This window comes from Neovison vison, chromosome 8 (assembly GCF_020171115.1).
Source record: "Neovison vison isolate M4711 chromosome 8, ASM_NN_V1, whole genome shotgun sequence".
Taxonomy (NCBI): domain Eukaryota; kingdom Metazoa; phylum Chordata; class Mammalia; order Carnivora; family Mustelidae; genus Neogale; species Neogale vison.
In genome coordinates this window covers 107,237,138-107,345,158 of record NC_058098.1, presented here as the reverse complement: position 1 = coordinate 107,345,158, position 108,021 = coordinate 107,237,138, and the positions used below count along the sequence as shown (strand labels likewise).

General features: G+C 40.4%; 1 protein-coding gene, 1 long non-coding RNA gene and 1 pseudogene across 2 annotated transcripts; 2 read left to right on the top strand and 1 right to left on the bottom strand.

The window, feature by feature from the left end:
• The first annotated feature begins 454 nt into the window (after positions 1 to 454).
• On the top strand, positions 455 to 60,786 carry ZC3H6 (zinc finger CCCH-type containing 6). The gene is made up of 12 exons (XM_044261615.1): positions 455 to 558; positions 28,205 to 28,385; positions 29,900 to 30,022; positions 40,694 to 40,943; positions 43,289 to 43,422; positions 48,352 to 48,468; positions 49,089 to 49,200; positions 49,904 to 50,013; positions 50,637 to 50,890; positions 52,402 to 52,898; positions 53,651 to 53,884; positions 58,224 to 60,786. Exons 1-12 carry the CDS (start codon positions 527 to 529, stop codon positions 59,690 to 59,692), a joined length of 3,513 nt encoding a protein of 1,170 aa, XP_044117550.1. The 5' UTR covers positions 455 to 526; the 3' UTR covers positions 59,693 to 60,786.
• On the top strand, positions 54,471 to 54,549 carry LOC122916603 (annotated as a pseudogene).
• A 10,077-nt stretch (positions 60,787 to 70,863) lies between the features above and the next one.
• LOC122915762 lies at positions 70,864 to 74,539 on the bottom strand. Its single transcript, XR_006386089.1, has 3 exons — positions 74,515 to 74,539; positions 72,142 to 72,259; positions 70,864 to 70,881 (listed from the first exon to the last, which is right to left on the bottom strand). It is a non-coding gene; the product is annotated as an uncharacterized LOC122915762 (long non-coding RNA).
• Positions 74,540 to 108,021: the final 33,482 nt, after the last annotated feature.

Genomic DNA, 108,021 nt, shown 5'->3' with positions numbered 1-108,021 from the left:
GGAGTGATTGACGGGCTTCCTCCTCCAATGGCCAACGCGCTCGGCCCCGACGGGCCGGGCAAGGGCCGCGGCACGCGGAGGAATCTCTCCTGCCCTTTAGTCCCGGGCTAGGTGTTGCGGCAGGCGCCATTTTATCGAGCCGCCTGTCTCGGGTGCCGCCATGTTGGTGAGGAGAAATCACCGTTACGGCCAGTGTCCAAATCCCCGCGTCGCTGCACGCCGCCCGCCCGCCCGCTCCCAAGCCTCAGCCACCGGCGGCGAATAGAGACTAAAGCGGCAGCGCCGGCAGCGCGGGGCCGTTGCCCAGTGTTTGCAGTTAGAGCCCCATCTCTCTGGCGTGGTTGTTAATAGACTGGAAAGTCTGTGTCTGTGTCGCTCACTAGTAACCGTGAGTTTTTACCACTTCGTCACCTCTCGGCGGCGGCCGGGAGCAGGTACCCGCAGGCGGCGCAGGGGTCCTCCCCGCGCCCCGCCGCCGCCGGCCTCGCAGACCTGTCCTCCAGCCCCGCCCCGTTCTTGACCAAACATGACAGACTCTGAACATGCAGGGCACGACAGGTCGGGAACCCTTCTTGTCTGTCTTTCTGTCGGATGAGAGGAGGGGTCTGGGGCGGCGGGAGCGGGCCGGGGCCGCGCGCCTCCTGCATGACTTAGACGTCTCTGTGTGGCTCCATCAGTTCCATGACGTGCGCCCTTATGTAAAGCCCAGGCTGGCGGCCGCGGGGGAGGTCGGCCCGGCCGCGCCCGCCTCCCCGCGCCGGGGTCCTTTCCGGCCGGCCCCGCCCCCGGCCGGCACGTGCGAGCCCCCCGCCCCCGGGCGGCTCCGTCTGCCGCTCGGTCTGCGCCCGGCGCCTCCCGCGTGCTGGCTCGGTGCTGCGGTCCAGCCTGGGCTGAGACGAAGCCTCTCCGAGCCCAGGGTCCGCTGTGCGCTTCCAGATGGGACCAGCCAGGAATCTGTAATAGCGGGTGTTCTCTTTGCTGCCCTAGTACACTCCTAAAAATAAACTTTTTTTTTTTTTTAAAGGAAAATTTTAAACAACCCCCAAAGGCCATGTATTTATAGTCTTACTCCTCAGAATTTGAGTTTCAAGTTAAAAATGCTAACACAAAGTACGGAGGCTTCTCAGACCTTAGTGTAGCACAGCTTTCTCCTAAAGTAAAAACTCCCCGGATTATCCCCTCTAACTGCATTTTCTAAGTACTGTGTATAATTTGAACATTTAATGGAGATTCTGATATTTTATTTTTGCTTTAAGGGCTCGTTCTTGGTTCCTTTTAGTGTTGGGGGGGTATTTTCATATTTTAAAAAGCGCAAATAGCATACTCTGGTTTTGGTTAGGTTTTTAATTTACTATGCTACCTACCTTGTAAAAACAAAGAGAGTTTTAGTTTATTAAATTACTGCAATAAAATCTGTTGCATCTAATTCTTATTTAGAATATTTAAAAATATGAAACCTGGCAATTACTCCTTTGTCAACAGAAGTAATCAAAAGTATACATTGTACTCTAGTCTAAACTAGATGCAGATTGCCTAAGTTTTACCTGTGAAGTAATGTGATAAGCTTTTTGTGAAGCAGTCCACACGCTTTTTTTTTTTTAAATCCCACAAGCAGAAATAACAATCACTGAAATTTGAAATATCTAAATGTTTGGCAACCTTTAGAGTGGTAAAAATATTTCAAAAACTTTGATATCCTAGTGATGAAAGTGGAGCTCCAGAAGACAGGTCAATTAAACAGCAACTTTTAGAAAGTAAAAAACACTTAAAAATTATGGCAATGTAAGCTTGCACTTGATATATTTTTCATGATTATGTTACATTATTTTGTCATTAAAATGGTAGAATTCTTGGAATGGGTTAACTAATATTTTGAGAAATTTTCCATTCTGAATTTCCCACTCAGAATATCTGTGAACAAATCCTAAAGTTCATTATTTTTGTATGGAGGAAGGAAATGTGTTCTCTGTTCATAAAGCAGCTTCAATATGTAGAACTATGTATTCTATGTAATGAAGAAACCTTGTCACCAAATTCAAGTATTGAAATAACTTTGCCAGTAAGGAACTGTGATGCCAGGCTTTAAAAAGAATTTGGAATTTTGAAATATCTAATTAGAAGTTAAAAAGAGTTTGAAGAAGTTTTTCTAAGATTTATTAACAGCTTAGTACTAAGAACTGAAGATTAAATAATAGTGATATTTAGTCTTTTTGTTTTATATTAGGACTAAAAATAATGTGTTCTAGTGATTACTGAAATAAAAAGGTAAGCTTCATTTTAACTTACTCGGTTATTAAATGACAGTATTATTTTGAGGCAAGAAAAGACAGTTTAACTTTTTCACATTTTCTTCTGTCAACCTGTGTGGAAAACAATTACATCAAAAAACAAAGTGAATTGGGAGTCAGGAAGTGGTCTAACTCCGGTATGCTACCCCTGAGCTTTGGGAACTTGAGCAAGCCTACTTTCTTTATTGATAAGAGGGTTCTACAAGAATTTTTCAAGTTCTTACAAGGTCAGTGTTTTTCAGCCTCCTATGGGAAGCTTTTTAAAAAGTGTTTCTTTCATTTCTATTGGTCTGAGCTTCAGCCTGGGTTTGAAAATTTTTTAAAGCTCCTCAGGTAATTCTATTATGTGCCAAATTGAGAACGACTCTACTGGATTAATGTTTTACAATCTTAGCTGAACCTCAAAAATCACTTTAAGGAATGAAGATTTTTGTCTTGCCCGAGCAACTGAATCAGAATCTCTAGGGAGGACTGTGGTAATCTGTTTTTAATAGCCTGCCCAGGTGATTCTTAAGAAATGTGGGGAAAAATGAGCTAGTCCGTGAAATTCCGAAATATTCGGTGCTTCCATATGATAGCTATTCTATACTGTAATACAAGTTTCTGTGAATTACTGGAGAAGATATATGAATTCTGGTATTTGGTGCTAGGCATTGTTTCAAGGATATCCTTTTTCTAACGTTTTTGAAAGTTAAGGCTTGTTGTGAGTACAAGGATAAAAGTTGAATATATGACTTTTACTTACAACTGCTTTATACAAATTAAAATATTGCTATTATAATTTACATCAGAATGAGACTTTAAATGGAAATGGAAATTCACAGAAGGTGCAATTTTTTTTTCTTTTGAGAAATGGTAGTCTTGGACATAGTTTATATGGTGAATGTTTTGCACAAGATTTGTTTGCCAAATGGGGTTGCTTATTTAAAAAATACCGATTTGGTGTTTCACTATAGTGAGTGAAACTCGGTATATTTATATGTGTCACTAATGTAACAATATGCATAAATAAATTTGTGGATATATAGAATATTAGTAGAACTTCTGCATAGGATCTGAGAAATCAAGAATAGAAGTGGAGTTGGGGGAAGCCAAAGGGAGATAAAATTCTTGTCTTTCATTCAGTTCTTCCCTTTCTTCCAGTTCTCTAGGCACAACTTCAGCCATCTAGCTTTATATTTCACTGGATGTTGACCCAGTTAAAATAAAACACAAATAACTTTTAAAGGCTAAATACTATGAGTCCCTGTTTGGACACACGTACAGTAGAGTAGGAAAGATAAATATATACCTATAAAACTATTACATAATTTTCTGAAATATGCTAAAAGTAAAAAGTTTTACAGGATCTGAACTGGGAAGAATGTTAATTTCCGCATGAGTAATAGAGCTTATGCTTTTGAGAGTCTTTAATTAATAAGACTTTGTGTAACCTTCCTTTGGGAAGAGGTTATTCTTTGCCCATTATGAACAACCTTCCTACCTTCTTTCCCTCCTCTCCCCCATTTTCCTTCCTCATGTAAAACAAGAACCAAACTCCCAACTAGTCAGAATTGTAGTAGGTTATATTTTCTCCCTCCTCTGTCTCCCCTGACACATAATGATTAAAACATTGCTGAGAGACTACACTGGAGAATCTGAAGGGATTGGTGATAGAGCTGATGATTATACTTTCCATGTGTTACAGGGTTTTCATTTGATTCTCACATTAGTCCCATGAGGCAGTATAGTATTACAATGCTCAGTAACCTATCTACGAGACCCCACAGATAGGGGCTAGATAGAGCCTAGGTATGCAAACTCCTGCCTGCAGTATTATTTTCACTCTTCATTATCTTTGCATGGGGATGGAATAAAAGAAGTTCTAGCCTTTACTTTCTTTCTTTTTTTTTTTTTTAAAGATTTTATTTATTCACTTGACAGACAGAGATCACAAGTAGGCAGAGAGGCAGGCAGAGAGAGAGAGAGAGGAGGAAGCAGGCTCTCCGCGGAGCAGACAGCCCGATGTGGGGCTTGATCCCAGGACACTGGGATCATGACCCGAGCCGAAGGCAGAGGCTTTAACCCACTGAGCCACCCAGGCGCCCCAATCTTTCTTTCTTTTTTTAATATTTTATTTTATTATTTGAAAGAGAGAACACAAGAAGGGGAGGGTCAGAGGGAGAAGCAGACTCCCTGCTGGGCAGAGAACCTGATGTGGGACTTGATCCCAGGACTGAGCCATGACCTGAGCCAAAGGCAGTTCCCTAACCAAGTGAGCCACCCAGGTGCCCATAGACTTTATTTTCTAAATTGTCGGGGATTGTAATGTGTACAATTAAGAGCCCTCCATTCTCAGTAAAACCTGGGTTTTGATCCCGGTTTTTTTTTTCTCTAGTTAATATTTTTCTATTTTCCATGATTATTTTTCTTATTTGTGAAATAAGGTAGTTGAACTAGGTGATATTGAATCTTCCTTCCTACTTTAAAGATTTTATTTATTTATTTGACAGACAGAGATCACAAGTAGGCAGAGAGGCAGAGAGAGAGAGGGGAGGAAGCAGGCTCCCTGCTGAGCAGAGAGCCCGATGTGGGACTCCATCCCGGGACCCCGAGATCATGCCTGAGCTGAAGGCAGCGGCTTAACCCACTGAGCCACCCAGGCGCCCGCTTCCTTCCTACTTTAATAAGTCAGTAATTTTTTTTTTTTAAAGATTTTATTTATTTATTTGACAGAGAGAGGGATCACAAGCAGGCAGAGAGGCAGGCAGAGGGAGAGAGGAGGAAGTAGGCTCTCCGCCGAGCAGAGAGCCCGATGCGGGACTCGATCCCAGGACCCTGAGATCATGACCTGAGCCGAAGGCAGCGGCTTAACCCACTGAGCCACCCAGGCGCCCAATAAGTCAGTAATTTTAATCAAAAATTTGCAAAGCCTTATTTCACGTTAGAGTACACTTAATGTTCTGTAAAATACCTATGTGTACTTGAGCAAATGCCCTCCTTCACTGGGCTACTAATTAATTTATTTTTAATGGTAAAATACACATGTAAAGTTTACATCTTAACCATTTGTAAGTGGATAGTTCAGTAGTGTTAAGTACCTTCACATTGTTGTACAACCAAGCTTCAGAACTGTTTCATCTTGCAAAACTTAAATTCTATCATTAGTTTATCATTTACTCCTGAGTCTACTAATTTATTGTTAAAACTATCAAAATGAGCTTTTCTTTAGCAAATGTAAAAAACGCAAACTATATATCACATTGAGGTTTGACTTTGGAAAGCACTTCGACTCTTAGATTCTCTTTTCCCTTTCCTAGCCCTTCATAAACTATTTCATTTACTTTTAAATTTTCATTGATTAAATTTTCATTCAACAGATTTCTATGCCAAGTATATAGTGTTAAGCACTGGGGAAGCAAATCTGAATACAGTATCACCAGACTTGCCCTCTGGGATCTTACAATGTAGTAGGGGAAACAGATTGGTAAATACATAGTTATAGCACTAGTCCTATAGTAAAGTCCTGTAATAGTAAAGGAGCCACAGAAGGATTTGAACAGAAGAGGAGCAGGGTCATGCTGTGGTAAAGGGATGGTAATAAAGAAGTTGCTTATGGTAATCTAAGTGACGGGTGATGATGGTTTTAGGCCAATGAGGGGAAGATGATATAAATTGTGTGCCATGGTGGCATAGGTGGGGGCTTCAGGGAGGCATCATGGAGTTAGCTACATCTGGAAGATGAGTAAAATTTGGCCACGCAGAGTCAAATATATGAAAAGCGTGAAGAAATGAACTGGCATGGTAGGTTCAGAGATGATAAAATGTTAGTATGTGAAGCGTGTACAACATTTTCAGGAATGAGGAAAAGTCTTCAGTGAATTAGGGATCTGACCCTGAGTGATATAAAGATCTCCTCAAAGTTTTTTTTAAAGTTTATTTATTTATTTACTTAAGTAATCTCTATACCCAACGTGGGGCTCAAACTCACATGATCATGCCATTCTGGCATGATACCTCAGGGCTAGGAGGAGGCAGACTGTAGAAAGGGAAGATTAGTAGAAGGAAGACAATTTAGGGAACTTTTCAATACTTTCCATTAAATCTTAAGTACCTGATATTCAGTGTATATTGTTTTGGATTTGGGGAAGACATCAGTAAAGAAAAAATCCTTTGCCTAATGGAGCTTACATGTTATTTGAAGAAAGAGGCGATAAATATGAAAAACAAATGTGGTCAATGCTGATAAGGTAGAAGGGGAGGTGGGGTACCCTTTGGGTGTAGGGAGGGCATTCCCATTTTAAATAGGTGTTTAGAGAAACATTCAGCTGAAAAGATAACATTTGAGTAAAGCCCTGGAATAAGAGAGGAATCCAGGCCTAGTATGTCTGGGGGAAAAGCATTTTAGATAAAGGGAACAGAAGGTGAAAAAAGCCTAGAACCTGGAATGAGCCTAGTGTAATTAAAGAAAGAAAGAGGGAGCAAGTGTGGTTAGAGAAAACAGTGAGCAAGGGGGAGGGAAGTAAGAGATGAAATAAGATGGGCAACAGGGGCAATTGTGTAGGGCCTTGTAAAGCCACTTTAAAGAACTTGGGTTTCGGGGCACCTGGGTGGCTCAGTGGGTTAAAGCCTCTGCCTTCGGCTCAGGTCATAATCCCAGAGTTCTGGGATCAAGCCCTGAGTCAGGCTCTCTGCTCAGCGGGGTCCCTTCTCCCCCCCCCCCCCGCGCCTGCCTCTCTGCCTATTTGTGATCTCTCTCTGTCAAATAAATAAAAATAAATAAAATCTATAAAGAACTTGGGTTTCACTCTGAGTGGTAAAGGAGCCACAGGAGGATTTGAACAGAGGAGGAACAGAGTCAGGCTGTGGTAAAGGAATGGTAAAAAAGAAGTTGCTTATGGTAATGTAAGTGAGGAGTAATAATGGTTTTAGGTCAGTGAGGAGAAGATGGTTGGATTTGGGATATGGTTCAGAGATAGAACCAATAAGATTTGCCAATGGATGAGGTATATGAAAGAAAGGAATGAGTCAAAGCTACTGTAAAGTCTAGAAATTGGGTAACAAGGACCTGATCAAAAGCATTGTCAATGAGAAAGCAGACAAAAGGCAACATTCATGAGATATTTCTTAGAGTTGATAGAACTGGAGATAAAGTCAAAGAGTTTTTAGCAAAGATGTCAGTCAAAATGAGGAGATATGTGGTAGACAATAAGGAAGACAAGTTTTCTGGAAGTCAAGGGAGGAGAAAGTTTCAAAGAAGGGATGATCACAGAGCAGATAAAGGTAAGGATTAGAAATTGGCCTAAGTTAGGACCTTTAAAAGGATGAATGAAAGAGGGCTTCAGGGCTTGCAAGCATCTGGCCTTCACACCTAAAATCTGTCTACATTGTAGTTTGCCTAACAGGATTAAAAATATTTGTGTTTGAATGCCATTAGATGTGATTTGTGTTCTTCATCCTCCACTGTCTTTTCAGGGATACTTTTCTTTGCAAAGTCAGAACCCGGGGTCTGCTCATTAGGTGACTTGCCTCATCATGTAGGCAGTTGAGTTTGTGACCCTTTGTTATATGAATGAAGTTTTCACCTGGACAGACGGGTGATCTGGTTTCCAAAAAAATCTCTCAGAAATGGGTGGCTTTGAATTTACCAGATCAAGCCTCAAGTCAGTCTAGGGCTATCCCAGTTTTCTTTTGTGCATCAATGCCCCCAGTGGCCTTGTTTCAGTTTTTCAGATTCAGAAACACATCGGTCTCAGCTGATCAGACTTGGAGATGTTAATTCATCCTAAAAAGTAATAAACGTGGATAACATTTACATGGTGCTTGCTATATGCCAGGTTCTGTTTTAAGTGCTTTACAATGAATTATTGCATTTAATCTTCATGACAGCCCTACATAGGAGCCCTCATTTTACAAATGAGGAAATAGACACTAAGGGATTGATGAATTTCCCAAGGTTGCAGAGTACGTCGGTGGGAACACAAGTAATCTGATTCTAGAACCTGCATTTTTATTCAAGGATAGAAATCCCTCTCAGAAGAGAATACGTGTATTTGTGTGTATCAGAATACCAGTTCAGTAATGTAAAGTGAGAATTAGATATTTGCATCAGGGAGGGTATTCTTTCCATGTAGAATGCTATATGGAAAGCCAAATTACCAAATATTGCCTAATGAACAAGAGCATGGGATTAGAATGAGGGAGTTGATTGTAAATGACTAGAAGTTTAAATGGCTTCGGGCTCAGATAGAGTGATATTTCCATCTTTATAATGTATCTGCCAAGCACTTACTTGCATCTATCACCCTTATAAAATAGCTTCTCCCCTGGGCACTGTTTACATCAGCACTGGCCACATTTGTCTCTCTCTGTGTTTCCTTTTTCATCATTTCTGTTGCTAACCAGCCCTCCTTTCTGATAGGTACATTTCTTTTCATTGCATGTTCATATCTTAAATTTAGTTAGTCATCTTTTACTTGGTCCTGTGTATCGGACTTCCTCATCTCTGTTTTGGTTCACCTTATCTTGATTTTATGGTTGAACTTTCTGAGATGATACTATTCTGAGGAAATACTATTTCTAGTATCTTTTTTGAGGTGTTTGGGTCCTGGGAGGTGTTGCTTAACTGCTGATCCCATGTACCAAACTAAATAGAAGTCATTGGATGACCTTTGCAAAAGCAGTTTCAGCAGATTATTATTACTCTTGGCAAAGAACAACCTTTCTCTAGTGTAAAATAGCTTTATATTTCTTTTCTGTCTCTCTCTCTTTTTTTTTTTTTTTTTTTTGAGTAGGCTCAGAGCCCAATTCAGGGCTTGAACTCACAACCCTGAGACCAAGACCTGAGCTGAGATGGGGTCATAACACTTACCTGACTAAGCCACCCAGGCACCCCATGCTTTGCTTTGTCTTTAATGTGAGTTAATGGCTTAATATTACTACTTCAAATGAACTCTTATAATATGTCAGCTTTTATAAATCATACCCACATTTTTGAGTGGCAGATAGCCAAAGCAAGTCCCAAGGAGTGTTTAAAGGGAATTCTAAGTTAATTATCATTAAAATTATAAAACCATGTAATAATTATTAACAATCTATTTACGAAAGTGATAGAAAACTAGGTTTAGAACTTGTTCTAGGTTTAGAACTTGTGATACTCAATATTTTACATATATTATTTACAATTCACACACTTTATTTTTTTAAGATTTTATTTATTTGAGAGAGAGAGAGAGAAAAAAAAAAAGCACCAGTTGGGGGAAGGAGAGGGAGAAGCAGGGAGCCATATGCGGGTCTCAATCCTAGGACCCTGAGACCATGACCTGAGCCAAAGGCAGATGCCTAATTGACTCAGCCACCTAGGTACCCCTATAATTCACATACTTTAATTCATATGATTCATGTAGACAGAACAGATAGCAATATCTTCATTTTATAGTTTAAGAAACAGATTTAGAGGGTAAATAACTATTTATGACAGTCTGTGTCTTGTAGCATTTGATTTCATACTTGCCACTGTTGCCTTTTGATGGTACTAAATCTAACACTAGTCCCAACACCCAGTTGATGATTTTCCATAATAAAGAAACTAGGATTTAAAAAAAAAAAATAATCTTACACCAGGTGCCGGATTGGGATATTGGATCCATAAAGGGGTTTGGGTTTTTTTTCCCTTTTAGCTATTACTTGATCCCAGGCAATTTCGACCTACTTTGTTATAAATTCATCTTATATGACAGTTTTTCTAAATCCTAAAACATTAAAAATTGAGTGTATAAAGAATATTATCACATTTTTAAAAGAGTATGAGATCAGTTAAATCTACCTACATCTGCACATTTTTAGCTATAGAAAACAAGAATTCTATTGCGTACACTTTTTTTTTTTTTAAGATTTTATTTATTTATTTGACAGAGAGAAATCACAAGTAGATGGAGAGGCAGGCAGAGAGAGAGAGGGAAGCAGGCTCCCCGCTGAGCAGAGAGCCCGATGTGGGACTCGATCCCAGGACCCTGAGATCATGACCTGAGCCGAAGGCAGCGGCTTAACCCACTGAGCCACCCAGGCGCCCTTGCGTACACGTTTTAACCTATTAAGAGAATTTATTAAAAATGCATAGAGATCAGAAGGGCCAACATGTCTTTTGCTTGGATTTTCTTGCTGACTGGCATTTGACTATAAAGTACTAGATCGCTGGTTCTTGTGTGTGGGGTTTGAGTTTTTTACAAAGGCTACTCATTGGCCCATAGAGGATCTTGTGGGTTGATTTCTTTTCTACATCCTTGGCATACGTAGGAGTCTATTTTTTTTTTTTTTAACTATTCGATTTTTTTTTTTTAAAGATTTTATTTATTTATTTGACAGAGAGAGATCACAAGTAGGCAGAGAGGCAGGCAGAGAGAGAGGAGGAAGCAGGCTCCCTGCCGAGCAGAGAGCCCGATGCGGGACTTGATCCCAGGACCCTGAGATCATGACCTGAGCCGAAGGCAGCGGCTTAACCCACTGAGCCACCCAGGCGCCCCTGTAGGAGTCTGTTTTAAAATTATATTTTATGTAAGCAAAAATGGAAGTGAATAATGCATTTGTGTAAGAAATACCTACATGCTTTGGCTGTATATACATATTGTACCAAATATACATTTTTTAAAAGATTTTATTTATTTATTTGACAGACAAGATCACAAGTAGGCAGAGAGAGAGAGAGAGAAGGAAGCAAGCTCCCTGCTGAGCAGAAAGCCCAATGCGGGGCTTGATCCCAGGACCTTGAGATTATGACCTGAGCTAAAGGCAGAGGCTTTAACCCACTGAGCCACCCAGGTGTCCCCCAAATATACACTTTTTAAAAAATTACAGATATCCAAGTGTGAAAAGCAACCGTAATGCACATTACAGATAGTGAATAGAGGGTCACTTTCTTTTTCTTTCTTTCTTTCTTTCTTTCTTTCTTTTTTTTTTTTTAGATTTTTAAATTTATTTATTTGACAGACAGAGATCACAAGTAGGCAGAGAGGCAGGCAGAGAGAGAGGAAGGGAAGCAGGCTCCCCGCTGAGCAGAGAGCCCAATGTGGGGCTCGATTCCAGGACCCTGGGATCATGACTTGAGTGGAAGGCAGAGGCTTAACCCACTGAGCCACTCAGATGCCCCTAGAGGGTCACTTTCAACTGAGATTACTGGAACACAAGATAGTTGGGAGAACTTTTTTTTCCTCTAACATCTTCCTTTATAATTTTTTTTAAACGTCTGGAGAAAAGATGATTATGTTTCACATAGCTTTAAAGTTTTTTTCTCATGAAATTTTGAGATAGCAGAGTTAACATTCTGTTTTTAATTCATCCATCCACAAAAAGTGTGAATTCTCAAATAGGATTTTTTCTTGAAAGATTCATGGGATTAAATAATTAAAAATATTCTTTAGAAGTTACTCTGTTTAATGTTATGAATGTTAGAATACCAAATAAATGAATAAAGTTAGAATTATGACATAATTTCTATTACTCTGTTTCGTATTTTTCTCTCTCTTTTTTTAAAGATTTTATATATCTATTTGACAGAGAGAGTGAGAGAGCACAAGCAGGACAAGCAGTAGAAGGAGAGGGAGAAGCAGGCTGCCCTCCAAGCTGGGATCCCTATGCAGAGCTCGATCCCAGGACCTTGAGATCATGACCTGAGCCAAAGGCAGACGCTTAACCATCTCAACCATTCAGGCGCCCCTGTTTTGTATTTTCCATTAAAATTTTTATAATCATTTGTCAGTTCAAACAGTGAATAATATTATTAGTAAAATCAATAGCTAAATTACTCTCTCAATATTATTACTATTTGATAGTATTATTAATCTCTCAATATTATTACTATTTGATAGTATTATAATATTATTATTATTGTATTATTACTATTTATTATTGGCTATTTGAAGATTGTTAGTTTCTTTTGTACATAAAATGGTTTTCATAATCATTAATTGCACATTTTTCTCTTACCTTAATGTTCATTTGTACTTCATCGAATTGATAAAATTTCAGTATATAAAGCACACAAGGAGATTCTTGTTATAACCTATACAGTATAAAATACTGTCTTAACCTGGAAAATGGATATTCAGATAGTAATAGTAAATCCAGATGACATGGTTTTTTTAGTATATATGACCTATTGCGCTGATTAGATATAATAGTAACTAACCTAAGGATCATGTAATTTCTAGTCTTGTCATATTCAGGGATCCAGAAATGACTTGAAGCAGATCAAGGCAGAATGGAGAAACATGCTTTAGCTGGATACTTAGACCAAAGCCTAATTTTGACATGTTTAAAAAAAAAAATAGTAACTCCTGCAACACTCCCCAAAACCTAGAGCCCTGGTACCTCATATCATAGGTAATATGATAGCAAGTAATTTGGCATATTGGGAACTTGAACAGACCAAGTGGGATTTTTTGAATATTACTGGGTTGTGGGTAATTTTACCCAGTTTACTCTAGATTCATCCAACAAAACTTTTTCAACTTTTTTTTTTTAAGATTTTATTTATTTGACAGAGAGAGATCACAAGTAGGCGGAGCAGCAGACAGAGAGAGAGGGGGGAAGCAGGCTCTCTGCTGAGCAGAGAGCCCCATGTGGGGCTCGATCCCAGGACCCTGAGATCATGACCTGAGCCGAAGGCAGAGGCTTAACCCAATGAGCCACCCAGGCGCCCCCACTTTTTCAACTTTTGTTATGATGTCATGACCCCTAGAAGATTACTTTCTAGATTTCAAATTCTGTGTATTTTATTTGCTGAGATTGGTTTTTTTTTTTTTAAAGATTTTATTTATTTATTTGACAGAAAGAGATCACAAGTAGGCAGAGAGGCAGGCAGAGAGAGAGAGAGAGGAGGAAGCAGGCTCCCTGCTGAGCAGAGAGCCCGATGCGGGACTCGATCCCAGGACCCCGAGAGCATGACCTGAGCCGAAGGCAGTGGCTTAACCCACTGAGCCACCCAGGCGCCCCTGAGATTGGTTTCTATTGAGTTTCTAGTTTCCCCAGCTTATACTGGAGAGTCTAAGTCAAGAGGATAAATTGAAAGGAAATGAATTTTAGCTTAGTGAGTTAACAAGATAGCAAATGAAATATAAAAAATAATTTTTAAAAATGTAATCTCAAAAAAGCATATGGCAACCTAACACACAATATTGTTTTATTCCCGTAATAGTCTGTCTCAGCTTATGGCATAAAGGATGTTTGAGGAGTAATACAGTTTTCTTTCATGATGTCAACCATACAAGCTCAAGGATATATTTGAAAATTCTTCATTTCCCAAGGGGCGCCTGGGTGGCTCAGTCTTTAAACATCTGCATTTGGCTTGGGTCATGATCCTGGAGTCCTGGGATCGAGTCCCACACGGGGCTCCCTGCTCGCCGGGAAGCCTGCTTCTCCCTCTCCCACTCCCCCTACTTGGGTTCCTGCTCTCACTGTCTCTCTCTGTCAAATAGACAAGATCTTAAAAAACAACAACTCTTCATTAATATACAGCAGTGCCTCTTCTATCTGGCACTGGGCAGGAAATTTAGCTCAATAGATATTTTATTATCAGAAACTATAATTTTATTATAAATATTTCCAAAGGATTGCTTTGTAAATAAAATTTGTGGCATACCTTCCTCTCTTACTAACTAGACAATTACTGTTATTTTTTTTCTTAATTACTTTGGATCATCATGAGTATCTATTGTCACTATAATTACTATGAACCCTAGGTATTATGCTCCATCTCGTGTTTTCTTGTTGGGTCCAGGAGACTTTGGAAATATAGGAGGCTTTCACACAGACTGTTGCTGAGTATTGCTTAGTGATAGGATAAAGGAGAAAATCCTCAGGAACAGACTCCAGATTTGGTCCACCACAGTTTCTTTTCTGCATTTACTTATTTGAAATAATTTTTCATTATTATTCTCTGAAGGAAGAATAAAAGAAATTTCCCCTTTGAAGTCCATGCTTTTGGGATTTGTAACGTTTCCCAGGTTTTGTGAAAGTATCTGTCATCTTCCATACCCATTCTATTAAAACTCACATATTTCAGGTAAATCACAAGAGAAGAGGAGACTTCAGTTGGGAGCTATCTATTGTGAACAGTGCTAAGTAATTAACTAACTTTATCTCACTCAATCCTTAAACAACTTTGTGATGGTAGATTGATTGATCCTATCTGCAGATGAGGAAACCAAGTGTTAAGGGGAAGGATAATTGGTTCAAGTCAGTATAGGTAATATATGACTGGGAAGCAGAATCTGAGTGCAGATCTTTCTGGCTCTAGAGCTTTTGTTCTTCCACCTTACATGATGCTTTGTTTTTTTTTTAATTTTTTTTAGATTTTATTTATTTGACACAGAGAGAGGTCACAAGTAGGCAGAGAGGCAGTCAGGGGGTGCGGGGGAGGCATGCTTCCTGCTGAGCAGAGAGCCCCCATGCAGGGCTTGATTCCAGGGCCCTGCAATCTTGACCAGAGCCAAAGGCAGAGGCTTTAACCCACTGAACCACCCAGGTGCCCCCTACACAATGCCTTTTTAAGTAATTGGTTTTAACATGCCACAAACTTGGTTATTCTTATTTAACATTCCTGCTTTAATTTCCAGGTTCAGGTGAGCTCACTTTGCCAGAATCTTGGGTCCTCATTAAATAAGGTGTTTGTTTGTTTGATTTTGGTTTGGGTCTTCTTTAGATTTAGGTGAAAATTACTCTTCTGGCAGCCAACTACCTCATTAGTATTTGACTCTCTTTTCTGGATATTGGTGCTTAGCTCCTTTTTGTTTTTATTAAATGGCAACCTTTAGTGATAACATAGCAGTTTCCATTACTTCCAGCATTCCTCTTTTTTTTTTTTTCCTTCTTCTGACTTTGATGTGGAGGCTTTCATCTTATGAAAGCTGTTAATCTAAACTGCACCACATTCTTTTTTTCCAAGTCATATAAGTGATTTTTAAATAGAATTAAACAGTACTTCTCATTAGAAACCCTGGAGGTCAGAAAACTGTGGGATAATACATGTGTGTGTATATATGTATATATATATATATATATATATATATATATATGTATTTTTTTTAAGATTTTATTTATTTATTTGACGGACAGAGATGACAAGTCAGCAGAGAAGCAGGCAAAGAGAGGGGACCAGAAGCAGGCTCCCTGCTGAGCAGAGAGCCTGATGCGGTGCTTGATCCCAGGACCCTGGGATCATGACCCAAGCCTAAGGCAGAGGCTTTAACCCACTGAGCCACCCAGGTGCCCCGATAATATATATGTTTTAAAAATTTTTTATTAAAGTACAGTTGACATACTATGTTAGATTAGTGTACAATATAGTGATTCAACGATTCTGTTCATTACTCATTGGTCATCACAGTAAGTGTAGTCACCATAGAATGTTATTACACAATATTATTGACTATATTCTTTATGCTGTACTTTTCATCCCCATGACTTATTTATTTTATATATGGAAGTTTATACCTTTTATTCCCCTTCACCTATTTTGACCTCTCCTTTAATGCCCTCCACTCTAGCACCCACCGGTTTGTTCTCTGAATGAATCTATTTGTTTTTTTTGTTTGCTTGCTTGCTTGTTTTATTTTTTAGATTCTGCATGTTTAAAGGAAATCATATGACATTTGTTTTTGTCTGTCTTATTTCACTTAGCATAATACCCTCTATGCCCATCCCTGTTGTCACAAATGGCAAGATCTTTTTCTCTTTTTAGGGCTGAGTAATATTCTACTGTGCATGTGTGTGCATGTGTGTGCGTACCACATAATATTCTACTCTGTATGTATGTGTATATGTATGTATATACACACACATATATATATGTATCACATATATTATATGTGATAGTCCTGTGTGTGTGTGTGTGTGTGTGTTATACATCACATCTTCTTTATCCATTTATCTAGTAATGGACATTTAGGTTGCTTCCCTATCTTGTCTGTTTTAAATTATGCTGCAGTAAACACTGGGGTGCATATATCTTTTCAAATTCTGTTTTCATTTTCTTTGAATACATACCCAGTAGTGGAATTAGTGGATTGTATTTCTATATTCATTTTTTTGAGGACCCTACATACTGTTTTGCACAGTGACTGCACCGATCTACATTCCAACTAAACTGGACCACTACTTTATCTGCTTGTCTGGGACCCTGAAATGAACAGGAAACCCATTTTCCACCTCTACGTGATTTGATTATTTTTACTTTTTAAAATATCTATACAATTAAAAATTTTGACCAATTTCCTTTGAGCCCCTAAAAAAATACTGTTTAGTAAAAAGAAAGCCCTATAGTACCTTATAACTTTAAGTCCCATATTATCAGTCCAACTGATCTAGCCTGGTGGCTGCCATTTCCTTATAAACATTAAAAGAACTTCAGTCGGGGGCATCTTGGTGGCTTAGTCAGTTACATGTTGCCTTCAGCTCGGGTCATGATCCTGGGGTCCTGGGATGGAGTCCCACATTGGGCGCCCTGCTAGGTGGGGAGCCCGCTTCTCCCTCTCCCTCTGCCTGCCGCTCTGCCTCCTTGTGCTCTCCTTCTCTCTCTTTCTCTGTCAAAGAAGTAAAATCTTTAAAAAAAAAAAAACAACTTCTGTGGAATTGAAGTAATTCATATTTACTTTTGCATGTGAGAAATGCAACTTTTAGACCTTAACAGTTTCTCTGTCATCTCTTAAAATATCACTTAAATGTGTGTGGATGAAGTTTCTTTTTTTCAACATTTATTACAAAAAGTTTCAAATGTGCAAAGATGTTGAAAAAAGTTTACAGTAAACACCCCAATATCCTACGCACCAGTTGGTGAGCTTCTTAAATAATCTTCTTTACATTAGCGGCTATTAAGTGGTTTGGCTATTTGCAGTTTCCTCCTAACACCAAATGTGTGTAGCTGTTACAGCAACATGGTAAAGAATTATGGATCTGGGAATCAGACAGAATTTGGGCTGTAGCTCTGTCATCTACTAGCAGAATCAGTTAAGCACTTTGTCCCTTTTCTTCACCTGTTTAATGAGGATAACAACATATTTCATAGTTAACATGAAAATGAAGTGAACTGATTGAACATCTCTGTAGCATAGTAATTATTCGGTAATTGTTAACTATCATGTTGGGTTTTTTTAACTGTAAGTTTGATTTAAGATGTTATTTTACTTCAGAATTACTGTTACTTGATCATAAACACATTTGCTAGAATTGAAGATAACCTTAAATAGTAAAAGAATTAGATAATAAAAAGTATAGACAAAAAACTGCTGAGAATTATATTTTAAAGTATTTGTTAAAGTCACATATCCATAATCCTCTGATGACCCCCAGTTTTTTAAAGGTTCGGTTCTAGGCAATATTATGACCTTTCTGGGGAAAATAACAAAGTTAGTTTACCCTTTTTTAGAAAAGGAACAGCTAAAATGGAATTATTTGCATTTTTTATTTGTTAATATCTAGATGTGAGAGATTGATTGCAGGACTATGAAGACAAAACTGGCACTATAATGAATATTATAGTGCTTTCCTTAAATATTAATGCTTTCCTTAAAGAAGAGCCTTTAGTTTTATTTATGTTCTCTTTTGTTTTCTGTATTTTGTTGATTTCTTCCCTTATATTTATTATTTTCATTCTTCTCCTGGGTTTACCCATTACTGAATTCTTTAGTTGAATGTATAGCTCACTTATTTCTAACCTTTTATTTCCTGAAAAAACGTGTTTAAAAGCATAGATCTCCTTCTAAGGACTCCTTTTCTTTGTTTAAGTCTTTTAATTAATAACTTCATGGTGTATTCTCTACTAAATTTATACTGGGAGGTTCACCAGGAAGTTACATTGCTTGAATTTATATGTTTCATTATTATGTTACTGATATATTCATTACCTGCATCAGATCATTATAATGCCTGCTTTGAACATTTTGAGGCTGAAATGATGGGGATTGTGTGCTCCTGTGATATAGAATATTTACACATTATTCATTCATATCCTTACTACTTTTAAGAAAAATGTTGATCCTGTTCAAAGGAACGACCTAAGGAATAAGGAGGTGACATTTAAAACATACAAATCTGGGGCGCCTGGGTGGCTTAGTGGGTTAAGCCTCTGCCTTTGGCTCAGGTCATGATCTCAGGGTCCTGGGATTAAGCCCTACATGGGGCTCTCTGCTCAGCAAGGAGACTGCTTCCCCTTCTCTCTTTGCCTGCCTGTCTGCCAACTTGTGATCTCTCTCTTTCTCTCTGTCAAATAAATAAATAAAATCTTTTAAAAAAACATATCAATCATGAGAATGTTTATAATATTCATGGAGGGTCGCCTGAATGATAATAATTACTAATATCTTGAATTGATAGTTTTCAGCCTTTTTTTTTTTTTTTTTTTTTTTGCTTCAACGCTGTTGTAGAAAAAACATTCCCATTCATACTGTGTGTATTTGAGGGAGCAATGTCAAGTTATTAGGTTCTCCAAATATGTTCCATTCTTCTTCTAGACTCTTGCTTGTTTTTTTTTTTTTTAAGGTTTTATTCATTTATTTGACAGAGAGAGAGATCGCAAGTAGGCAGAGAGGCAGGCAGAGAGAGAGGGGGAAGCAGGCTCCCCGCCAAGCAGAGAACCCAATGCGGGGCTCGATCCCAGGACCCTGAGATCATGAGCTGAGCTGAAAGCAGAGGCTTAACCCATTGAGCCACCCAGGTGCCCCTAGATTCTTGCTTGTTTATTGCAGTGGCATCCTAACTGCTTTCCTGTATCTGTTTTATTTCCCCTTTAGGTCTTGTTTTTTTACTCTCAAAGTTATCTTTCAGAATGGAGATCTAATTACATCAGCTCCTCACCTGGAAACACTTCAGTGCTTTCTCATTTATATTAGAATAAACTCCAGACATGGTCAAAGCTCTGCATGATCTAGAACCACCTATCACTCCAGCATAATTTTAAACCAGCTTTCCCATTTTATTTATAATCCAGTGATCTTGGCCTTGTCTCAGTTTCTGTCTCAGTTCTTCTACACAGAAATTTTGCTTATCCTATTATCTCTGCCTGCCACAGATCCCTCTGCAACCCTTTATCTCTTAGGCTAGAACTCCTCACTAGAACTAGTGACTTCATGACTTCCTCAGGTAAAGCCTTCCAGGTGCCTCTGACAGATGACTTTCTCCTATTGGGTGCTCTCATAGCACTACTTGTATGGTTGTTACTTTATTTATATGGCTTTTTCATTGATGTCTATCTCCCTCATCACTAGATTAAAAACTTCTTGAAAGAAGAGACCATGTCTTGTTTGTCATTGTATGCCCACTGAGAATAAATACATGTTAAATGAATGAATGCCTCCCCTTTTTTTGTTAGGAGGACAGAAAATTCTAATATACGTATAGTTTTTGAGAATCTCTGCTCTTTTTTTTTTTTTAAAGATTTTATTTATTTATTTGACAGACAGAGATCACAAGCAGGTAGAGAGAGAGGAAGGGAAGCAGGCTCCCCTCTGAGCAGAGAGATCGATGCAGGGCTCGATCCCAGGACCCTGGGATCATGACCCGAGCTGAAGGGAGAGGATTTAACCCACTGAGCCACCCAGGCGCCCCGAGAATCTCTGCTCTTGATGTTGTAGATTTTATCCCTAGATTAAATCAGGATATCAGAGGAGTGGCTGGCTGGCTGGCTGGCTCAGTTGGTTGAGCATGTAACTAATCCTTGGTCTTGGGGTTGTGAGTTCAAGCCCCAAGCTGGGTAAAGAGATTACTTAAAATAATAGAATCTTAAAAAAAAGTCAGAACATCAGATAATTGCATACTTGGACAATATTATTTTTTTCTTATCTAATTGCTTTTTCACAATTGGATTTTGGCAGCAAGCCCTGGTTCAAATTGGGGCATGCTGTAGGTGATAAACTATTGCATTTGTTGTATGGACACTATTGAAAGTCGTGTCCATTGTATCAAGAACTGACAGTTTTATCAGATAATATTGTCTCTATGAGGACTCAAGAGAAATTTCTTTCTCATCTCACTACTAGAAAAAACTAAACCTCTCTTGAGCAACTGGTCTGTTTTTGTCTTGGAAGCACTATTGTCTTAAACCTAATCCTTGTTTCCTGAAGCTCAGAGCCAAATTTGCAGCTCACACATAAAAATTAGTCAAGGATTTCTGGCACACCCCTGTGTAAATTAATCTTGGTCTTAGTTTCACCTCAATCTTAAGAATTTTAACATAGTTTATATATTGATCAACAAAAGGCTCTACAAATAGCATTCAAGGAATAATATAATTCACTCAAGATTTTTTTTTTTGAAGCTTAGTTAATCTGCTTGCTGGGTAAGAAATGAGTTCACTCTGTCTCTCCATGCTGAAAGTGGGAAAGATAAAGAGGAAAATAGAAGGTTTATTATATACTAGGAATTCTAGGTTTTGTGTTCTGATTGGGTCATTTGGGAACCAGAAATTCTTCCTTTTGATTTTGTTCTGTCACAAAAAGCATAGAGATTGCTTTATAAAGAGTTCTGAGGTGGGATATGAAAGTGTCTGTTAGATTCAGAGATATAAGGTCAGCGCATTTGTTTTTTTCTTTTTAGATCAGCACTTTTATATGCACATGCTGAGAACTTGGTAGAGTTTTATTTTAACAGTACTGCCTTAGTCCTACCCTTATAGAACAGTGTGCTATGTATTCACTGCTGTATGGGTTATGATCTTTGTAGGAATTATGATCAAAGGCCTTAGTATTTAGCCTAACTGAATATCAGAGTCCTTTTGTTTTCCTTCTTTTACCATATGAGAATTTGTACCGTCTGATGAAATAAGAGCTGTGCAGAAGCATATATGACTCTGGAGACCAGGCACTGAAAAACTGTGAGACAAGAATAGCCATGACTAAATTATAAGAAGAAACTAGAAGGCTCTTTAGAGGGATGACCAAAGTAAGGGAATCTTACTTACTTCTGAGTCCACTTTTTTTTTTTTTTTAAGATTCTAATTATTTGAGTGAGAGAGAGAGAGAGAGCACATGAGAGGGAGAGGCAGAGGGAGAGAGACAAGCAAGGACCCTGGCTTCATGACTTGAGCCAAAGGCAGAAGCTTAACTGACAGAGCCTCCCAGGCGCCTCCTGCATCCACTTTTTTTTTTTTTTAAGATTTTACATATTTATTTGACAGGCAGATCACAAGTAGGCAGAGAGACAGACAGAGTTAGAGGGAAGCAGGTTCCCTGCTAAGCAGAGAGCCTGATGCGGAACTCGATCCCAGGACCCTGGGATCATGACCTGAGCCGAAGGCAGAGGCTTTAAACGCACTGAGCCACACAGGTGCCCCTGTGTCCACTTTTGATAGCCAAGTTGTCTTGTCTTTTATTTGAATATAGATTGGTCAACTTTCCCTGTGATATTACTTCATGGGTAGAAGGAAGTATTAGCAGTAATTCGTAATTTTTCTTGGCTTGCCAGAAAGAAATCTAGGGCTTATGCTATTACCTACAACCACTTAGATCAATGACTTTGGTTTGTTGTAACTCTGGGGCTTTGCGGTATTATTTATCTTTTCAGTCAATGTTAATAACATATTTTGGATAACGTTTTCAAGTTATGTGACCTGTTTAGTTGAAAATAGATCCCCAGTGATTCTAGTAAAAAGAGTATCTGTTTTTTTCTCTGGGGAGATAAGTGTCCCTTCAGACACTCCCACAGAAGCATAGTCTCCTGAAGGACATGGGAAGGAAATAATCTCAAATTGTCTAATGATTATATTTTTATATATAGTTATGTATATATGCAAATTAGGTTTTGATTAGACAAATATGAATAAACATGTTGATTCAGGAAATGTAGATTAGAAGGGTTACATATGTAAAAACAGAAGTAGAGTTACTTGTAAAAAAAAAAAGTGAGAAAGGGATTCTTTATTATCTCTGGGATCCTGATAACTTACATAGAGTTAAGGAAAATTTGGAAGTGTTGTCATAAGACTGTGGAGGATGTTAGGCTAATTAAAATTTATAATTTTGCCCATGAATTTTTACCAAGTCTCATTCTTGAAGGAATTGTTTTGAGTTGAGGCTTTTGCAAATTCTGAGATTGGCTTGAGAGTGAAACTTGCTATAGCTGTAGATAGTCAAAAAGGGATAACCCTAATTTCTGCAAACCAAATACATTCCAGAGGGTGTAAGAATGTGTTGGATAAAGGATAAAGAGAAAAACACTTTGAGAATTGTAGATATCTATCAGATTTTACCACTGGTAGTTTGTAAAAGAAACGTTTGCTGAAACAGGTAAGATGAGCCATCTAGCAAGCCATCTAGCCCAAGGTTCAGTTTGGGGATAAACATAAAATCACAAAAACTCATGTCAGGTAGCTTTTCCATGACTGGACAGCATTTTCCTTGAGAAGAAATAACAAGTTTGGGAGGTATAATGTAGGGAGTTAGGTCAAGGCTTTATCAAGAGGATCATACATAAGCTATATATGGTGAGGGAAAAGATCACAGTAGGCATGGGCAAGCCTAGACCCAAGCAAGTTTTCCGTTAGGCATGCTGACAAATTCAGCCAGTAAAATTCAGTTTATTATTTATATTGACAACAAATATAGGATCACCCTGGTGTCAGCTCCTCGTGTCCATCATCTTACTGGGTAACACTGAAACCAAAGAGGCCAAATAATCACAGGCAGCATGAGTGGTAGGGTACTCTGTGGCTGAGGAACAGCGATCATACAAGGAGATATATGGAGGTGGGTTAAAAATAGTTATGTAGCAGCACCTCCCAAGACTGCCTCTATTTCCATATTCTGGAGGCTCATGGGGCATTCTGCCAGGTCTGAGGTCAGCCTGCGGTTGAGCCTTGCCGGTGTGAGCTAGGTGGCTGATGAGCTGATTACCAGCGCATCAGTTCAGAGTAGTTCTGCATTATCCACAGTAAAGGAGAAATGACAGGGTGATTTAGAACAAAAGCATAAAAAGAAAAGTGTTACAAGCAGTAGTTTCAAGTATCTAGGAAATTTGTGTTCTCTTGGTCTTAGGATAAGCAATCTACTTCTATGAAGTCATTGCTTCTGGGATGTAAAGACAACTTTGACCATCACTTGATACCTTCTGAGAAATGTCTTTTTTCTGGTGATCATGTCAGCTTTTCCCAGGATGCTTGTATTTATGAGTAACATCTTTGTAATATCAACTATTAGGAGTACTTGTATAGTCTTTTATTGAGGCTTTTGTGTTTCTTCCAGAAGGCTCAGTTTCTGATCTGTAGCTTGTAGCAGGAGCGTTTAGGCAAGCATAAAGAAAAAGCAGAAACTACTTGTGGAGGTAAGACTGAATGGTTCAGGTTAAATTGTTTTAATAGCAACAATATCAGAATGGAGAAAAAAGTAGCGTCCTTTATGAAACAAATCAGTTTATAAGGGTTTAGTGAAATTTACCTCAGAATAAGAACATGGCCTGATCAGTGAGGGCATTGTACAACTCACTGGTTTTTAGGAAATTCAGAGTTGTGCCATCATTACCACTATCTAATTTTAGAACCTTTTTTTTTTTTAAATTTTAGAACATTTTCATCACTCCAAGAAGAAAACCCCCTGTGGCCATCGACAGTCACTCCACATTCCTCCCTATCTATTTGTCAATCCCTAATCTACTTTCCGTCTCTATGAATTTGCCTAAGAGATAAATTCTTTTAAGAATAATTTTGTTGGTTAACTGAACAGTTATTTACATGTTCATAAACATGAATAGGCCTCTTCCTAAAAAAGACATAATCACTCTATTATTTTACATTAATGAAAAGTCTCCATATGGAATTGAACTGGGAACTTCTCTTTTTGATTTATTAAATTTAAACAAGTATCTTGGGTTTAGTAAACAAAACAGCTTTCATAATGGTGTTGAGCTAATTCAGAATCTAGAGAATGCTAAACACTCTTACTTATATTATTTCTTCTGTTTTTTATTCTTCACAGACCTAGATTAGAGTGTGATACAGTAGTATGTGCTCAATCAAGATAGCTTTATTTTGTTTTGGTGGCGGAATTGGAATTAGAAGCCAGCTGTCCTCCCTGGAAGTCTCCTCTTCCATCATGCCATACATGCTTTCCATTTGTGCCCAAAGCTGATTTTTGTTTTTTGGGTTTTTTTTAAAAAAGATTTTATTTATTTATTTGAGAGAGAATGAGTGAGAGAGAGGGAGAGAGAGAGAGCATGAGAAGGGGGAGCTTCAGAGGAAGAAGCAGACTCTCCGCGGAGCAGGGAGCCCGATGCGGGACTTGATTCCAGGACTCCAGGATCATGACCTGAGCCGAAGGCAGTTGCTTAACCAACTGAGCCACCCAGGTGCCCCCAAAGCTGATTTTTGTAAAGCATTTATAAACAGTTCATGGAAATGGGGATCGGTGTTCTTTATTTGCTTTTTCTATCTTATTGTTTGTAACCATACATAAATTCCCAAGTTTAAATTTGTTACTGTGTGAATGCTGAAATGGTTAATAGGCTAAGGGAGAAGAAAGAAATGTAAAATACCTTTCATTGCTTTTTGTCGAATGACAAATATAAACACCCCATATTTCACAGTTAAAGAATTTATGTAAAGTAGGACATAAATTCATATGCGGCATTTTTAGCTTGAATACTTAGGTATTTAAATAGCTCCAGTCAAAGTGATAAGTATGAATTAGTGATTTTGAGATATAAAAAGATTTATGCTTTAAGGAGCTCATGTTGGAGGAGAAGGGTGGTAAAATAAAGGGTGAATGTCCATAGGTTTTTTTGGTGCTGTTTAAATTTTGTTATGGTATAAGTATAGGCAGTAAAGTACGCAGTTTGAAAATGTACAACTTGATGAATTTTTACACATAAATATGTATGTATATATAATGATCACCACACAGATCAATGTGCAGAATATTTCAACACCCCGGAATATTCCTTAGTACCCCTTTTTTGTCAGGTACAACCCTCCAAGAGATAATTACTATTTTGACTTCTGTCACAATAGGTTAGTTTTGCCTTTTCCTGAAATGCATATAAATGGAATCAAACAATACGCTCATGTCTAACTTCTTTTACTCATAATTGTGTCTATAAGATTTGTCCATATTGCGTGTAACAGTGGCTAATTATTTTTTGCCTTATAGCATTTCATTATATAAATAAAGCAAATTTATCCATTCACCTGTTGATGGTGATTTGGGTTGTTAACAGTTTTTTACTATTGTGACTAAAGCTGCAAAGAACATTCTTGTGCTTATCTTTTGATGAATATATGTACTCATTTTTCTCGGAACTTCAGGTTTTATAGTGTTATAAAAGTTCAGAATGTTTTTTGTTAAAACAGCCAGAATGCCAACCCCGCCTCACAAGAAATTTTCTAGTCTGCCTGAATGGATATATATACCTCTTTGATTTTGTAATAGAAACTGGGGGAAAACAACATTGACTTTACAGCCAGTTTTGGGTGGTATCATGTGCCTGTTCTTCAATGTAGGAGTTATGGATATTATACATTCATTCATTCAGTGAACAGCAGGGAACCATCCTAGGGATTAGAGATACAGCTATGAAAGACTCAATTGCATCCTACTTTCCTCAACCAATATGTTCACATTATTTGAACATAATGCATAGAGTGTAGTGATAAAGAAATGAGAATTCTTAGGAGTGTACTTCGGGGAAAACATCTCACCTAAACCTGGGTCATCAGTGGAAGCATCTCAGAGGAAATGACAGCTGAACTGGGTCCAGTAGAATGAGCCAGAGTTAGCCAGATAAAGGAAGTGGCGTTGAGAGGAGCAGGACAATGAGAGTTTTTAAGGTGATGTTTAAAGCTTACAGACATGAGAAATTGAAAGTCCCTGAGCTGGGGAATAGGGACTCAAACAGGGACTCAATTATAAAGTGCCTTTTGGTACTATCATGGAGTTCTGATGTCATCCTCAGGTCAGAAGGGAATTACTGGTATCATCCTTTTTTTTTTTTTTTCTTAAAGATTTTTTTTATTTATTTGACAGAGAGAGATCACAAGCAGGCAGAGAGGCAGGCAGAGAGAGGAAGGGAAGCAGGCTCCCTGCTGAGCAGAGAGCCCGATGCGGGACTCGATCCCAGGACCCTGAGATCATGACCTGAGCTGAAGGCAGCGGCTCACCACACTGAGCCACCCAGGCGCCCCTGGTATCATCCTTTTATTATGGAAAGCTTCAAACACCTACACATCCCACAATCTGAGCAATTACCAACTCATGACCAATCTTGTTGATACAACTTCCTTTCTCCCCCAGTGGATAGTTCTGAAGCAAATTTGAGACATCACATCATCATTGAGGATTTTGAGCAGGAGAATGACATCATCAGTTTTGCATTTTAGAAATCACGTATCTCTAGTAACTATGTTCCTTAAAGATTTTATTTATTTGTTTGACAGAGACACAACGAGAGAGAGGGAACACAAGCAGTGGGAATGAGGGAGAGAGAAGCAGGCTTCCTGTGGAGCAGGGAGCCCAATGCAGGGCTGATCCCAGGACCCTGCAATCATGACCTGAGCCAAAGGCAGGCGCTTAACAACTGAGCCACCCAGGCAATCACCCTAGCAACTTAAAAGTATCTTTACAATGCACACACCATCATTTAGTTGCTTCTCATTTTTTTCCAGTCATACAGACATTTGTTTTTCTGTACTATTTATAGAAGTTTGCATTTTTTCAAACTGTTTGGAAACTTTAAATGCTAAACTTATTTTATGTACTTATGTAGATAGGTCATTGTTTAATTTGTCTTTAAAATACTATTAATATTTTGGCTTCTATAAGTATAAAAAGGTCATAAGCAATATAAAAGTTTGTTTCTAGTTTGGTCTCCATTATAGCAAACATAGTAGTATTTGGGAAGTGGAATTCCATTCATGATTTTACTACCATTATTTTTTGCAGATTCAAGTTTAATTTTTTTTTAAAAGATTTTATTTATTTATTTGACAGACAGAGATCACAAGTAGGCAGAGAGAGGGTGGGGGAAGCAGCCTCCCCGCTGAGCAGAGAGCCCGATGTGGGGCTCGATCCCAGGACTCTGAGATCATGACCTGAGCTGAAGGCAGAGGCTTTAACCCACTGAGCCACCCAGGCGCCCCCAAGTTTAATTTTTTTTTTCAAGTTTAATTTATGATTCTTCTTTTTTTTTTTTTTTTAAAGATTTTATTTATTTCTTTGACAGAGAGAGATTACAAGTAGGCAGAGAGGCAGGCAGAGAGAGAGAGGAGGAAGCAGGCTCCCTGCCGAGCAGAGAGCCCGATGCGGGACTCGATCCCAGGACCCTGAGATCATGACCCGAGCCGAAGGCAGCGGCTTAACCCACTGAGCCACCCAGGCGCCCCTAATTTATGATTCTTCTGTAGCTCAGATTTTGTTCCTTATCTACTTACTGAAATTTGTTTTCTTATTGAAGTTTGATGGTGAGAATTAATACAGATTACTTTTATTTTAAAGCTAATTATAGTTGTTCATGTGACACTAAGTTAAAAACCCCTTCCTGTAGTAAGAATGTTTACTTACTAAAATGTTTTAGTTCAATCTTTTTTTAAAAGGTAATGTTTAATAGATGGCAACTACTGTAATACAATGGAATACCACCGCATTTATGCATGCATTCATTCATTTGGTAAGAGTCAGTGATCTTAATCCAAATCAGAGGTTGGCAAATTTTTGCCACTAAGACTGGTTCTAACATTTTTGAAGGATTGCTCCCCAGAAAGGGGGAAGAATGTGCAACAGAAATCGTATTTGACCTGTAAATATACTACTGGGCCCCTTTACAGGAAAAGTTTGCCATTCTTGATCTAAATGAAAGTAACTTAAATTCTTGGCATCGGCTTTTTTTTTTTTTTTTCTTCTTTTGGAAATGTTCCTATAAGACTCATTTTGAATAACATTTAAAAATAAAAATGTCATTGTTTTCTACAGAGAAGATGGCGAATTAGAGGATGGTGAAATAGATGATGCAGGACTTGAAGAAACACAAGAACAGGAAGCAAAAGTGGATGAAAAACAGAAAAATGAAAAAGCCTATAGAAAATCAAGGAAAAAACACAAGAAAGAAAGAGAGAAGAAAAAATCCAAAAGGAGAAAACGTGAAAAACATAAGGTTAGTTAGAATCTACTTTGAATTCTTTTTTAAATTTATTTTTATTTTTTTTAATTTTTTAAAAGATTTATTTATCTATTTGACAGACAGAGATCACAAGTAGGCAGCGTCAGGTAGAGAGAGAGGAGGAAGCAGGCCCCTCGCTGTGCGGAGAGCCTGATGATGCGGGGCTCATCCCAGGACCCTGAGACCATGACCTGAGCCTAAGGCAGAGGCTTTAACCCACTGAGCCACCCAGGCGCCCATATTCTTCTGATTTTAAAAAGATATCCCACTTCAGGTTGCCCTAAAGTTCAGAATTTTACTAACAATCATTCAAGGCAATTTATTTATCTATTTAGAGATTTGTGTATTTGAGAGAGAGAGAGCGCACACATGTGCATGAGTTGTGGGAGGGGCAAAGGGAGAGAGAGAATCCCAAGCCGACTCATTGCTGAGCATGGAGCCTGACGCAGGGCTCAGTCTCATGACCTAAGAAATTGTAATCCAAGAGGAAACCAAGAGTTGGTTGCCCAATCCATTTTTTAAAATTATTATTACTATTTTTTGTATCTCTAGACCCAGTGTGAGGCTTGAACTCATGATCTGGAGATAAAGAGTTGCATACTCCACCAACTGAGCTAACCAGGTGCTCCTCACTAGAGGCAGTTTAGACTTTCACTAATACTGTCCTGAAAGTCCTTCCAGTTTCTATCCACTGCCTGTTTCCAAGATCCCTCCTACTTTTTAGATATTTCTTATGGAAAAACAGCATTTCCAGACACCAAAATCTTATTAGTTAACTGTTGCTGCTCAGCATTACCCCAAACTTAGAAACTTAAAAGAACAGAAATTTATTTCCCAGTTTCTGTGGGTCAGGAATCTGGGTGCAGCTTTAACCAGGTGCTTCTGGCTCAGCTTTTCTCATGAGGTTGCAGTCATCTCAAGACTTGACTAAGGCAGGGTCCTTTTCCATGCTCACTCACATGGCTCTTGGCAGGTCTCAGCTCCTCACCATGTGGACCTCTCTACAGACTGCGTCAGTGTCCTCATTATGTTATCTGGCTTCCCCCAAAGCAGGTGGACCGTGAATAAAAGAGAACAAGAGAAAGCACTGAAGATGAAAGTTCTAGGCTCTTTTATAACCTAGTCTCAGAAGTGATATACCATATCTATACCTATTCTATTTACTAGCTATTTTTAATATAGTCCAACTGCTAATTTCAGGTTAATAATTACTCTACTTTTTTTTTAATATATATATTTTTAATTCAGTTGAGAGAGACAGAGACGATGAGGGTACAGGAACAGAGAGGAGAGGGAGAAGGATCATGACCTGAGCTGAAGGCAGCCACTTAACTGACTGAGCCACTCTGGTGCCCCCGGAACAAGGATTTTTGGGTTAATACTTCAGAACCTATTAGAGGATAATATAGTCTATGGTTGGCATTTCAGGCTGAAACAAGCCTATCTAGTTACTAGTTAAATTTTTTTCCTTTTGCAAATATAACTATTCGTTTTTTCCTTTCTTTTAGCATAATTCTCCATCTAGTGATGATAGTTCAGACTACAGCCTTGATTCAGATGTTGAACATACAGAAAGTTCCCACAAAAAAAGAGCTGGTTTCTACAGGGATTATGACATTCCATTTTCTCAGGTATTGCCTTTTTTAAAAAATTGTGATCAAATATACATACCATTTTAACCATTTTTTAACATACAGTTCACTAAGTGTATTCACGTTGTTGTGTAACTGTCACCACTCTCCATTTCATCATCCTCTATAGAAGCTGTGTACCCATTAAACGATAACACCTCACTTCCCCCTCCCGACCAGCCCCTGGTTACCACTATTCTACTTTGTCTCTATGAATTTGCCTACTCTATAGTCATATAGGTGGGATAATACTGTATTTGTCTTTTTCTGTCTGGCCTATTTCATTTAGCATGACTTTTTGAAGGTTCATCTAACATGTATCAGAATTTCTTTCCTTTTTAAGGCTAGATAATATTCCATTGTATGTATATGCCATATTTTGTGTGTTCCTCTATTGTTGGACAGATGGATGGCTTCCACCCTTTGGCTGTTGTGAATAATGCTGCTTTATGAACATGGGTGGATGATATTTCTTCGAGACCCTGCTTTCAGTGCCTTGGAACAAACACCTAAGAGTGGAATTGCTGGATCATGTAGTAATTCTGTGTTTAATTTTCTGAGGAACCACCAAAATGTTTCTCATAACAGCTGTACCATTTTCATTCCTACCACCAGAATACATGAGGTTTTCCAGTTTCTCCACATCCTTGCCAAACTTGTTATTTTCTGGGTGGTGTTTGTTTTTGTTTTTATTTTTGCTTTATGTTGCTTTGGTTTTATTTTATTTTAGTCTTTTTTTGATAATGGCCTTCCTAATGTGTGTGAAATGACCTCTCGTTGTGATTTTTAAGGTATTGCCTTTTTTTAAAAAGATTTTATTTATTTATTTTAGAGAGAGTGAGAGAGCATGAGCAGGGGTGAAAGGTAGAAGGAGAAACAGACTCCCCACTGAGCAGGGAGCCCAACTCAGCACTGATCCCAAGACCCTGGGATCATGACCTGAGCTTAAGGCAAACACTTAACCAACTGAGCAACCCATGCACCCCTGAGGTATTGCCTTTTAAGGGGAAAAATAAATGTTTCAGTTTTATTCTTTGCCTTCTGATATTTTGAAAAAATGTTTTATATTTTTCAATATAGAAAAAGAAACATGCAGATGGATACTATAAATTTTAAATCTTTGGAAATCATTCATAATATATTAGGTTGCTAGGTCTATCATAACAAAATACTACAGACTAGTGGTTTAAACAACAAAGTTTATTTTCTAGTACTCTGGAGGATAGAAGTGCCAGATCAAGACTCTAGCAGGGATAGTGTCCTCTGAGGACCATAAGGGAAAGATCTTTTAGCCCTTTCTCCCTGGCTTGTAGATGGCAACTGTCTTTCTCCTTTGTCCTTAAATGGTCATTCTGCTGTGCATGCACACCTTTAGGATCTCTGTGTGTCAAATTTCCTCTTATAAGGACATGAGTCAGATTAGATCAGGGCCCACCCTGGCAACCTCATTTTAACTTAATCACCTCTTTAAAGGCCCTATCTCCAAATACAGCCACATTCTGAGGTATGGAGGGGTTAGGGCTTTCACATGAATTTTGTGACATCTATCTCTTTAAGTGCAAAAATTATTTGAAGTGTTTTAAATAGAAAAGAACATGATATACTTTATATGTTTCTCAGGCATGTTGTCCTGTATGAACAGTCTTCAATATAAATAGTATTTTGTGCTAGAAAAATCAGGATGCTCTCAGGAACACTGGGGAATATTCAGATCAATGTGCACTTATTTGAAAAACCACAGATTTTCTGAGTTCTGACTTCTGCCAATCTGTCAATATGCTTGTCTACAGAGTTCTATTCTTTTTCCTAATTTGATGTTCCTAATCTCTAATGAGCTTAGAAAACAAAATACTGTGTGTGTTAGAGTTCTTTCATTGCCTTCTGTTTCTCTATTCCCTTCTTTATAGTTGAAGTTGCTCAGTAAGTATTTATTGAATAAATGATGTTTATTTTAATATCTTTTAAAATTTGAAAAGAATTCTACTCTAGTTAATAATTTTATCAAATTAGGTGAATGTATCTGTATATTCAGTCTGCTGATTCTGGAGTGAATGGAGCTTCCATTTCTCAGAACAGTGTAACAGTCATTAGAATTATTTTTATCGCTAATGACAAAATTTTTAAGTATATCAAACACTGATTTGATACCTAAATTTCATCATTTGCAGGTAGACTTATTTTTTTAGAAATCATCAAAACTTGTTAAGAGACTATTCCAAACAATGAAAAAATGCTCAGAATGATTGTTACTGTTTCAGATAGCAAAGCATTTGAAAGTATCAAATAGTGAGATGTATAAGTTCTTGATTCATAAGCTGTCACTAAAAATTATTCCAGAAAAGGAAGTATAGAATATTTTAAAACAGTAGCACAAGAATTTTAATAAATATATAGCCTTCTCTGGAGGATAAAATCAATTTGTATGTATAGACAACATTACATTTGTTTTAACTGACTCGTATTTCCTCAAACGTTATAGTTATTTATTGTCATTATATTATTATATATCCCTACAAATACAGTGTGATTATTTTTGTTTCAAAAATTCAGCTAAAGAAATCAAGAAAAGAAAAAGAATGGTATTTTGTATTTACCCACATTTCACTTCCAGTGCTCTTTGTTCCTTTGTGTAGATCTGAATTTCAATCTGGTAATCAATTTTTTTTAAATGTAAAAACTTAGCCTTTATTTAGCATTGTTTGTGGTGCAGTTTCACTATCAGTAAAATCTCTTAGCTTTTATATGTGGGGAAATTGTTTTACTGTTATTTTTAATAACTTTTAATTTTGTCATAATGACTTGTAAAAAAGTTCCAAGAATGGTGCAAAGAACTCCTGTGTATCTTTCACCCAGATTTCCAGAATATTAACATTTTACTGCATATTCTTTGTTTCATCCTTTACCTTTCTTCTCTTCTCTTCTCATTAGAGGCTCTAATTTGCCCTTAAGCCCATCTATTAAGTTCTTAATTCCAGTGTTTGTATTTTCAAATCTAGAAATTTGATTTTTTTTTTCAAATCATCAGGGTAATTTCATAGTTCCCAGTTTGCTGCTAAAATTCATGTCATTTACTTGAAAATAACAAGAACAGATATTTTAAAATCCGTGTCACATGAATTTCAATATCTGGAGCCTATTTCTTTTTGTTTATTTGTTTTTCTAAGATTTTATTTATTTGACAGAGAGACAGAGAGAGAGAAAGCACAAGTAGGCTGAGTAGCAGATAGAGGGAGAGGGAGAAGCAGACTCCCTGTGCTGAGCAGGGAGCCCAATGCAGGGCTCGATCCTAGAACCCTGGGATCATGACCTGAGCCGAAGGCAGCTGCTTAACTGAGTGAGCCACCCAGGCACCCCTGGAGTCTGTTTCTTTTACTGGTTGCTTTTCACTGTTCTTGTTGCTGATCTTGTCTCCTCATACGACTGCATTTTTTGTTTGCTTTTGTATTGTGTACTGAGCATTGTGTTTGCAAAATATGGTGTATTTTGTAGAAATAATTTGAATCCTGGGATGATATTCATTTCCTCCAGAGAAGATTCTTACTTGCTGTGACAAATTTTTAGTGACCCTTACAAACTTAATTCTAACTTCAGTGTTTGAAACTCTTCTTGGCCACCCAGATGACAGGTTGGACTGTAGCCTCCAATCTACATTTTGAGATTGACCCAAAATTGGTGGATGGGGATTACAAAGGCTTCTACTTTTTCTGGACTCTGAATTTCTTCTTTTGTTCCCATAGATTAAAGGGGTAGTTACGAGTGCTCTCTTGAACCTTTCAGCTGATTTTTCATGTCAGACTAATGCTTTCCGAACAATAACTGCTCCAAATGCTGTTCATTTCTCACGATTTTTGTCTACTCCACAAATATTAATGGTCTAGTAATCCCTCACACATTTGATAGCTCTCTGATGTTTATAGTGGATCTAAAAAATATGGTGTCTATCTTTTCTGCGTTTTTTAGGAGGAGAACTGATCTGAATTTATTTAGTCTGCTAGGAGAAAGAAAGTTCAGTACCATTTCCTCCACATCTGTTTTAGAGTTGACTCACTGAGATTAGAAAATACCCTAAGTACATCCTAAAAATTCTGTTTTCCTAGTTAAGTCTGATGTATAAATTTTATAGTTTAGGCCAAAAATAGAATATCGTATTAACATCTAGCTTTTAAACTTGAGTCAGTGTATCTTCCCTTTTCCTCATCCTTGTTCAAGGCCTCCCATTCCCTTATTTCATGTTTACAGTTATTGTCATGGGACCAGTTTCATTTTACAGAAAGCCAGTCTGCCCTGCAGACATTCTAATCAAGAGTATATCCCAATAGTCAGTCAGCAAAGTAATTGGGGAAACTGTATCCTTTGGAAGAACTTACAGACTTTTGCGTTTTTGTTATCTTCTTGCAGGAAGTCTAAGAGGAAGTCTAAGTCTTGCAGGAAGACTAAGAAATACTTGCTAGATCCTTGCTGAGGGATGCATTTTGTTCATTCCAAATGCAGTATAAGGAGATAGTCTCCTAGAGACCTGGGGCTGCTCCTGTAATGTCATCCTTTTAGTGCTTTGTGGCGCACTAACACTGCTTGGGTGATGCCCAAACCCAAACATTAGAGTCTCACTGCAGAAGGAACCCTGAGATGTGGGGAGGTTTACACCATTAGAGGACTATTAGGAATATTTGCAATTGGGAAAGCTGGCTAGGGGGATTAATAGAACATTTAGGGATAATTCTATTTTGAAAAGTAAGAATGTGGAGATTATTTTTGTAAAAGCTGTGAAAAATTAGAGAATTAAATTAATACTAAGAATTAAAAGTTTTGGAATGACTGGGTGGCTCAGTGGGTTAAGCCTCTTGCTCAGTTTTGATCTCAGGGCCTGGGATCGAGCTCCGCATTGGGCTCTCTGCTTGGCTGGGAGCCTGCTTCTCCCTCTCCTTCTGCCTACTGCTACCTATTTGTGCTCTCTATCAAATAAATAAATAAAATCTTAAAAAAAATAGTTTTGTGGGCATGTGGGTGGCTCAGTCAAACACCCAACTCTTGATCTCAACTCAGGTCTCAATCCTCAGGATTATGAGTTTAAGCCCCCATTGGGCTCTATGCTGGGCATGGAGCCTGCTAAAAAAAAAGTTTGGGGGGGTATCTGGGTATCTCAGTTGGTTAAGCATCCAACTCTTGATCTCAGCTCAGGTCTCAATCCTCAGGGTTGTGAGTTCAAGCCCTCCATTGGGCTCTATGCTGGGCATGGAGCTTGCTTAAAAAAAAAAAAATTAGAAGTTTTGATAATAAGCATCTAATCTGCAAAGAAAAATTCATACTCTTTAAAGAGTACTCTTTAGTCATAGACTATTGAAATATATCATTAAAGAATTAATAGAATCACATCAGATTATTTTGGCCTACTCAAAGTCTTTTGTGGTTCCATACAAATTTTAGGATTGTTTATTATAGTTCTGTAAAAAATGCTGTTGGTGTTTTGATAGGGATTGCATTAAATCTATAGATTGCTTTGGGTAGTATAGATATTTTAGTAATATTTGTTCTTCCAATCCATGAGCATGGAATGTCTTTCCATTTGTTTATGTCATCTTCAATTTCTTTTTTTTTTTTTTAAAGATTTTATTTATTTATTTATTTCAGAGATGGGTGAGAGGGGGAGAGAGAGAGAGAGAAAGTGCAAGCATGAGTCAGGGGAGAGGGAAAGCAGATTCCACGCCAAACAGAGAGCCCAATGTGGGGCTTGATCCCAGTACACTGGGATCTGACCCGAGCCTAAGACAAGATCCTTAACTGGCTGAGCCACCCAGGCCCCCCTTATCTTCCAATTTCTTTCATCGGTGTTTTATAGTTTTCAGTACAGGTTTTTCACTTCTATGGTTAAGTTTATTCCTAGGTATTTTATTATTTTTGGTATAACCCAAAATAGGATTGTTTTCTTAATTTCTCTTTCTACTGCTTCATTATTAGTGTATAGAAATGAAAACATTTTCTGTACTTTGATTTTGTAGGCTCTCTGACTTTATTGAGTTCATTTATCAATTCTAGTAGTTTTTTGGTAGAGTCATTAAGGTTTTCCATATATAGTGTTATGTCACCTGCAAATAGTGAAAATTTTCCTTCTTCCTTACCAATTTGAATGCCTTTTATTCTTTTCTCTTGTCTGATTATTGTGTCTAGGACTGCTGGTACTATGTTGAATAAAAGAGGTGAGAGTCAACATCCTTGTCTTGTTCCTGACCTTACGGGGAAAGCTCTGTTTTTTTTTCCCCCATTGAGTATGATGTTAGCTATGGGTTTTTCATATAAGGCCTTTATTATGTTGAGGTATGTTCTTGATAAACCTACTTTGTTGAAGATTTTTTTTTTAAAAGATTTTATTTATTTATCAGAGAGAGAGAGGGCGAGAGAACGAGCACAGGCAGACAGAATGGCAGGCAGAGGCAGAGGGAGAAGCAGGCTCCCTGCTGATCAAGGAGCCCGATGTGGGACTCGATCCCAGGACGCTGGGATCACGACCTGAGCGGAAGGCAGCCGCTCAACCAACTGAGCCACCCAGGCGTCCCTTTTGTTGAGGATTTTAATCATGAAATGGATGTTGTACTTTGTTAAATGCTTTTTCTTCTTCTATTGAGATAATCATATGGCTTTTATCCTTTCTTTTATTGACATGATGTATCACATTGATTTATGAATATTGAATCATGCTTGCAGCCCAAGAATAAATCCCACTTGAATGTCATTGTTAATGTATTGTTAGATTCAGTTTGCTAATATTTTGTTGAGGATTTTTGCAAAAATGTTCATGAGAGATACTGGCCTGTAGTTCACTTTTTTGGTGGTATTTTTATCTGATTTTGGAATCAGGATAATGCTGGCCTCATAGAATTAATTTGGAAGTTTTTCTTCCTCTTCTATTTTTTGGAAAAGTTTGAGAAGAACAGGTATTAACTCTTCTTGAAATGTTTGGTAGAATTCACCTGTGAAACCATCTGGGTCGTGTGCTTTTGTTTATTGGGAGTTTTTTGATTACTGAATCAACTTAATTTCTGGTAATCAGTCTGTTCAAATTTTCTATTTCTTCCTGATCAGTTTTGGTAGGTTATGTGTTTCTAGGAATTTATCCATTTCTTCTAGGTTGTCCAGTTAGTTGGCATATTTTTCGTAATATTCTCTTATAGTCTGTTGTGTTTCTGTGGTATTGGTTATTTCTTCTCTTTTGTTTCTTATTTTGTTTATTTGAGGCCTGTGTTTTTTTTTAATGAGTTTGACTAGAGATTTAATCAGTTTTGTTATCTTTTCACAGAACCAATTCCTGGTTCTGTTCTGTTGCATTTTTAGTTCCCTATATCATTTATTTCTTCTCTAATCTTTATTATTTCTTTCCTCCTGCTGATTTTTGGTTTTGTTTGTTATTTTTCTAACTCCTTTAGGTATAAGATGAGGTTATTGAGATTGATTGATTGATTGATTCATGATTGATTTTGCTTCTTGAGTTAGACTTGTATTGCTATAAAGTTCCCTCTTCAAACTGCTTTTGTTGCATCCCAAAGATTTTGGACCATTGTGTTTTCATTTTCAAGTGTCTCCATTTATTTTTTGATTTCTTCTTTGATTTCTTGGTTGACCCATTCATTGTTTAGTAGCATGTTATTTAATTTCCTATTTGCGCTCTTTCTAGATTTTTTTTTTAAAGATTTTATTTATTTATTTGTCAGAAAAGAGAGAGAAAGCACACAAGCAGGCAGAGAGGCAGGCAGAGGCAGAGAGAGAGGCAGGCTCCCCGCTGAGCAAGGAGCCCGATGCGGGGACTCGATCCCAGGACCCTGGGATCCTGACCTGAGCCGAAGGCAGCGGCTGTTTGTTTGTTTGTTTGTTAAATCAAGCTTTATTGATAAAATGGAATTCAGAATACCTTACCAGGAACAGCAGCAGGCCCAGCCAATCATGAGAGCAAAAACGTGGCAGTCTCTGGTTAGGTGTAGGAAGCTGCTGCTTATCAATTAGTAATTCAACATAAGGACTTTTTTTTTTTTTTTTAAGATTTTTTATTTATTTATTTGACAGACAGAGACCACAAATAGGCAGAGAGGTAGGCAGAGAGAGAGAGAGGAGGAAGCAGGCTCCCTGCTGAGCAGAGAGCCCGATGCGGGGCTCGATTCCAGGACCCTGGGATCATGACCTGAGCTGAAGGCAGAGGCTTTAACCCACTGAGCCACCCAGGCGTCCCTCAACGTAAGGACTTTTAAAAGAGGTGCAAAGAATCAAGGCATTTTAGCCCCAAGATTGATATTCTTATGAATATACTGTATTACCTGCAATACTCCTGGCAACAAGGTGAGAACCTAAAAGACAGTTAAATGAAGGGACCAGCTTATCAACAGTGCCAACCCCACTACCAAGACAGTTTTCGGTTAACTCCCTGGATGTTCGGCTTTGTAGGATTTTGGAATTCTTCTCCATATTCTTCTCAAATGTGAGCATCTAGCTGACATGGCTGCTGCTCTCCCTGTCCCGACCCCAAGTCCAAACACAACATGACTTGAAAGGACTATGTATCTGTTGCAGCACACAACAAGCCAAACATTTTTTGCAACTTTGATAGTGATTTAAAGCAGTTCATGATTAAATATGAGCATTTTGTACAAGGACAATTATACTTTACAAAAAACAAAATCATACAACAAAAATTGCTGGAGTCTGATTTACAACATGAATTATGGTTTGAAATCACGTTTACAGAAGTCTCAAATTTACAAAAAAAAAAAAAAAAATCAGTCCTGGGCTAGCTGTTGTACTGCTGAGTTCTCTGGTGTGATCCATTCTCACCCACGTCATACGTCCTTCTTTAAAGTTGAGGATGGATGCTGACGAAGGCAGCGGCTTAACCCACTGAGCCACCCAGGCGTCCCTAGATTTTTTCTTGTGATTGATTTCTAGATTTCTAGTTTATGTTATGGTGGGAAAAGATGCATGGTATAACCGGTCTTTTTGAATTTTTGATATTTGTTTTGTGACTTAATACATGATCTATTCTGAAGAGTGTTCCACGTGCACTTGAAAAGAATATGTATTCTGTTTCAGGGTGGAATGTTCTGAATGTATCTGTTAAATCTAGTGTGTCATAGAATCACATTTTTTAATAAAAAGAAAAGTCGGCATCATTCAACTAATTAATTAATCTTCACCTTAATCTAAGAATTATTTTTATTTTACTTTAATAGTGTTTTTATTAAAAATTTCAGAAACATTGCTTTTTGGCTACAATTATAAATCCCCTTCTGAATTTTGAAAGTGCTAGATGAGAACAGTTGATTTTTAAAAACAACAAACAAAAAAAATTTTGAAAACACTGCTTAAAATAAGTCAGATACCTAATAAAATACCTCTAAAATTTAAAATTGTTGAGCTAATTGATTTTCTTGGTATGTTTAGTTAAGTATTTTTTTCTCTATCTTATAATTACTGAAATGATCTTAATATTTCCCTGCATTTTATTAAAATCATAGTTTCATGTTGGTAATCTGCCAGCACAGACAGTATTTTTATATTATATTTTAAATGTGCTAAGCTGAAGATGAGTCATGATCTGGGTTTTACTAGATCTTCAAACTTTAATTAGGTGCATTTTTTCTTCCTTTTAAAAGCATTGGACAGAAGATATGACTGAACTAATACAAATATTTTAGTGAGTACAGATAGAATTGAATACTATCATTAAATAAAATTGTAGGACTAGGGGTACCTGGGTGGCTCAGTTGGTTGAGTATCTGGGTCTTAAATCTCAGGGTTATGAGTTCAAGCCCCACATTAGATTCCATGCTACTTTACAAAAAATTGGAGGACTAAAGTATATTCTAAGTTTTCGTATGCCTTAGTAAAATAAATTATTAATAAAATTAATAATGTGTATTACAATAAATATTTCCTAACAAGCAATGTTTCCACTAGCTCTTTTTAACTTTTAGGGAAGTCCTTGTTAGACCTCTGATATAAACATTTCTTCTTTCTAAAATTTCCACACATATTTCTGTTTATTAAGTATAATATGTTTAAATTTTTCATTTGGGACAATATTAGGAGAATATATATTTTCTTCCACTTCAAGCTATCTTACTGTATTTTCCATATTTTCAAAAAGACTAGATATTTTGGAGAAGGAATTCATGTATAATGGTGTGGATTTCTAAGTATACTTTTATGTACAAATATCAAGACATGGTGGAAAACAAAAATTGAACAGAACACTCACCAGCAAGATCTGTGAACTTTATAATATTTAATAATACCAGAGTAGCAGTTGGTTTTTTTTTTAAGATTTTACTTATTTATTTGACAGAGAGAGAGATCACAAGTAGGCAGAGAGGCAGGCAGAGAGAGAGGGGGAAACAGGCTCCCCGCTGAGCGAAGAGCCCGATGCGGGGCTCGATCCCAGGACCCTGAGATCATGACCTGAGCCGAAGGCAGAGGCCCAACCCACTGAGCCACCCAGGCGCCCAGAGTAGCAGTTAGTTTTTTGAACTTAATTTTAAATACCATCATAGACAGGTACTAACCAAGACTCAGAACTACAACAATCTTCCCGTTCTTTCTCCAAATTTCTGAGGGAAAAAAGATATCCTGTGTTACTGTCAATTCATTTATTTAACTGAAAAGTTCTTATAATGATTGTCTATTTTCACTTAGCATGGACACTTATCAGGAAGCTACATGACATCAAAGAGGAGTCAGCATAACAAAAAATTTAAAAGTAAAGAATATGATGAGTACAGTACGTACAGCGATGACAACTTCGGTACCTACAGTCAGGAAACAGAGGAAGATTTTGCCAGTCAGTTGAAACAATACAGACAAGCTAAAGAAACCTCAACTACTGCTTTAGGATCATCATTTTCTAAAGAGCCAGGGAAAAAACAAAGAATGAAAGTTCAGCAAGGTAAGTGTGAAATTGTCAGTGTTTTTGAGCAGTTAGTTGTGGAGTAACAACTTAAATTTCTTAGTCCCTTCTCAAGATCAGCTTATTCCCGTGGTTCCTGCATTTGTTTTTCTTTATTTTATATATTTTGAGGACAAACATCTACAAATATTTCAGGCTGCATGATAACTTAATATTTGAATTAGAAAGATATGCTAATATTTTAGAGTATATAAAAATTAAAAAAGAAACAACTTTCCCATTACATATTTTCCCTTTCCTTGTATAATATCTGTATACTGGAAAAAATGGCTTACATTTTTCAGTTGTTTCTGTTACTCTAAACATTGCCTATTTTAGACCCATACAGACAGAATTCTGGGTAACTATTCTTTTATTAGACTTGAAAAGATGATGATCATCTTTGCTGTGCAAATGTACTTATACTTAGGATTATGGATATCCTTCAAGATTGGAAATAAGAACATAATCTAAAGAAATTTCTGGAGTGATCATCACTCCATCCGCTGTATCGAGGGATGTAATCCCTGGAGAGACCAGGGCAAGTTGCCATAGAAACTATGGGTCACATAAAAGTCACATCAACCTTTTGAATTGTCCATTCAATGTCTGCTTCAAGAAAACTGGAGTAAGATGAGGCTGAGGTGAAGGAGTGAGCCCCAAACCCAATGTCACTGTACTTTCTATATTGTTGAAAAAAGGAACCAGTTATGAGTAAATGTGATTGTTTTTACAACTTTATTTTTTCTTGATTTCCTAGCAAAATTCCTTTGAAAAATATGAATCCAGGCTTTGCTGACCTTTAAAAAGGAAAGGAATTTGTCTGTACATATGCTATTGTAATTAGTAAGTTTGTTCCTGAAGTCTAGACATAGTGGTGTCAGGAATCATTCCATTTGGGGAATAAGGGAACATAGAGAGGTTTTGCTCATCCATTCCCACCTGGGGTTTTCCCTTTCATCTTTTCCTGTTTGTTCTGTTAAATAACTGAGTATTCTTTTATTTTTGACATTTATTTTACTCCCTCAGTTATGAAAGTAATATATGGTGAAATGCAGAAGACTTTTTCTATGTGTGGAAACAATAACCTAACCAAGATCAAAGATAAAACAAAAATAATTTGAATCCCTACACTTAGAAATAATTATTATTAATATTTTTGGTGTACATTCTTCCAGAATTTTTCTGACAATTATTTTTAAAAAAAACTATGCATACTGTTTAACTTGTTTTTTCCCTTAACTGTGAATTGAATCTCAGTCATTCTTATGTTAATGAGTAGCTTTTAATGCCAACAACATTCTATTCAATTAAACAGACATACCATAGCTTGCCTAATAGATTCTTAGGTTTGGGTGATCATAATCACTTGATATTTAAGTTGCACCCAGATTTTTTTTTTTTTGACACCAAATTTTTTCTTAACTCTGTGATTAACCCTGTATATTTATACATGTCTCAGAGAACATCTTCACAAATATTTTTCCTTAAGAATAAATTCTGTAATGCAGAATTGAATCAAAAACTATAGCCACACATTTGAAGATTTTTGATCCACTTACCAAGTTGATTTCCAAAAAGTTGATAGGCCAATTTATAACACCCCGCCAGTATGTGAAAATGCCAATTACTCAACTCCCTACCAACACTATTCTTTGAGGTAAAAATTTGTATGTTATTTTAAAATTTTTAACTTAATTAATGAAGTAAACATTTTTTCATATATTTATTTGCTGTTTGTAGTTTAAGATCGCTTAATATGTAAGAAAATGTTCGATGTGAATTTGGTAAAATGAGAAATGACTCTATATAGTAACTTATAACCTAATACATAATTTTTGCAATTTCAGATACTTCTAAATTAAAGCCAAGTTTTTAAAAAGTAAAAGATAGGTATAAATGTTACTTAAAAATATATATAATACTACTCAAAATTATCACTAGAAACTCAATTTGGTCAAATTAACCACTAATACCTACAATATCTTCCTTAAGGATGAATATAAAATTTAATTCCCTTAAAAACAGAAAGCCTTGTTATTTCTTATTCTAAGGAAAACTGGAAAGAACAAAACTACCTTTGACTTCTGTAGCCATGTGTATTCTTGTGCCTTGCCCTCCTTATTATTGTTAACATCCCTTAAAAAAAAAAAAAAAGGAATGAGAAGCACTACCTGGAAAGTAAAATGTAAAGATTTAATTAATTTTTTTCATTGAATCTAGAGAGGAAAAAAATATGCACTGTATATTATAGACTATTTAAAATATGCTGTTCCCTATAAACTAATAGATTGACAGGTATGTTGTTTTTCTATAATATTTGAAGTACATTTTAACTCTTTTAGGTATTGAACAGAGGGTTAAAAGTTTTAATGTTGGTCGTGGACGTGGTTTGCCGAAGAAAATCAAACGCAAAGACCGTGGGGGAAGAACCAATAAAGGGCCTAATATTTTTTCAGGAATGGATGACTATCAAGAGGTACTGAGAATTTATAGATAATGAGGAGAGCTTTTCCATCTTTTAACCTATTTGGCTGCAAAGAAAGCATTGTGATTTTAATGTTACTTTCCTAGTAAATGAAAAATTTCCAGCTAAGATCAAATGAGTGTAAATAGATTCTAAAAAAAAGAATTAAAGGAATTATTGTTTTAATTAGTCAAGATACTAGTATAAAGATGCAAATTTAGGTGACCTTGAAATAAAATTAAGGTGTTTGAAAGCACCTCAAGTAAAACTGGTATGTTGGAAAGCAAAAATGTGACCCTAGTAGTTCTTCATTGTACTTTCCTTTGCTAGGAGTCATCCCAGATGCAAAGGGCAATAAAATGCTAATAGCTCAATATGAAGCATGGCTAATAAGAAGGGAGATATTATAGTGTTAAATTAGCTTACTAGAACCGAAAACATTGAAAGAGAAGAAAAGGCAATATAAATGGTTGGAAAGATGAACTTGTGTACCTTATGTATAGTAAATATTGAATAAAGATATATTGAATTCTGAACATGTACATTTCAGCCTTGTTGTACAGACTCTTGGGATTAAAGTAGTCCAAATCTAGTATTCTGACACTGTTCCAGCAAGACTGATTAAATTATGCAGAGCAAGAGTAGGTTATTAAAAGCTACAACCTTAAGTGAAAGCAAAGGGATAGCTATATATTGTAATTTGAAAATGCCTAATTTTTTGATGTCTGGGTTTAAATAAGGGACAATTTTTTTTTTAAGATTTTATTTATTTATTTGACACAGAGAGATCACAAATAGGCAGAGAGGCAGGCAGAGAGGGGGAGGCAGACTCCCCACTGAGCAGGGAGCCCAATACGGGGTTAGATCTAGGACCCTGTGATTATGACCTGAGCCGAAGGCAGACGCTTCACAACTGCACCACCCAGGCGCCCCAAGGAGCAAAGATTTCTTAATATGTACTCTAAGTATACTATTTAAGGAGATGTTAATAGGTACGACCTAAAAAAAGAAGTTCAGGCCCAAATAAATTTGTGAAACCCAGCACATGCCAGTCTACTCTTGGAGATTCTAAGTTGACATTAATGTATTAAAGCCTTCTTGCAAGTTAGGTATAAAAAAGCCTATTTTACTTTGTTCAGTCCATTGTTTTTGTTGTTGATGTTGTTGTTGTATTTTTTTTTTAAGATTTTATTTATTTATTTGACAGAGAGAGATCACAAGTAGGAAGAGAGGCAGGCAGAGAGAGAGAGGGGGAAGCAGGCTCCCTGCTGAGCAGAGAGCCTGATGCAGGGCTTGATCCCGGGACCCTGAGACCCTGACCTGAGCCAAAAGCAGAGGGTCAACCCACTGAGCCACCCAGGCACCCCTCACTTGTTTTTATATTGTACTTGACCCTGAACTTCTCCCAACCCCTGCCCAATCTATTAACATTGATTGAGCCACTCATTGTTCCATGGAATAGCAGCTTTGGAGACAAATTTAGAATTTCTGAGTGATTGTAACCTGCCTGTCCATTTTCCTATATTCCTCTAGAGTGTGTTGCTTTCCCTAGACCATATTAATATGAATGCTGTCTGAAAGTAAGCTCTCTCCTATATCCAAAAGGTACATACTATGCTTGGAAAAAAAAATTAGCTTCCAACAGAGTGTAGCTTTGAACAAGTTATACCTGTCTCTGAGTTTCAGTTTGCTTGATCTATAAAATGAAAGTATGGTGTTTAATTAATTCTAAGGAGATTGTCAAGCACTAACATGTTTAAAAATCCGGATTGCAACTAAAAAATTCTTTATCATGTTATAGAAAATCAGAATAAATTATTTCTTTTGCACTCATTAGCTTTAGAATTTTTACTTTAGCTTATTAAGATTAAAATGTTACCGGCGTGCCTGGGTGGCTCAGTGGGTTAAAGCCTCTGCCTTCGGCTCAGGTCATGGTCTCAGGATCCTGGGATCGAGCTCCGCATCAGGCTCTCTGCTCAGCGAGGAGCCTGCTTTCTCCTCTCTCTGCCTGCCTCTCTGCCTACTTGTGATCTCTCTGTCAAATAAAAAAATAAAATCTTTTTTAAAAAAAAGATTAAAATGTTATCAACTGTGTCAGTTTATTGGCTGTCAAGAGAGATTTCTTGTTATGATTCTACTAGAAACAGAGTGCCAGAGCCCAAGCAAGTAGCTTATATTTAGGAGTGGTCTGGAGGAAACCTGTCCAGGGTACAGTGAACATGCTAGAGTGGCCAACATACATCCATTTTCATCTTTTCCAGGGAGTATGAGATCCTCTAAAAGCCAGATAAATTCATAGATATCTGCATGTTCACATGAACTGTCTTGAAAACTCCAGGGTGGTCACAGAACAAGCAAATGTTTGATAGGTTTTAAGAACTTATTTAGTCTGTTGGCCATAAAACCTCTTAACTTTTTTTTTGTATTTATAACACCAGTTATATTTTCTGTAAATACATATTATTTTGCCAGCAAATCTTTTCATTCCCTCTTCTTTATATATTTCAAAAAAATTTTTGTGCCCTTGTTTCTTATGCCAGTATAATACATCTTCTAGAGGAAGTACATTTTGAAATAACCAAGTAGATAATTTAGTTTTCCCTATCTTCGTCTTTCCTTTCTTTCCCTCTTTTCTCCCCCCTCCCTCTTTCTTGAATTGTATTTTATTTTTATTTATTTTATTTTATTTATTTATTTGAGAGGCAGGGAGAGAGAGAATGAGAGAAAGAGAGAGAGAGAACATGAGAAGGGGCAGGGTCAGAGGGAGAAGCAGACTCCCTGCCAAGCAGGGAGCCCGATGCGGAACTTGATCCCAGAACTCCAGGATCCTGACCTGAGCCAAGGCCGTCGTTTAACCAACTGAGCCATCCAGGAGCCCTGAATTGTGTTTTCTTAGAGGTAGTATAATACAGTGCAAAGAGTTCTATTTACCCTGACTGCTGACTCGCCATATGACCCTTGGCAAGTCACTAATTTCTCTAATCTTCACTTTTCACATTTGTCTAGTGAGGGTGATGAACTAAATGATTTCTGTGGTTCTTCCAACTCCTTTATTACAAAGATCTTAATGGTAGAGGACATTCACATTGCTTCTATAGGCTTAGACTTAAAAGATCAGATCTTCTAGGCATGTTATTTTCTCCTAAAATTTTATTGTTAAAGTTTCTTTGGATTTTTTAGAATATCTTCATTATAATTAGGTTTCTCATGGTTATAAATACTGATACACTTTCTACTCATTTGAACTAAACTAAACTAAAAAACAAAACAGAAAAACCCATAACCCTCTATTAAAACAATGAGGCACATCATTAGTCATAGAATGAATTGTTGATGAAATATAGGTACAACTTGGTGCATTTTTCAGGGTGGTTTTGGATTTTTTTGGTGATTACCTAATATTTTACTTTTTAATTTCAGTTATATTCTTCTATTTGGCATGTTGATTTTGTATAATGCATTCTCCTGGACTTCCTATTTTCTTATATCTACTTGCTCTAAATGAGCCTGGAAATAGAAAATGTTTGTGAGCCAAATTTACATAAATTTAAGACATTTTAAATGATCCGATCAGAGAATAGCATAAACAATTTTATTGTGTTTTTCCTGGGGCAATTTGGTTATACTTATATATTTTTTAAAAACTTATAGGATTATCTGTGTTCTTGGTATTTTTGTACTTTTTCCCCAGAATTCTTACAGTAAAACATATATTAAAAATGTGAGCATTGAGGATCAGATTTAAGTCTAGCCTTCTTTTGCCTCAAGTGGTTGCTATGAGGCAGTTTCCTATTTTCAGTAGGTTGTGTTTTGTTCTCCATCTCCTAGCAAACTGAAGGAAAGGGAAGCAAATCAGATTAGAAGAGCAAATAGTTATTGTGAACTCCTGCTATATATAAAGTATGATGCATACCGGGTGTTTGAAAAACAGTGCTATTTTATAGAGCTCATGAATGTAAGTCCTTAGCCTGATTAAGCATCATACTCTTGTTACTCAGTTTTCTTGTACTCAGCAAAAGTTGAACAGGGGTCTAAGGAGAAGTAAGGAAAACAGGTAGGGCTGTGAGATTTTCTACCATATACTTCTTTTTGTTATTTTTTAAAAGTTTAAGGACATACATCCTCCCTCCTTTTTCTTTTCTTTCCTAAAGGAAGTACAGAATAACCACACATGCAAAAATCTGATTTTTTGGAGATCCATCTAGAGACATATACTCTTAAATGTGGGGATATATTCTTTGAGTCTTTTATCTTTTGTCTTTATTATTATAAAATTCAGATCAGTTTTCCACTTAGTAAAGTATCGTGAACATTTTCTTATGTTCCTAAATTGTTACTCCGTCTCTTCAGTTTGTAATGATTACATACTAATCTATCACTGACCTACACCTTAATGTATTTGACTAGTCTCATCATTTGGGATGTGTAATTTCTAGGTGTCTGTCTGTCTGTTTGTTTTATCATGCAAAGTAATTCTGCAGTAATTATTTTTGTGAATAACATATTATTCAGTTATTTTTGTAAATAAAGTATGTGTGCCTCCCTGATAATTCCTTCAGAATACTCCTGAAAAGTACAAATTTTGTCAAACAGTATGGGTATTATTAATCTTTCATAACATAGCTATCAGCAAATCACAAGAAAGCATATTTAACATCTTTGCCAACAGAGTATTATTGTTAATTTTCAGGCTTTTCATAATTTTATTTTTAAAAAGTAGTTGTACTTCCTCATTAAAATAGAAATAAGTTCTTTGCAACCACTAGTAGCAATGAGCAGTGTATTAGAAGCCTGTCTCTGCAAATAAATGAATAGTATCTGAATGTCCACTCTTGACCACTTTAGTCATTTGTACTGCTTTCCTAATCCATTTGACTGTCCATTTTAGTACATATTTAATATTTTATATGTTGTATTTAAATGAATTTTTTTTTCTTACAGTATAGTAAACCAGGGAAAAAATGGAAGGTTATGACTCAGGAATTCATTAATCAGCACACAGTGGAACACAAAGGAAAACAAATCTGTAAATACTTTCTGGAAGGGAGATGTATTAAGGTAAATTTAGGGGGATATCATAAAGAATTTTAACTTCCGCAATAATCTTTAAAATGTAAAGTCTTTTTAGGGGGTGGTTAGGGTTTTTGTTTTTGTTTTTTCATTTCTCATATACTTGCAATTATAAAGCTGGTTCTTCAAAGTGTGTCTATGGAAATACTGTACATTGGAGCGTACTTAATTCTGTTCTGGGGCAGTAATAGAATTTGTTGAACCCAGATTTTATTTAACAAACACAAAATGCTGACTGTGTGGCAAGTACTGTTTAAAGTGGATTATTAATATTAAATGTTTTAATCTTTACAGCAAACCTATGAAGTAGGTACTGTTAATAGCCCCATTTTAAACATGGCCAAACCAAGAGGTTAAATAAGTGTCCCTAGTGGCTCAGCTAGAAACAGTGAGTGCTGGTGGAACCCGGGCAGTAGGCTCTGAGGCCATGCTCTCCGTGCTGCCTCTGCCTCTGTGCATAGCCACACCCACTGACTTGGGCAAGACTTCCAAGAGATTGTTTGAATTATTATTAGATCATGATTTAAACACTGAAGATATGGCCGTAGTTCCATCATGAAACACCATAGAGAAAATTCAATTGTTTCTTTTTTTCTCTTTTGTGACAGGGAGATCAGTGTAAATTTGATCATGATGCAGAGTTGGAGAAGAGAAAGGAGATCTGCAAGTTTTATTTACAAGGATATTGTACCAAAGGAGAGAACTGCATTTATATGCATAATATCCTTTATTAAAAAGATGTTAACCAAAATATTGAGGTTATAAAACATTACTGAAGTTTTTCAAAATCCCTAGAAAACTTACTTTGGTTTTAAATTTAAAATAGCATCTGCTATAGTCATATGACTTTTTCCTCTGGATCTTGTCAAAGTGTTGATTACAATAATTTCCTAAAACCCCTCAGGAATTCCCTGAATGTAAGCCACCTGAAAATGGTATATTTTTCAATAAACTTCTGGATTTAATATTTTCTTTAGAAGTTTAAAATTTGTTTCCAAAATCATGAGGTAGCTTAGCTTATAGTTTTCATGTTGGGATATTTGACTTTAATATGATATATCAAGCCCCTTTGTTTCCTTTATAGATATAAGCTCTTGCTACAAAATTTATTTGCTCTGTCTACAATTTTTATTGTGGAAAGTAACAGAACTTACATAATTGAAATACTACTGTATTTGCTATAACAATTATTTTTTCTTTAAAATATTTTCTAGCTTAATATAGTAAGGAAGATTAAAATCTTTGAATGTTTTGCTGCATAATTGAAATATTTAATCTTAAAAATTGTCTAATATGACGTGTGTAAAAAATTCAGTACAATATATAGTAATACAGTCTTATTGACTCAGCACCGATATGTTTTTGGATTTCAAAATATTAAAGTTTGATGTCACTTGGTCTGTTCCTTAATATTTTTATTTACATGAATTTCCGTGTAAGTTCTACCATAGTGGAGCAAAATGTTACCAAGGAGACAACTGTAAATTCTCACATGATGATCTGACTAAAGAAACAAAGAAACTTCTGGACAAAGTAAGTAATATTTTTGTACTTCAGTTATTTCTTAGGTCTCACCACAGAGTCATTTGTCTTGAATCACATTTTATAAATCAGATTTCAGAAAAGTCTCCTGAGAAATCAAGGATTTGTTATTTTATATTTTAATCTATGAGTGTAGTATGTTAGAAAAGCAGAAGTATTGGACTAGGAATTAAAATCTTTCATTCTCTCTTTTTTTTTTTTAGATTTTATTTATTTATTTGACAGAGAGAAATCACAAGTAGATGGAGAGGCAGGCAGAGAGAGAGGGAAGCGGGCTCCCCGCTGAGCAGAGAGCCCGATGCGGGACTCGATCCCAGGATCTTGAGATCATGACCTGAGCCGAAGGCAGCGGCTTAACCCACTGAGCCACCCAGGCGCCCCTAAAATCTTTCATTCTTACCCTTGTTGTGCCATTAAAAAGCTAATGTACTTTGAGAAATATCTTTTACCACTTTGAACCTTATTATCAAAAATGAGTTAGCTCTCTCTGAGCCATTTTGACTTCAGAATGATATTTTTCTCATAACAAAACTGGTTTATTGAAGTCTTCACAGTTTTTAAATGTAAGGAAGAAAGCTTGTTTTGGAATAGTAATCTTTGCCAATCATTTTTAGGTGTTGAACACTGAAGAAGAAGCCACAAATGAAGATGAACGAGAATTAGAAGAACTTAGAAAACGGGGCATAACTCCTCTTCCCAAACCACCTCCAGGAGTTGGGCTTCTGCCAACTCCACCAGAGCATTTTCCCTTTTCTGATCCTGAAGATGATTTTCAGACAGATCTCTCTGATGATTTCAAGAAAATCCCATCTCTTTTTGAAATAGTTGTAAAACCTACTGTGGATTTAGCACATAAGATTGGGAAGAAGTAAGTTAAAATCTTCAAAAATGGCATCATTTTCCCTTAAAATTTCCTACTGAGAAACTAACTTGTATTTCATGTTAATCATGTAATTAAACTTAGGTAGAGATAGCAGATACCCAGCATTCACCCCAAATGCTCTTCCTGCTTTTCTTTGTCTCTGTCCCCTGCTGCATGCCATCAGTGTTTCTCTCTGTGGAATCCTTAACAGCTTTAAAAACCTCTCCACAGAGTAACCCTGAGAGACACTGCCCGGTGGCTAGAATTGTTATGTCTCCCAATTCATTAGGAGGCTACATTCAGCATTGATAACATCTTCAAATAGTGGCATTCGCATGTCTCCAGAATATTTGATTCTTTTAGAGAAGTATTTCCTTAGGCTATTAGGGGAAAACCTTTGGTAAGCTGGGTCCAGATTTGCATTTTCTTTTTTTTTTTTTTTTAATTTTTATTTATTTGTCAGAGAGAGTGAACACAGGCAGACAGAGGGGCAGGCAGAGGGAGAAGCAGGCTCCCCGATGAACAAGGAGCCCAATGTGGGACTCGATCCCAGGACCCCGGGATCATGACCTGAGCCAAAGGCAACCGCTTAACCAACTGAGCCACCCAGGCGTCCCCAGATTTGCATTTTCTAACAACAACATTCTAGTCCTGCTGCCCTTTCCCAGAGTCTGTGCACCTGGGCTGCAAGTCCCACTGTTGATTATTTTAACCCTGAACACTCAGAAAATCAGTGAGATCTCAGTAAATGAGGAACAAGAAATTGACAGGAAATGTGAACCATTAAAATTATTTCTCTTAAGGTCAAGAAGAAGATAGGTATGTCCATTGTTTGGCTAATACTCTAATACTGTAGATCAGATGCGAGCCAATGCAAAAAGAGAAAGACATAATAGATATAAAGATAGAAATGGAGAGGCAAAAAAAAAAAAGAAAGAAAGAAATGGAGAGGGAGCTCATTTTTGGGGTGGTCTCCCTCGATAGACCTGAAGGAATCAACTGACAAAACTATTAGAAATAGTAATTAAATTAGTAAGATGTCCAGAAAGAAGAACAACACTCAAAACCTAAAGGTCTTTTTATATGCCTACAGTAATCCATTAGAAATTGAAAAGGTGTGTGTTTATATAGTAAAATTCTAATTTTGTTATATTTTAGGAAAGGTCCATGTATACCTAGAAAAAAGTCTAACCAAAAAATAATAACTAACCAAAAAATATTTCTGTGGGTGGCAGGATTAGAGGTGATTCTTAGTTATCTTTGCCCTTTTCTGTATTTTTCAAAATAGCTGTAAGCTTTAGAAAACAGCTGATAGTGTCAATTGATGAAGACTGTAGGCTAAATTGAAGGCAAGATGCATTTATTTGCGTTTTTATTTGGAGATAATGTAGAATAAACTGCTTCTTAAAAACACATTCTGATACAGAAAAACATACTTAACCACACATATTTAAAATACAACATTCTTGTTTGCCTCTTTTCTTTGAACTAAGAAATATTATTCTTTCTGTCTACAGGCCACCAGCATTTTATAACAGTGCCTCACCACCAGGACCACAGTTTCAGGAAAGCAGCCCACATCCTCAGCATATCTATAGTTCTGGATCAAGTCCGGGTCCTGGACCTAATATGTCTCAGGGACACAGTAGTCCTGTGATGCACCCGGGCTCCCCCGGACATCATCCATGCGCCGCAGTGCCACACAGCCCACCTTTGCCGCCTGCTCCGCCTGGAATTTTAGGTCCTCACAGTCAAGCTGGAGTACTTGTTCAACCAGATGCACCTTTGACACCACAGAATATGAGTGGTGCTTACCATTGCTCGGGCTTTCCAGAACACATGATGAAAGTACCCAGAGAGAATCACTGTTCTCCAGGTTCCTCATACCTGCAAAGTCCTGGTGAAATGCAGCTCAACACCAGTTATGAGTCCCTACAAAACCCAGCTGAATTTTATGATAATTACTATTCACAGCATGCTGTACCTAATTTTCAGCCACCTAGTAACTCTGGTGGTGAGTTTACCTTTTCAAATAACTCATTTTTAATTGTTTTTAAGCTTTTCTTTTCTTTTTTTTTAAAAAGGTTATATTTATTTATTTGACAGAGACACAGCAAGAGAGGGAGCATAAGCAGGGGGAGTGGGAGAGGGAGAAGCAGGCTTTCCGCTGAGCAGGGAGCCTGGTGCGGGGCTTGATCCTAGGACCCTGGGATCATGACCTGAGCCGAAGGCATACGCTTAGCGACTGAGCCACCCAGGCGCCCCGACTCATTTTTAATTTAAAATCTTTGGTGTTCTCTATTTTTCATTGAAAACATGGTAAGAATGTGTGTTTTTAATAAAGCTAAGTAAAATGTAGTGAAATTGAAGCCATAAAATATATTTTAAATTTAACCAAACATTTGTTACACCAGAACTTTAGATAGCTTTAAAAAAAATATTTACAATTGGTGCCCACGTGGCTCAGTCGGGTAAGAGTCCCAAGTTTTCATTTCAGCTCAGGTCATAAGCTTCAGGTCATGAAACAAGCCCTGCGTCCATCTCCACGCTCAGCATGGAGTCTGCTTGCCCCTGCCTCTCCCCTCAATGCTCTCTTTCTCTAAAATAAATAAAATAATATCTTTAAAAAAACATTTACAATCACATAGTAATACGGTAATCAAATGTAGTTACTATTAAAGCTTCAATTTCTTGTAACTGACCGTGGTACTCTCTAGTGGAGTTCGGTGCTAAATCAGTGTCTGTGTTTCTGTGTTATGTGTATAGATGGAATGTGGCATGTTGACTTTGCCCAGCATCAGCCTCCCATTGTTCAAGACTCCCCTAACCGTGGGAGTGGATCTGATGGCAGCAGCAACATGACAGGCCACGGCCCCCTGCCTGCTCCAGGCCTCCTCCCTGCAGTGCAGAGAGCTCTTTTTGTCAGACTTACTCAGAAGTACCAAGAAGAAGATGAACCAAGCAGCACCCAACCTCAAAGGGCACCAAGCAAGGACGAAGGTGTGTCAGTTGTTATGGTAACATCTTACTTTGGAATTACCCAGTTCCTGAAATGCTCTTGAATAGGTTAAAATTTGAAAAATAAGTTCCTTTGAACTATCTATTCTACTTCCAGCTTACCTTGTAGCTTCTGTCTGCTTGGAATTGGTCATGGTTTCCAGTGTCATTAATGCTTTAGTACTTAATTGCAAAGAATTTTACCTGAAGCAGTGAGTAGAACAGAAGCTATAGTGTGAGGCCTGGCTGAAGCCTTTTATGGAAGAAGGAAATAAAACAGGAACCAGACATCTTCCAGTGCAGAAATTTTGACTTCTAGCCCAAGTTTAAAATGATTCAGTTATTAGAGTTTTTATGGGCATAGGTTGTATTCTACTATATTATGAAGGAATATTATTTTTAACGTAAAAGATTATGTGGAAACCTCAAGTTTACCTTAGTATTTTTGATATTGATAAGTATATAACAATTACTTAATTCAGTTGAGGAGAGAAAGCTTAACACATCCAGTTCTTCTTATGAATTACAGAATTGATAATGTTTGCCCACTTTCTTGTGTGTGTGTATTTTTTTTTAATTAAGTAAATTGAGCTTTGCGCAGTGGCAGTATCGTAGCCAATGAGGTTTATCCGAGGCGCGATTGTTGCTAATTAATTAAGTAAATTGCATGGCCAACATGGGGCTCGAACCCACGACCCAAGACCAGGAGTCTCATGCTCCACCAGCTAAGCCAGCCAGGTGCCCATTTGCCTACTCTTAAGCGTAAAATTTATAAATATGTAAAACTGGGTAACATTAGGTAGCTACAAGCTATTATATAAACATCTGTTACCTTTTCAAAGAAGGTAGCATTAACACTTCATTTATTTAACATCACAGGGAAATTAGGGATTCCTAGTAAGTTAGTTTTCTATACAATTTATGTTTGCCTCTTAAAGTGCTTAAACTTAAAAAAATTTTTTAATGATTATCTTTCTATAAAGTCATAGAAAGATTTACATTTTCATAAATAAGAAAATTTACAGTTTTTCTGGATATAAAATTTTGTATTATAGTAATATAATTGGTGATGTTTTATGAAGGTTTTTTCTCTGTGTCCAGAAAAAATCTTGAATGGCTAGGTTTCTTTAAGAATTTAAATTCAGTTAATTAACATATAGTGTATTATTAGTTTCAGAGGTAGAGTTCGGTGATTCATCAGTTGTATATAACACCCACTGCTCATTATATCATGTGCCCTCCTTAATGCCTGTTACCCAATTACCCTGTCCTCCCCACTCCCCTCCCCTCTGGCAGCCCTGTTTTTTTTCTATGATTAAGAGTCTCTTACAGTTTGCCTCTCTGATTTCATCTTGTTTTATTTTTCCCACCCTTTTCCTGTGATCCTCTGTTTTGTTTCTTAAATTCCACATATGAGTGAGATTATATGATAATTGTCTTTAGCTGATTGATTTATTTCACTTAGTATAATACCCTGTTGTTCCATCCACATCATTATAAATGGTAAGATTTCATTCTTTTTTTTTTTTAAAGATTTTATTTATTTATTTGACAAAGAGGGATCACAAGTAGGAAGAGAGGCAGGCAGAGAGAGAGAGAGGAGGAAGCAGTTTCCTTGCTGAGCAGAGAGCCCGATGTGGGACTCGATCCCAGGACCCTGAGATCATGACCTGAGTCGAAGGCAGCGGCTTAACCCACTGAGCCACCCAGGCGCCCCAATTTCATTCTTTTTGATGGCTAATAGTCCATGGTGTGTGTGTGTGTGCGCGCGCGTGTGTGTGCGTGCGCACACCATATCCTCTTTATCCATTCATCTGTCATTGGACATCTGGGCTCTTTCCACAGCTTGGCTATTGTGGACACGCTGCTATAAACATTGGGGTGCAGGTGCCCCTTCGGATCACTACATTTGTATCTTTGGGTAAATACCTAGTAGTGAACAGCTAGGTTTTATTGTGTGTGTTAATGTTCATTTTTATAAATTGTAATGTCCTTATAATTTTAATCTTTCCTTTGATAAAAAGCTGAAAAAGCTGTTAACTATCATTTCTTATCTAATATCTCCTTTTCATTGGCCTACCCATTGGTCTGCTTTCCTTCTCATTCCAGAAATGATTGAAGATGGCTTAGGAAATATATTGATAAGAAAGGCAAACTAAAATATAGCACCTTCCTTTTGTAGGTCAGATTTGGATCATCTTACATATTTGGATCAAGTAACAAAATTCTGTGAGAAATGAATTGCTATGCAGAAATATTTAAAATAATGGCAACAGGTTAAAGTGAATCGCTAGTTCAGCTTTGGTCTTCCCATGATCAAAGAGAGGAAGAAAAGAGATCTAGTGTTTAGAAGTAGTTTTTTCTGACACTGACACTGAAAAATGAGTGCAACTTTTTTCCATTGGGTTGGGGTACCTGGATGCCTGAGTCAGTGGAACGTAAGACTCTTGATGCTTGGGGTTGTGAGTTCAAGTCTCACTTTGGATGGAGAGATTCCTTAAAAAGAAAACTTTAAAAACAAGCCAAAACTTTTTTCCGCTGTGATATATAGTCTATATGATTTAAGCCATAATTCCATCCTAAATATCAATGCCTGTTTTGTAACTCTGTTCAAACTATATGTGTAACACTGAAATTATGTGTAGTAGAAATGTGCTAATGAGCAGTGAGATGAGTTAAATGAGAATATGCTCAATATTCTATTAATCCATGACATTCTAGGACACATACATGTGTGTGTGTGTGTGTGTGTGTTACCAAGTCAGAGTCAACATATGTATTTTTTTTAACATGTGTATGTTTTAATGGAAAGGAAGGACTGTCTCCTGTAGCATCAGTTTATAATCCCTGCTGTACTACTAGAAAGAACACCTCTAAAAAAAAAAAGAACACCTCTGACAGTTAAGCTTCTTAACAGGGTGTCTAACACACTAGGATTAAATATAAGCCTTTAGCAATACGGCCCAAAGTGTTCCCATAAAGTTAAAGTATATAAATTTCAGGTTGTTAGTTTTGTTATTTTTACTTTAAAATGTTTAAATAGCTAATATATTCACGTATGTCAAACATCTAGAAATATAATAAGCTATAGATGAAAAATCTCTACCTCATCTCTCATTTGCTTGTTTCCCAATGCTCCCTTTTTTTTTTCATTTTTTTTTCCAATTTATTTATTTTCAGAAAAACAGTATTCATTATTTTTTCACCACACCCAATGCTTCATGCAAGCCATGCCCTCTATAATACCCACTACCTGGTACCCCAACCTCCCACCCCCCCGCCACTTCAAACCCCTCAGATTGTTTTTCAGAGTCCATAGTCTCTCATGGTTCACCTCCCCTTCCAATTTACCCAAATTCCCTTCTCCTCTCTAACGCCCCTTGTCCTCCATGCTATTTGTTATGCTCCACAAATAAGTGAAACCATATGATAATTGACTCTCTCTGCTTGACTTATTTCACTCAGCATAATCTCTTCCAGTCCCGTCCATGTTGCTACAAAAGTTGGGTATTCATCCTTTCTTATGGAGGCATAATACTCCATAGTGTATATGGACCACATCTTCCTTATCCATTCATCCGTTGAAGGGCATCTTGGTTCTTTCCATAGTTTGGCAACCGTGGCCATTGCTGCTATAAACATTGGGGTACAGATGGCCCTTCTTTTCATGACATCTGTGTCTTTGGGGTAAATACCCAGGAGTGCAATTGCAGGGTCATAGGGAAGCTCTATTTTTAATTTCTTGAGGAATCTCCACACTGTTCTCCAAAGAGGCTGCACCAACCTACCTGCATTCCCACCAACAGTGTAAGAGGGTTCCCCTTTCTCCACATCCTCTCCAACACATGTTGTTTCCTGTTTTGTTAATTTCCCAATGCTCCCTTAACCAGTACTTCATTGTTTTGTTTTCTTTCCAGATTTTTAAAAAACATTGCATCCAGAGCTACGAAGCTTAAGTATTACTTAAATTAAAGAGATCTAAAACATTTTAGTATTCTTTTCCAAGAGTATTTTCCCTACTTCCCCAACTCTGTCATGCCACACATACTCTAAGTTCCCTTTTGGCCAATCCAAATAAAAGGTCCTGACTTCTCCCTGACCAGAAAGACGCTACACATATTCTAATACCACACCTCTTTCTCTATAGAGTATGATGACTAAATTGATTATTGTCATTCCACATCTAATTTTATTCCAGTGTTGAAACTCTGGCATTTCTCTGATGCATTTTCTTGAAGTTAGACTACACTTATTCTAGAAATATTGCATGTTTTTCGATTATCTTAATTAAGGTAAAATATGAATGCTTCATTCTTTACAATAACTTTTTATCTGCATTTAGATGATACTGTTAACTGGTATTCCAGTAGTGAAGAGGAAGAAGGAAGCAGTGTGAAGTCAATACTGAAAACATTACAGAAACAAACAGAAACTTTAAGGAATCAGCAACAGCCTTCCACAGACCTCAATACTCCTACTGACCCAAGACTCGCTAAAGAGAAAAGCAAAGGAAACCAAGTTGTTGACCCTAGACTTAGGACTATCCCAAGGCAAGACGTGAGAAAATCCTCTGAGTCTGCCCCACTGGATCTTAGACTAGCATGGGATCCCAGGAAATTGAGGGGGAATGGAAGTGGTCACGTAGGATCTTCTGTTGGTGGAACAAAATTTGATTCGCATCATGCAAATCCCAGCTCTGTCAAACACAAAAGAGGAGATGATGATGATGAAGATACAGAAAGAGAATTGAGAGAAAAAGCTTTCTTAATACCTTTGGATTCTTCCCCTGGCATAATGCTCCAGGATCCAAGGTCACAGCTGAGGCAGTTCAGTCACATTAAAATGGATATTATCCTAACCAAACCCAACTTTGCAAAACACATCGTGTGGGCTCCAGAAGACTTACTTCCAGTCCCTTTACCTAAACCTGACCCAGTATCTTCAATCAATTTACCTCTGCCCCCTCTTATAGCTGACCAGAGGCTCAGTAGGTTGTGGAATACAAAAAGCGATCTTCATCAGAATACAGTGCCCACTGATTCAAAATCAGCAGCCAAAGCCAAAGTGAACACTGCAAACAGAGAAGGCTACCTAGAACAATTTGGAGACCTACATAGTTCAGGAAGTAAATTAGGAGATCCTAGGCTGCAAAAAAATTTTGATCCTAGACTTCATAGACTGCACAGTACAGAGTCTCACCCAGCGGTTATGAAGGACTCACATACATTAAAGGGCACCCCTCACTTAGCCAGATCTAACCTTGCTTCGTCGCAGCCCTCAGGGGCCGTGACTAGCAGTTCCGGGCCGGGGACCTTGCCTCCATATGCCCCTAAACTCTCCTCTTCAGCTGGCCTTCCCCTGGGAACCCCAAGTTCAGTTCTTAGTGGCATTAGTTTGTATGACCCTAGGGAGCATGCTTCATCATCTGCGTCAGAGCTAGCAACAGAAAATACAGAGAACCCGAAAAAAAGTGGTGGTTTAAAAAGTAGTGACAAAAATGAGCCTTCTCCTGGGGAAGCAGTCCTGCCACAGAAAACCAGTGCAAATGTGGAAGTCGCCGTGGATGGGCCGGCTGACCCACAGGCAGACACCCTCAGGAGTCCTGGTACAGTTCAGGTCCCAGCAGTGCACAGTCTTCCTATTCAGGCATTAACAGGCTTAATTAGACCGCAGTACAGCGATCCAAGGCAGTCCAGGCAGCCAGGGCATACGAGTCCCACCCCGGAAAGTGATCCCGGTAGAGAACCAGATGACAAATCTCTGAAAGAGGTTTTTAAAACTTTTGATCCGACTGCTTCACCATTTTGTTAGCTATCGTGTAATTAAGCAATTCTTTTCACTCTGTGACTATTGCAGTCCTCTGCTGTTTTGTAACTGGTTTACCTCTATAGTTTATTTATTTTTAAATTATAAATACTTTTCAGCTGCTAGTATCAGAACCACATGAAGTTATATCCTCTAAAGCCTGTGGTATTTTATATAATATTTTTATAACTTTAAGAGACTGTAGTAATTGACATAGAAACCTATATATCATGTTAGCTTCGGTAAAAGTACTTTTATCGTAAATAACCCATCATGAACTTGACACTCTGCCCAAATATATGCCAGTCGTCTTTCATAATCAATGTTTAGATAAATGATTACCACTTTTATATGGTTGTTAGTTTCAAGCAATATGATGTACATTACTTTTGAGCAACAGTATTTTGACTAGGATCTTCTCTGTTTGTCAACAGAACTGATTAATATGTAATGCTAACTGCTAACTAAAATGTAAAATGAAGTAAAGAAAACATTTTTAAAATCACAATCAGCAGAGCAGTTCGTGTTTAAGGGCATCACTTTTATTAGTATTGGCAATATTGTGTAAATGAAGCATTTGAATGTCATATCTTTTAAAAGTATTTTACTGCATACTGTATCATAGAAGTTGGAGATACATAGATTGTTTTTGCTAAAATGAAATATTCCCCAAGTTCTCTAACATAACTTTTTAAATTTAATTTTCATATTAAATAGTTATGAGTTCTTGCTGTGTTACATTGTGATGTTTATGTGTCTCAATGTTTTTGTCGTTAGCAGCATAATTTATATTACGTTTTCAAATAATATAGCTGCGATAATTGTATTCATCATGACTTTGGTAATTTTTAACAAACTTTTAAAAGATCCAGTGACAGTCTGTAGTGATTATTGCATTGGTAATGTTTTAAATGTCCAGGTTCTATATTTTAAATAGCAAGAAAACACAGAGATGGTATAATCAACTGTATATGGCTACCAATAAAGAATCTCTTTCAGATCTCTCCTGACTGGCATTCTGTAACAGAAGAGACTGCCTGGTATTTTAAGTATTTAATGTCCTCATAGTTGGAAATCTCTTAAATTGATTAGAAATTTCATTTTTATGAAAAATAATTTGTATTCATTCTTGTGTCTTTTGTGCAGTATATAAGTAATGGCAGCCCTATTTGTTTTATACAGATTTATAATGGAAAGTAACTATTATACTCATATTCATATCTTGAACTAGATGTGTGTGACCATGTTTGCTGGTAATGGCTCCGATAAGTAAGTTGAGATGGAGCATTTCACTATAAAAGATAATGAAAGTAAAGGAAATTGGTCCTTGGATGAAAATAGCCATGCTTTAAAGTGATTTTAGAAATTTATGGCAAAATATTTCTGTGGGAACCTAACATTCAGCTAGCATATGATTTAATATTAATACATATTTTTCTATTCCTTTTTTTTTTTTTTTGCTTTGATTCCATACTTAAATGATGTTGCAGCTAAGTGAACAGGAACTCTGCTCACAATGAACTAAGGAGTTCATTGTGTTCTAAGTGGAAGGACAGTTGTTCAAGGGGATGCGAATTTTTACTCTATACTTTGGTTACATTGTTGCCTAAAATGGCTCTGGATAACATTTTTGGGTTTAAAAAATGTACTTTAAAGCCACCATAGAAAGTATTTTCTGATTTACTGTCCACATGAACTTTTATTGTTAATTGAAAAGTAAATAAATGGTTAAAACTGACAGAAAAAAGTTGTGTGTGTGTGTATACACACATACACTTCTATGCATACAAATATATAATATTTATCAGGAAAAAAATCAGTAAAATTGCTGAATTTTAGTAATTAAATTGAAATTTTTAGAGAATTTTTAATTCCCCCTTATATTTTATAATTACATTAAATAATAATGTTCATATTTTAAATAGCATACAAAAAGATAATTTGCCTTGTTAAAGATCCAAATAGAATCTAAATTCTTAACAGAAGATCCTTTTTACTTAAGAGAGATGTTGAAAGATTATTAAAAAATAAGGTTTAAAAATGAATGCAAATTATCATGTCCATTTGTTCAATATTCTTGAGTCTCTATTATGTCAGCTAGTGTCCTAGAGGCTATTTTATAAGAAAGTGTGGGCATAGTTTCAAATTTAACCATATATTTTATATGAAAATGTTTTATTTATGTTTAAAATAATGATTTTAGTTTGTGGTCTTTTTTAATTGAGATAACTTTAGCTTAGGGGGTAGTCTATTGTATCCTGTCAGTTTCGATTATTTTAATCTTCTTTTTTTCTTTTTCTCACCAAAATTTAATAAGTAGCCCTTTTTCCTGATGAATGAGGTCTTCTTTAAGATGAATCGGTATTTGTTAGAATCCATCTAAGTTGATTCACACTAGCACACTGGAAAATACTTTTTGTCCCTGTTTTTATAAGCCAGACATTTACAGGTAACAGAAATAACTTTTGCTCTAGAAGAGTCTGGATGAGATTCATTGATTGAGGTGTAACTTAACTATTCATACTGATTTATGACAGAAGGTTTATACCTGTTTACTGTGATGTCAAGTAGAGTGGGATATATCAATGTGTTGAATTGGATACCCAGGTGACCACAATTTAGTTTGGGCAACTACTTTCCCACATTTTATATTTAGTTTTTTCTCCAAACTCCTGTCTCTGGAGCTTTCCCAGTTAGGACCTCATTCTGAACCTAAAAGTAAACCGAATACTGGAGTGATTTCAAATTCTGCTTCAGCGATTATGTCTGCTTCTGTACGGACCCCGGTGTTACCCAGCTGCGTGTGCCAAACCCCAGAATTAGGTTGCAACTGAAGTAGCCTAATGATGGGATGATGTTTGCTTCAGTTTCTTTGTGTCTTTTACCCTACCATAAGGACTAGTTTTCCTTGCTTGTCCTGCTTATTTTTAGAGTGGAAGAACAGTTGATTAGTAAAGAAATCCTGTGTAAGTGTACATATAAGCCACTTCACTCAATTAATTGGAAGAAATAGAGGGAAGGAGGAGAACTCAGGAGGGCTGGTGGCCTAAACATAATAAATTCATATTCTTGTTCTGAAGTGATTTGTAGGTGTTTTTTCTCAATGTCCAGTTCCTTATCTGTGAAATGGGTATAATTTTGACTGCTCACAGACTTGCTGTAAGGAGTGAATGAATTATAAAAGTATTTTTAAATGTAAAATTGGTTTATAACTTTTACGGACATAAACATTACACTTCCACTAGGGTGCATTAAGCTGTACAAATTCCAAATAACATGATTTGTGTGGTTTACCAATTTTATGTTGTTTCAGATGATATATATTGAAGACACAATAGGATTGCGTGAGAAGTTGTTTTAGAGAATCCGAACCCATCAAGTTAGCAATTCCCTTTAACATTTTGTGTGTTGTTAGTAAGACATAGGACTTTCGTAATTTATAGCTGTATGGACTTGTAGCGTCTGTGCAAGATCTGCCTGCCCATTTTATTCAAGTTGGATATTGATGGAGGGTTAAAAATGCTATGACAGTCCATATTGCATGGTGTATTTGCTTCAATTATAGCATGTGTTGTATAGGCAGAGTGGCCAGTGTATTCATTATAAAAGCCATTAGCTCTTAGAAACATTAGAGATGTTTACTCCCACTTCTTAGTGTACATTTCTGCTACCACATGAAATGGAGATCTTTTGGAGTGACTACTTGTTTGATAAAGGTATTGTTTTCCTTTGGTTCATGGCAACTTAAAGTCTGAAAGTTCCTAGGGACCTAGATGTGAGGTCTTGTCAAAATCTTTCCAATTGCACAACACAAAGTCAAGGTAGAGATGCTCTTCCTGAGTTTACCCTTCTGGGCTTGAGGGCTACATCTCAGAGAGGTGGTCTGTGCGGAAGACGCAGACTTGGGCGTGGTCTGCAGGCAAGTGGTCCATTGATAGGGCCCCTGCAAACTTCAGGAACTGGGCCTTTGTGGATATCTAAAATGAAGAGTTGTAATTATCTTTTCAGAAATAGGTTGGCAGCTCTTGATCATATTTATGGTCAAAATTAAATCTAGTAGGGTATGTAAGTCACTAGTAAATAATTAGTTTAAATAAGGCTTAGTTAGGAAATGTAAGCTTTAACAAAATGTAACCGAACAGGGCTTGATGGTTTAAAGCTGTTTTCCTCACATCTGTGTTGTGATTTGGCATTTAGGTCATGCCTTTCCTCCAAGGAGTTTAATGTGATTTATAGAACCAATCTCAGTAGCTACTGATCACCAAATTGCTGGGGTTTTGTTTTTGAGTATGTTCTTTATCAGCAGTATCTGCCAGCTGTAACAGAGCCCAAATTAACCTGCTTTCCTTTGAAAGGATGCAGACCTGAGAAGGGACTTTAGGTTAACATCAACATAATATTTAGAATTTCTAATTTTTAAATAAATAAAAAGCACATTTTAAATGGTATTTTATGCTTTTGGAGGCAGGACAGTATGTGCCTCCTTGCTCTGGGCTTCCCCACGCAACAAGCCTGGTTCTAGGCACAGGGTAGGTGCTTTATTAATTGCTTGTTAACTGCTTCCCGACATCCATCCAAGTTTAGATTTTGATGTGGCACAGCCATTCCATGATTGTATCCAAGAGTACACAATTCATAAAGTATACCTCTTGCAGTAGACACAGGCACCTACCTTCTCTCTCTCTCTCTTTTTGTCTCCCCTCTCCTCTCCCAACCAAACAATGCGAAGGTAGGGTTATGGCAGCTTTACTTAGGAGTTAGAAGTTTCTACAATAATTCGAAATTCTAAGAATTCTCCAGACTTACAAGGTAACTTTACTCCTTCATGGTGGAAGTTTGAATTGATTGGTAATTTCTTCCTGTAGATCTATGAAGGATTCTTTCTGCAGCCAAAAAGAACTGCATAATCAGAGCCATATTTTTATTTTAAAATATATTTATCTAATTTCTCTCTTCCCATTCTCAAAATATCAGCCACAATTATGAAGTTATGCCTACCCTAGTGAATTTCCAATAGCATTTATTTTTTTTTTTTTAATTCCAACACCTTGAACGGTAATTTACCCTTTAAAGTCATGACTTGGACTCTACATTGGGTCTTGTGTGTTCCTTAATACCATTCGTTAGCCTTTGGAATAGAACTGTCACGTGTTACAGTGGGCAAAATCATTGTGGGCACAGAGAAAAATCTATTTCTTCAAACAAGATTGTGAGTTCTTAGACTAGTATTTTATAGTCTTGTTTATCCTTGCATCTCTTGTTTTTAAGACTTTGAATTTGTTAGGAAGGAGTTAATATATAGCTAACTAGAGCATTTTAGAAAAATATTAGCTCTGTGAATTACCAGGCCCCATACTTCCTGGTTCATTACTGATTTTAATACCTCTGTGAGGGTATTAAGGTTAAGAGGAGCAGTAGAATTTGCATTAGCTATTATTATTTTGTCAGAGGTCTAATACATAGTTTATTGTAAAAGAATTAAATATATAGAGACCCAAATAAAAAAATCTTAGCCATGTTCCCAAACCTCCATTACGAGCAATATTTTAGTGTTAGTTGTCAGTGATAGACTATACATTTTATATGCTTTTTAAATAGAGAAATTGAAAAATTATAAACTAATCATTATTACAAGAGGCTTTTGTCCACCTCTGTTTTACAGACGTTTGCCCTCCAGTTGTTTGAGAGGAAGTCAAATAAGAGAGGAGAATATCTTTTCAAGAGGTGGAATGATATTTCCTTATAAAAGTGACAATCAAGTAGTAGTCATTTGTATACTTACTTGCCAAAGTTTTAAAAAGGTTTTTACATTCCTGACCCTAAATCCCCTACTCCCCCACCCAGTATTCAGAAAGGGCTCAGCATAGATCTAGGTTTCCAGGGCCCAGGTCATTTTGGTTTTAGTCCAGGGCTTCTGTGCCTGCACTTGGCAAAGGCATGGGTGGCACTTGTGTCCTAGGATGCAGTGTGTGCCGGGGGGCGGGGGGGAGGATGTTCTATGTCCAGGCTTAGGACCATCCATTTTCTGTCAGACCCACAAGCACCATCTGTGGGCTAAAATGCAGGTTAAACCTATTGAGAATGAGGTGGGATTTTAAAACAAAGCAAAAATTTTTAGTGGTATTATTTCAATTCCCCAAGTTGTATCTCAAATGTTGGGGAAATGCTGCCTTGACTGTTTCACTTTGCAAGGTTTTAGTAGATACCAATTTAGTAAATTAACTGAACTGTTAATCTCCTCCCTGTTCAAAAGATACCAGCAGGGTATATTTTGCTGAATTGATAAATTATTCTACTAAGGACTAAGAAATCATTTGGTAAAATCAGGAATATTATTTCTTCTCATTTACTAATAACTTTCCAAGTTACGTTCTGTTGTTGCAAGTTTCTGTAATTTTTTTCTGTGACACCTTTCTATCGTCTGACTTTAAATAAAAATGTTTCTGATAATATCTGTCTGGCACTGTGCTGCTTTTCTTTAACAAATCTTTATCATTTAAAGACAGAATACAGGGGCACCTGGGTGGCTCAGCTGAATGAGCGTTTGATTCTTGACTTTGGCTCAGGTCATGATCTCAGGGTCCTGAGATCAAACCCCATGTCAGCTCTGTGCTCAGCCAGGAGTCTGCTTGAGAGTCCCCCCTCCCCTCCAGCTCATGCATGCTCTTGCTGTCTCTCGCTCTCTAAAATAAATAAATCTCGGGGAACCTGGGTGGCTCAGTCGGTTAAGCATATGCCTTCAGCTCACATCAGGATCCTGAGGTCCTGGGATTGAGCCCCGCATCAGGCTCCCTGCTTTGTGGGGAGTCTGCTTCTCCCTCTCCCTCTGCCCTCCCACTTGTGCTCTTTCTCTCTCTCTCTCTCTCTCTCTCTCAAATAAAATCTTTAAAAAATAATAAAAGATACAGAATACAGGGGAGCATGTACTCATATAAGAACCTAGAAATGGGGCCTATTGCAGGCCTTCCTAAAAATGGGATGGCAGTCCTTCAACGTACCATTAGTACACAAAGATTATGCTTCACTTAGCCACACAGATTAATAATATCTAAAGTCCTATTTCCTGATGCTGCCTTCATTCTGATATGTAAGCATCTTGTACATTAGCTTACATTAATTTTCAGCTGAAGGATCTGAATCCGAGAGGTTGCTGGCAAATGGTCTGCTTAGAGCAGAGCAGGAGCTCTTCGGGACCAGAGTAGAACAAATCTCATTGCAGAGGAAGGAATGGGGTTTGCCCTTCCCTTCCAGATCAGGAGCAACAAAGAACTCACTGATCTTGCATCCCTCAAAGGTCTGGAAGCCTCATCAAAAGAGGTTTTCTAGTTTCTGTTCTAGAACATTCGATGATCAAGGAAACATTATCTCGAATAAGGAGGCCTAGCAGATTCCCAGATTTAGTTATTGAGCAACTCCGTGGAAAGGTCTTTTTTGAGAGCTGGCTGTCTGGTCCTGGCACACACTACCCTGAGCGTCGAACCCTGGGCAAGTGAGGACTTCTCTGAGCTTCACTTTCCTCATCGACAAAATCGGGATCCATCACTCATTGAAGAAAGACTGTTTGAACACATAGCATATGGTATTAGGTGTTGGGTTACAGGGATGGGTAGGATGGACTGCTTTTATAGCCTACATTTCCCCAGAGGAAAATGTAATGGAAACCCAGTCTGCAAAATGAATACAAATGGAGACATTCTGGCTGAAGTTGGGGTGGCATGCTGGATCCCACATGCACATCACCTCAAAGGAACAGGAACGCCTGTGAGAGCCCTCATCTAAATCCCTCCCCCCACAATGGCAACCTTCTCATTGTAAAATTTAGCTATCACGCTGCCACTCACTGCCTTAAAAACCCTCCAGGATTTCCCTCATCTGCCCCAAAAAGTCCAAACTCGGTGGCTTGGCAGTCCAGGCTCTTTTCCTGATGCCTTCCCTCCTCTCGTTGTCACAACGCTGGGTCAGCAGAGGACGAACTGTCCTCTCTGTGAATGAGCTGGAAGTTTGTCCTCTGTTGCACCGTGAGCTCTTTTTCTATTTGCCTCTATCTCCCTGGGACCAGGGATGACACACAGGCTCTGTTCCCCAGGAGGAGCTCCGTCAGTAATCGCTGGGAACAAAACAGACCAGGATTCCAAATCAGAGGCCTTTAGCCATATAGGTGGCACACTCCCAGGTCACACAGCCTTTTCACAAGTCTACAGAAATGTTTGAGACTTAAAAAAGAATTTCAGTTTCAAAATGCTGTAAGAAACTGTAAAGGTGAAATGTTTAATTTTGAAAGCAAAGTTATCAAATATTTTCATGTTTATAATGAATAATTATACAACTATCTATTTTACACATACGTATAAGCACAGCCATAAATGTATGTATGCACACACACAGTGTGGAAGGAAGATGGGTGCTCTGATGACGCTAGAGTGAGTTCTTAAGAAATGAGAGTACTTAGAGGTCAACATGGGGCCCTGCTTCCAATCCAGAATTGAAAACCAAGAAATATCCTGGAAGGGAGGAAACTGGGCTTATTCTATAAACCTGGATCTTCACTAGGGTTAATTATATTTCTGTATCAGCAAGAAAAATGGTGCGTCTATCTGCACAGCTTTCTGTGCTTTGTGCATAGCCTGTTGAACAGGAAGATATTTTAGCTCGTTGTAAAGAACTACACATGCTTTATGTATTCATGCAGCAAATAGGAAGCGCCTTGTCAGGCTCAGCAGTGGGCCCTGGGGAGTCAGACTGAAACGGGGCAGATGGGCTTGGAGTTCACAGCGGAACGGAGGAGGCTGACATGCAGTAAGTTCCAGGGCTCCGAGTGCCATCTCTCAGGGCTGCTGCACCCAAGGGTGCTGGGGGAAGGACACAGCGGCCAGCCTCCTTCCCTTCCCGGGAGGAAATTGGCCTGCACTTGTTTCAGCCCCTTCAGGGCCCGACAGCTGAGTCTGCCGGCCATCTGGAGGCCATGCGGAGTAACGGCTCACAGAGCGAGTACCGAATCCATCCCCTCCTACACCTTCCGCAACACGGAAGGCTCTGGGCTCTGGGCTTGGTCTTAGGGGTGAACTGATGAGACCCACACCAGACAGATCCCAGCCTGCGGCAAGATTCACCCCGGCTTCACCCCACCCCCAAGTTGGTAACCCTCACACGCCTTTCCAAAATCCACCCCTCCCGAGGGTCTGGAGCCCCCCGGGAAGGGCCCTCTGCCTCCTCACTGTGACCCTGGAGGGGTCTCCCTGAGGAGACAAGCCTGGCCTCCCAGGGCTGCTGCTTCTTCAGCAGGGACTAAAGGGCGGGCTGCAGGCTGACTCCGCATTCTTGCTCTGTCCTGTCCTCAGAAAGAGATTTGTCGCTGCAAATCAGAGAGGTAAAATGGCAACAAGGGGGAGCCTGGAGCGGCCTGGTGCCAGGAGCGCTGAACGTCTGACTCTTTGATCTCAGCTCAGGCCTGGATCTCACGCTTGTGAGTTCAAGCCCTGTGTGGAGCTCCACACCTCTACTTAAAATAATAAAATAAAATAAAATGGCAACAGTGCAGGGTAGAGAACAGGGGGAGGTGGTGTGGGACAAAATACTTTGAAACTAAACAACACAATTGCAAATAATCCGTGGGTCCACAAAGAATTCGAAAAGGAAATTAGAATGCATAATGAGAAAGAAAACAATAAAAGTTGGAGGATAATCCTAAAGTCATGCTTAGAAATTAGAGCACTAAAAGCTTATGTTAGAAAGGAACAGAGGCACCTGGGTGGGGCAGTCGGTTAAGGAGTCCAACTCTTGATTTCTGCTCAGGTCATGATTTCAGGGCCGTGGGATAGAACCCCACATCAGGCTCTGCGCCAGCAGGCAATCTGCTTATCCCTCTCCTACTGCCCCTCCCTCAGCTCGTGCTCTCTCTCTCTCAAATAAATAAAATCTTCAGAAAAGAAAAGAACACTACAGAACCACAATCCCCCCTTCCACATTCAGAAACTTGAAAAGGAGAACAGGTTAAGCCCAAAGTCATGATAAGAAAAGGAATATTAAACAGAAGGAATCCATGAAGTAGAAAACAGAAATCTAAGAGAGAAAGTCAATAAAATTAAAAATTGGTTATTTAAAAACACACATAACATGGAGAAATCTCTACATCAATCTTTCAGAAGAAAACATCCGAGGAAATCTTATGACCTAGGTGCTGCAAAGAGCCCTTGGGAGCTGGAAAGAGTTACATCACAGTCATCATGCTGAAGGAAAGAAGCCAGAGGGGAAAGAAAGAATGTTACTACGGGATCCCAGGTTTATAAATATCCTAGAGAATGTGGGGCACCTGGGTGGCTCAGTGGGTCAAGCCTCTGCCTTCGGCTTGGGTCATGATCCCAGGGTTCTGGGATCCAGCCCTGCATTGGGCTCCCTGCTCCCCCCGCCCCCCCGTCGCCTGCCTCTCTGCCTACTTGTGATCTCTCTCTGTCAAATAAATACATAAATAATCTGTAAAAAAAAAAAAATCCTAGAGAATGCTAACTGATCTTCACACAACAACGCCAGCAGCCCTTGCAGGGACCCCATCCCAGGCTAAGACCACCTCAGCTTTCCCATACCTTGAACTCAACCAACCTCCCCAATCTAGCCTATGTATCTTCCCGTACCCCACTTCCATATAACTGGGACTCTTCTCACTCTGCAATGCCTTAATAAGGGCTCAAGCTGATGCGGCCTGGATGTTCTCCCCCTCTTTCCACAGTCTATACGTGATGTTCCCTCTAAGCCCAGAAACAGCATTCTGCCCAGGAGGCAATCGGCCTCAGGAAAGGCCCAGGGACAGTCCCCCTGAACCAGGAACGCAGCCAGGGCAACTCTCTGCGAAGCCCGGCCCCGGTCACCTGGCCCTTGCCCAACCCACCATGTCACCCTGTGACCCCACAGGCTGATTCCGCCTAAAATTCCACTCCCCACTGTGGGCGCCCCATCTCAGGGTTGAGGTCCACATCGACAGAGGGTCTGACTCAGGGAATACTTCTCAGCCTTTATAAGCCTTCCTGAGCCAGGGCTGCCAGCGACAGGGGCCCTCACGCGCCAGTTTCCCGCAGGCCTAGCTCATCACAGTCCAGGTTTCAAGTTTCTCGAAGTCGGTGCCTCATCAGTTTTCTTCTCCACTGCACGCAGAAGGCGGCAACTTCCAATTCTTCTGGGTCTGAGGAAGGTGGTCTCAAGCCCTGGAGGAGAGAGAGGTAACTTTGGGTACTAGGGGGCACCGTGCACACTCACTGGTGCTCTGGCTTAGTTAGCGGACTCCGCTGAGAGAGGGTCGAGCTGATTTTCTGACATTCTAACCCTAATTTTTTTTTCCAGTTAATTAATTTATTTATTTATTAAACTTTACACCCAACATGGGGCTCAAACGTCACACGTTCTTCGACTGAGCCAGGCCAGGCACCACTGGCCCTAATTTAAAAGAGATCAAGGTTGGCTCACCTGGGTGGCCCAGTTGGTTAAGCGGCTGCCTTCGACTCAGATCATGATCCCAGTGTCCTGGGATCGAGCCCCATGTCGGGCTCCCTGCTCAGTGGGCAGCCTGTTTCTCCCTCTCCCTCTGCCTGCTACTCCCCCAGCTTGTGCTCACACACACTCTCTCTCTCTCTCTGTGTCAAGTAACTAAATGAAATTAAAAAAAAATTTTTTTTAAAGGTCAAGGAACTGTGTTTGAAGAGGTCTTCTGAATTAGAGCCCACTCATTCTCTCACTCGGGAAAGAAGTGCAACAGAGCAAAGGATCCTATGTCGGTCACCATCAAAGGTTCTGAGAACGTAGCCAATTAAAGATTTCTCTCTCTACCCCAAATTCTGCCTCCTTTGGGATTTTGCTTTATGCGAATTATCCGTGGGTCTTGGGCCCATGGCCTAAGCAGAACTGGGCCACAGGCGCACGCTGCCAGGACCAAGTCCCACTCTCAAGTTCTCCAGCACTCAAGCAGCCCGAGGGCTGGGCTGTGGGGTGCCGTTGTGGGGCTGGGACTGTGGCCAAGCCAGCAGGGAGGGACAGACACTGCTCCCCGAGGAGCAAGGCCTGAGCTTTTCTGTCAGCATTCTTTATATCCAAAAGACTGGAGCCTATAGCTAAAATAGGCACATTTTTCAAATGTTTTTCATTGGGTGTGCGTATCCTACGTGCTCTTTGCGCTTAACGGGTACGAAGTTTCCTTCAACTGGACATGAACATTCTCCTTCGATTTAGCTAGCCTCCATGCAGCAGCCCACAATTCTAGGTCAGTGGCTTCATGGAGTCAACTTTTTAAAAATTTTTAGTTGCAGGGGGACAATAGAGTGATCCAACACTTCCATCCATCTCCCAGGGCTCATCAAAAGGGCACGTGCAGTTTACATTTTAATAAATGTTCCCTTCAACCGGTGAGCCTGAGCCCCGGTGCCGTGCGTGTGCAGTCTCTGCCAATGCCGGCTTTTGGGGTCAGCACCTACCCGGAGACTCGCAGCTTCCGTGGTCCTCACGGTCTTGGAGACAGCCCGCAGGAGCTGCTCCGCATTTTCCAGCAGGAGCTCTTCAGAGGACCTGCTTCTCGCCAGCGAGGCCTTCACGCTGGAGCGTTTAGGGGAGGGAAGCAGACAACGTTACACCAGGTAAGAGGAGCGATCTCAAATACGCCCATACCAGAAGGTTCTACCATGGGAGCCTCTTCTGGAAAGCTGGAATGCCTTTTTATTGGGACTCTGAGAAGAAAATAACCCAAAGGCAAAATTTCACGTGTTAAAATAAAATTTATATGTTAACACTAAAAAGCATGAACCGTATAGTACCTACAGTTCAAGAAGTGTGTTTTTCTAGAAAATAATGGAAGAAAAGCAGCAGAGCGCGTGGCAACATCTCTAGATGCTGAGCAGAGCAAGAGATTTCGCACTGGATTGCACTCAGGACTTCAATGTTCTCCTCCAAGATCACACGAATTCCATTACACACCTCGATGACTTTTGTTTAAATTGCGTGTAACTGGGTTGAGTTAGACAAGCTGGCTTTCCACAAAGGCAAATACAGATGTGAAATACAAAGTTCATTTAACTTTGGTAAAATCTCGGGACCTACATGCTTTAGAAGACTGGGAGCTTGATAAATACGTCTGTATTCATCATGCCTGTGGACTTCCCGTATTTCGGATGCATTGACTCTTAGAGCCCTGCTGACGTTGGAACGACCGCCCCTCCCAGGGTTTGCCACTGGCCAGAGAGAGTAAACGACCCATTGACCCGGACACGGGCAAACCAGCCCATGCCCCGAACACCTCCTTTTTGGCGCTCTCTCCCTAGAGGCTGCAGCCCTTATCACCCCAGGGCCAGGTACCAATTAGAGATCATCTCTACATTCCTGGGGCCGCTTGAAAATACTCAATCTAACCTGTCTTAAACCTGTTTGCTTCCTTTTCCTGCCTTGCCTATTTCTTCCCACGAAAACCCCAGGACAGGCTTTCATCGTGTTTCTCCCTAGCTCCCGCTGCTTTCTGACCAACCGTGGTGCTTCCCTGTGCAGCCCTGCCTGGTACGCCATGCCTCCTGTTTCTAGGGACCTTCTTCCTCCAAGCCAGTCTTTTCCACATTTCCACATCTTACCGTACCTGATAGAAACAAATCCCAAGTACCCTTATAACAGTACCCTTAACTGAAATGCAGAAATTAATTGCAGTTCCTGTATCCTAAGTACAAAGGGTTGGGTAGCTATCCTTGAAATGGCTGTGTACCTGAAATAGTATTTTCCAGAGAACAGGAACCATGTTTTATTTTTAAAGAATTGTCTAAAAAAATTCACATACCCTGTTCTTGGCAATGTTATTTTTACGCCTCCTAGCGACCGATAATAATTTTAACTATCAAGCTTTCCCATAATATAAGAATATCACGAGTATGGGTCTGGTACTGACAAATATGCCAATGCGGGTGTTGGGAGACTTGGGCTGGAAGGAAACCATCCCATGCTTACATTAGGATGTTTGGCGTTTTTTTTTTTTTTTTTAAGATTTTATTTATTTACTTGTCAGACAGAGAGAGCGCACAAGCAGGAAGAGCAGCAGGCAGAGCAGGCAGAGGGAGAAAGACTCCCCACTGAGCAGGGAGCCTGACGCAGGGCTCGATCCCAGGGCCCTGGGATCATGACCTGCGCCAAAGGAGCCACCCTCGTGCCCTTGATGAATAAATCCTAACGTAAGTGTTGTACTGCTACAGTTTTCCTTAGGCTGACGACATTCACAGTGCTTTCACTTTGTAATTAAGGTATTTTAGACAACTGGTTTTTTGGTTAGATATGATTGGTACAAAAACAAATAGAGAACGAATGCTCAAAACGTAAACATGACTACAAAGTAGAGATGAGTCATTTCTGTTTCTGGATGAACTCTGACGCCATGTGAGCAAGCAGGGACGGCTGGAGCAGGTGCACAGTGCCGTGACCGGAGGGGGATCCTTGCAGGGGAACAGATGTTCTGATGTGTCTGATTTTTAAACATTCCTTATACTTACTTTATGTTCACACCTCCTCGGAATCTAGCTTGGCATGTTAAATCTTCTTCTTTTTTTTTTTTTCTTAAGTATATTGCCAGATATACTATTTTGGGGATAAAAGGAGAAATGACCATGACTTAAAATATATTTTTTGGTCCTCTGTAATAATTATCTGTATTTTCAACTTCTGTTTAGCATTTTCATCATAAATGTAGACTCTTGGAGGAAACATTTTTAAAAGTATACAAAAAAACCAAAAAGCAAAAGAAAATCTCCCCCCTTCCTAAGCCCTTCTTCTGGTTCTCTAGAAGGCAGAGCACAGCCGTGGCCCCCAAAGCCATTTCCTACCTGGAGATGATGCGGAGCTGGTTGCTCATCATCTGAATCTGCTCTACCACACACAAAAGCTCCTGGGAACATCTTCGATCAATGCAGTTCTTAGCAATGATGCGGATAAGTCTGGCGAAGTTTTCTCCAGAAGTTGCAATTTTCCTGGCAGAGGTAATGAGCTGATCTTTGGTCTATATCAAAGAAATGGGAGGCTTAGAAGTCGATCAACAGCGCCCTCCCAGTTTTCCCTAAGAAATGGGTGGCGAATTAGAAAGCATCCAACGGGGCGCCTGAATGTCTCAGTCAGTTAAGCGACTAACTCTTGGTTTCGGCTCAGGCCAGGACCTCGGGGTCATGAGATCAAGCCCTGAGTCAGGCTCCACGCTTAGCACGGGGTCTACTTGGGATTCTCTCTCCCTCTCCCTCTGCCCTTTCCCCTGTCCACACTCACTTGCACGTTCTCTCTCTAAATAAAAACAAACAAAAATATTTTATTTTTTTATATAGCCTATATAGCATCCAAAACTTGTTTGTCCGCAGGGTACGTCAGCCCCAGAATGAACACATTTTAGCTTGGTCTAAATCCATGATCTCCCGAACCTCCTCCAAAGGCTTCAGGACCAGCCACGCAGAAGCTCACTCTCCTGAAAGCCAGCAGAATGAAGCAGTCCGCACCCAGGCTCCTGGGGGGAAACCGCTGTAGGGAAGGCAGCCCAGCCTCCTCATGGTCTACCCCTTTTCCCACAAGGAGCCATGGCCTGCACTGGCTCGGGGTACTTTCAGCAGACCCAGGGCAGAGATGAGGCCGCTAAGAAGGGTCAATCAGGTATGGGGAACATCCAGGCTGAAGGGGATCTCGGCTGGAGCAAAGGTGCAAAGGACTACAGTCCCGTGTAGAGCTTCCTAGCTGGGAAACAATCACTATGGGGTAGAGACAGAAAACAGAACCTTTAATGCAAATAAAATCTTAAACATCACAGTGAATGCTGAAGCAACCACAAATCACATGAGAATAATCTTGTGTAGACCCCCACCATGAAAGGAGGTGCTTCCTTTTTCTGTCTTTCCAGTGGACCCCACCTTCCTCCTTGTTTCCTCTACCTCCACCCCAGCCTCTGGGCTGAAGCGTGGCTGACATGGCTGGTTCTAGGTTAGTGTCACGGGTCTAACATTCTGCTTCAGGAAACCCTAGGTCCCCCACTCTAGGGCTGCCAGTATTCCCCTCACCAGCTATTTTAAACTGTTTTCTCTTATTGAGTTTGGTGGTTAAAATCTGGAAGGTATTAACACAGATTTGGGAGGTTTGTGGGAGAATTCTGCAGAGGGACTCCATCTTCCCAGGCACTAGGCTCACTAGTAAAGACCATCATTTGACTGTTCTGTCATTTCCCCTTATGTGTACATTCCCCCAGGGAACTCCACGGGGTGGAAGGTCAAGCATATTCCTGGTCCCTCAGCCACACGGCATGGCCAGCACCCAAGTCCTATATAAATGAGGCTGTCTGAGATGTTTGGAAAGAAAATGGGAGTCAGTGAGAAGTAACCACTTCCCCTTCTGAGGGAATGACCCCTGGGTAGTCAGTGAGAAAGTAGGTGGTTGAACTGAGCAGGGCAATGAAAAGTCTGAGTCTTGGGTGTGGTGGGGGGCTGCTGGGATTGAATCAAGACGAGGGATAAAGAGAACTAGAACAGCCACACATGATTGAACTTGGCCTCCAAAGGCCAGTGGAAAGCAGCCCTTTCCTCTTCAGGCTGTGCTGGCCCCTAATGGCTATCCATTGGAAGGTGACAGCTCTGTTATTTCTGAGAGAATTTCGTTTAAGATTTTATATATTTATTTGAGAGAGAGAAAGCAGGAGAGAACAAACAGGGGGGGCAGCAGAGGGAGAGGGAGAAGCAGGCTCTCCGCTGAGCAGGAAGCCCAACGCGGGGTTCATTCCCAGGACCCTGGGATCATGACCTGAGCCGAAAGCAGAGGTTTTAACCCACTGAGCCACTCAGGCGCTCCTATTTGGGGGAATTTTTTAAAGATGTAAATAGCCCCCTTCAGTTCATCCTTTGGGGATACAAACGAGTCCTTGATTTTAGAGAGTTGCAGTTTCTGACAAATGATCTTTTCCTGGTGCAGTAAAACCTAGACTTCATGATTGAGCCCAAAAGATGAGGGGCAGAGAGCAGTGAACTCTAGGACACACCCAGATAGAGAAAGAAGAGAGCACGGTAGAGCGTTATGTGCCCATCAGCCCAGAGCCTGGCCCTTCTTTTCTAGGAGCTGCCCGGCCTGGTCTGTCCCAGCTCCCACATCAGCCATTGTGGGAGCACGACCCCCATGGTGCCCAGCCCCTCCACCTCGGCAAAAGGCGAAGTACCAAGATGGGTCCTCTCCTCCTCAGACTCTCAGCCATCAGGAGCACCTCTGCGGCCATCTCGCGGGTAATCTGGATGATTCTGCTCCCCCCGTCTGCGCCGCCATCCTCCGGGAGGGGCTGGTCCAGCTCAGGGTTCAGCCAGGCCAGGGCACTCAGGGAGCTGGATGTGGGGCTGCCGGGCTGCTCCTGCAAGAGGACAGGTACAGCTAATGAGACTCCAGATGCCCAGGCCTTCAACTACTGGGTGGATGGCCCTCTCACCACTTTTCAAGGAAGAGTGGGAGTCAAGACGGCTTCCTGATTCTCTGCATGCCAGCTGCTCGAGGTGGTTTTCTCCAAGTACATAGGAAAACCATGAATCCCTATTACTAGATGCTCCATTCATCCAGAACTTTCATAAACCAGAACCTGGTATACTCAGATCCCAGTATGGTTCCAATATCCCCTTTTCTCTCCTTCTGTGAAGTGTCAGGCCTTACATGGGAGAAGGGAGACTCTATAGCTCCTAGAGGAAATTTGGGAAGCCTTGAGTATTCCTTGGGGACCCAGACACTTTCTCACCAATCACTCCACGTGAAAGGACTTTGAAGTTCTGATATGAATAATTAGGAATATTCTCCTATGGATGTGTTATTTTTTCAAGTGAGAAAAAGAGTTACCACTGGCACCCAGAAGTGAGCAGGCATGCATAGCTAGGCCAGGTAATTTTTTTTATTGGATACTTCGTGGAGCCTCTCCTTAGCCTTTTCCAGACTCGAATTGAGACAAGTTGTTCTGGCTTCAAGCCAAATCCAAAAGCAGAGGATCAGGACTGGCCTTGATGTCTCTCCACCCCAACCACCAGATCCTGAGCTACTGAGGGCAAGGGTATAGGTGGGCAGGGAACAGGGTGGGAGGGACCTCCAGGCCTGCCCCCAATACCTGTTCTTCCCCAAAACCCCGGAGTAGCATCCTAATGCCTCAGAAGGGATAGAACTATTAGATGTCGCTTTTGGAAAAGTATGAGGTCCTGAGCATGATAAATTCTATCTAAATTGGGAGATAGAAGTTCCTGATTCTGTTTGATCGCAGGCTGTTAATGTAACAAATGATTGGGCAAAAGAAGAATAGAAATCAAAGGTTAAGTGTTCCAGTCCTGTGGAGAGACCTCCCCGTGTCCCTTCCACTCCCGCCTTGGTAGGTGGCTACGTTCTGTCTTTGTCATGCTCCCCCACTGCTAAGCACACAGGAAGGGGTCTATAGCTAATGGTGTGGAACCAGGAGACCAACCATCCCAGGAAGGCATGGGGTGAACTGTATCCATTTGGCTGTTGCTACAGAGCTCAGGCGGGTACGGAAGTTGCCCTGCGACAGACGAGGGGGCGTGAGTCTGCGGCCAGGAGACCGCAGAGGACAAGATCCAGGGGGCCCGCCCTGGGATCTGGGTGTTCCAAAGCCGTGCATTTGGCCCCAAGCTTGGCCCAGGAGGAAGCAGAGGTAACAGCTGTTAAGGCTGTGGGAAGCATCCTAATGCCTCAGGCTCGACTCAGAAGCTGTCCAGGTGAGGAAAACAGCAACCAGCCAGCTGCGTGGCTGAAGGTGGTACAGAGTTCCGTAGTGAAGGCTTAGGTTCAAGCTGCTTTTCTCTCCAGCCATCAAGTATTCCCTTTCACACCAGGAGGACATCTCCAGCTACGAGCTCACCTCAGAGCTTTTATTGCTTGGAGAGTCCTCGCCACCCTTGCAGACAAGACAGATCCCCTGCTTCCTCTGAAACTCAACTGGAGACTGCCTTCCTCTTAGGAGACCTCTAGAACTTCTGTTTCATTCCTTCCACGACCACTTTGCCCTGAACTTGAGTCCCTTCCACACTTGTAGTCTGTCTTTAGCATCCTTGCAAAGAGGTAAAATCACTTAGTGGGCCCTGCAAAGCAGCAGCATCTGTGCTTGCTTTGAAGGATCTGAAGGAGTAAGACTGAGGCCTGAACGCTGGTAACAGATCTATCTGAGGTCTTCTGTGTTTGTGCACATGGAGGAATCATCGGGTTCGTTATTGTTTCATGCTGCTTCTTCAGTTAAATAGTCCCCTGCCTTCTGAAAACTGTTTGTCAGCCTTCTTTTAGACAGACTGGGATGTCCCTGAATGCTGGGAGGAGTGAGCTTTTCTGGAGAAGGACCAAATTACACTGAGGTCCTCAGCTTACCCAGATGGGGCATAGGTCTTCTTACCCTGGAGTAGGTGAGAAGAGAGAGAAAGGGAGAGAATCCACCCTAGACTAAGACTCAACCACAGTGACTGCAAACAAGGGTAAAAATGGCAAATGTGCGATCTGTGGTCCTTGAGTCAAAGGTTAAGAAAGCAGAAAATAATTCTTTTCAACTCATGTCTCATTTTCAACTGCCAGGGACTTTAAGCACCCAAAGCCAGATGTCTGGCTTTGAAGAGTCTCCAGGCTCTGCAATAAGGGAAAAGGCCTTGCACTGTGTGTAAGATCCCCTTACCTGGAATGAAGAATTTCCACTTGTGACTTCCAAGTGCCCAGAAGACACAGAACCGCTTCCCAAACCCACATCCTTCCTCAGCAGGTTCTCTCAGGCTCACTGTTTGAGGTGTTGATCTGGGCTAGACAGCAGGTGTGTCTCTGCCCCCAGGGAGTGGGACAGTGGCACAGACAGATACTATGCATGGTGATTCTCCCTTTTCTGCAGGCTCTCGCATGGTGGGGCGGGGGGGCGCTAAAGGCAGAGCCACTGTCCCTATTGGAGTGATGTGTGTAGGACCGTGCTTCCTCTGGGATAGGAACCTTGGAACATGAGGCCTTGCTCCTCGCACAGGGGAAACCAGCTTCCAACAGGAAAGAGGACGCCCCTTCGTGGACAGGAGTGGTGATGAAGGCTGAACGGTTCTCTTCACCAGGGGGTGTCAGACCTGGGCGGCAAGCCTCACCTGTCCTGCTGCAATTGTGTGAAAGTCTCCTGGCAGGAGGTTTTGACCAAAAGGGGATGCATCAGGGGAATGGAGAGAAATAGAATGTTCTTGAAGCCAGTGGCAATAGGTAAGTGTCAGAAAGACCATATGCAGAAACAGATAAGGAGGAGACTGCAGGCTACTGATTTCATGAGACAAACAGCTATGGAGCAAGGTAGGCCTGAAAGACAGCTGGAATCTGAGGCGAGAGGCCTTAGGCTGTAGAGGAAAAGGCACTGTGCCTGCTCTCTTCCCAGCTACTTTGGGAAGAGGGTCCCCTCTCATGGTAACGACCCTTCAGGGAGAGAAAGGAATTCAAGAGGAAGGGGGTGGAGGCACAGGGTCTGGTCAGCTTTGCCTTGGGAGAAGGCCCTGGGAAGGGCTTGGAAGGGCCCACGCAGCCAAGCATAAGGTCATGAAGGGGATGGATCGAGTTGTGCATAAAACGCCGGGCTGAGCACATCCGCAAGGGGATTTTTTGGCCATCACCAACCTACTGTACCTACCACTGACTTTGGTCACAGCAGGTCTAAGTAAATCAAACATCTGGGCTCCCCAGTGGCTGAATGTCCTGTCTGGTGCCCTAGAAGGAAATGTCTCCGTGTGGAAGGTGCCCAACAGACCCAGCACCCTTCCGACAAACTTTCTGCCTAGGCTGCTTCAAGTTGGGTCCCTACCATTTGCCAACAGAAGAACCCCGACTGGGGCGGGGAGGTAAGATCACAGAGGCCAAGGCGGCACCAGGCAGTCTGACCCACAGGAGGGGTGCTGTCGGTCACAGCGAGGGGAACCACTTCCAGTCGGGGCAATGGGGAAGAGCTTCACAGAGGTCCACAATCACAGCTGCCACGTAGAGGAAGGACACTTTCTACATCCCTCCAGGCAAATGTGAGGATTTTACATGGAAGCTTTCAGTTAACCCTCTGCCAGAAGAGTGTCAATGTTCCCAACCCAGCTCAGAAGCTTTGGTGAGGTCTCAGAGCTACGAAATGCTGGAGGCAGGCAGAGTCCCAGGCAGTGAGGTTCGTGATCTCAGATTCCAAAGGCCGTGCTACTCTGTACTGCCTGCCAGATGTGAATTACACAAGTGGGCACCAAGACAGCTTTTTCTGGAACTTGGCAGTGGCCTGTGGTTACTAGAAAGAAGGCTGTGGTAGGGGAGAAAGAAAGATGCTGACTGCCCTACCTTTTCCGGCTCTGCCGCGATTGTCCCGGGGATGGCTGGATCGGCAGCACAGGTCCCTGCTGATATCCCTGGGGTGTTTTGGGGGGCAGCACCCTGAGAATCCACACTACCCACTGCAACAGCTCCTGATGCACCCTCGTCACAGCGGAGCTGGGGCTGGGCAGCGTCCTGTTCATCCCTGGGTTTCATCACTGTTGTCTCCTCACTGGGCTTCAGGCACTGGGCCAGGAGTCTCCAGGCCTCAGTGTGACCACCCTTCCAGGCCTGGAGCTGGGCTACAGCACAATGGGCCTTGGCTGCCCACTCCCACTGAAGCCAGTCCAGGGTGTGCATTCTCCACTCTTCTGGGAGTTCTTGGAGTACTGGGACCCTCTGGGCCACCTCCTTGGTAAGGATGAGAATGCTCTCCAGAGCCATAAAAAGATCTTCCTGGCTGGGCCCAGACTCCTGACTTCCTGCCACGATTCCCTGTGCAGCTTGGATAGCAGACACCATTCTTTCCAGGGAGCTTTCTGGTCTGGTCTGAGGTTCTTCACAGACAGGGAGGCTTGGACAGACGGCATCTTGGAAGGCATGTTCATAGTCGGCATTGATGATGCTGAGGTGGCCTGTCAGGGCCTTGGCTCGAAAGGACAGCTCCAAGCAGAGAAGTTCAAAGCGTGTGGACAGGCTGGGAGATGGTTTGGGGGAAGAGGCCAGGATCTCGGCCACATCCAGCACAGCATCTGTGAGCACATGAATTTCCCTGAGCAAAAAGGAGACCTCACCTTTTACATGCACATCCCCACACAGAAAGCTAGACAGCTTGGCAGCCTCTTGTAGCCTCTGAGAACCATCTGCTACCTGGGCCAACCCTTCCTGCAGTCCCTGCTGGTCCTTCATGGCCTGTCGCAGGGGCAGTAAGAACAGGCCTTGTCTCCTGCTGAGTCTCTCCATGCACTGGAGTAGGTCTTGGACAGCCACTGACCATAGAAGGCACCCATCGTCCATGTTCTCCTTGCATGACTTAGGGGTCCCAAGACCATCAGAAGCCAGAATCTTGTCCAACAGCTGTTTAGCTTGGGTCTCTACCTCCTCCAATCTGCCTTGCATTTGTAAAAGTGTTTCTGGATGCCCAGTCGAGGCAGGATCCTTCTTCCTCAAGCCCACAGGCCCACTTTTGGCTGCTAGTTGAACCATTGAGGCTAAATTCTGCTGAAGCTCCATGAACACTGCCGTGTTCGCTGGAAGATCAGCTGCTGGGTTGCGACAAAGTAGCTGTTGACACAGAAGGTACCAGTCACCAGCCCTGGCCACCAAATCCTGCCCAGTTTCCCTGGGTCTCCCAGACAGCTGGAGAGCCACTTCCAGAAGCCCATCACTTCTAGCAGCTGTGCAGTGTGCTAGCTCCCTTGCTAGGTCAGTAACAGAAGGTGCTAGTGTTGGGGTTTCTTGGAATCCAAGCATCGTCTCTGACCCCACTGGTCCCTCCCCAGCCAGGGCCTCCTGAGGTACATCCACAGCTGCCTCCTGCTCCTGCAAGCTGGTGCTAGCTGTGGTCACTGCCTGGTGGCTCTGGCTCTCTACATCAAGGACGAGTTTGCTGATGGCTGGTAACAGAGACTCCCTCCTCTGTGTATGGGTGTCAGGAATCAGGGAGCAAGAAAGACTGTCCCTCGGTGGATAGGAAGTACCTGAGTTGCTTTTCTCCAACCCAGGTTCCTCCTGGTGCTTGGGTGCAGGATCTGTAGAGTTCTGAAGGCTGGGGAGAAAAAAGTAAGGTCGTCCCTTAGCAGTGTCAAACCTTTGGACCTGGTCCCGGAGAGGGCTGAGGATATCTGGGTGGTTAGTCCCATCCAGCCCCTCTTGGATGCTCTGGGCTGAAGAGATCAGATGTTTTGCCGTGGTTAGAAACGCATCTGTGCACTGAGCGTCGTGCACACCTGAACAGCACTCAGCAGCTGCACTGAAGAACAGGGAAGACTGCTCCAGCTGCTGGATCAGGACTCTCAGGCCATTCCGGAAAATGGGATCTCGATGTTGGCCCACATACCTGTTCATCACCTGTACTATGTGTGTGGCTCGACCCTGTAAATATGCCACAAGGCCGGGAAACTCTTTGGAATCTCCACTCCTCAAAGCCCATGTAAACAAGTCCAAGTGGTTGGTCATTTCCTTAATGGACACACTCAGGAACTCAGGAATATGGAGAACGTCATCGAAACATGCCAACAGGCCTTCAGAGGCCTTGGTCCATGCATGAAGCAGGGCCTGCAAGGTATCAGGGCTCCAGTCCAGACCAGACCTTTGGGGGCTTTGTGAAAAAAGTTGTTGTGCTCTGACCACAAGCCCCCAAAGTCCTGCCATGGCGACCTCCATGTCTTTGCCGGTTTGTTGTCGGGGGCAGCAAACCAAAACCAAGTGAGCCACTCTGAGCATCTGCTTGGCCTGGTCACGGAAAGCAACATGGAAAAGCTGGAGTTTCTTCGACAAGGCCTCAGCATGGAACAGGGATCCGAATGGACGAGCAGCCAAGGCGGTCTGGACCAGTCTTTGAAGGGCACTTCGCGTGTCAGTGAACGTGTCCAGGATCTGGTGCAGCAGCCCAGCCCGGACTCCCTGGGCAAGGGCCTCGGTTGCGGCCTGCAGCGCCGCGCACTCCGGCCCTGGCTCCGGGCTCCCGGGAGGCCCCTGGATCCGACCCAGGCGCCAGGCGCCCAGCAGCTCCAGCAGCTGGCCGCAGGGGGCCACCAGGCGCAGCCTCTCGGGTGGCGCTGAGCAGGCGGCCAGGCGCATGCAGTGCCACAACACGGCGGCCAGCAGCGCGTCCACTGGGCCGCAGCGCAAGCGCTCCGGCGCGGGCGCCGCCAAGAGCTCGCGCATTTGCCGCAGGCGCCAGGTGAGCGCACCGGCCGCTGGGGCCGCGGCTCTGGGCTCCAGCTGCGCCAGGAGCTCGCCGAGGGTCTTCCTGGTCTGGGCCAAAGTGTGGAGCTGGGAAGCGGCCAGCTGCGGGTCGCGCGGACGCTGCCGGTGGCCTCGAGCGGCCTCAAGCAGCGCGAGGACGCAGCCTCGCAGCAGGTGGCCGGCGCGGCCCAGGCGCTCCCCAAGTCCGCGAGCTGTCAGGCCGCCCAGGCGGAGCAGCACCGAGGCCAGGTCCGCGAAGGGGCCGCGCAGCGAGGCCGCGTCCTCCCCGTGCTCCAGCGCATCCAGGCAGGTCAGGCACCACCCCGCCGCCTGCACCATCTTCCTCGCCATCACCGCGTCTTCAAGGAGCAGGACCTGTTCGGACAGATGGCGGCGGGGGGGGCGCTTAAAAACGCTGGCACAGTCCAGGAGCGATAGCTGACAGCGGCAGCTGCTTCCCTACCCCCACCCTGCCCCAGTTTTACGAATAGGCGTTCCCCCCAGCATCCCAAGGCTGCAGAGTATAGAATCTCAGGGCCAAAACAAAACAACGCAAGGTATCTAGGAGTGACCTTTAAAGTAAATACTTGGCTTGGCTGAAAATGTGAGGCTTCCTAAAATTGAGCTCCATTTAATGGGAGGTCAAACTTGGGTTTGGAGTGGGCATCTCTAGGTTAGAAGGGGAGCAGTCAACTGTCTATGTGGTAACTGACACCTAAGGGGAAAGTGTTTAGGAGGGACCTACTGTTGGGAGAACTGTAAGAGGGACTATAGGAGAGACTTACTATTTGGATGATGATGATGGGGGCTGGAGAAATGGCCTGTCTAGGAAGTGACAGAGCGGGTACCCAAACACTTCCAACAGACTGCCCTTCTTCCCCTCTGCTCCTCCCATCAGCAGGTGCCCAGAAGCCCTTTGGCTTTGCCTCTCACATCGCCCCATTTCCAGTCTCACTTTAATGAGGGTTTGTTAAGTTGCCAATGCCGTCCCCAAGGAATTACCCCCATCATTAAAGGTTTAACGATGAATGTTAATATTGTAATGTTGAAGACATATAGATCCTACTCAGGAACAATGCCCCAACTTACAAGAGTTGTGTCATACAGTGGAATGTCAGGGAAATGGGGAGTATTTGGAAGCCAAGAGGTTATCCTGCCCTCCGCCCCCAAGATCCTTCCAGGAAAGCTTTCATTTTGGAGCCACTTTGCCAAATAGGTTAAGACTCACAGAGGTTTCAGCAGGCTCTCTCCCCAGAGCTCCTGGCCATGAGCCAGGTGAAAAATGAACCCCTCAGTGACACCTTTTTATTAGAGGTTGATAAACCAAGTGTCGGGGGTAAGGAGGCACATATGTGTTTAAGACCATAGACCCCAGGGTGCCTGGCTGGCTCAGTTGTTAACTGTCGACCTTCAGCTCAGGTCATTATCCCAGCGTCCTGGGATGGAGCCCCATATTGGGCTCCCTGCTCGGTGGGAAGCCTGCACCTCCCTCTCCCACTCCCCCTGTTTGTATTCCCTCTCTCACTGTGTCTCTCTCTATAAAATAAATAAATCTTAAAAAAAAAAAAACCCATAGACCCTAATTTAGTAGGTCTACTGGCTCCCTATGGCATCTTCCACATTTAGCATTTATTAAATTGGTAATGAAGTTGTGCTGTGAACTTACTGAAGCTTGGGTAAGGGATTTCTCTGCAAAGGTCATCCACTGTGGGAATGACGTGCCCAACCCATGCTTCGTTGCAATGAGCTATGTCCCACTAACCAACTAACCAGGTCTGATTATCAGCCTCACCTTGGTAGTATCCACCAAGATCTGTTGAGCTGTAGTCACTAGCTCCTCCTGGTGGCTGTGACATTCGGGCTGAAGATGGAGCTTCTGAGCTACCAGCTTGATGGTCCTCCCAGACAGGTTCAGAGACTCAGCAGTAGGCCCCATTTCCTCCCAGAGCCACTCCTCTTCAGGGTCTTCTGCCAGCCTGGACAGACACGTTTTCAGGCAGCAATACAGACATGTCCATGAATGGAATGATACAAAAAAGAAACATACCCATAAGCAGATTACGATACATAGAATTTACAGAGTACTATGGAGCTCTTAAAATGGTAAGGTAGGTGTGTATTAATGGTGATAAAAGCCTCTCCAAGACATAATGTTAAGTAAATAAAACCAAATTATAAAATAGCATGTATGGCAAGATCTCATGAGTTTTCAATTATGTACATATCTACATAAAGAACTATCTATCTAGATGGATAATCATCAAACTGTGGTTATAGCTTGGCATTTAAAAATATGTTTCATTGGGATGCCTGGGTGTCTCAGCCGGTTGAGCATCTGCCTTTGGCTCAGGTCATGATCCCAGGGTCCTGAGATCCAGTCTCGCACCAAGCTCCCTGCTCAGCTGGGAGCCTGCTTCTCCCTCTGCCTGCCTCTTCCCCGGCTTGTGCCCTCTCTCTCTCTCTCTGACAAATAAATTAATAAAATCTTTAAAAATAAAAATATGCTTCATTCCTTTTTGAATTGTCCTCATTTTCTCTGCACTGAACATGTATAATTACACAAAAACCCAAAGCCTCTTTTTGTAAGAAAGAATCTCTAGAATCTCATTTCAATCCATGTTATCAAGAGGAAAGGTTTTACATAACAAAAATCAATTTCCATGAACACAGATGTCCACAGCAACTGTTTTCATGTGATGCAAACACTTCCCTTTCAACAGTAATCCCTGATTACACCAGCAGAACAAGTCCTCTGGCCCCCTTGTGATTATTCTTTGTAAATGAAGCTGAGCTCTGTGCCTTTGGAATTGTAGGCTGAGAGAACACAGGAGTGCCAGCTGGGGTAGTCACTGAGAATTTCCTCTCTGCTTTTGGTCCCTTACATAGTGGCAGCTGATTTCAAAGCCCCTTCATCCCAGCCTGTTCCAAACATCCCAGCAACCCTTGAGTTCCCCTCGTGCAGACTGGGATAAGCCAAACAGCCCAGCATGTCGAAATGCTGAAACGTTAAGGGCGAGGAATGTGTGACAGCCGTCTCCTTCCCTTACTTTACTTTTCACTCCTTTTGGAGAACAGCTGCACCTGACATGCAGTCCGCTCAGCCAGTAAATAGGACTCGCCACATCCTGTCAGCTGTTCAGTTGCAGAGCTGGGACCTTCCCCAGTGCAGCCTGGCCTCCTGGCATTTCTCACTTCCCAATGTCAAAAGGTGGGGAGAGAAACAAAGCTATCGAACATCAGGCCTGTCAATGTTAATTGAAGCTGTGGAGCACTGTGTTAAGGAAATTTCAATGGCTATATCCCAATATAAGCTTGAGTCCAAAGTGCTTCACACAGAGGTCAGTAGACACCTGTCATGACCTGTCAGATTTCCCCACGCTCCTCCCTTTTCCTTGAGACCTGGGGAACATGCTCCTCTCTTCCCCTCAGCCTGAACTCCTATCCCTACTTTCAGATTTGGCTGAGATCGTTTAATGTTATTCATTTGAAGCTACAGTTGGAATTTCACTTAGCATTGCATTTTCTCTTCCAAGAATTTTGATCATCAAGGCATTCCAAGATACGATCCTACTGTCCTGTACAAAGTTCTTGGCTTTTTCATCTTCCCTTACCTTGAAGTCTCGGTTTGTGGTTTTTGTTTGTGGGTTTCTGTGTAATGTTGTTAATCATTATTTTTCTTGATTTTCATGGTTTCTGGAATTGGAGTACATGGTGGTAATAGTCACCACGTCTTTGCACATCTGCACTGTTTATGTCCTTCCTGCCCTGGGGGTGGGGGGTGCAGGAAATATAATGATAAGTGACCATTCTTTGTGGTGGTCCTTTCCTCCAAGCAGCCCATAGACCCGATTCCAGCAACTTCTGGCCTCTAGAGGTACAGGTCAGAAATCTGAGGCCAGTCTATATGATACCAGTCTAGTTGATTCTCCTTTGTGAGTAATTCTTTTTTCCTGTGTCTGAATGTACTTAGAGTTCAGGAATTTTACCACCTATGCTTTAGATGTATCTTTTCTCCACAGTCTCACCGAGAACTGAGGGAGCAGTTTTTGTGGACAGATTTGGGTCATTAACAGGCTCAGAGAAATTTTCTTTTATTATTGAAGTTTTGCTTCTCCTCAATGTCTTCATTTTTCTCTTTCTAGAAGCCCCATTGTTTGCAAGCTGGGTCTCCTGGATCTGTCCTCCAAGTCTACTGTTTCTTCATGCATGATTTCTATCTTTCTGCTTTTGCTCTCTGGTTTGAATTGTATTATTAGCAATCCTTCAGATCATGATTGGAGGGATAACTATAAACATTCTCAAGCTTCTGTGTCAAGTCATGAGAGTATCAGAGTAACCTGCTCATCAAGAACAGTTATAAAAGATGAATAAAACAGTATACTAAACCCAGAGAACAGCCAAGATAACCAGGACTTACCCCTGAGTAACACAGGCCAAAAGACAGAAAAGCCATTACAAAATGGCAGCTGTAACACAATTCTGAGAAAACAAAAATTTGAGTTTGGGTCTTGTTGTTGTGATGGGAACCTGATGAACACCCCCAGGATTTTAGCTGAGACCCCAAAAGGCTACAACTTGGGAATAAGAACAAGTCAGAAATAATTATCTTCATACAAAGAGTGAAATTAGTCCTGAATGGTCTCAAGGCTTTGATTGGGTAAGTGTGACATTTCCCTATGTTAATTGCCCACCAGAATAAATTGAACTTTCTCTAGAAGGAGACAATACTTCATAGAAGAGCTAAAATTTTTCATTCATAATGTACTGTAGCTAATTTTTCAAAATTATCCCCCACATCAAAAAATAAAGGTGGCTCAAGTTATTTGGGTGAACATAGACTTTATAATAAATAGTGGGAAATAATAATAAATAGTGGGAAAACTGAATAGCCATCAGAAAAACATAGTCAGATTGTTATTTTAAGATACATTCAAGGGGCGCATGGGTGGCTCAGTGGGTTAAAGTCTCTGCCTTCAGCTCAGGTCATGATCCCAGGGTCCTGGTACCGAGCCCCACATCAAGCTCTCTGCTAGGCAGGGAGCCTGCTTCCTCCTCTCTCTCTGTCTGCCTCTCTGCCTACTTGTGATCTTTGTCTGTCAAATAAATAAATAAAATCTTTTTTAAAAAATATACACTCAAGATTGAACTCTGAGTGGATTAAGGAATCTAATGTAAAGTCAAAACCATACAAGTACCTGAAGAAAACACCAATGAATGCCTCTTTAATCTTGGTATAGGACACCTTTGTTACTACGATTCAAAAATTCAAAGGCAATAAAAATTGGTTGATAAATTTAACTACATAAATTTTTTTAAATTTGCATAGCAAAATAATTTTTTTTAAGTCAAATGACATGGCAAGCCGGGAAAAGATATTTTCTGTATATATGACAGTAATAACTTTAGAATATATAATATAACCAATGTTAATAAACCTGGTAATATAACTTTGTATTATACACTTTGCTTTTACCACTTAATACTGTATGTGAGTATTGGGTTAATAATATAGTCCCAAAATATGTTACAAAAACCTATTATATAGGGATGTCTGGATGGTCAGTTGGTTAAGTGTCTGCCTTTGGCTCGGTCATGATCCCAGGGTCCTGGGATCAAGTCCCACATCTGGTTCCTTGCTCAGTGGGGACTCTGCTTCTCCCTCTGCCTGTTGCTCTCCCTGCTTGTGCTCTCTCTCTCTCTGGCAAATAAATAAATAATTTTTTAAAACCCATATTATAGATTTCAATATATTCAATATATAATATGTGATATATTTTAATCCAGCAATGTCACTACCAGGAAACTACCACCTCCAACAATATGAAAGTAAATATGCACAAAGTTATTTGTTGCCACATTGTTTGTAACTTCAAATATTGGGAACCTAAATGCCCATTCATAGGAAAGTGGTTAAATAAATTATGGTATACTCATACACACAACGGAGTGGTATGCTATTATATAAAAAAGCAAAGAAAATTTCTATGAAGTGATATGTGTGATCTCCACGATATATTCTTAAGTAAAATAATTAGAGGGGTGCCTGGGTGGTTCAGTGGGTTAAAGCCTCTGCCTTTGGCTTGGGTCATGATTGGGATCGAGCCCCGCGTCGGGCTCTCTGCTCAGCAGGGATCCTGTTTCCCATCCTCTCTGCCTGCCTCTCTGCCTACTTCTGATCTCTGTCTGTCAAATAAATAAATAAAATCTTAAAAAAAAATAATTAGAGTACAAACAATGTCTACAGTATGCTACCTTTTGTTCCCAGTGTGGAGCCCAACATGGGGCTTGAACTCACAACCCTGAGATCAAGACCTGAGCTGAGAACAAAAGTTGGATGACTGAATGAGCCACCCATGAGTCCCTGAGAAAATACACGTGTTAAAATTAACAGGCATGTGGGAGGAAACCCCAAAATGAAATATGAAAAGGAATCTAACTATTAATAAAGTTGTCAGAATTCTAAGATGGCCCCAAAATTCTAATCCCATGGTGCACACACCTGTATAATGGCCTCCCCTTACATGTGGGTGGGACTTAAAAATAGGATGGGATGTTATTCTATGATCAAGTTATGCTATATGGAAAAGGAGAATTTTGGGGGGGTGTAATTAGGGTCTCTAATCAGTTCGCTTTGGTTAATCAAAAGGGGAATATCTTAGGTGGGCCTGACCAAATCAGGTGAGCGTTCAAAAGAGGGTGTGTGGGTCCTTCTTGAAGAGACAGATTTGAAGCAGCAAGAACACTCTCCAGTTGGCCTTGAAGAAACAAACTGCCACATTGTGGAGAGGACCATATGTCAGGGCCTCCGTTTTGCAGCCCTAAGGAACAATTCTATCAACAACCAGTGAGCTTAGAAAAGGGATCCAAGCCCCAGATACTGCAGCCCCAGCCACTGCCTCCATCACACAGCTCACCCTGTCTGCTGAGACTCAAAGCAGTGGACCAAATCCTGACCCACAGACACTGGGAGATAATAGATATGTGCTGTTTTAGACTGTGGCAATTTTTTTAAAAAGATTTTATTCATTTGACAGAGAGATCACAAGCAGGCAGAGAGGCAGGCAGAGAGAGAGGAGGAAGCAGGCTCCCCGCTGAGCAGAGAGCCCGATGCGGGGCTCGATCCCAGGACCCTGAGATCATGACCTGAGCTGAAGGCAGAGGCTTTAACCCACCAAACGACCCAGGCACCCCTGGACTGTGGCAATTTGTAATGCAACAGTACAAAACTAATATGAATACAGATGGGTAACATAACAACTCCAAGAGGGACGGGGAAGAACTAACCTAAGTAACTTTGGAGAACAGTATTTTTCCTGGCTAGGGGCAGGTTAAAGACAGTAAGAACTACACAGGAATACTGCTCTGTAGTTAGTCAGTTTATTTCTCCTATGGTTACATAGGAGTACTCCTGGGTTGAACAGGTAAGTGGACATATTGTGGAGATAGGGAGTCAGGATTCATATCTGTCTTATATCTCATATGAGTAGGAGATAGATAGACAGACTGACTGACTTACACAGGATGAGGGAGAGATGGGGAAAGAAAACAGGATGGGAAGAGGAAGTGCAAAGGAGAGAGAGAAAGGGAAACTCCCTGTAAACAGTATGTACCAAGATGTTCTCAGTGGTTATCTTTGGGCAGGAGGCTTATGGGCAATTACTTTTTTCCTCACTGCACTCATATTTTCTAAATATTCATCATAAGATACAATTTTAAGCAAAAGGAAACATATACTTGTATTGACCTCTTCTTGTGGGGTCTTCTCTGAAGCCCTAGCTTCCTGCCAACACTAGTCCACTGATGTGGCAAGTTCTTTTGGCTTCCTGAGAGCTTACCTGGCAGACAGAGACAGAGGAACTTGCCAGCCAAACACTTAACCACGTTCTGTGCTGATTGTCTCCTTTTGGCCTATCTTGAGAAGTGCTTAAGGAGCTGCCCTGAAAGCCAATGGAGCCAAACCCAAGTCAGAATATGAATTATTTGCAGTACTGTCCTGATGGGTGAGCTGGACCATTTCCCATGGTCATGAGCATGGATAATTCTCTTTATAAATAATTTATTTGCTCAAAACAGACCACACAACAAAGACATTCACACTGAAACAGAAAAATAAGCTTACCTACTCCCAAAATTTTGTGTGCTTTTTTGGGGGAGTTATAAATGCATTGCATTAAAAAAAAAACTTGAAATGTACCAAAGAGTACTAAATTACTATAAAACACTTAGGTACATTGTTATAAATATTCCAGCAAGTTTCTTTCTGTGAATGTTTTTCTTTTTACGTATTTGGAGTCCAATCCATACAGTCCTCGGCTCTGTATTTTTTGTATATGTGTGTTAAAATATATATAACATATGTATCTATTTGAAATACATATGACAAATGTATATAAATATATAACAAATTTACCAAAATTCACCAGCTTACCCATTTTTAAGTGTACCATTAGAGTGACATTAAGTACATTCACATTGCTGTGCAAACATCCCCACCAATCTTCTCCAGAACTTTTTTCATCTTCCCAAACTGAAACTCTGTACCCATTCAACACTAACTCCCCATCCCCCCTATTCTTGCTTATTTCCCTGGCAACCATCATTCTTTCTGTCTCAGTGAATGTGACTACTGTGGGCGCCTCATCTTAGTGGAATCACACAGTATTTGTCTTTTTGTGAACGGCTTATGTCACTTATCATAAAGTCCTCAAGGTTCATCCCAGCTGTCAGAATTTCCTTCCTTTGTAAGATGAATAATATTCCGCTGGATATGTACACCACATTTTGTTTATGCTTTCATCCATTGATAGACACGCGGGTTGCTTCCACCTGTTGGCTATTGAAAATCATGCTAGGACGCCTGGGTGGCTCAGCTGGTTAAGTGTCTGCCTTCAGCTCAGGTCACGATCCTAGGGTCCTGGGATTGAGTCCCGCATCAGGCTCTCTGCTCAGCGGGGAGTCTGTTTCTCCTCCTGACCCTCTCATGCTCTTTCTCTCTGTGTAATAAATAAATAAAATCTTTTTTTTTAAAAGATTTTATTTATTTATTTGACAGACAGAGATCACAAGTAGGCAGAGAGACAGGCAGAGAGAGAGGAGGAAGCAGACTCCCTGCTGAGCAGAGAGCCCGATGCAGGGCTCGATCCCAGAACCCTGGGATCATGACCTGAGCTGAAGGCAGAGGCTTTAACCCACTGAGCCACCCAGGCGCCCCTAAATAAATAAAATCTTAAAAAAAAAAGAAAAGAAAAGAATGCTAGTATGAACACAGGTGTACAAATATCTGTTAGCTATTTCAATTCTTTTGCATATATACCCCGAAGTGGAGTTGCTAGACCACATGGTAATTCCCTTTTTAATTTATTGAGGGCTCATGTACCATTTTGAATCTTCTTTGTTTCTAATTCAGTTGACTTTTGAGCACGGACATTTTTCAACAATATTTTTGTAATTTTTTATTTTTGTATAGTTTCAAACTTCCAAAAAAGTTGCAAAAATTATATGACGAACTCTAATATTTCCTTCAACCAGATTCACTCACTGTTCTCTTTTTGCCACATTTATCATTCTCTCTTCTCTTTGTGTCTGTGTGCATGTGTGCGTGTGTATAGAGAAAGTTCCAGATACCATGCTCCTTTAGCCCAAAATGATTCAATGCGTGTTCCCTAAGAACAAGGACATTAACTTTCAAAACTATCATCAAAATCAGGAAATTAACCATTGGTACAATGTTCTTATCTAATCCAAAATCAATATTCAAATTTTGCTAGTTGTCCCCAGTCTGAAATTTAACTGTCAAGTCCTGCAGTGAGCAATTCTTTTTTTTTTTTTTTAAGATTGTATTTATTTATTTGACAGAGATCACAAGTAGGCAGAGAGGCAGGCAGAGAGAGGAGGAAGCAGGCTCCCTGCTGAGCAGAGCCACCCAGTGAGCCACCCATGCGCCCCCTATGGTGGGCAATTCTAAATGCACTCCCCCACCCCCAAATTCCCATCCCCCAGCTAGTCAATCATGTGTTAATCTGGTACTACTGTGAAGGGGCTTTGGGAAAGTAACTAATGTTAATAACCACCTGAACTCAAAACAGGGACAGTATCCTGAACTACCCAGGTGGGTCCAGTGTACTCGCATGAGCCCTTAAAAATAGAAGAAGGCAGATGGAGAAGTCAGAGAAGTCTGAAGTATGAGAGGAACTTGACCTGCCATCACTGGAGGGGACACATGGAATATAGGCAGACTTGAAGGGCAAAGACTGTCAGCTTCGGGCTGACAGCCAGCAAGGAAATGGATTCCTCCCTCCCATCACCACAAGCAACTGGCTTTGGCCAATGCCCTGAATAGCCTGGAAGTGGATTCTTCCCAGAGCCTCTGCAGAAGAGTCCTCAATTTTGGCTTGTGAGACCCCAAACAGAGGAACCAGCCAAGCCCACCGATTTCCAACCTGCAAAACTGTGAGACAACACATTTGTGTTGTTTTAGGTCCCTAAGCTGGTGGTCCCTTGTGAGAACCCCGCAGGAAACTAATTCAGGTCCCCTCAGTCTCCTTTACTCTGGAACAGTTCCTGAGGCTTTCTGTCTTGACTCCTGACATTTTATGACGAGTACAAGCCAGTTATTCGTAGTTATTGTCTGTTTCATGAATAGATTCTCATTATACGGTTTGGGGAGTAATTCCAAACAATGGTGCTGGGCACCACATCAGCAGGTACATTGTGTTTTTCTCCCAATATAATGATGTTAACTTTGATTACACTTGCCAGGCTTCTCTTCCTTAAAACCACCTCTGTCCCCTTTGTAGTTAAAAAAACCTTTGCCAGAAGACACCTTGAGACAATATACATATCTTGCTCCTCTTAAACCTTTGCCCACCAATTCAACATCCGCTGGTGACCCTTGCCTGGAAGAGTTGTTATGACAGTTGCACGCTCTGTCAGTATCAATTCTAGTTCTACTAGCTTAACATTTTTCTTTGGTAGCCAGTTTCTCCACATAAAGCAATGCTACAGATTGCCCCTAATTAACCAACGTTCATCAACAATTTTAGCATCTGTTTTGTGTTTTAGGTTTCATCATAAAGCTGTATCATGCTTAACTGGACAAGGGCATTTAGCTTGTTTCTGCCTGGTCACAGTTTTTAATTATGTGGGGTCAGAGAAATAGTATCTTACCATTGTAATTTGCATTTTGTTGTTTGCTAAACTGTTTGGTAAAAGAATTACTGAGTCTGGGGCGCCTGCGTGGCTCAGCTGGTTAATAGTCTGACTCTTGGTTTCAACCCAGGTCATGATCTCAGGGTCACGAGATTGAGCTCCATGTTGGGTTCTGTGCTGGGCATGGAGCCTGCTTAAGATTCTCTTTCTATCTCTCTCTCTTTCTCTCAAAATAAATAAATAAATAAATAAATAGAATTACTGAGTCTAAGATTGAATATATTTTTCATTTAAAATATTCATTTTAATTTCTTCTTCAGTGAAATATCTTTTTCCCATTTTTCTATTTATGTATTTGTTCTTTCCTTCTTGATGTAGTTATGTGCTTTTTAAAAAAGATTTTATTTGGGGTGCCTGGGTGGCTCAGTGGGTTAAAGCCTCTGCCTTCAGCTCAGGTCATGATCCCAGGGTCCTGGGATCGAGCCCTGCACTGGGCTCTCTGCTCAGCAGGGAGCCTGCTTCCTTCTCTCTGACTACTTGTGATCTCTGTCAAATAAATAAATAAAATCTTTCAAAGAAAAAAAGTAAAGTAAAAGATTTTATTTATTTATTTGACAGAGAGAGAAAGAGCGAGACAGAGAGAGAGACAACAAGAGAGGGAACACAAGCGGGGGGATGGGGGGGAGAGGGAGAAGCAGGCTTCTCGCCAAGCTGGAAGCCCGATGCAGGGCCTGATCCCAGGACCTCAGGATCATGACCTGAGCCGAAGGCAGACGCTTAACTGACTGAGCTACCCAGGCGCCCCTAGTTATGTGTTTGTATGTTTTTCTTTTCTGTTTGCTCCCCTGCTCCTGAAGGCAGGAACTGTGAACGTCCTATTCACTTACTCATTTCAGCACTTAGGATAGGACCTGACCCCTTCCCACGTGGTGAATAAATACTTACTGGATGAGGGAGAAGAATACTGGGACACCCGAGTGGCTTAGTCGGATAAGTGACCGACCCTTGGTTTCTGCTCAGATCATGATCTCAGGGTTGTGGCGTCCATCCCCATGCCTGGGAGCCTGCTTGGGATTCTCTCCCTTTGTCTCCCTCTCTTACCCACTCTTTCTCTCTTTTAAATAAATAAATAAAATCTTAAAAGAGAGAGAGAGATATTTATGATGCCTCTTTTTATTGTAAAGATCTATATGAAGCAATTGGTCATCAGCCACCATATGTTGGGAACTGTGCTCAGTGACTTGGGCAGTCCACTCTCATACACTGATGACGGTTCTGTGAGGGAGATTTGGTTTTTCCCTCTACCTACCCAGATGAGGCACCCAGAGATTTCAGACGTTAACCACGGCTAGACAAGCAGCAAGAGGTTGGGGCTGGCATTCAAACACAGGCAGTCTAGCTGCTGTGCGTATGTTGATTGGGACAGTGAAATGTAAATCTTTTGTTGCAATATTTACCTCTGTTTCATTTATAGAGTTTAGTTTTGCTGTTACAGCTGGCTCTTTTTATGTGGACCCTGGAACTAAATTTAATATGGAAATAATTTGCATGCAGTTTTGCTAATAATCAGGCAGATAATAAACAATAGATAATGAAAATCCTGTTTAGACAACTCTGAAAATTCTTATCTCTACCATACAGAATAACCTGTAAAAAAGAAAGAATCAAGAAACCTCTTGATGGAACATACAATGGCTTCTTAGTGCAAAACGGAACTAATCCTGAAATGACTGTATATTGAAAGTATCCCCCAGAATGCCTGGGTGGCTCAGTCAGTTAAGTGTCTGACTCTTGGTTTTGGCTCAGGTCATGACCTCAGGGTCATGTGATCAAGCCCCGCATCAGGCTCCATGCTGAGGTTCTCTCTCTCCCTCTTCCTCTGTCCCTCCCTTCTCTCTCTCAAATAAATAATTTTTTTTAAAAAAGTGTACCCCAACTAATAAGTAACAATATATTAACTAGGTTTTCTTTATGTTATACTGATTTATTTTCCCAACTGACTTCTTTCCAAAGCATTTAAGGAGACTATAACAGGCTCTAGTTAACACTCCTCTTCTTTGGCAGTCCTGTCAGGGGAAAAGGCTGGAGTTCTTTGAAATTATTACCTTTTGGCAACTTGCACAAAGTCTTCACTAGCTTGAGCCAATTCCTCTGCCATCTTCTCCAAAGAGGCGAATACTTCATTTTCCATATCTTTCCTCTCCATCGAAATGATCAGATGGCAAAGTTGGACAGTCATTGGGGAGATGATTCTCTCAATGGCCCTGTTCTGTATCATGGAGCCAATGTCTTCCAAGAGGAAAGATTCCATCTCTTCCAGTCTGTGAACAGAAGTATGAATGACGTGATCTGAGCCCATGCTGACTGACATGTATATATATTTCTCCGACTTGATGTTCATCTAATTTTACCTCTACAGTGGGAAAGAAATCTACAAGGTATTAAAGGGCTAAGTGGAGGTAATTTTCAGGACCCTACAAGTATAGAATATATTGTAGCTTAGTAGCAACATGCTAAAAAAGGTAAAAGAAGGACACCTGAGACAGGTTCAGAGCAAACAGGAAGGAAAACAGAGTCACTCATGCAAACTGTATGACAAAAAGACCAGTTTAAGCAGTGGTTAATCTGATTAAGAAGACATGACTGAGGTCTTCATTATTTGGAGAACTACATACGGTAGAAGAAAGAAAATTTTTAAAGATTTTTATTTACTTATTTGAGAAAGAGAGCACAAGCAGAGGGAGTTGCAGGCAGAGGGAGAAGCAGCCTCCCCACTGAGCAAAGTGCCCAACTCAGGACTCAATCCCAGGACCTTGGGATCACAACCCAAGCCAAAGACAGACACCCAACTGATTAAGCCACCCAGGGATCCCTCAAAGAAAGAAATTTTGCCTGACTTTTGTTCTTTGGAGCTTCTTAGAACAAGGCATGAAAGTCATATGGCAAGAGAAAGTTCTCACTTAGATTGAATGGACATCTCAAATAAAAATTCTCAAAGACCCTACGAGTCCTATTACTTGGAGGTAAATAAACTTCCTTTCCCTGGCAGTATACAAGGCTGAATGACAACTTGAGGATAGTATTTAGAAATTTCAAGCATCGTGTGGGCAAATGGACAAATTCCAGTACTGAAATGTTTTTGATCAATAATTACAAGAGTGTAGCCATGCATAGGGAGCCAACAAGGGAGAAAAACATGGACATTTTTGCTTACCTTGATGAGAAGATACTTTCCACTCTCTAAGCCAAAGAGAAGACCCCTGAATTCACTCTAAATGTAAGAAACCCAGTTTGAGTCTTTTTTTTTTTTTTTAAATTCAGCAACAGGAATCTATTTACAGCCACACTACAGTTCAAGACTGTGGCATTGCCCAGCAACTGTTAGCTGACTCTGCCACTGACGTCACAGGCAGGATTGCTAAGAAGCAAACATCATAATTTATGCATGCAGCTATAGAGGGTCTGCTGTTTCTGCAGTATTAAAAGTCCTGCTTATCCACAAGAATAAGAACGAGGTTCAAGTATGAGAAAAAAGCTAACTTGTTTTAGTCAATCCAGTCATAAAAATAAAACTCAACTATGAGTCTTTGGACAGTTTTGTTGTGGGCAACAAAAAGGAAATTTGGCACTAGTGCTAATAAAAGGCAGATGATGAATCACTGAGCAGTTGAATTATCTTGGCTTCTTTCTAGTTCCTTCGTGTGTATTTTCACAAGAATTTGCTGAGGGAATATTCTGGCTATTTCTTGGAACAAAAAAGGAATTGGGGCTTAAACTAGAGGAAAAATAGACTTTAATTTATATTAATTTGTATTGTATCCCAGGTGTTTTCCACATATCAGTTCACTTATTCCATAGAATAATTTAATTAGGTGAGTATTATTAAGTTCACTTTATGAATAAAGAAACTGAAGACTGGGGCATATGAATAGTACCAAGTTTCTGAGAATGATTTCCTATTCAAATTATTGGACTTTTAGTAAGTTCCTAGAAATTACTGTTTTGAGTTGTGTCTGGTCAGGAAAGCAGAAACCACTTTAGGTATTTAAAATAGAGGGAATTTGGTTCAAGGAATTAATGACAACAGTGCTGGGAAGGATGGCGACTGAGGCAGGGCTTCTGGTAACATCTGAGTGAGGAGACGGTCAAATCCTCTTCCCCAGAAGCAACTCCAAAGATGGACAGAATGGCCCTAAAACAACCATTTCAGCACTCTGGAAGCTGATCAAAGGCAAAAAAACAATCTGAAGAGTGGTTATGCATGAGCATTTGCTGGACATTGTGGAGCTCTTTGGCATTCCAGTCTGGGGCTGATTCCATCTAAGTCATCAACAAGGGGTTCAGCTAGAGAGGGAGGTCCAGAAGAACCAGTAGGTTCTCTCTTGCCATTGAAAGGGATTCCCTCAGTTTGGAGCGGTGAATGATGACACCCAGGATCACTACCATTGAAAGCGATTTCCCCGAGGCAGGAGAGTCTATGTTTATCACAAGTCAAACTATCCTGCAGCGTATAGGGCAATGGCACTGGATGTTAACTCAAACCAACAGAAAGCAATGAAGAAGTCCTATAAAGTTACTTACATAAGTTATTATTAAAACCATACACACATTTTTCTCTTTTCTCTTAACAGATTTAAAAATATAAGATTATGTAAAATAACTATAACACTGTATTGTTGGATTTACAAGAAAGAGAGCATGAAGGAGGAGAGAGAAAGAATAGAATTACATTAAAGCAAATTTTCATTATTTTACCAGAATTAAAATAGTATTAACTTGCAGCAGATTTTTTTTCAAAGTTAACATGCACATTATAATCCCAATTGCAAACACCAAGAAGATAACTGAAAAAACAATAAAAGGGGCACCTGGCTAGCTCAGGTGGTGGAGCATGTAACTCTTGATCTTGGAGTTGTAGGTTCAAGCCCCACCTTGAGTGTAGAGAGTAAGAGCCTGACATGGGGCTTGATCTCACAACCCTGAGATCAAGACCTGAGCCAGAACCAAGAGTTGGACACTTAACTGACTGAGCCACCCAGGCACTCCCCCCCAAATAAGATATTTTTAAAAACAGTAATGTTAACCAAAAATTAATTAAAATTGCACACTAGGGGCACCTGACTAGCTCAGACAGAGGAACATGTCTACTCACGGTCATGAGTTCAAGCCTTACGTTGGGTAGAGAGCTTAATTTAAAAAGTAAAATAAAATAGCATACTAAAAACATTTATTTTACATAAAAGAAGGCAATCAAGGAGAAGATAGAAAACAAATAGAAAAATGACAAATGTATAGCTAATATCAATAATTATATTAAATCTGAATTCTCTACATACCCTGATCTAAACACAGAGACTGACAGCATAAAAAAGCAACATCCAGGGGCCCCTGATGGATCAGTCAATTAAGTAACTGACTCTTGATTTCAGCTCAGGTCATCACCTCAGGGTTGTGAGATCCAGCCCCACCTTGGGCTCCACGCTCAGAGGGGAATCAGCTTGAGAGTCTCTCTCCCTCTCTCTCTGCCACTCTCACTTGTGCTCTCTCTCTCTCTCTGAAATAAATAAATAAACCTTAAAAAAAAAAAAAGGCAAGACCCAATTCTATCTACAAGAGACACAGACTTGATTCAAAAACACAAATGGGTGGGAAGTAAAGTGATGGGTTTAAGCTATCCCTCGCAGACAGGAACCAAAAGAGAGTAAGTGCTTTACTGGTTTGAACAGTGTCCTTCCAAAATTCATCTCTACCCAGAACCTACAAAAGCATCTTTATTTAAAAACAAGGTCTTTGAAAAATGTAATCAAGTTAAGATAAGGTCATCCTAGATTAGAGTAGGTCCTAATTCAATGACTGATGTCCTTAGAAGAGGAGAGAAATTAGGACAGAGAGACAGACAGAATGCCATGGGATGGTGGAGGCAGAAATTGGAGAGAGATAAGCTGAGAGCACCAGGGACTGCTAACGATTACCAGATGCTAGGATGAGACAGGGAAGGATTCCTTCCTAGAGCCTTGAGAGAAAGCATGGCCTGATGATACTTTAATTTCAGACTTCTAGCTTCAGAACTGTGAGAGAATCAGTTTCTGCTGTTTTAAGCCACCCATTTTGTTAGCAGCCTTTAAAAAATTTGAATATACATACCTCTGTTACTGTCTTAAAGTAGTCTTTAAGACAAAAATATTGTTAGACAAAAAGAGACATTTCAAATGATAAAAAAGTGTCTCTATTGTTAGGGTCCGTAATCAAAGGAGCGAGACTGATACAAAGCAAAGGTCAAGCAAAGCTTTATTTCCCGCCAAGCATCAAGAATGAAACTGACCGGTCAGGGCTGTCTCTTGCAAAGAGGCGACCCCTTCCAGCCTCAGACATACTTTTATAGAGGTAGTTTAGCCGGGCTATACACAGGTGGCCAATGAGATTGCAATACACGGAGAAAACTGCACAGTCATGCTAGGTCTGCCACACACAGAAAAAACTGCTAGGTAATACACGAGTGGCCAATTGAATTTCAACTTACCCTAGTAGATATATGCGCGCCCCACTGATTGGATGTCTTCACCTGGCCTGACCCGCCCTTGTATCTAGGCTTTGCAAAAAATAAGTTCCTCTGGGAGGGGCAGGGTCCATCTAAGTTTACTGCAAAGGGTCAATCTAAGTTTACTGCATAAACACAAAATGACTCCCTCTGGCCAACCAGGCCCTTATATCTATGTCATAAAATATAACAACTGTAAGTGTAAGTGGACCTTACAAAATACATGAAAATAAAACCAAAAGAATTAAAAGGAGAAATATACATGTATAGTTGTAGATTTCAAAACCCAGTTTTGGGGTTCCTGGATGGCTCAGTCAGTAGAACATGCAACTCTTAATCTTGGGGTATGAGTTCAAGCCCCACAATAGGGGTAGAGTTTACTTAAAAAATACAAAATCCATTTCTTTGAAAAAGATGGATGGTACTTTGATAGGAATTGCATTGAATGTGTAGATTGCTTTAGGTAGCATAGACATTTTAACAATATTTATTCTTCCAATCCAGGTGCATGGAACATTTTTCCATTTCTTTGTGTATTCCTCAATTTCTTTCATGAGTACTTTATAGTTTTCTGAGTATAGATTCTTAGCCTCTTTGGTTAGGTTTATTCCTAGGTATCTTATGGTTTGGGGTGCAATTGTAAATGGGATTGACTCCTTAATTTCTCTTTCTTCTGTCTTGTTGTTGGTGTAGAGAAATGCAACTGATTTCTGTGCATTGATTTTATATCCTGACACTTTACTGAATTCCTGTACAAGTTCTAGCAGTTTTGGAGTGGAGTCTTTTGGGTTTTCCACATATAGTATCATATCATCTGTGAAGAGTGATAGTTTGACTTCTTCTTTGCCGATTTGGATGCCTTTTATTTCCTTTTGTTGTCTGATTGCTGCCCTATGACCCAGCAATTGCACTACTGGGTATTTACCCTAAAGATTCAAACATAGTGATCCAAAGGGGCACGTGCACCCGAATGTTTATAGCAGTAATGTCCACAATAGCCAAACTATGGAAAGAACCTAGATGTCCATCAACAGATGAATGGATCAAGAAGATGTGGTATATATACACAATGGAATACTATGCAGCCATCAAAAGAAATGAAATCTTGCCATTTGCGACAACATGGATGGAACTAGAGCGTATCATGCTCAGCGAAATAAGTCAAGCAGAGAAAGACAACTATCATATGATCTCCCTGATATGAGGAAGTGGTGATGCAACATGGGGGCTTAAGTGGGTAGGAGAAGAATCAATGAAACAAGATGGGATTAGGAGGGAGACAAACCATAAGTGACTCTTAATCTCACAAAACAAACTGAGGGTTGCTGGGGGGAGGGGGTTTGGGAGAAGGAGGGTGGGGTTATGGACCCTGGGGAGGGTATGTGCTTTGGTGAGTGCTGTGAAGTGTGTAAACCTGGCGATTCACAGACCTGTACCCCTGGGGATAAAAATATATGTTTATAAAAAATAAAAAAATTAATAAAAAAATACAAAATCCAATTTTAAATAATTAATAGAACAGCTAGTTAAAATTAGCAAAACTTTAACAGTACTCTCAACCAAGGCACCCTAATTAACATATACAGAACACTCCACACAATGACTGGAGAAGACACATTCTTTTCAAGCACTCATGGAATAGTTCCAAGATAGAACACATTCTATGCTATAAAAGACTCAATAAATAAAAAGGATTAGAATTATGTAAAGTATATTCTCTGACCACTGTAGACTTAAATTAGAAATCAGCAACAGAGGGGCACCTGGGTGGCTCAGTTGGTTAAGCGTATGCATTCGTCTTGGGTCATGATCCCAGGGGCCTGGTATGGAGCCCCGCACTGGGCTCCCTGCTGGGCGGGAAGCCTGCTTCTTCCTCTCCCTCTGCCTGCTGCTCCCCCTGCTTGTGATCTCTCTCTCTCTGTCAAATAAATAAATAAAGTCTTTAAAAAAAATCAACAACAGAAAGAAATTTGGGCAGTCCTTGAATATTTAAAAATTGAACAACACATTAATAAATAGCCTATAGATCAAAGAAGAAATCACAAGGGAACTTAGAAAATTTTTTGAATCATATGACCATGAAAGCACAACAGATCAAAATATATCGGAGATAGCTAAGGCTATAGTGGGAAATTTATAGCTTTCAATCCATAAAAAGGAAAAAAATCAGTAAATTAGAATTCATTGAAATTTTAAAATTTGCACTACAAAAGATATCATTAAAAATGAAAAGATAAGCCACAAACTGGGAAAAATATTTACCGATCATATATATGATAAGAGGCTTGTACCCAAAGTATATAAAGAATTCTTGGGGCACCTGGGTGGCTCAGTCAGTTCAGTGACCTACTCATAGTTTCAGCTCAGGTCATGACCTCAGGATCATGCCATTGAGCCTGGAGCCAGGCTTCCTGCTCAGCGGGGAGTCTGCGTGAGATTCTCTCCCTCCCTCTCTGCCCCTCCCCCTGCTCATTTGTTCTCTAGGTAAGTAACTAACTAACTAAATAAATAAGTAAATAAAATATTTTTTACAATAAATAAAAATTTAAAAGACAATACCAAGTATTATCAAGGATGCAGATAAATTAAGACCCTTGTGCATTGCTGGTGGGAATGTAAAATGCTAGACCCACTTTGGCAAAAGGTTTGGTAGTGTCCTAAAAAATTAGACACAAATATACCATAGGATGCAGCAATTCACTTCTTAGGAATCTACCCAAGATGGAGCAGGGTAGGCTGCAACCAGTAGTACAGACAGGCTGGGAGGCGATCTGCCTCAAGGAGCGGGGGGCTGGTTTTTGGAGTGGAGGCTTGGAGCTGAAATGAGAATTTCAGAAGGATCACTGAGAAGACAGTAGAAGAGTCACTCCTTCGCTCTACTCTAAGACTGGGAGCTCTATGAAGAGGCAGTCTTCCCCTTTCAGTAGAGACACTGGGGACACTCATGTGGCCCTTCCAGCTTTGGGAGAACACCAGGCAGCACGGCCCAGAGAAGGGTAGAATTCACCCTGAGGAGCCCTGCGGGCTGGTGAGCCCCAGAGCAGGCTTGCTGAGGCTTGACCCGAGAAGCAGCCTCCCAGAAATATCTGAGGGGAAGAGAATCTCAGGAGTTATGTAAAACCTTGATGTTAAATTGTTGATGTATCCTTCAGGATACCCAAAGCCAGATGAGCCTTAAGGATAAAGGGGATAGAGGAAGATGTGGCCTTCAGCCTTTCCTTTGGCCAATACAGATGGGACTAAGTTTCCTTCCGTTCTAGACTGGCTTCAAAACTGGTTTCTTCTAAGAAATTTTCCCTGATGATTCTCCCCTCTCAAATGCCTCTTCTATTCCTGTCTCCTTAGCACCACTAGTTATTTATGGGATGCAGAAAACGATCTTATACTTATCAATATTTTTATTCATTTGAAAAGATGTCACCCGGGCACCCAGGTGGCTCAGTCAGTTAAGCATCTTCCTTCAGGTTGTATCCTGATCTCAGCGCTCCCTGACCAGTGGGGAGTCTGCTTTCCCCTTTCCCTCTGCCCCGCCCCCGCCAACCCATGTGCCGGCCTGTGTTCCCTCTCTCTCAAGTAATTAACACCTTAAAAAAAAAAAATACCACCAATATCTAATTAAGTTGGTCATTCCCAGGCCTGTTATCCTGTGTGCAAACTCTCAGCATGCACCACGCTGTAGCAACATGGCCCAGAGAGAAAGAGAGTATGGGCTCCATTGCTGGTCTCTGGATAGGAGGCCTGGGCATCACCTTGCAGTCGCCGACACCTTTTAACTCTAGATTTCACAGTGTCCTTCGAGTGCCACTCACTGAATTATTTTTCTATTTTTTCTACTTTCCTTCATCTTTGTGTGGGAGTTATTGCATCTCAGAAGAACAGGAAATAGGGGAGAAAATGACTCAGGTTCCATATGGACTTGAGCAGCTTCATCCTACATGTTCAGATGTGAGTGTCTCTGGAAGGTATTCCTGTCCTCACAACTGTCACTCCAACCCAGAATTCCAGTAGCAGCAGAAACTGTAGGGATATTTGTTCCTCCAGTTAAATTTCTCTAGGTAGCATCCAGAAAAATGTAAGCTTCCTCAGGAACAGAGCTCTGTGAGGACAGGGACTTCGTCTTGTGTCCTCTATGCCTTGAACATGGTCTGCAACGAGGACTTGTTAAATGCAGGTTTTCTGGGGGTAGAAGCATGTGAGTGGCATCTTCTTCAGAGAGGGGTGTCAAAAGGCTCTGTGGAAGGGGAACACAGTCTTACCCCCCACGTGATATGAGCAACCAAGACCTTGGTCCAAAGAAATGGCCAGTCTTATTTTATTCAGCACAATTGTGAGACAGAAAATGCTAGCTAATTAAAGGTTTTGATTAATAGGGACTTTATGATCCATCTGGTACATGGTTCATCAGTTTTGGAAGGGTTAATACACACTCAACATTAAAACTCCATCTAACACACTTCCGTTTGACCTTGATGATAATCACGGCACTTCAAAGACTCTGGCTGAAGTAGTGTGGTAAATGTGGCAAGAAAGTTACAATGGAAAGACTAAATAAAAGGCTATGACTTTGAAACCGAGGATGCTGGCTTCAATGAGCCATTGCAATCTTTGATACATGGGTAGATGTGAGGAATGCTGTGTTTTAGGAAGATTAATTTGGTAATGATGTTCAGGGAAGACTGGAGAGGTAAAGGGGCTAAAGTAAGAAGAGCAGCTAGAAGACAGGTGCGAAACCCAAAGCATGAAGTGCTTGTGGTAGCATTAGAGATGATGGGAGAAAAAGAATTTTGAGTTGTTTTCGTGTCCAAGTATAGGACACAAAGAGCAGACATAGGGGAAAGGGTAGTACAGGATTCTGAAGCTTGTTTCTGAGAAGTATGACCCTTAGCCCCGTGTAAGAAAGAGCCTTGCTTTAGAGGCTCCCAGTCTGACCCACTCCAGCCATGTCCTTCCTTATGGATAAGATGTTTGGGAGGGCAAAGGGATATGCCCGCCCCCCTTTTAGACTATGCTGGGTACCTGAGAACCAGAATTCACCATCCAAATAGCCCAGCTCTTTTTCCTGAGCCTGCTCTAGCGTCTTCCCAGGGTCTATTCTCCCACACACAATGACATTGCTGGTGTGCACACCCCTAGCTCTGGGCAGTGACCGAACTGCAGCTGTTTGTGGGAAGTGCCGGGTGAGCAGATGGAGCTTGAATTTCCTGGCTGTAGTGTCCCCGTGCACATATGCATGACCCCTCATGCTGCAGGATGGAGTCAAGGAAGGGAAGAAACAGGGGCCAGCCAGGGGTAGAGGCCAGGGCCATCTCCTCCAGTATTTCCAGTTTCTGGCATTGAATGTCTATGAATACTCATATATCATTATATATTTGCAAGGCGGGAGACAGACACTTTATCTAGCAGCTTATGGGCATGGTTTATAACTTTAAAATATTTAGGCATACGGTAGACATTTAGACATATGGTTTCCATTTGTACTCCTGTCCTGCAACTATTAGATGTGGCCTTGCTTTTTGGCTCAACATATTCCTTATTTAGTGTCTTCCTATGACTCTTCTCCCAATCTTCTCTTGTGCTGAGAGCTTACCTATTGGATTGTCCCTTAAAATATCCAGCTCACTTCTTTTGTTAATTGGCTTGTCAATTTTTTGAATTATTCATTTATAATTCTTCATGTGTCCTAAATATGGGTCCTCTGTCAGATATGTATGTGCACACACACACACACACACACACACACACATCAGACATCATATCCCATTCTGTGGCTTTCTTTTTCCTTCTCTGGATGGTGTCTTTTGATAAATAAGAGTTCTTATTTTTTAGGTTACTAATTTACCAGTTTTTTCCTCTATTCCTGAAGACTTTTGTGCCCTCTTTAAGATCTTCACCTAGTGTAAGATCATAAAGATTTTCTCTCGTGTTTTCTGTTAAAAGTCTTATTGCTTTACTTTCATATTTGGATGCATCAGCTCACAATGAATCTGCAACTGATTTTGTGTGTGATAGAGGTCAAAATAACTTTTGTTTTCCAAATGTCCATCTACTGAGCCAACTTCATTTATTGAAAAGTCCGTCCTTTTCCCCACTGATCTGCAACGTCACCTTTGTTATGAACCAAGTGACTATATCAATTGATAGATATCTTTCCTTTGGTCTACTTGTCTCTCCTGTGCCCAAACCATACTTTCTTAATTACTGTAGCTTTGTATTTGAATACTATAACTTTTATAGGTCTTGATTTCTGGTAGTGTTAAGTCTTCCAACTTTCTTCTTCAAGATTGCTTTTGTTATTCTTCGACCTTCGCATTTCTGCGTAAATTTTAGAATTGCCTTGTCCATTTCCATTCCGCGGACGTGGGACTGTGCTTTGGAACGTTTCATTTTTATCCACAAATCGTCCCTTTGGAACAGCGTGGGTGGAAGAGCCGCAGCGTGCCGCGCAGAAGCGGGG

Excerpts from the sequence above, each read along its gene's own strand:
- ZC3H6 (XM_044261615.1), top strand. The coding sequence starts at position 527 with ATGACAGACTCTGAACATGCAGGGCACGACAG. Across the intron at positions 40,944-43,288 it reads AAGAATGAAAGTTCAGCAAG|GTATTGAACAGAGGGTTAAA; the intron begins GTAAGTGTGAAA and ends TAACTCTTTTAG. Across the intron at positions 50,014-50,636 it reads CAAAGAAACTTCTGGACAAA|GTGTTGAACACTGAAGAAGA; the intron begins GTAAGTAATATT and ends AATCATTTTTAG.